This window comes from Schistocerca gregaria, chromosome 1 (assembly GCF_023897955.1).
Source record: "Schistocerca gregaria isolate iqSchGreg1 chromosome 1, iqSchGreg1.2, whole genome shotgun sequence".
Lineage (NCBI taxonomy): Eukaryota > Metazoa > Arthropoda > Insecta > Orthoptera > Acrididae > Schistocerca > Schistocerca gregaria.
In genome coordinates, this window is record NC_064920.1 from 525518374 (window position 1) to 525652883 (window position 134510).

General features: G+C 40.1%; 1 protein-coding gene across 1 annotated transcript; it reads left to right on the top strand.

Annotated features, from left to right (window-relative positions):
• The first annotated feature begins 45256 nt into the window (after nucleotides 1–45256).
• On the top strand, nucleotides 45257–98918 carry LOC126279086 (uncharacterized). The gene is made up of 7 exons (XM_049979587.1): nucleotides 45257–45511; nucleotides 59294–59443; nucleotides 59642–60120; nucleotides 83164–83263; nucleotides 90173–90286; nucleotides 96031–96186; nucleotides 98859–98918. Exons 1-7 carry the CDS (start codon nucleotides 45257–45259, stop codon nucleotides 98916–98918), a joined length of 1314 nt encoding a protein of 437 aa, XP_049835544.1.
• Nucleotides 98919–134510: the final 35592 nt, after the last annotated feature.

The window sequence follows — 134510 nt, forward strand, 5'->3', positions numbered from 1 at the left end:
GTGTGCTGACCCCACGCTCTCCTATCCGCATTCTCAATTGAGGATGACTGGGCGGTCGGATGGTCCTGGTAGGCCACTTGTGGCCTGAAGAGGGAGCGCTTCTTTTTTTCAGTTTACTGTATGAAGAAAATGATTGTCGTTTGAAGCAATTGTCACTTTTGTGACAGATAATCGATTTTCAGAGTGCTGCACGAAAAAAACACTGTAGAAGCAAACAAAGATTACATCGACAAAAAATAGCATGTAGACGTGTAGCATATGACAATGGTCCTCTTCCAGTTGTTTGAATACTGTAGTATACGCAAAGAAAGGTCAAAATATCTCCGCAGACCATTCAGTAGGGGAAAGAACACTGGATGTAGTGGGGGTTCCAGCCTGCACGACCACTAAGCGACAAGGGAGGTGCCGTTCGGTAACTTGAACCTACGCAGAACATCATAACTCGTGTGACGTATAATCTACAGCTAGCGAGCCGGCAAACGATCACATTAACGGTTTATGTCAATCATACCAACAATTCGACGTACACAAACGTCAAAGTCACAAAGTCAACTGTTTCTTCCTAAAGCACAGAGTAAGAGATAATTGTATAACGAAAAAGTCAGCCAAAGCAAAACAACGCAAATCACGCACAGCCAGGACGACGTCTTCTAAAACTAAATAGAGCAAAAAGTGTAGCGCAGGAGACAATGTCAAATATGTGTAGATGTAAAATAAATAAAAGAGGTCACGTGCAAGTTAGGCACCAGTTGAAAGTTACCTGTTTCGATTTGTTTTAATGAGTGAAAAAGAATATGAAAGTGAATCTGTATGTAGCTTAACAACAATTGATGACAGGGAATTTCGAATGCGACAATGCACAGACAAATGTAAGTGCAAGTACCTTAAGAAAACCATGCCCTCTATGAAGCTTATTCCAATCACAAAATCTATGAACTTTGATAAAAGTAAACCGATTGCTTTAAAAGTGATGATCATCCCTATAAAACTTAATTAAAGAAAGGACCTGTTTACACAAGTTGTCTTACCGGGGTGAAAATGCTTTCGTAGCTGCAGTGCGTCTCAATATCAGAGCTGCAAATTGTAACTGCAGGGATACGCAGAGGTGCAATGCGTGCTCTAAAAACACTGATATCATTCTTGATTCACAATTTCTTTGATAATGGTTTTTAAATAACTGAAAATTAATTAATTCTTAAGATGTGGACGATGACAGAAGATTAATTGAACTCAATTACAGTTTCATTTCCTCAGATCTAATAACAATTAATATAATTTCAAGAATACCTATACTTTTTCTGAAATCAAATAACAATAAAATAGCAAAAATTGAACTTTCTATGTATAATCCCTCATTAAGCAAAATTCCAAAATCTAACTCTGAAATCAATTTCTCTGTCAATGATCGATAAATCCCAACAGAAAAGGAAAGAAGGAAGATTCCTGATATGGATCTCTAACAGACCAGGAATTCTGTACCATCAAACTGCTGCCGCAATGAAAATAATTTTAATCATTACCTGTAATTCCTTCCTCGAAATAACCTAAAAACCAATTCTATTTCTCTCCAGAATATATCTTCCTCTAACCCATAATATAATTCCAAAAACCTACGTTGTTTTTTATCCCTTGCTGCTAATACACAAAAAGTCGACTGTTCAAATCTAGCACTAAAGCTCAACTGATCGTCTCTTCTCCTCTCCTCGCGATTAATAAATAAATCTGCAGCGCATCTCACACAGATCACTTCAGAACCATCTCTGTGTGGCGTAGCATTTCTGTCGAGGTTAAGAGCGCATACCTAAGTAATTCAAAAGGTACGAACCCGATTTCAGATTTCCAGAACAAGAAAAATACCTGACACACACACACACACACACACACAAACACACACACACACACACACATACATACATACATACATATCTTTCACTATCCCTCGGCCTCTCTGGCCAGAAATTGCAGGATAAGACAAAACTTCAAAATACGCTAAAATATTGAAAACACAAAGTGCATAAGTAGAAATAAAATAATGACAACCACAAATAGTACAAAAATATAACAGGCCTAGTAATTTACTGACTTTTTTCGACTGTCACGCACAAGCACATTAACTGTTCTTGACAAATTGACTTAAATCAATGTACAAAGACACGTAAAGAGTCCATGACAAATACGTTTCAGTCATCGTGCGTAGGCGCACAAACAGTCCATAAACATTAGCGTGCTGAAAGCATCGGTAAGAAAACAAATGTGCTCAGGTCACAGTTTTTTACCCCATCGCAAAATTTATGCCGTCATTGCTGAATTGCATGTATTCGGTAAAAGTCGTCGTTAACTTGAGCATACCTAAAACGCTATTAAAGAAAACTCGTCGATAGGTGATCGAAGACTCAGTGCAGAAGTATTTACATTATTCTACTGGTTTACTTGAGAAGAGACTAAGAGCAGACTCAGAGGTTCTAGTATTGATCCACAAATATTCCACTCATAACGCAGAGCCAAAGTCTCACAAAACGTTACTATAAAGTGTCACAGTAGTTTACACCTACATCTAGATCTATACTCTGCAAACAACCGTGAAGTCCATGGCAGAGGGTACGTCCCATTGAACCAGTTATTAGGGTTTCTTCCTCTTCCATTCACGTTGAGAGCGTCTGAAGGATAATTGTCTGAATACCTCTGTGCATGTGATAATTATCCAAATCTTATGCCGACGACCCTTATTTGAACGATACGCAGGGGATTGTAGTATATTTCTGTCTTCAAGAGACATGCAACTCAACTCCTTCGGTATCTCTGTGACGCTCTCCCCCGGATTGAACAAATTTATGACCACTCACGTTGCCCATATATGTATACGTTCAATATCCCCTGTTAATCCTATCTGGTGTGGGCCCCACACGCTTTACCAATATTCTAGGATGGGTCACTCGAGCGATTTGTAAGCAATCTCCTTTTTAGACTGATTGATCTTCCCCCAGTATTTTACCAAGAGATTGAAGTTTGCCATATGATTTACCCATAACCAAGCATTTGTGATCGTTCCATTCGGTATCCCTACAGAGTAACGCGAAAATATACCATTTTTCTCCAAATGTCTGTGAAATAATTGCATAAATCCAGTTGAACAAAAATATGCTTGTTGTAAAAATACGTCCATACAATGAACAAGTGTCTCATATTGTGGAAGAATATGTCTAAGTATGCTTATGAAAATTCTTATTCAGCATAAGACATAATAAGCAAACACTGTTACAAGCAAGCAAATATATAAGCTAGAATAAAAAGTGAAATATATGTGAGTTACCACATCCATAACACATAGAGTTTGTTGGTGGCATTTAAGACGACTCCAAAATATACAGCTAATGTTGTCAAATCACCCTAAGGGTAGCACATTAACATATACTTGAAATTCGTTATATCAGTGTTGCACAGTATTCCAGGTACGGAAACATGAGAAAAACGTTGTATGCATAGAAGACATGAACTGAGAATAAAAATCATAGGACTGTCATACAAATATCTGTCAAAATACAAGTTACAAAAGTAAAAGCTTCCTTGAGATTGTTAACATACCGTGTAGAGCAATTATAAAACACATACTGTATCCTACAAAAATTTCTTGCACCTTCAACTATTCAGAAGGAAAACGGATGAAGGAAGTGAATAAAGGTTTGTGCACAAAATTATTGTTCTATTTCTCAAAAGAAATGTATTACATTAAAACGTCGGTCGTCAGTCCGTCACAAAAGATAATGGATGTGAATATGTGGCCACAGATTTTTATTCCATGCACGTGCTAACTAATTATTTTCATCCACAAAAAAAAAAACGTAGCATACCAAAGACTGAAGAAGAACGAAGTAATACCAAAACATGCTTTATATCTGTACAGGAAAAGATAAAGAATAGTTGTGCTAAATGGTTAGTAAATGTATGTAAATTGTTAATCTGTGTTGAAGAAGTAAAAAATGTTGCAAATCTGTTAAACGAGGTACAATACTTGTGCTAAATTATTAGTAAAGGTATGTAAGTCTGTTAAGCCGAACTGAAGAAGTAAAAAAGTCACTAACTTGCTAAACGAGAAAGATGCACTGTAATTACAAGCAAAACCAAACAGTTGCCAAGACAAGCACTTGAACAGAAGTGTCTATCTCATAAATAGCATTACCCATAGAGAACAACGATACAGCCCAAAAGTTCTCATCACAATGTGTCGAATACAGCAGCAATTTTCCCAAGACATTTCATCTCCTTTCATAACAAATCTGCTTCTCTAGATAGAATTCATTAAACGACAACAACTCAGAGGGTGCACTGCACATAACCCCTTACAGATCCTAATTTCACTGTCAACCTCGTGAAATCTTAAAACATGCCACGTCAAGCTCTTAACCCATAGATCTACATAATCACCAACTTCATCTTCATAAGCTCATAATTACTTTCATCACATACTATATATAAGTATTTTACTTATTTATTTATTCATACTCTACCTGTTCCAAACACGTGTGCCATTCACTTTTGCCGCATACCGTTCAGTTATTGCGTAATTTAATGTGTCAGTCTGTAAGAAAACTACCATTACTTTAAGCAATATCCGATGTTACCATCCAACACTCAGTTTTGTGCCATTATGCTTCTTCTACTCGACTAATACTTGGTGCTTCTTTTCTTTTTAATGTAGTTTTGCCCAAATCTTTATGTGACACATATCGCTAGAAAGTTTCATTATTAGTAACATTGTAACTTATATTTGTAACAGTAATGTACATTATATTAACACAAACACGTACTACGATTTGTCTAGCACATAAAATGAAAGATATACCGCACCCAAAAAAAAAAAAAATGGTCAACCTCTTCTACCTCACATAAAGAACAAAAATTAAGATCTATAAGCTTACAGGATGAACTGGCTTTATGCCTTAACTTCTAGATATTTACAATAATCCACTCCTCAATGAGGAAATTACATGTATCACAACATGACCATGTTAAGAAATGTGTACTAACTACGAAAAACAGTAATGCCCAAAGATTTTCTCAACAAAATCTTTTACATTGGAAATGTGGTGTACAACGAGCGAGTTTTTTGTGCGCATTGTTTCCACTTATGTCGCATTCAGGTGAACTGTTCAATGAATACGGAATGCTCCAGTGTAGATTAAGCAGAATTTTGGAATCTTGTTCTTTGATTTGCATGCTAATTGATGAGAACGATCTAACACCATCTAACGTATTCTGAAGTCGTTATTATTGCATCTCATATCCTGTAGCCGTTTTCTCTTCTCCGCTAACTGGTTTACGTTTTTAGATCTATTTCAATGATTTCATGATGTCTTAAGAATTGTGACTTTGGGAAAAGTGCTGTTTTTCTAGTTTTGTCAGGCAGTAGTTTATTTTTCAGTACCAAATATGCAGAGAGTAAAGCTGAATCATTAAGTAAAGCATAAATGGTGCCCTGAAAGATTTTAATAGACCTTCCCATTCTCTGTGTTTTTTGTGACAGTACAGTCTACATAATTTTCTTATTTCCTTCATGATTCTTTCAGAGACATTGGAAGGCGCATGATACCGAGATATGAAACTTGCTGTAATTTTTTTTTAAATGGATTGATCCAAAGAACTGAATGAAATTGAGGTCAGTTGTCCGTCATAACTTTTTCGATATGTCCAACAACTCTTAAAAACTCATTGGTAAATGCTGCATAAACGGTTCTAGCAGTCACTTTTCGAAGTGGTGTAAAAGAGGGAAACTTTGATGTGACTTCTACTGTCACCAAGATACACGAAAACCTTGTCTGGCCATTGGATGAACGCCATGCTGGTCCGCGGCTGCTAAATGACGTAGTTAAACTGGAATGATGGGAGACAGATGAGCAAAATGTGAAGCTTTTGGCACAGTTTACATTTGCACAGAATACGGCGAATGTGGGTTTTCATCTTGAGAAAATAGGACTTCTGACGAAGTACGTAAAAACATTTTTTGCTCCATAGTAAAGGTGAATGTACAAAGCTAATGTGTTGACCAAATGTGGAATGAAAACAAGCAACGTATCGCTGTCAGGTTTCGAACGTTTGGCGAGAATGTCGTTTGTAACCAAATAATAATGTCGAGTTGATTGTCTCTCGCCAAAGCTATTTGATTTTCTTCCATATTCGATCTTTTTTTTTTTTGCTCTTCCGTAATAGCCTTTAAAGCAAAAGGGGCATAATTTTCGAAAAGACTGAAAGTAGACTGACAATATTCTGTGGGTGAACAGGACTATGAGTCACCAAGAGATTTCAAAAGGCGTCAGAAACAATATTCTCTTAGCCAGGAATGTGTATAACGGTGAAACGAAATTCCTGTAAGTACAGTGCCCATCTCACCGAGCGATATTGAGAAACTTTGTTCCTCATAAGAAATTGTAACACACGGTTGTCTGTGTATAATTTTATGTGTTTGCCAAAAAAAATTATCGAAATTTTGTAAACGCCCAAACGTCAGCTAATGTCTCAAATTGGGGAATTGAATAATTTTGTTTTGAAGCGAAAAGAGCAACTCATCAACTGTTTCTGTGATTTCCTTAATTACTTTCGTATCTAAAACAATTCTGAGAGAAGGATTCTTTTTTGGAACAACGTCTAACAAACTTACAAGGGCTACTTACTGCTTCAGTTATTCCTTGCTAGAGCATAAATTCTGTTTCCTGTTTTACTTTATCTCTATAAATGAAAGAAATATTGTAATATTTAGATGAATAGTATTGTGGGGTTTCACTTGAAATTCTTAAACATAGCCGCACATAGTTCCAGGAGCATTGTACAAAAAGCAGACTGAATCGCCAGAACTACCTGAATAGTACGGAGATGACGGTGTAGGGATACTTTTCATATTAAATTAATTAAATTGGTCCATTAAATACCTCCCAAGATCGGTCCTAATTACGTAATTCATCGTACATATCGGTCCTAATAGACAACTACGTTCATAGCGCTGCACAAGGACTGCATAAAATCGGAATACAGCTCAGAAATTGACGACACCATATAACTAATGTTATACTGCTGGGAAAAAATTTCTCGATACCACTCGGAACTAATGTCAGGCGTACTCAAACTCAAGCATTCACCTACAAGCTGGCAGAAAAATGGGTGGCTGTAAGGTACTATATTTATTTTTTTGTGGGAAATATATTCAATTGACGATATGCCGGTGTTGGACAGAGAGGAGTATAATAAGTTTATTACCGGTAAGCATACAGCTCAGAACTGCATCAATCACTGTTTGAAGTCAGAGATCGCTGCAGACGCCTGCTCGACAATCACCCTATAGCCCAGGTAATCGAAGCCAATATATGCAACCACAACTGATGGAAACATACATTACTGTTCTAATTCCTGTTCGAAAATGTCATGGAAAAGCCAGCACTCGTAAGGAATGGGTCATAATGCAACAGATGTACTGGGGAGAATCATCGTCTCAACAGATTGCAGAGAGCTGGTAGTTGAACGTGCATTCTCCTCCATTTGCAATAACTACAGTAATTCGAGGCCCTCTTACTTCCCCTCATCCGTCCCCTGCCTCCCTATCTACCATCATCCACCAATGGTCAGGATGGGGGGAGGGGAGGGGATGTGGACAAGGCCTTTTACAAATGGACAACTGTTATCACCTACTGCTTCATGGTTTTTCTGCAGCCAACAGACATACCCTTGCGTTACTGGCCACACCCGGCCTTCCGCCACACCCTGCTGACGCTAACCGTACCCATTCTTTCTTGAGGCGATGGCCAACACGAAAGGGAAATTTACTGGCCCTGCCACAAACCCACATCTATGTCAGGAGACTATATAAAATGGAACGTCCCCCACACTGCCGTTCTGCAACGGAGAACAACTGTATTTAAAGTCAACGCATCTCTTATAATCGAGCATCTATTAAAAAGGAGAACACAGCTGCGATGCTAGTAGGTGTTCACTTTCAACGAAAATAGGCACAATGCATTTCCTTTCACTTTTGTGAACAATATCTGTATAGTTCTTACATTCGACTGTAGGATACAGTTCGACCTACATATGTTCACCCTGCATAAAATTATTGGCGGGTGGGGGATATCTTCCAGTATTTTTCTGCAAAAACTACCGATCACTACAGAATGTCCTCGTTATTTCGAAGTCGTCATCGGAAGAAAGAAAAATCGATAATTTTAACTCTGAAGAAAAGAGACGAATTTTAGGCAATTTCTCTCAGCCTTATGAACAAATTACATGACCTGAGAGCACCTATCACGTTCCAATAAGAGTATGTAACTAAACTGTCATGCACATGTGTATTAGAAACACTTAACACACATAAGGAAATATAGTCTACCGTGGCATTGGCTCACGTGTTAGAAAAAAAGAATCAATTTTCCTTTCTACAACAATATGTTATAGTTCAATAGGATGTTGCTGTTTTGTACAGTATGGCAAGTACTGTTATAGTATTGCAAAGCTGTATCACAGAGCCTTTTGCGAAACAAATCGTGAGAGCCTGTTTTGTAATAGAACTGCCTACAAGAATTTCTCTCTCTCTCTCTCTCTCTCTCTCTCTCTCTCTCTCTCTCGCTACATCGAAACCAATTACTGTCAGCTTACAGTTTACGTTTTTAACCATAACTCTCCTCAACCAACATGTCTGTCAAGTTTCTAATCACACAGCAGATTCTTGATTCTAGTTTTGTAAGCAATTTAATCATCATAGCCTGTTTCACGCACTCGACACACATGTTGGAAAAAAAACACTATCATTTCTAGGTTCCACAATTAGCTAAAATTCAGGTGGTGTCTACTTCATAATTAGAGGTTAGGAAGTATGAAGTAACACAGGACTTGCAGTAACACCTGATTTTTAAACATGCCATCATGACGATAATAACAAAAACAGTCATGATTCCATGAGAATAGATACAGCCGATTTCTATTAGTTCCATGAGCAAAATCGGTGTAGTTTTAAGAGAACTAACTGTATCGAAACTTTAACTATTTGTACCACTCCTTATAACAGTGTCATAATATAGGATTTTACCACATATCTCTCTTGAGATATATCGGGAAAGCAAATACCATCTGCGTGTTGATATTGAGCATATTACAGATACCTCTGTCGCCCAACTGGAGCAAATGGCCATCGTTGAAGTCACTTGCACGAGTAGTGACAAGTAGCACATAATCATTTTCCATTAAGGCTCTCTCCATCTCAACCAAGTGGTATCAGTCAATTATTATGTGGTAATCAACGTCATATCAGTGGATGGACAGAATGAGAAAGACATTGCTGATAGGGGGCAATATATTGTAATACACACCCGATCAATTTTAGCGATTTTACCAGTTTTCCATAGTTTCAGCGATGGGGAATGACACAGCAGAATGCTTCCCATTTTTTCCATAATCTCTAAATCACCCCTCTACTACTTTCCAGGTAGATGACTGTGCAGTACATCCACTCGACTATATACACCAAAGAATACCAGACAGCCTCTACATATTTCCAGCGCATCGATCATAGTGCAGAATTTACAATTACAACTGGTCATCTTTCCCTGTGAGGATGGGCGTCACAGAGTATTCTGGCATTCTTGGCATAAGGCCTGAACTGACAGATCCCTCCCAATTGTCCTTGATCAATGCTCCCTGCAGCGTTACTCTTACCTTAGGTACCTAACCAAAAGCAAAAGTTTTCTACATATGAATAGGAATAGAGGCGGGTAACGCCTCTTATCGATGTACAGTATACATGAGAGTGTTGCCGTGATGTAATAGATGGTTAAGAAGAAATATGTTGTTTATACATGATGGACCTCAAGACAGATGGAGTTTTAAACATTTCACGTAAATCAACTGTGCCATCATTTCTGAAGAAATATTCCACTGTCTAGAGATGGTACCAAGAAGGTACCAGCATGAGAGAAATGATCATAAAGCACAAACACACACTCCTACCGTTACATGGTTCTTCACCTAAAAATGCTATATTATTAATGGCATACGGTTTCTGAGCCGGCCGGAGTGGCCGTGCGGTTCTAGGCGCTACAGTCTGGAACCGAGCGACCGCTACGGTCGCAGGTTCGAATACTGCCTCGGGCATGGACGTGTGTGATATCCTTATGTTAGTTAGGTTTATTAGTTTTAAGTTCTAGGCGACTGATGACCTCAGAAGTTAAGTCGCATAGTGCTCAGAGCCATTTGAATCATTTGAACGATTTCTGAAGTATTGTTTTGTGGACTGCAACAATATTAATACTCTAATTTAGGATGTATTTGTGGAACATCAGACATACAATCACCCCAAAAGTTTCCTACTTCATTCACTGAGGTGGCAAACTTTAAAATGGTAAAACTACTTCCTTCTACATTAGTCTGGTGTTCTAGGATGGCATTCTCAATGTACATCCAAGACTTCAGCTACTTATAAAGCAACTGCATCTTTTTAAATCCGAAACGTACGTATTCCCCATCACACTTCCCACATAAGTCAAAAATGGTTCAAATGACTCTGAGCACTATGTGACTTAACATCTGAGGGCATCAGTCCCCTAGAACTTAGAACTACTTAAACCTAGCTAACCTAACAACATCACACACATCCATGCCCGAGGCAGGATTCGAACCTGCGACCCTAGCGATCGCGTGGTTCCAGACTGAAGCGCCTAGAACCGCTCCTCCACTTCGGCCTGCCCACGACAGTCATGCTTATAATTAGCAGCATCGGTTCTGACAGATGCAGCGATGTCTCACTATGAAATAGAGCGAACAATAACCAACATGAGTATTTACGATAGACTGATAAAGTAAGGTAACACACACACCCTGTTGCACGAATGTACACATGAAGAAGCCACAATTTCTTGCACAGTTGTAAGTACAATGATCAGTAGCAGAGCAGAGGAAATGTTAAAAGCTTATTGGTGTTTACAGCAAAACTCTGGTAGCATTTCTCTTGCACAAAGAAATCCTGGTCTGATGTTAGGTTGTCATGTTCTTATGTAGGATACTATACCAATATCGTCATAACCATACATCTCTCGAGTACTTCCCTCGCCTCCTGACACTATTAATGGTGATACGTGTGACATCGGTCCACTCTCTTACAGAGCACGCTAAGGAATGGCTTAAGTGTAATAAACGCATTGATTCTTCTCCTTACTTACTTTCGCAAGTTTTTTCGCGGTTTTACATTTATGGTCGTATTTGACTCAATTTTACGTACTTCTCATCAATTTGTTGTAATTCTCCCAGTTTTTTCTCGATTTTTACCAATTTTATGTCTCTTTTCATATTTTTTGATATTTTTTTCCGTGTGTATGTGGTCATATTGCCAGCGTACTCATGTTTTGTTTGATTTTATACGAGGACATTTGCGTGTCCTATACAGCAGCCTACTACGGATGCGTCCAGCTTTCCAGCCAGTTGCCAGCAATTAAAATAAATTTATCTCAGAACAGCAGCCACCAACACCAGGCCCGAAAAATGTGTTGTTCTGTTCCGTACATAAGAATAATACTCACATAGGATTGTCTCCATCCTTCCGACAGACATCTAGCACACAAAATAGTGGAACTGCATTGATGAGAATGGAGGATCCTTAAGAATATAAAAGACGTGTTTGTTTGTTACTATTACCGGAGATTCTAGGCGATGTTGTTACGAAATATCGGTAATGAAACTTGCATCGAAGATCTCATAAAAAAATTAGATGTGCTTAATCCCCTACAGAATCGTTTTGTGACGAGTTTTTAACTCTTTGTGGATCTGTAGCACTGTCGAAAGAAACGTATAAGCAGTTGAAATCGAGGGTTCGCGATTGGTAATATGCATGCATAGTTGTACATGTGCAGAGCTGACAGCGGCGGACGGTTAAGGTTCTGATACATAACTTGCTAACTGTTAACCTAGAAATTACGTTGTCAGTGATGCGCACCTTGTAGGTACAGGAAAGAGAAACTCACTCATTACAGGATGTTAAGTGCTGTCTACACACTTTCAACACTGTAAATTATTAGTAGGATAAAGAAAAATACCCGAAATCTACGATTTGTAAATGAACTTACGCACTTGTGGGGAGTATCAGAGTTCGGAGGTGGAAACAAAGGTAGTGAAGCTCTTTTGGTTAGCAATAAGAGAATATAAGTATGGGAAAAAAATACCAGAGTAGCAGCAGAAATCAACTCCGTATACAAGTCAACTCCCTTTCGCAGACGTCTACACGGCAGAGTGGACATCAGATGAATGTGTAAAAATATGTCAGGCTTTGAGTTTGCATCATGTGTATCACTAAATGAATGTGCAGACAAGTTTCCTCATGTTCCATAGCAGTACACAGATTGTTTTAACGACTACTAGTTTCCGATCTGCACCACTTATTCCTCATTTATGTAAGAGGCAAGTGTTACTATACTTTTCATTATCTTACTATCCAAAATGTATTAATGTAGATCGTCGGTAAGAGAAGGATTCTTAAGAGTTTTTAGTATGTTGTTGTACAGGAAAAGCACATGTCCTCGTATAAAATCAACCAACGCTTGAGTATGTCGGCAATATGATCCTATACATAAATAAAAGTGAAAAAAATACAGAAAAAATTACACAAAACTGGTAAAAATCGAGCAAAATCTGATAGAATTATAACAAATTGATGGGAAGTACGTAAAACTGAGTGAAATACAGCGAAATAAATAAAACCGCAAAAAAAACCTTGCAAGATTATATAAATTGACTGAGAATACATAAAATTAGAGAAAAACTACCACGAAATTCGTGGTAAGTTGGAGGTACCTGGACATTCCAGACCGAGGAAAGCTTATAAACTATGCTCTGCTTGCATTCAATTTTAACCCTCCCCCTTTCCCTGTAAACTATATGGGTTTTCATAACACATACTACAACAAAGGCGATATAAGTATTACACAGAGTGCTATATTAAAGCAAGTATATGTATGGCAATCCAGAACTGTGTTCTCACACTTGCGATCGAATATAGATATTACCGAATTACGGCTGGTTCTCACAAACAATGTTATTTCTCATTAATTAAAGAGAAGAATAAATTTCTTTATTACACTTCAGCCGTTACGCTTATTACACTTAAGCCGTTCCCTTTAGTAGAGCACACCAATGTCACGTGTATCACCTTTGATAGTGTGAGGAGGCGGGACACGGTTGTACTCGAGAGATTAATGTTCGGACGAAACTGCTATATTACTCTACACATGAGCAGAACTATCTAACATTAGGCGGCCGGTGTGGCCGAGCGGTTCTAGGCGCTTCAGTCTGGAACCGCGCGACAGCTAAGGTCGCAGATTAGAATCCTGCCTCGGTCATGGGTGTGTGTGATGTCCTTAGGTTAGTTAGGTTTAAGTAGTTTAGTTCTAGGGGACTGATGACCTCAGATGTTAAGTCCCATAGTGCTCAGAGGCATTTTTTTCAACCTAACATCACACCAGGAGTTTTTTGTGCAAGAGAAATGCTACCAGAGTTTGGTTGTGCTATTGTAAACAGCAGTAAGACCGTAACATCTCCTCTACCTACAAATAATGATGCTTACTCACTTGTCAGTAGTTACTACTTCTTCATGTGCATATTCGTGCAGCGGAATGTGAGTGGTACTTTAGTGTAACAGCTATCGAAAATATTAATGTTGGTTATTCCTCGACCTATTTCATAGTGAGACATAGCTGCATCTGTCAAAACCGAGACTACTAATTATACGTATGACCGACGTGAGGAGTGTGATGGACAGTACGTAAGTTTCCGACTTAAAAACATGCACATAATCCTTAATTTCCTAAGAGACATTACAGCAGTCTCCGTACTTGTTTTTAGTTGGTTTACAAGTAGCTGAAGTGGAGGAAGTACATTGACGGTGCCATCATAGGACATCCGACCAATGTAGAAGGAAGTAGGTTTACCATTTTAAAGTTTGTCACAGCAGTGAATGATCTAGGAAACTTCTACTACCTCACACATGTTGTGCACGCATCTTGCGGTAATGGTCACCAAAGAAACAATAATTACGTATATGAGTGCTAAATGAGGAAACAATGCTCGTCGAAATGGAACACTGAGACATCTGCAACCCCGTCGCTGTGGAAGGTGACATTAACTGACAGGTTGGATAATTGTTGAAAACTCTATACATTGACTCATTCGCTTCCAGTTTCCGTATGATACGATTTGTTCTGCATTATTGTCAATGAGAAACAGCGTCTCTGTGTTTTATTTCTACTGACCTGTGTGTTGTGGGAGCTGCATAGTTCACACCATGAGATGATAAGCTTTCTGTGAGGGCCAGAGTATGGAAATGTGTTAACATAATTTTAGCACCTGACACAGACTTCAAGGCCATGGTAGGAAAACTAACTGTATAGCAATGTAAAGAGCTGTAGTTGTACACTGCTTGGAGGTGTTACAGCCAAAACAACCTGTGTACTAATGTGCTTATGAAGGACCAATACAGCAACCCTGTCTTGTGACTGATAGTCTGCTGGATACGGTCTTCATCTATTACAGTCAACAAAATGTTAAGCAGACTGTGCAAGTGACTTGGAGCACTGGCCATGTGCTTCAGTGGGGCGAAAAGTGTATATATAACATGCTCTATGTCAACATGCGGACGGTATTGGTTTTTTCGATATGCTGGGAAACAGAGACATGGCAATACCTTACAAGAGGTTCCATTAAAAGTTGCACTATAACTGGTTAGGGTTTCGATGCAGATAGTTCTCTCAAAACTATACCGCATTTCCTCATGAAACTAATACTAATCTGTTTTGTCTCTTCTCATGTAATCACGACAGTGTTTATTATTATTGTCATGATTGTATGTTTAAAAATCAGGTGTTACTGCAAGTCCTGTGTTATATCATACTTCCTAACCTCTAATTGTAGAATAGATACCACTTGAATTATAGCTCACTGTGGATCCTAGAAAGGATTTTTCCCAACATGTGAGTAGATTGCGTGAAGCAGGCTATGGTGATCAAATTGCTTTCAAAACTATAAGAAAATAATCTGCTGTATTATTGGAAACTTTACAGATATGTTGGTAGATGGTAGTTAAGGAGCTACACTGTCAAATGCAAGCATTCAGGTGGTAACTGGTTTCAGTGTAGTGGAAGAGAGAGAGAGAGAGAGAGAGAGAGAAGAGAGAAAGATACGGTAATTCTTATAGGAACTTCTATTACGAGACAGGCTCTCCCGTTTTGAATCCTGGTGTGATATATCTTGGCAGTAGTAAAGTGGAACTTGCCATAGTTTACATAACGGCTGCATCCTCTTGAATTCTAGCATGTTGTTGTAGAATTTAAAAATAATTGTTTCTTTTGACATGTGAGCCAATGGTGTGAATGATTTACTTTATTACGTTATGTGTATGAAATTCATGTATCACACACGTGAATCACAGTTTATTTACAGACACGTATTTACGTATTTGAACGTGAGATATGCTGTCACGTTGTATAATTTATACATCAAGTGGAAAGAAATTGCCTAGCATAGAAGTTTTTTCTTTGGAGTTTGAATTTTCGCTTTTTCTTTACTCCAACGACGGTTTCATATAACGAGGACGTTATATCGTGATCAGTAAGTAGTTTTTGCAGAAATAGTGGACGTGTCCCCCGCCCCCCAAAATTTTATGCATAGTGGATATGTGTAGGTCGAATTGTATCCTGCAGAAGAAGGTAAAAACCATACCGATTTTGCTCACAAAACTAAAAGAATATAGTGTGTTCTCCTGTTTAATAGATGCTCGGTTATAAGAGATGGGTTAGTGTTAAATACAATTATTTTCCGTTGTCGAATGGCAGTGTGCGTTGTCGGTCCAATGAGAGTGGTCTCCTGACACAGCTGTGGGGGTGGGGCAGGGCCAGTAAATTTACATTTGTGTTGGCCATCGCCTCAAGACAGGCAGGTTGCGGTTAGAGTCTGTAGGTTGTGGCGGAACCCCGTGTGTGGCCAGCGAACACGAGAGGATGGCTGTCGGCTGCAGAAAATCAATGAAGCAGCTGGCCATATCAGTTGACCGTTTGAAAAAGTTTGTGTGCCTGCCCCCATCGCCCCCATAGGTAGATGGTGGGAGGGGAGGGGAGGGGGGATGGTGGGAGGGATGGAGTGGAGGGATGAGGGAAGTAAGTGGGCCTCGAATTTCGGCAGTTTGTAACTGTACATCGAGGAGAACGCACGTTCAAATACGGCCCCTCTGCAGTCTTTTTGGATGACGACTTTCTCCAGTACATTTGTTGCATTATGACCTTCACATTACGAAGGCTGAATTTTTCCCCACAATGTCAGAAGTAGAATTAGAACTGTGGTTCATTTTTTCCATCAGTTGTGGTACTATGTATTGGCGTCGATTATCTGGGCTGCATGGCAATTTCTAGCAGGAGTTTTCTAATTCCTGACGTCAAACAGAGATAGATGCAGTCTTCAGCTGTATGCCTTCAGGTAATGCACTTACTAAATTCCTCTCTTTCCAACACCAGCATATCGTCAGTTGAATATGTTTCCCACAAAAAATAAATAAAGATAGTGCCTTACACCGCACCCTTTTTGCTGCAATCTTGTAAGTGTATGCTTGAGTCTGAGTGCGCCTGCCTTTAGTTTAGAGTGGTATTGTGAAGTTTTTTCCCAGCAGTATAACACCAGTTGTGTTTCATAGTCAATTTGTGAGCTGTATTTCGATTTGTGCAGGGCTATCCATATAGTTGTGTATTAGGACCGATCTGTATGACGAATTATGTAATTAAGTCCGATCTTTACTTCAGATTCCCAACCAAAATTAATAAAACATACTAACTTAACCTTCTTCTCCGGTATCTGGGCAGTTTCCATGTGCTGCGGGGTGCTCTTGAGCTTTCTATCCAGAAGAACTAGGGTTCGACTCCTGGACAGAGCATGGCGGTTTTTAATTTCACGCCAGTTCCAAGCGCTTCTGCTGGTATGATTGTGTTAGGGTGATGGGCTTTCCATCCATGAGGTTCGAGTCCCAGAAAAGGCAACGCCATTTTTAATTTCCCGTCAACTCCTTGGGGGGGGGGGGGGGGCTATGGGGTCAGACGACAGCAAAGCGCTGGGACAAAGGAATTCCCACCAAAATTTGAAATTCCCACTGTTGTTGTTGTTGGTCTGCAGTCCAGAGATTGGTTTGATGAAGGTGTCCATGCTGCCCTATCCTGTGCAAGCTTTTTCATCTCCCAGTACCTACTGCAACCTACATCCTTCTATGTAGTGTATGATTAGTGTATTCATCTCTTGGTCTCCCTCTTTGATTTTTACCCTCCACACTCCCGTCCAATACTAAATTGGTGATCCCTTGATGCCTCAGAACACGCCCCACCAATAGCTCTTCATTAGTTATGGATCTACCCATCTAATCTTCAGCATTCTTCTGTAACATCCCGTTTCCAAAACATCTATTCTCTGCTTGTCCAAACTATTTATCGTCCATGTTTCACTTCCATACGTGGCTACACTCCAATCAAATACTTTGAGAAACGACTGCCTGACACTTAAATCTATACTCGATGTTAACCAATTTCTCTTCTTCAAAAAGCTTTCCTTGGCATTGCCAATCTACATTTCATATCCACTCTACTTCCACCATCATCATTTACTTGGCTCCCCAAACAGCAAAACTCATTTACTACTTTAAGTGACTAATTTCCGAATCTAATTCCCTCAGCATCACCCGACTTAATTTAACTACATTCCATTATCATCGTTTTGCTTTTGTTGATGTTCATCTTATATGCTCCTTTCAAGATAATATCCATTCCGTTCAACTGCTCTTCCAGGTCCATTACAATGTCATCGGCGAACCTCAAAGTTTGTAGTTCTTCTGCATGGATTTTAATTCCTACTCAGACTTTTTCTTTTGTTTACTTTACTGCTTGCTCATTATACAGATTGAATAATATCGGGGAAAGGCTACAACCCTGTCTCACCCACATTCAAACCACTGCTTTCCTTTCATGCCCCTCGACTCTTATACCTGACATCTGGTTTCTGTACAAATTTTAAATAGCCTTTCTCTCCCTGTGTTTTATCCCTGCCACCTTCAGGATTTGAAAGAGAGCATTTCAGTCAACACTGTCAAAAGCTTTCTTTAAGCCTACAAATGCTAGAAATGTAGGTTGCCTTTCCTTAATCTATCTTCTAAGGTAAGTCGTAGGGTCAGTATTGTCTCACGTGTTCCAATATTTCTACGGAATCCAAACTGATCTTCCCCAAGGTCGGCTTCTACCAGTTTTTCCATTCGTCTGTCAAGAATTCGCGTTGGTATTTTGCAGCCGTGACTTATTAAATTGATAGTTCGTTAATTTTCACATCTCTCAACAACTGCTTTCTTTGGGATTAGAATTATTATATTCTTCTTGGAGTCTGATGGTATTTCTCCTGTCTCTTAGATTTTGCTCTCCAGGTGGTAGACTTTTGCCAGGGCTGGCTCTCCCAAGGCTATCAGTACCTCTAATGGATTGTTGTCTATTCCTGGGGACTTGTTTCGACTTAGATCTTTCAGTGCTCTCTCAGATTCCTCAAGCGGTATCATATCTCCCATTTCATCCCCTTGTATAGACCCCCTATATAATTCCTCCAACTTTCTGCTTTCCCTTCTTTGCGTAAAACTGTTTTTCCATCTGAGCTCTTGATATTCATATAAGTGGATATCTTTTCTCCAAAGGTTTCTTTTTTATTTTCCTCTAGGCAGTATGTCTTACCCCTAGTGTTACATGCCTCTGCATCCTTACAATTGCCCTCTACCTATCCTTGCTTAGCCGTTTTACACTTCCTGTCGATCTCATTTTTGAAACGTTTGTATTTCTTTTTACCTGATTCATTTACTGCATATTTATATTTTCTACTTTCATCAATGAAATGCAATATCTCTTCTGTTAAACAAAGATTTCTACTAGCCCTCGTCTTTTTACATACTTGATCCTCCGCTGTCTTCACTATTTCATCTCTCATATCTACTCAGTCTTCTTCTACTTTATTTCTTTCCTCTGTTCTTGTCAATTGTTCCCTAATGCTCTCCCTGAAACAGTCTACAACCTCTGGTTCTGTCAGATTATCCAGGTCCCATCTCCTTAAATTCTCATCCCTTTGCAATTTCTTCAGTTTAAATGTACCGTTCATAACCACAGATTGTGGTCAGAGCTTACATCTGCCGCTGGAAATGTTTTACAATTTAAAACCTGATTCCTAAATCTCTACCTTACCATTATATAATCTATCTGAAACTTTCCAGTATCTCCAGGCATCTTCCATGTATACTACCTTCTAATTCCTATATGTAGCAGCTTCACACTTGTCCACTTTTACATGTATTATTTTATAGAGGTCTGAATTTGGTTCTTCGCTTTCTTTAATAATAGGAAATGTTGCATCAGTCAATAATGACCTGTACCAATCCGTGTTTCTGTTTGACGTGATAAACTGTGGACTATTAAGGTTCAGTTGAAAATGCAATGTAACATGTGTATCATGGTTTTGCAGCGAAATGCAATACTGCATTTTATATGTTTAAGGAATCCGTGCCAAGAGCAATCTCAGTTGTTAGTACTGGAACGATCCACAGGTTAGCAAAAGGCATTGTCTGTAATTCTCATTACTCATGTCTTTTCTCGCAAGTCGTAGTTTTGTTGTCTGGAGAGTAGAAATCTACTGTGTAGGAATCAGCATGGGTTTCGAAAGAGACGGTCGTGTGAAACCCAGCTCGCGCTATTCGTCCACGAGACTCAGAGGGCCATAGACACGGGTTCACAGGTAGATACCGTGTTTCTTGACTTCCGCAAGGCGTCTGACACAGTTCCCCACAGTCGTTTAATGAACAAAGTAAGAGCATACGGACTATCAGACCAATTGTGTGATTGGATTGAGGAGTTCCTAGATAACAGAACGCAGCATGTCATTCTCAATGGAGAGAAGTCTTCCGAAGTAAGAGTGATTTCAAGTGTGCCGCAGGGGAGTGTCATAGGACCGTTGCTATTCACAATATACATAAATTACCTGGTGGATGACATCGGAAGTTCACTGAGGCTTTTTGCAGATGATGCTGTGGTGTACCGAGAGGTTGCAACAATGAAAAATTGTATTGAAATGCAGGAGGGTCTGCAGCGAATTGACGCATGGCGCAGGGAATGGCAATTGAATCTCAATGTAGACAAGTGTAATGTGCTGCGAATACATAGAAAGATAGATCCCTTATCATTTAGATACAAAATTGCAGGTCAGCAACTGGAAGCAGTTAATTCCATAAATCATCTGGGAGTACGCATTCGGAGTGATTTAAAATAAAATGATCATATTAAGTTGATCGTCGGTAAAGCAGATGCCAGACTGAGATTCATTGAAGAATCCTAAGGAAATGCAATCTGAAAACAAAGGAAGTAGGTTACAGTACGCTTGTTCGCCCACTGCTTGAATACTGCTCAGCAGTGTGGGATCCGTACCAGATAGGGTTGATAGAAGAGATAGAGAAGATCCAACGGAGAGAAGCGCGCTTCGTTACAGGATCATTTAGTAATCGCGAAAGCGTTACGGAGATGATAGATAAACTCCAGTGGAAGACTCTGCAGGAGAGACGCTCAGTAGCTCGGTACGGGCTTTTGTTAAAGTTTGGAGAACATACCTTCACCGAAGAGTCAAGCAGTATATTGCTCCCTCCAACGTATATCTCGCGAAGAGACCACGAGGATAAAATCAGAGAGATTAGAGCCCACACAGAAGCATACCGACAATCCTTCTTTCCACTAACAATACGAGACTGGAATAGAAGGCAGAACCGATAGAGGTACTCAGGGTATCCTCCGCCACACACCGTCAGGTGGCTTGCGGAGTATGGATGTAGATGTAGATGTATGATTTCTGCCCACGCCCTGGCAAACTGTTATTCTTTCGTACATAATATTTTTCAAAACTGTTACATTGCTATGGAGGATAGTTCTTGTTGCCCGTTGAATTGAATTGTTAGTTGTTGAGGCAAAATTTCGGGTTTTTATTTTTGGTGTACCGTGATGCTCATTTCCATAGACCAGTCCCTGGTTTTTGGTACTGTTGGTTATTCACGTACCTTCTGTCTATGCTGTCACTGAATGATCTGAAATGTCCCTTATTCCTATTGTTCATTGTAACTGTGGTTGTTCTGATAAAACTTTTTGTTCATGTTTTCGGATGCTTGAATCCCAAGCAATAGTAAAATGTCACGGAACGCACGGACGCTTTCTTTCTCATGTCCTGACAGCAATGAAAACATTAAGACTTAAGAAATTTAGAAATTTAAAGCTGCATTAGAGCAGATTGGCTGAACGATTCTGTTAATTGTGGGTCCTCGTGGACCATGTGCTCAAAGAACCGTGTTAACTTCTCAAATTGTAAATTTTCAAAATTTGCCAAACTGACAAATTTGCCCTTAACTCCACGCTGTGAAGCCTCTGACCAGTATGGTGCATGAAATGCATTTCGAAGTTCGTCTAATGATGAGAACCGTCTTACTATGGGTTGCATCCGCATAGCTGGTTCACCTTCCCAAAAAAACTGCAAATAAATGCTAACTTGTGTGTCACTGACCAAGCTGGACGTAAGGAAGAGCCAAAAGTTTCGATTCAATCTAAGAGGTGTAAATCATTGATGTCACTGAGAAAAACTTTAAACTTTCCAACAGACAAAAGAAGTAGTTCTCAAACCCATCATGTCCTGTTAGGTAATTAAAAGTCTGTCGGTGAAACACGCACGTGAATGTTTGCGTTCACTTTGAAGGCCTCTTTCACTTTTCCTTTCACTTCAAAGTCGAGCAGATTATCTTTTTTGCACGAAATCTTTTTCTCGTTCGTGATAACTCTCGCTGCAATCGAGTGTCTCTTCTGCATTTCTTTGATTTCTTTTTTGTGCAATTTGTCCTCCTTTAGAAAGCTCTAAAAATTTAAATACTTTGACTTCTTTGAACTGTATTCTTTGTGTGTCTGCTGAATGATCGTCTCTATTCACTTCTATCTGCTTAACTTTGAACGTTCATCGATCTGTGCTTTCAGTGTTTCAAATTCTTCTTTTGCACTGGTCTCACTTTTATTTGCTTCTGTTTCCAATTTCTATATTTGTTCCGTTTGCTTTTGAGATAAGCCCTGCAATTCTGGGGCCGCGGCACTAGGAACTACTTTATTAATTTTTTTCAATAACTAAAGCTTTCTCTTTTCTGTATGTGTTTGTGTGTGTGTGTGTGTGTGTGTGTGTGTGTGTGTGTGTGTGTGTGTGTGTGTGTGTGTGTGTGTGTGTGTGTGTGTTTTTTTTATTTTGCGTCGACCTCAGCCACTCTCTGAGAAAACTGACGTTCTAACGGTTACGGTGCTTTTTCATTTTCTTCTATTTTTGTAGAGATTTTGCTTGGTTGTGTTTTCATGCCCGTCGTTACATTCTTTATAACTAATTTGTTAGTGTCTTGTTACTTTCTGGTAATTCGTGGTAACAGTTGTGTGATGAAGTGATTGTACGTTTGCCCTTGCATTCACTGCTGCGTTTTCCGAAAAAAATCGCATTGTCCGTGTGGTAATACAGTGTTGACTGTGCAGAATCTAAGACTTTTGATCTCGAGCACTGTTTCTCACTAGAAAGAGAAATATTTAAGTTCGCAAATAGTTGCCATCTAAAATCTGTGTAATGCCAGTATCCTTCATAACTTTACTGTCTGGGACAGGAGTATCTACCTCGAGCAGTTTTTGTGTCTGAATTGGTCTCCGTAGGATTAATAAGCTACTCATCAAATGTTAAGGTATTGTTGGCACGTGAATTTGGCATATTGAGTGTCTGTGTATGATTGCAAAACGACTTGCTGTTCACTGTGTTTCCGATCGTGATAATTATATCAGTAAACGAAAAGATAAAGAAAAGTTTAAAAAATTTAAGAAATTATCCCAATGAGCTGTAAGAAAACAAAAATATGATTAGTAAATAGCGCAACAGTAAAACAAAACTACAAAAAAACAGCGATTGAAAGAAATGGACTTAATATGACAACCTGAAAAAAATGAGAAAATTCTACTATCCGCGCGCCTAGAAGGACTATCGCCAAATTAAAGTTATCTGCTTTGATTTGTGTGAACGATTAAAAATAAACCTGAATCTATAGGTAATTGAATGCTAACTGTTGGTGATAAAATTTGTAGCCTCCCCACTATATATGTTTCTGTATGAAATTTAACCCTGCATTACGTCCTATACTATAAAAAAGTACATACTGCCTAAACTATGTACCCGCGAACTGTTATCCAACTTAAACTCGTATGCTGACTTCTGACTGAACACGACCAAATTTTAATTGAACTGTAACTGGTCTGAATACAGCTTATCTTAATATTATTTACATAACCGGATTAAAACAACTATCTGGCCCTAATAAAAATTCCTACTTAGCTTATATCTTTACAACATAGTTCTGTAACTATTTCTTGAAAGCACATCATACAGATAGTGGCTAAGCTAGATTTCTATCTTTGAATAAAATTACCAAACAATATTTAGACTGTTGCATACCACATGGTGCATTGTGGTAATGCGTAATGGTAAACCTTCTTTAGATGGTAGTATGGGGAGAGTACACATTCCTATGAAACGACATTCCAAGACAACCATTTTAGAACGAAGTATGCACTCAAAAAGACAGAGTAAACCTTCGTGTGATCTTCACACATAACATTGGCCTGAACAATATTATGCTTAATCAAGCGAAAAATGATTTTAAACAGGTTCAGTGTTCACAGAGAATTTCTATAAAAACCAAACAGCTTAATCGGTTGGCACCTTAATGCATGATGCATGGAAGTGGAGTGGTCTTGTTTGAGCTCTGAGCAAGTTAATTAGTTGAACACAACCATTCCCAGCTGCGCAATGCTGCTGTATTACTTCAATTTTCTTCTCTTGAAAAATAATATTATTATTCAAAATTTCCCTCCTTTTCGCCTCCCAACATATATATCATATTAGTCACTGCCGTCCTTTACAACAAATCCTCGTTCATCTAGCAGATACAATCACAAGTCAACAAAGCACTTTTGAATATTCCTACCACACTTCAGCTAAGAATGTATCAGACTGCGCAGAAGCAAAGACTGTGCCACAATAAGACCAAACATTGCGTAACAATAACATAACTTCCTGTCTCTCAGACGAGCAAATCAGCAACTTACAAAAATCAAAATGACATGTCCACCTTACAAATTCAACTGCAAGAATCAATTGATAAAGAATATTAAGAAAATCATGCCCTGTCAGAAATTTTATTGAAATCACAAAATGTGACTATGAACTTTGATAAAAGAAAATTTATTACTTTGAAAGTAAAGTTGATTTCTGTGAAATTGAATTAATGAAAAGATCTTTTCTCTACAACAATGTGTCTTACGTGATTGAACCTGCCTTCATAGCATCTCAATAACGGAGTGCAAAATATAACAACAGAAATATGCAAAGCTCCAATGTGTGCTCGAAAACATGGGTATCGGTCTGGATTCATAAATTTTATATTGGTTTTAAAGTAATTGTACGTTAATTGACTCTTGAGGTGCGGTAAGTGACTCAGATTTAAATGAACTCCATTTGAATTTCATTTTCTTAGACTTAATAACATTCTTTAAACAGGAAAAATAGGTAAATTTTCTCTGAAATCACGAGAGAGCAATAAAAGAATTACAAAAATTGAACTTACAAAAACAGAATTTCATATGTACAGCCTCTCCTTAAGCTCAATCTCAAAATCTAATTCTAAACTCTATGTCTCTCTAAGCCCTAACACAAAAATGAAAATCAAAAGGATTCCTAATCGCGTTGTCTGACGAATCAAGAATGCTGCATTAACAAATCAGTGCCCGAAATAAAGCAATAATCATTACCTCTCATCCATTCTTCATAAATATCATTGTATCAATGTACAAATCAATCTTCTTTCTCTCTGGGATAAGTCTTCTGCTGATTCATAATGTAATTTAAAAAAAAACTCCACTGTTTGTCTGCTGCTGGTTCAAATGGCTCTGAGCACAATGAGACTTAACAGCTATGGTCATTAGTCCCTGCTGCTGGCACTACACCAAAATTCGACCGTTCACATGTAGGACCAAACTCAACTAACCGTCTCCTCTTCTCTCCTCCAGATAAGCACACAAACCTTCTGCGCAGCTATTAACATGTGGTATAACTTCTCTGTCCAGGAAACGCGCTCATGTCTAACCAATGCAAAAATTATGCTGTTTCAGACACCTAAAACAAGAAAAACGTCTACAGAAATTATCACACAAACTTTTCACAGTCACAAAATTGGCCAAATTACCTAAAATAAAATATTTTCCTACTTCAACTGCATCTTTAGTAATTTATGTTGTTTGGGAATTACATGGAGCTTAGTTTTCCCCTTTCTTGATCGTAATATTAAAAAGTGGACATGAAAATTGAAGTACTGATTTTTGATATTAATTGTAGAAGAAGCCCAGGGATCCTCATATACTTCGAAACGTACTTTGTCATAGATGTGTACAAAGAAAAAAATAATGCCTCTATGTAGACGTTAAGAGTGTAAAAGAAAGTAGAGGCTTTCACAGTTATAACACTGATGTTACATTCTCTATCAAGCAGAAAAAATCGAATACCTGAAAATCGAAAAATGAGGAACCACCAACCTCTGCCCTGCACACCCGTCAGGTGCTATGGTAGAAATGACACTCGGAAGTAAAATTTCGTGAAATCGCATTCTAGGCGCTTTCATGCTTGCTTGTGTCATTTTCAGTAATACAAGCATACCGAGCAACTACAATGAAACAATGGCTAGGTCGATGACGCTGTCAGCAATGAAAATCAACATATCCTAGTAACGAAGTCGTAAGTAACGTTGTACCGGGTGATCAAAAAGTCAGTATAAATTTTTAAAGCTGAATAAATCACGGAATAAGGTAGATAGAGAGGTAGAAAATGACACACATGCTTGGAATGACATGGGGTTTTATTAGAACTAAAAAAATACGAAAGTTCAAAAAGTGTGCGACAGATGGCGCTTCATCTGATCAGAATAGCAATAATTAGCATAACAAAGTAAGACAAAGCAAAGATGATGTTCTTTACAGGAAATGCTCAATATGTCCACCATCATTCCTCAACAATAGCTGTAGTCGAGGAATAATCTGAACAGGACTGTAAAGCATGTCCGGAGTTATGGTGAGGCATTGGCGTCGGAAGTTGTCTTTCGGCATCCCTAGAGATGTCGGTCGATCACGGTACACTTGCGACGTCAGGTAACTCCTAAGCCAATAATCGTACGAACTGAGGTCTGGGGACCTGGGAGGCCAAGCAAGACGAAATTGGCGGCTTAGCACATGATCATCATCAAACGAAGCGCGAAAGAGATCTGTCGGACATTTTGTGAATTTTGTTTTTTCGGGTCTATTTATAGAATATACGTAGGCATAATGCAGCATTTGTCACGAATCAGTTCTGCGGCCAAAATTTCCGACATTGAAGATACATGAAGTTTGCTATCATATATCAGATCCACTGATGTAAGTGGTTGAATTTAGATCACAGGAGTCACTAGTCTTTTTTATTGCGCGGTTAGAATAGCTAACAGACCTTGCAACGCTGAGATGGTGAATGAGATTTTTGCACTCTCGTTTCTCGCTTCCAGCTTAAATTGAACAGCACTGCATACGATCACACGAGCCTAATTATGAAGAACTTTCTCTGCACACATGGAGCGTGAGCACTGTTGTGGCATGCTATCTAGTAAGGAGAAGGCAATGAGAATCCACGAAGTGCACGGGTCGGCAAACGATAAACAACTGAAGCGACTGGCACTTTGCAACACTGGGTCAAAGCTCTCAGGACGACAATACGTATCTGAGCCGGGGCCACGTTACTCAGCGTGGGCTTTTCTATCTCTCTACCTGTTAATTCAGAGTAAAAACGGCAACGCTGGCTCCCTCAACAGATCTTTAACTATATTTACAGGGAAGCGTAAGGAGCATTTCATCTCGTGTAAACAGCCTGCATAACATAACACCTCAATCACTGTCTTACAGGGTGTAATGTTGGCAAGAGACATGCGTTGAGTGCCGAGCATTGCGTTAATCTCGCCAAGTTTAGCAATAACACGAGTAAACATTCTTGAGCCTGCAACTCTGCGGGTAGGAAATCGTCTCCTTTTTCCTCTACCAGCAGAAGCAGCGTTTCCATCAGGAAGCATGTTGAAAAATAAAGAATAGCACTTCTAAATACGTGCTTGATCAGTGCAGTAGAACTGGACAACAAGTCATATTCATAGCTGAAAAATTCACTTAGGTGTTCTCAGAGACAGTTCCACAACCAAACGAAAATGACAAAGCTCCGTAAACATCTTTATCTCTTCAACGAATCAAAACTGAGCACATGTTATTGGGATTACGTTATTGGATATTCTGTAACACACCCCGAAATTATTTGCTATCCTCGTGAAACAGTCTGTATAGAGTGAATCCTTCAGGGAAGTGCGTAACCTTATGACAGTACACGATGAAATATTAGATGTGGCAGTACATGTTACTAAGAACTGTGTCACGTATTTTATTGCGGCAGTGATACAGGAAGATGTCTGCATCATTTTATGCCTCATTGAAAGGGTTGCCATAGACCTGTAAGTGAAATTGATAGTAAGTAGAGAATTATTTTTATCAGCAGCCCTTGGCCACTTTTATTACGACTTTGCCAAGTAATAGTACTTCTAATGCCGCTGAAGAATTTTTTTGCCTTTTACTTGTCTTTAACTTTCGGGAGAATCTATCCTGCAGTTCAACTTGCAGACTGTCTTCGTGAAATTACATTCCACAATTTACTAAGACACTACACAACAAAATTGGAAACACGACTGAGACACTGCGCATCAAATGAACTCTTTTAGTTATCTTTGAATCACGTGCATACGAGGAGTACGGAGCATTATTTTGCAATAGAGCTTGCACAACTCCATCCTGTGGTGAGTCTTTAACGCTGTTTAGAGTGATTGTTGAAAAACGCTTTTGCTTGTTTTTTCCTATCATTAAGTTAGGACAATCGTATAAACCATTAAGTAAATAATTTATGTTTCTTAAGTTTCTTATGCGACACTTAATCGTTCACTTGAGACATTCATGGCATCTGTGCTGTGATGAATAAGGACTCGAGTTCTTGCTCATACTTGCTAAGTCTAGTGCTCTAACCAACTATTGTATCGACTCTTGTCGTTTGAACAATCCTTATTTACACGAAAGAGTCATGGATAGCTCGGTTTGTGACACCATTATCTGGAATGGCTGGTCTTCGGGTTTGAGTCTAGCTTTGGTAGGTAGTTTTTCTCTACGAAACCCCGCTTACTGCTGCTCAAAGTTCACTTTGGATCCTCTTCCAGTCGCACTTCGAGCTTCTACCGTTCCTGCTTTTACAAAATACTGAAATTTCATTCTAGGAGTTTTTCGTAACACAGTCATTATCACACTTCATTAGTGCGATGGAAATCGCTGCAGTCTGTTACGATTACATATTATCAATCTAGTATTCTGGTATGCTTTTAGACTATCGCTATCACTATTAAGTTCTTCTCTAAAAACTTTACAGTTCGGTGGTCCATTATCTGTAAGACGTGTCTCATATTTTGGACAAAGTAACGTTACGCATCAACAAACGAGGTGATCATGTTAATAACCGAAAAGGACATCTTTAACCATCTAACTTGAGTCAGGACTACGAAACTGAAGTAGTTTCAAATCCTGGTCGGCTAAGAAATCCATTACTCTGCTATTTTAATCTGCAGTCGGAGACTAGCTTTCGATCTTCATTTTCAACTCAAAATGGCTCTGAGCACTATGGGACTTAACAGTTGTGGTCATCAGTCCTCTAGAACGCAGAACTACTCAAACTAACCTAAGGACATCACACACCACCCAGGCATCACGAGGCAAGGAAAATCCCTTACCTCGCCAGGAATCGAACCCGGGAACCCGGGGGGGGGGGGGGGGGGGCGGGAAGCGGGAACGCTACCGCACGACCACGAGCTGCGGCCTTCCATTTTCAACTACAAAAGGAACTATTCAACAGTATTAAAGACAGATATATGCAAAAGGAACAGCATACTTTATTACGAAATACAAAAACGAAATTGGAAGGGGGCAGATAAAAAGATACTATGCACTGTGTAAATAGCTATATGTGGTCTCAGTAGAGCCATTTAACAAAATTTTCGAACTTCTTGGCAGATTAAAACTGCGTGCCGGACCGATACTCGAATTCGGTCCGTCCGGCACATAGTTTTAATCTGTCACGAAGCTTAGTATCAGTCCATACTCTGTGCAGAGTGAAACTGGCACTCTCATAATATTTTATTTGCTGTTTCTGAATCCATTTTTACGATAACCGTTTCTATGCCGCTCTTTTGCCACAATGAAATCGATTCAGCGCTCTTTGATGCCTGCACGTAACAAATGTGGTGCCCATTACGATTATTCTCTGAAGAAGGGAGAATAGTCTTGAAATACCGAGTGAGCCAAACAAACCCTGTGGTGCAGATTCGGGATCCATCCAACCGAAAACCGCCAGAAAAAACTACAGTTCTATTGCGATTGAAAAAACCACACTCTGCCAATATTTCAGTGCAACTCTTACTATCAAATTTCATACGTTGATAATATTTGCGAGTATGTTGACTTCACAAAAAGAAATGCGTTATCATTTTTTGAATTAGATTTACTTATTGTCAATAACTTTCAACAACAGCCCCTTTAAACGGCATTATTCTGATTGACTGAGACGCTTCCTAGCATATTTACCGAACAAGCATTACGGACGCGTCTTAAGTCATTGTGGACGGTATTATTCTCGATCAACAGGGTGGAATTATACATCTGCCTATTTCTTTCCTCTCAACTGTCAATCAAGTAACAATAACAGTTTATCTTGTGGAAGAGTAAATGTTTGCGTCAGAATCATCTTCAGTACCTGTAATGTCCGATGAATCGTTTGAAACTACATAATGTAGCAGACATTTATAATGAAGCGAATGCTTTCACTTATTGCTCTAACGAGGTAGTATTATTAATACACATGTCTCGAAAACTGTCTCAACCGAGACAAATACCTCTTCGGAAAACACAGGATACCTTTAAGAGACAAGTATTACGCATCGATAAAGCGAAGGCATTTCACTTCAGCTTCTCAGGAACACGCAAACCAAGACTAATTCCATAAACGAAGCAAGTGGGACCACAGTCTCCTCCACCTTCGCTTTAGGGCCGGGGACATCAGCTGTCGAAGCAGCGTTACGAAGTAACCTAAGGTTTGAACACACAAGGTCCTCAACTTCTTTCAGCCTATTTAACATACGAGTTTATTAAATTAATCATTTTTGTATTCTAACAGTTCCTTTCCTTTTGCAACAAAAACAAGTTTGCCAGTACATCAGTATTATAGGGTTCATGCTAAACGTCCGCAGCTCGTGGTCGCGCGGTACCGTTCTCGCTTCCCACGCCGGGTTCCAGGGTTCGATTCCCGGCGGGGTCAGGGATTTTCTCTGCCTCGTGATGACTGGGTGTTGTGTGCTGTCCTTAGATTAGTTAGGTTTAAGTAGTTCTAAGTTATAGGGGACTGATGACCATAACTGTAAAGTCCCATAGTGCTCAGAGCCATTTGAACCATTTAATGCTAAACAGTGAGACATAATTGTTCTGCATAACACATACCGGTATTAGATTTTACACCTAAGGTGCAAATCAGTTCTCCTGTCTTCACTCGTTTCCTGGTAATGCATAATCCTACTATAGAAACTATACACACTCCTAAATAAGTTCCGTATGATCTGTCTGTTTATATTTCACACCCTCCATGTTGTGAAATAGAGTCCTGTAATATTCTGGGAATAGACAACGAATATGAACGCCCTGTAAATACTTGACCAGTGCTTTTGCACTAAACCGAGTTCTCCCACTTTTCAGTTTATATTTGAGCTTCAACTTTTCCCCATATTACAGTTCTTTTGTGCGATATTTCAATTTCATAACTAGATTATTAACTAAAAAGTTGTCAGTTATCAAACTTATAGTGATAGGAGCTGAAGATGGTTTAACGTTCCAACAGCAGTTCTACAAACTAGATGAATATATGATCGTTGTGAGCACAAAGCTGTAAATATTCTGCAAGATTTACATAAATATTCCTGGTCTGTTCCATTTTCGCTTAGGTTTTGTTATCTGCTGATTTTTGTAAACTATTAAAGAACGTAACAAGACTACAGAAATGAACTACAAATAATAAAACAAACAGCTGTCGAGAATGGAAACGACGCAAATATTATATGCAAACTATATCACAAAGTTACAACAAAAATTGAAGGTACATCTGACACACCAAATCAAATACATAACCACCAACGTACAAACACAGATACACACAACATCATCACACAGACCGCAATCACGACAAACAAATACGAAACATTAGCACCTACAACAATTAGCTAAAGTTACACTTTCAATATCAAAACAGTTAGCACGGTAGGTTACATGTCCACAAAACTAGGGCTAAATATAACTTACAGAACAGATAACTCTTTGCAGAGAAAGCTAAGGTTAACAGACACCAATCTCGGCAAACACCACGAATCTGCTATTTATTAACTGATATATTAGGACGGCAGTTCAGTTCATATTAGACAGACGAGGAAAAATTCCAACATTATACAACAAAACAAAGGAGTGCACTAAAAAGTAAAAGCTGTCATTCTTGATCTGCAGAACATTTTATGGCTACTGATCATAGATCAAAGATATAAACACCGACCTAAAAATTCTGAAATAAATCAATAGCGCCCCCCCTCCCCAATCAACAAAAACTAATAACTGAGGAAAGAATTCACAGCCCTTGGCAAAAGACCTCTGTTTCTGCATTCAATGAAATGTCAGACAGCCGGAACTCATGGACACACAAACAAACAAACAAACACACACACACACAGTGTCAGGCACACCTTTCAAAGCCTAAGACGAAGAGTAGATCCAAAACTCCCACCAAGAACATACTCAACTGTCCGCCACTTCGTTTTCACATCTTTCAGACGGTGACGCAGCGAAATCCTGTAAGGGTAGTTTCACAGTTCAGGTGATGGAAATCCAGCAAATGTAAGTTGGAAAATACTGCATTCACAGACACAAACCCACCCTCCGTCCATCCCCTCCCCCGCTACACATACACTCTTCTACGTATGATAAAACAATGTCAACCATAAAATTCCCAGTTATAAATTTTCGAATAAATAACTTTCTACATTTTGTTCTCTATGCTTGTAGATCACAAAATATAAAAGAAAATACCTACAGCATAATACAAACTACAGGAAACCACAGAAAACCTAATCATTTGTACTTACAAAAAAGCGATCACTACTCAAACTTGTGACTAAATATCTTAAAACCTGAAAATTTTCATATCTACAGATTTTAAGAGCAATTTTATGTTGTTTAGTAAAAAGTAAACAAAAAAGTTTCTGATGATGCTGTAACTTCAGCGAAATATGTCTGCATAACAAAAAGAAAGAAAGTGTTTGCCCAGGTGGATCGTATCTAGAAACAATTTTATTCGTAAACAGAGTGAACACAAGGGTGACCTTCCACCTAAAACTGAATAGAACAATCATTGCGATGTGAAACTCAGGAAGCTGACATTGTTGTACAAACACGTTCATATATCAGATGGTACACAAGCCGTTAGAGAATCTTAGTGTTTCCATTAATTTTCTGATAAAATCTGCCGTATATGTTAGAACCAAGTTTTTAGAGAATGTATGTCTTACTTGGCACTTTATAGTGATGTAAAGGTTGTTTTAGGACTCCTGTAAATCCTGTTCTTTGTATGGTAGACAATGACTCGTCTAGTGCAATAATTTTTTTCCAACAAATATAGGCTATTTTGTGTCCTTTGCTACACAACGCAGTTTCTACTCAAACGCTTTTGGAAAGAAGTCAGTCAATGTAGAAGGTGAACTTACAATGGTGATGACTTAAGATTGTTTAGGGAAAGCAGTTAATATGACAGAAACAGTTTGGAATTTTGTCTGGTTGTTTCGTTTTCAAAGGTTATTCATAGCTGCATTTCCTGTCAGATAGAAAAATATTTATTTGTGTACATGTTAGGTTTTTACTTGAACTTTCCATTCAAAAGTCACTCGTCCAAGATTGAATTTTCTCATGGTGAGAAATTAAAATGACGTTGGCAGAAACTATCTGAAACGAAGATCACATAAATATTTCTTTATTTACAGACAGCGCATTTCGACAGACTTTACTGTCATCTTCAGGCCTTCAAAAATTAATATTATAAAATGCGTTCATTTTGAGTTTGACCTCTCATCAAATTGTCATGTACGTACAATCTACTTGAAAACTTGGCATGAGGTCAACTCAAAATGAACACATTTTATAACATTAATTTTTTGAAGATAACAGTAAAGTCTGTAGAAACTGGTTGTTTGTAAATAAATAAGTATTTATGCGATCTTGGCTTTAGAAACTTTTAAACTGAGTATTGGATACAAAGGTACCAACTTAGGTATATTGATCATCATGTTTATGAACAAACATCTTGGTAATCAGCATAATGACACAAATAAAAACCACACAGTAAACCACAAGGTTGACACAGTCATGTTTCTCTGCCACAAGAAATTTCAACCTCTCACAACAGATATTCGACGAACTTAATGCCGTTTTTATCAACATATTTCCAAATTACATTTCTCGTAATTTTTCTTACAATTAACACATTGTATTCACTAGTAACATGAAACAACGAAGGTGAAAGTGTTGCTACAGATCAAACAGTTTAGTTAGTGATGCACTACATCATTTGCTCACTTCATTCATGAACGACGATGAACAAATTTCCCCCAAGCTGGGCCAAACGTCAGCATCTAACTTCCACTCCGTCACTGAGACCCACACATTCTGTGCAATGTTCATCCTGATATCGCTATAGCGGATGACTGGTTACCATGCTTCCAGATCTGCAAAAATCAGGTATATCTATCATCTGTTCAAACACATATTCATTTCATTTCTAGTTTAGACCTGTCTTCATATTTTTTGACACTGCATATAAACTGCAGTACTGCTTTGCTATTGACTTTCAATATCTCTTCCATTATTCTTCAATGAATGTCCTGTTTGTCACCATAGTTAAATTCATGAAATAAAGATAATTGTAAAACTATTCACATCTTGGAAATTTTTAACATAATAATTTGATGAACCATTGTGTGAAGATCGTATATTCCACCTATCTGAGCATTAACTTTTTATTCACTTGTTCAAGTGTTCAGGGACACTTTTGAAATACAAAAATATTTGTGTGTGCTCTTGTGTGTTTTTGCGACTAGATAGGTGAGTGGAGAATTTATAGTTCCTGTTAGCCTAAGTAATTTTGGCGTGGACAAGGGCAGTCAGATGAATGGCTTGTTTATTAACAGGTTTTATCTTCTTGAAGGAGAAGACATTGATAGATCATGTGATAACCAAAGCTGCAAGCAAACAATCAGTGCTTCTCCATTGTATATGAAAGCTAATCACGTACGAGTAAGTGAATGACAAGTGATGGAAGCGTTATTGCTGTTACATTTGTTGTTTAATACAAACAGTCGTTTATCAATGAGGCCTGATACACATCATCATATACCCACAGGTATCAATGCTCCAGTCTGTAGGGAATCATACAATGTTCCCAAGCATTTGCTGTTAGTGATGGGGGAATTTATTGACCAACATTTGGTACAGGTAATAACAGAATGTAGTGATAGTCCATGGTATGGAAATGTTGTCATTCTCCCAAAGAAATCTCCCTAGGATACCAAAAAGTATAAATTGTGTTGTGATTACACACAATTGAATTCCCAAAACCACTGCTGATGCATATCCTGTCCCAAATATCACCTAGATATTGAAATAGTCTGGGTCAATGAAAGAACTTTTCAACAATGAATCTAAGAAGCAGGTCTTACCAAATAGAAGTGGTTTCAACAGGTAGACTGAAATCTGCTTTCATGACATAAGGTCATTACCGGTACTTCAAAATGCTATTGAGACTTATAAATTCACAGACTATATTTCAGAGGCTGTTGGATAGTGTACCTAATGGTCTGAAACCTAATAACGTTGTGGTGTAGAACATCATTACAGTTTCAAGAGATATGGAAGAATACATCAATCATTTATAAGAAGTATTTAACAGACTACTGACAGCACATCTGACACTCTGTGTGGATAAATGCTATTTTTTACTAATTAATGTTAAATACCTTGGTCATATAATTAGTACAGAAGTGTAGAAACTGACCCCAATTACTTTCGCCAATCTATAACTTTGCAAAATCATAAACAAACAACTTCAAGTATTTCTACACAAATGCAATTATTATTGCTCATTCAATAAAATTTTTGTTAACCTGCAAAACCATTGAACTAGTTGTTGATAAATAAAATGAGTAAAATTCGAATGGACAACGTATTACCAGACACTATTTGAGGTATGGTAAAAAAATTTACATGGCATCCAGTACCGATATTCCCCAATTTCGAAACAGAATTCATCGTTTTGTGTGATGTTAATAATAATGCATTGGAGTTTATTTTCAGTCAAAATTTAGATCGTAAAGAACAGGGTGTGGCTTCATTCAATGAGGTAGAATAAAGTATTTCACAACAGAAAACGAAATTTTCGCTGTTACGTGCTTGGGCAAATGTTCAGAACAGTAACAGATGACACATTGTTAAAATGGTAGTTAGGATGAAAAAATCCATTTTGTAGATTAACGAGGTGGGCACTAAAACTGAATGAACTCCCTTATTAAGTAGTTCATAAACCAAAAAAAGCTTACAAATGTGGAAACACTGAGCAGAAAACAGCAGCATTGTAAACAATAGGTAACGTAACTATAGCTAAATGGTAGAAGCCACAGGCAAGTGACATAGTGTGTTAAGCATTTAAACTGCAACCACAGTGCATGATGCATGATGGATTACTCTGTGGATAGACAAACTATAGACCAGCAACATTGCAATGAGGGTGTGACCACATGTTAGCTGGTCATGGTGGTCAGAGAACTATAGATAACAGAATTGTAGAAAAATATTGACGGCAAACTAGGAACATCACGAGGAAGAACATGTAAATATTTGTCTACCTTCTACACAAATGGGTGACCTTAGGCACCAAAATGTTCGATTGCGAAGATTTGTCAAAGGTGAACAAACCTTTTGATATGGTTTGATTCGACATCTTACAATGAATTACGAGTGCTGACTGAAAACTTCTCAGCGTCAGCCAGAGATCGCAGCACTTCTCGCAGGATTTTTTCCCCTTATGTTGGTACACATGTTAGTATATGCTACGGAAGACTGGAAGTCATTCCAGGCAGCAGTTGGTTTGACAGTAGGCAGTCAGTCAAAATAGTTGTGGTGATCGTGGTAGTGGAAATGGAAAAAACCCGAGTTTTGAGCAATGATTAAATTCTGTGTAGAAGAAGATTTAACACCGACCGAAATTCATTTGCAGATTGTAAATGACTATGGCGGCTCTTCACCTTCAGTTTCGACCGTGATTAAACATGACTGTCCAGACCTCCAAGAAGATTCATGTGAAGAATGCCCAAAAAGTGTAATTACATTGTAAATCATCGATAAGGTGCTTGATGTGAGTTTGTAAAATTGACATAAAAGTTGCTTGAAACTGATAATGCTCTAGAGATATCAAAGGAATCAATAGATTACGTATTGCACCTGAAATTGAATATAAAAGGCTGTGCACAAAATGATACCACGTGTGCTCACTGGGGATCACAAATAGCTATCCAAAAAGTATTTGGTAATTTTGAAGAAAAACAGAAATGACATTTTCCGTGACAATGGATGAAACATGGAGTCACAGCTACACACCCGAATGCAAACAGCAGTCTATGAAATGAATAGAAGCCTGTTCTACAATTGCAAAGTATGCAAGGACGGTGCCATTCACGGGAAAGATCATGGTGTCGGTGATTTGGGATGTGAATAGATTATGTTGACTGACAATCTTTAAAAACGTAAAACCATAACAGCAGAATACTACTCCCAATTTCTAATGGAAGTGAACACTATCATTTGTGAAAAGAGATCTGGCTTAAAAAAGAAAGAAAAAGATCATCTTGCATTAGCAAAAATCAGCTGTCCTCAAAAGTGTCTTAGCAAAGAGAAAACTGATGGTTTGGTGCCCTGATGTGCTTTAAGATTCACCCTGTCACCAGATTTGGCTTCTGTGGAATTCTACATATTCTCAAAAGTGAATAAATTCCGCGCTTAGGAGAGTTTTTCATCCAATCAAGAAGCCATTAAGGCTGAAGATGGGACCTTTGGATCATTTCTGATGGAACACTACTAAGACGGAAGAGTGGCATTGGAACACCACTGGATGGAATTTATTGATCCTAGAGAAGATTATGTTAAAATATTACTTTTTGTTAGCATAAATTATATCATTTTCACAATTTGGTCGATAACTTTTCAGATGGGTTTCTTAATATAACTGTTTTGGGTAATAAGTAGATATTAAGAACAATAAATCACTTTTCCCGACACACTGAAATGGTATCAATCTCAGGCCAACAAGTTAACGTAGTAGCACACTCATTAGTAAATTGCTAAATCCTTAAGTTCAGGGTACGAATGCCCTAATAAAAAACAAAGTCGCAAATTTCACAATTGTTTTAAATGAAACAGTTACGTCATTTGCCTCGCATTCGCAAGTTAAGAACAAATCCATTCCATCCAGAAGCGAACGAACGAACGAACGAACAGAAAGAGTTCAGAAGACGATTTCTAAAATGTTAAGCCACTATGTTAACAGCGAACAATATAATTGGGGCATACCTAGGGTTCACAATTTCGACGTAGAGTCCTAAAGTTGGCGTCAGTACCAACTTTTCAACATACGATGTGGCATACTGAAGAAAAATGCCATCTCGCTGTGACATGATAAAATGCAAACTTGGAACTGTCAGTAAGTCTGTAACAGAATCTGCAAAACGTTTACATGAAGTCTGACAAACAGTAAAACGAGCCAGTACAAAGCTTTACAACGTCAGGAACAGAAATGACAACGTATAGGGTAACTTCCGCAATACAGACTTGGTCAGTAGGTAATATTAACTTATTCACACCAAATGGTGAAAGCAAAATTCTTTTACCAAGTACCAGGGCTCATGTACAGTGCTTGTATCTGCTACCCATTTGAATTCATGATGTTTCGTCTCGTAACGATCGAATTTAGGAGATTCTGGCAATTCGAACGCCATCCAAACGTTAGGGGACCATGTATTTTAAAGAACCAATGTTAAATTAATTATATGTATGCGCACGAGGATGCATTTAAGTCATCGCGAAACCGGTTGAATATGGTCCTGTAATAACGGAACTGCTAACAGCTAATGCACTTAACAATAAGTTTCTTAGAAGCTCTTACCAGGTTTCTTTAAAATGTCTTAAATATTTTATCATGTACCTAAGCTGTTGATGCCCAAACCTCGAAACCATACAAAGTAATTGAAATGACTCATCGATAAATGTTAAGCCACAGTTTTCAGCAAAAACATCTGTTGTTCACATGAGCAAAGAGCCTGTCAGTTCTTTACCACAAGACTCTAAGAAATAAGAATAATATGTAACGACGATCAAGAGATACACAATGTTCCAAGAACACGATAACCTTTCTCACTCAGATCGAGAAATGAAAAGTTATGAGCAGATGTATTCATGTAATGTTAGCTTTTTCTGTACATTCGTTATATTTAAGGGGACACTCCCTGAACAGGCGGCATTTTTAGTGCTATCTTTACCCTCAGAGAGTAACATCTATAAATGAGAGGTAGCTCAAAACACTTACACACAATTAGGGTCATTAGTCAAAGAACTTCCGATAAAATCATTGAGATTTTTATTATATTTTGGTACTGGCAACAATATTTCTAACAGTATAAAAAACGGAACACTGTTTATTTGCGGTACCATTTTCTTTGGAACCCCAAACTGCACAGCTTGGGAAAAGAGTCAGAGTACAGACAACATTCACATAAGTGTTTTATATCTCCAGTTCCCTTCCCTGACGCTGATCTGTGAAAAAGACAAGTAATTTATTATACTACAACAAAAATATTTAAAAATGTAGCTCAAATATCATCGACATCATCATCATGTTTTCAGGAAGTAGCAGGCAAGGGAGATAGAGGAGGTCATTCTAAATATCTGTAACAATTTTTGTGAGTTAAGCTTCAATCATTTAGGAGGAAAGTGTACCTGGACGATAAAAATTTTCAAGTTTTCGGTAAATCGCAGAAGAAGATTTACAGATTTATTAGCTTATCACTATGCACGTTTAGAACATTACCATCTGCATACTCCAGTTGTCCTCATGTTTCCTTATCCTCCATACTCTTTCTCTTCATCCATGACCCCTTTTGAGCAGCTTCTGCAGCTGTCTTTGCTTCAGCTACCCGCCGTTTATCAGTAGCAGAGCTGAAGCCATATTCCTTCCCGTCTTGATGTTCAATTTCTTCATAACATTGATCCTGGAAATTGCACCATCATTGAATGTTCTTATTGCATCCATTACACCAATCTTCAGCACTGTCAGCCCAACAAACATAGTTTTGGATATTCTCTCCCATATACAGCCGTTGAAGGTTTCATTTGCATTCTGAGAGGGACCATGCATACATTTCTCAAGTAAATTTTTATTTGCCAGATCCCTATATATAGGCCTAATTGGCAGTATTGCAGCAAGTGGAAAGGACTGCTTGTGGGTACATTGTATGCCTGTAGCATTCCTCAACCAATACTTACACCACGAATATTCCTCTTTTGGACACAAACCATGCTGTGGGTTTTCATCTGTTGACAATCTGTGAAACCAAGTTGCCCAAACAGCTCATCTCATGTTCTCCAAATCTCCTACATTTCTCAGTATTGCTAGTCCATCATATTTAGTCAAAGAGTGAAGTCTTTACATAATATTCTCAGCCAAGCTTTTTTGTACATGCACAACACATTCAAGATTTTCTATCAGAGTGTCCCCATATGGTCTTGATTAACAACAGTAGTGTGTCCTTTACAGTCTCCACCAACAAGGTAGCCTACATACCTCACACCACGACCGACCTCTGATCTTCTAAAAATCTTTAGAACTCCTTTCGTTTCTATCTTTCCACTTGGGCCATCAAAATTCTTTACACGAGCAGGGGTACCAATAAATTTACTTGAACAATCGTGGCAGTGCTTTGTTAGACATTCATAACTTAGTATCTTGCCAGTTTCAATAAATGTGACAGCTAGAACCCCATTAAAAGAATACCTCTGTTCTTCCAAGGTCCATCAAATGCTGCTACAGTGTCTGCATTCACAGACGAGGCTACTGCTTCTTCTACTGTTCTTTTCATTCAATGTTCACTTACACCACATAAAGCATTATGTAGAAATTTGTTGTACCTATCAAACCTCAGTGGAGGTGGAGGCAAATCCATCACTGTACATAAAGCCTGGGCAGCTCTCCTTCCCCTTCCAACACATTGCATTGAATATGCAATCTGAATATTTACACTGTAATCTCGACTATCAGTTACTGTCGATGTCATAGTATTACTGTGCGTCTTACACGAGTTACAGGCAATCACTAACCGACTTGAAAGACCCTTCCCTGCTGAAAAGTCCTCAGAAACGTCAGCACTATCTTCACAATTGCAGTACTTACAGTTCACAGCACTCTTCAAAAGTCTTGACAGCATATTTAGGTACACAATAACATTTCCGTCGTTACCGCTGCTCACAATACTACTAGGCTTGTCTTTATTACATTCAGAAAGCGAAAGTTTCCGTCTAGAAGCACTGTCTGTAGACACAGTTTCTGCAGGCGATTTTGAAGCCACTTATGTATGTTATTCGATGATGTGTGGAACTGGTTGCCGCGAAACTTTCGTTTGCGGCATTTTTTTTTCTCTCAGCATTTGTAGCACTGGGAACACACAGCCAGAAAAAAGCAGCACACAGTAACTACAGAACCACATAGTATGAAATTCCGAAATCATATACTCTCAGATCTTTGTTTACATTTGAACCATAGCCCTCTAGACACACCTGCACTTTGGTTCTGGGAGTCAGTGCCTTCTAGAATACACCTGTGTTAACGATTCGTAACTAACGACGGAAAAAACGGGAGAACGAAATAATGCATCACGTATTCTAACGCAATTCAGACTGACAGGTGGATGGCCCTTGTTGCAACATTACGTTCAACCTCAATTTTAGAATGATCGGAAAATGATAATCCCCATATACTATACACTTTTGAAATCAACATGAAATGCTCTTTTCAATGCACCAAGAAATTTGTTTAAAATTTTTGGTCACTTTCACGAGCATCTCCCTTTAAGCGTTGCTATGTACTTATTGTCGTGTTATGGACGAAGCAGAATAGAGTTAATTTCATTTTTATTTACGTGTACAACTTGCAGAAAACGAAGGAACTGATAAACCCTTCCTTTCTCTTAGCTGGCATACCATTAAGGAGGTACATGATGTTTATTGTAGAGAAGATCAGTCTTCACTTCGTCAAGGGAGGCTTACCGAATAAAGTTTTTAACCAGCCGCTCAATTCTGGGATATTGTTCTCCAGACAACAGGCTGTGCTACTGACTAGTCGTCGGTGGACGCTAAGACTAACCTCCGACATTCGGGAAAAAGAAAAATAAAGTGTGCAGGCTACAGCAGATTTTCATGGCATTACATGAAGAAGCCCAGAAAGAGAACATATTTGAGGAAATACAAAACAAATATTACAAGCGAGGAGTTTCATATGAGAAACTGAGAGTACAACTAAACCAGTTGACAGAAATAGTACCACAGACGTTAATTAGGAAGAAAAGAGGGTGGTTGGATTCAGAAACGAAGTTACTAAAAACCATGGTTGGCACTGCAGAGAGTGTAGGTATACAACACTGCAATAATGCAATAGAATAAACGCGGAAAATAGAGGATACCACTAGAACTACAGTAGAGCAGTACACTACGTAGTTGACGAACATGGAACAGAATGTGCTTGATAACATGAGGATGGTGGGAGAATTGAGTATGGGATCGCCGTATTATAAAGAAGATATCGTGCGGACAATGAATAATAACTTGGGAAGAATTCAGACTCGGTCAATTGCTTGAAGTACCAAGGTTAGAGGCAACAACACTGCGAAAGCGGTTTACCACGCAGTGCACGTACACCTCTGAGTTCTACACTGCTGCCTCCAACAAAATTCCTAACAAGATTACGCCGGGCACAAAAAGGATTTTTCGCAGAACTGCAACACTAAGTAATTCTAACTGAAAGAAACCTGGCCTTATTGTACCACACAGTAAACGTTGAAGTTAGTTCAGACAGAGCCACAATGCATACATGAATTCAGGGTCCAATACTGGAAAAGTTTGAATAATACCAGAGTTTTATCGACCATCTTTATCCGGAAAAATATGCTACTGTAATCTGTTCACTCCACATGAAAGCACAGGAAGAATTATGAATCTCAGAGCAAAGAGAAGTTTAGTTCCTCACGTCATTGGTAGAGTTACAAGAATGTGTGAGGGAAAGTAACACGAACTGCCCTACCAGAGCGGTACAGGTTAACGTACAGGCACATGAATTACAGTGTGAAAGAGGAATGCTAACCTAAAAAACACATTCAGACATAGTGGGTACATTGGTTTTACTCCGTTTTCGCACCGGAAGTTGCCATCGCAAACTGCTACCAAAATGGAAAACCCATGGGCTTTACGAAAGTAGAAGAGCGAAGCAGTGGTAGATTAATAAATGGTACAACTTGTGATGAAGCAGGAGCCCAATTTCGTCTTCCAGCTACTATTACGGGTACGACCATAGTCCACTTCTCGCAAGAAAAGCCGTATTACCGCAAAAAACCGTTAGAAATGTTACTCTCGCAAACCCTAACTTTCCTCAAGATCAACTTAAGCCGCCACATTCTTCACTCGCTAGACGAGCTGATAGAGGCACAGGCCGCGCACGCTATATGCGGGGCCCGAGGCGCCTTACCACGACTCACTTGGCTCCCCTGTCGGGGGTTCGAGTCCTCCCTAGGGCAAGGGTGTGTGATGTTGTCCTTAGTGTAAGTTAGTTTAAGTCTGATTAAGTAGTGTGTAAGCCTAGTGATGGATGACCTCAGCAATTTGGTCCCACAGCAACTTACCACCAAAAATAGCTCCAGAAAACAAACGAATTTCGATAGAACAAATGTTCCATCATATGCAGAACTTTAGAGAAAAACGGTGTAATATCATTACCGTCACCATTTCCACCACCAGTGCTGCCACGGTTCTGCTAACATTCACTTCTGTTTCAGTCTTAAAGCCACTCATGAACATGAGTCGCCAATTTATCAAATGCTTGCATGTGAATAAGTAGTCACAAAAGGAATAAAAAAAAACTATAACGTAGAGGAAGATTTTAAAGCTGTATCAGAAAATGAAGACTCAACACAGACAATATTGGATTAAAAACCAAAGATCGTTGTGAATAAGCTTTTTAATTGTTTTAGTAACAGAAATGTGTACAGTGTGTAGTTACATGTGAACATGCATTTCAAGAGATTGTTTCAGAAGAAAACTAAGAAATATTCGGGTACATTTTCTTAAAGAAGAAGGGAACTTTACGCAGCAGAATGTATTATGGAAAAATGTAAAATTTGCTCATAGCCGTCTCAAGGCACTATCAAACCAACACCAGTGACGGAATCATAACGCCAAACGAGCAGAAACCAGAATAAACCAGTCTCACCTCGTACAAAGGCTTGAATCATAAACTCAGCAAAATGGCCTTAGCGACGATGTCACATTATTCTAACAGCGCAGTTTGAGGTAGGAAGACAGAGTAAAAATTTCACTGGAACACCTATCAGCCTGCTGACAGGGCAGAATAGCAACAAGCTGAACACTATTCTTTCGAAGTATAGGGATTGTGGAGACTGCTGATGACCCTCGGAGATCAGGTCACAGTCGGTCATCGTCGGCCGAGCATTACGGCGTTGCCTCGGACGAATAACAATAAATAATCTTTCGATCATTGATATCCGTACGTTGCATTACACCAGATATGAGGCTGGACCTGTGATGCACTGCTACAACTCGCCAGGTTGACTTCCGCCTTCAAGACTCCTACCTGTCTGGGCTCCTGTACTTGGTCGCTGCGAGCTGCCGATCATATAACCACTTATGAAAACCGCTGGACATTTCTACCTCCGACTTGCTAATTGGAACTGATGATGAAACGTCCAGACAGATTACGTGTCCGGCCCATACTCGAAATCGGTAACTTTGCCTTTCGCTGGCAAGTACACTAGCGACCTAACTATCCACGCATGACTCACGACCAGTCCTCACAGCTTTACTTCCGTCAATATTTTGTCTCCTATCTTCCAAACGTCACAGTTCGTCTGCGAATCTGTTTCGTAAGAGAACGCTCGTGAAGGTAGGAGGCATTTTTTAGGAACTGTGCTTCCATCTATTAAATTCATAACGGTTGTGGACATATGGATAAAGAAAAATTTTACGGAGCGAGGCTTCAGTAAATCTCAGAGGTGATAACCTGAAATGTGCTGTATCTTGATGTGAATTCAAACTGTTCGTGTTTGTTGATGGCAGAGAGACGCGCGTCTCGTGTCATAAGTATTGCATTTCATCTGGGCCGTTTCACGAACCAGGTTCCTTATTTTATTTTGCTGTCGTAGTGTTCCGTTTATTCTTCTGAAACTACTCCTCATTATTATAAAAGATCCACCGAGTGGCCATAGTACTAAATTACTTTGGCATCTGTATTTTACCAAGGCCATCCAGATTAAGTTTTCCTATCGATTTACCTGTTTCGGTTAAGCGAAATGCCAGTACGCTTTCTTTGAAATTGAGCGACCAGTATCCCGCCCTATCGTTCCCCCGTCCGAGTTTGAACCCCAAATTTAATGATGCATGGCACTGCTTCCTTTACAAAAGTGAATGGCACGCACTTTGGTCATCAGCATTTAACCTGAAAGAACTCGACCACCACAGAAACTGAAGTAATCGTGAACAATTTTGCAGGCTCGTCTCTTTGGACGGTAGCAAGAAGCCAAGCCGCGGCCGCTGAGATGGAGCACTCGGATGCCAACTACCAGTCTCTGCTGGGCTCCGGAGCTTCGATTCGGCGCCTGATGGGCCTGTGGTGGTCCCAGGGGCGACGGGGCCGCCTCTGGTCGGCAGTGGCCGCCACAGTGACAGTGGGCTCTCTCGCGTTGCTGACGACTTTCTCAGCTCTCAAGCTTATCATGGACACTCCGTCTGAGCTCGAAGAGATCACACTGTGCTGTTTCGTTATGTCGATCGCCCCCGGATTCTTGACCAAGGTATTACTGTAGAATAAAAGCAAACTAGCGCTTTCCATTTATTATAACGTTGTTCTACCAAGAACCGACGGAAGATTCAGTTAACATTCTAGAATGGTATCAGCTTGCTAGCTGACTGTTATTGTTAGCATTAAACCGTTCTATTATTTTATATTGGTCACTACTACGCACTTTCTGCTGTGTGCTGTAACAGAGTCTCAAGTATCTGCAATACATTTCGGAAATAACACACTTAAAATACAAAGAATAAAGAAACTATCGGATATTAAGTCGACAGAATAAGAAGAGAATTTTCGCAGTACAGCCAGTTAAACGCAGAGTCAGCGTACTTGTCTACGCCACACTGTCTTAGAGGTAAATCATGGTTAGCCTGACGCACAATAAAATCTAAACATATTAACCCAGATTACTTACACTACTTTACTATTTCGTGTCCGAAGTTGGCAATTTTTCACCACAATACTGGGCTAAGTCAAAAGTTTCAAGCTTGCTTAGGCAGTGGTACTTTAGGTAGCAACGTGCATGACAATTTCCATGATTTGTATTTCTTCACAGTCGCCATAATTGTCATCAGGTTCTAATAGGCCTTCATTTATGAGATAGATTTTTTTTAGGGGCTACATCAGTTCTCATACGGCTTAGCACTTTCCATGATGTCTAGATCAATTCAATGTTCTGAAATAGAGTAGGAGATATGGGGTTCATCCAAGATGCAATTAATGATCCGACATCTTGATTTTAGTCTTTTTAATCCATACAGGCTAGCGTATAATGTATGACGCTCATCAACTGTCTTTTACAGCTGCTCGTTACATTCATGTGCTACCCTACGGGAAATGGGACTGCTGCATTCTGAGACTTCTTGGGGCTTTCACAGTGGAATGGGCTTCATGTATCCTGTGGCCAGCCTTCATGATTCATTAAGGCTTATGTTGGTCTTTTATGCATAAGCCGATCTAGACCAGACAGGACATGCGTACTCATCTGCGAAAAAGCAGTGTGCTAAAGCAGTAGTTTTAAGCACATTACCTTTGGTGCTCCACTCACTGCCAGAGAGCTTCCTAAGGATATTCTTCCTTACAGCTATCTTATTTCGAGTTTTTTCGCCGTGAGTTTTGTATGCTAAGGACCTGTCCAGCGTCACACCAAGGAAGGTCGGCTGGTCTGTGAGCTCAAGGGTAGACCCAATCCAGTTAACGTGCAGCTTTCTATTTGCTTGGCGTGGATGCAGGTACACAGCGAGAACTCTCGTTTTGTGCGATTTGATTTGATAGTGTTATTATCGTAATATGTCGACATAGCTTCTATAGTATTCTCCATCTTTACCTCTACTTCCTCATAGGTTCTTCCCTACACCGTGATACCCAAACCGTTAGCTTAGAGAAAATGCGTAGTTTTTGGTATTGGTTGATCATTTGTATACAGATATTGAAAGGCGGGAACTGGCGCACTTCCATGAGCAAAGCTCTTCCTCTGATTCCTTCAGCGACTCTTGTCCCCTTCTTGACTGTTGCAGAATTGTCAGTTCTGCAGCAAGATTTCTAGAATTTTTAGTAGTTGATGGCCCCTAGTAATATCAAAGGTTTTGAGTAATAGTTTTCGGTGGTTTACTGTGTCGTAGGTACCACTTAGACCGACCAGAGCCGCACGGAGTGGTCGCGCACGTAGAGACGGCATGTCACGGATTGCGGGGCCGCACACGACGGAGGTCCGAGTGCTCCATCTGTGTGTGTGTGTGTGTGTGTGTGTGTGTGTGTGTGTGTGTGTGTGTGTGTGTTTTGTTCTTAGTTTAAGTAGTGTGTAAGTCTAGGGACCGATGACCTCAGAAGTTTGCTCCTTTAGGAATTCACATTCACACACATTTGATCATTTGAACCGACCACAGCCAAGCCTGTTATTAATTTATTTTCATTTCCCTCCCATCTTTCCTCTACATGCTCTGTGAGTGTCAAGATCTCGTCAATACAATATTTACACGGCCTGAAGCCATCTTGCTGCGGGATTAACTTTCAGTCAGTGATGTTATTGGTTCTACTGAGGACCAGCTTTTCATGCATTTTCAATGGCGGCACAAAAGGGATATGGCCCGATAGTTCCTTGGTGAGTTAGGTTCTTTTCCTGATTTTGTGTGTGCTATTACTGTGTGTTTCCTCCATATTTTTATGATTTTAAGCTTTTTCGCCAGTGGTTAAATGGGATTAAGACCAAATGTTTGGAATTCAGTCTGAAATGACTTACCTTTCCACACACTCATCATCACCATCAGGCGCCTATCTGTTTTTCATAGATCATACAATGTGTTTTTCTTAGAGTTTACACTGTCAAGGTACCCTCTGATTATGAAAGAAGAAATTGTGTATTCTGCGTTGGTATCACGCTGTAACTTGCTTTTCTCAGATTTGTTGTTGGGCTTGCCATTCAGCAGTACTTGGAGCACAGTTTGATTAGGTGTTACTCTAGCCGTTTCTTTACTTTCTTTTGGATCCTCATTGAACTTTGTGAGCAGATCCCATTCAATTTTGCCTCTATGAGACGTTTCAGTTTTCTCAGGCTTTCGATCCCTTTTTTATGCCTTGTTTCATTCAGCGCTGTCATTAGAGCTGTACCACAGCCTGGTGTCTTGTCACTGAAAGCAAAACTGAATATGGTAATTGTACAAAAGACACTCTGTCAGACAATTATTTTTTTTCTTACAAATGTAGGGAGAGTATAATATCTACACGGCCTGAAGTCACCTTGATGCGGGATTGACTTGATCTTATTGATTCGATGGAGGTTCAGCATTTCATGCATTTTGAAGAGTTAGCAGAGAACGGATATGGGGCGATAGTTGATTGGTGATAGTGAGAAACGTGAGCTCTGTATTTATAATCATCGGTAACGACGAAACTGACAAAGTAAAATATATGATTGTCGGAATTGGGAAGGAAAGAATATTGTTTCTTTATTGTGTGTGCAGGGTTACTAGGAACGCCCTTCATAATGACCATTACTGACAAAACAGTCTCAAAATATTGTAACCATGTTGTTTACTGCCCTAGTTAATTTTGTGTAACCATTCTGTTCCAGTTGTTTCTTAGGAAGGTATTTAGGTTCGCTGGCATATCTTGTCGCAGGACACTGGAGATTTTCGCTTTGTGTTCACCAGAAGGAGACTGACTCTCAACTGTGAACAACGGCCAGTGATTTGAGAGGGTAACCAAGACCCATTTAAGAAAACAAAAGTTTCGCTGCTTTTGTGGCGGGGTAATTAGAAAACATTAATTTAGAAAACTTGTCGGTGATCCAAGGAAACTTATTATGGGCTGATCCATGTGGTGCTTCGATACGAATTCGAGAGCGATATGACTGTGTCTGTTTAGCTAAGCAAATCTCCTAAGAGTCTCAGTAGGGGCCAAACGCGCTCTCCATGGCGCCGACTTAAGGGCTAGCTCTCTTTCAGAGCATGCAGAATAGGTGATTTTCGTCATATTTACGAATTAAAATAAAAATTAATTCTAGATCTGATGATATAGTTTCATTCCTTACATCCGTATCTTCAACACGTCGTTTTTATATCGACATCGGACGCTCTCTGTAACGGCAGAACCAGGTGGAAAGACAATTGCAGCCCAAACATTGGGCATCAGCGGGAATTCCTGAAGCCCTCCTATTGAAACTAACAAAATAATGTGTATGAGTCATTTTCCATATATTTTCTACCAGCATACACAGGGAAACTTTTTTTTAGTTCTAAAAAAATAGTGGAGAAACAAATGTAATTTTCTTCGCCCACAAAATTGAGAGAAAAGCGTGCACCGAATAGAATTTTGATGATATTTCAAAACTGCTACGTACGCTGACAGCATCAAATTGCTACGTACGCTGCCGGCATCAAACTACGATAAAAATATATACTGTTCTCAAGATTTCCCACGAACTTGAAAAATACGGTTTCGAGGAAAATGTTGGGTTGTGTTTTTCCTAGCTAATTAAAAATACCTCTAGTCAGCAATCCCTGGGCCGTACAGAAATCCTTCCATATCCCGAAGGAGGATCTTCTTCTTCGTGGCTATGGAGGTCTTGCAGGCAGTTTTTGCAGCTTCTGTCATCCATTCGTGCGATACGTTTTTCGTCCGCTTTTGTGCACGATTCGTAATAGCCTGGTTCTATCTCAAGTTCGAACATGTCATAATTTTTGTAACGGCCGTTAGATCGTCGTTGAAATAAAATGTCGACTGTTTTCTCGCGCTATGAAAGATTTTCGGAGACACTTTTTTCACAAATCGCCTTGTAATTCGATAAAGAAGTTTCTGGCTAAGTTGGGATGGACACTACGATAAAAAATATATCTCAGGGCATACTGTAAGCCGGAAAGAACGCTTTTTGAAGTTTTGGGAGAGCGTTGTGCATGATCTAGTTCTCAGCCGTTTACCTCTGATAACGGCATGATGGCCATACAACTACTGACAGTCATGTGGCATGTGGATGCTATGAGCATTTATCGAAGCTTAATTTGACTTTCGGCGGGTGTGTGAATCTCTATTCTACTAACTTACGAATACATGCTTGAGAAACACGACGCTCGGATTGTGGAACATGGCCTTGCAGTTTTATCTGCTATTAGCATCTACAGAATTGACGGGCGAAGTGGGATGAGCGAGCCTTAGTCATTGGCGCTTCTTGGATGCCTTTGGTATAGTTGACTGTACGAACAGTTACTGAGAAGTTATCAGCATGCATGATCACCCGATTTAATTGGATTACATTCCATTATTTTCGTTTTGCTTTTGTTGACGTTCATCTTATATCCTCCTTTCAAGACACTGTCAATTCCGTTCAACTGCTCTTCCAAGTCCTTTGCTGTCTCTGACAGAATTACAATCTCATCGGCGAACCTCAAAGTTTTTATTTCTTCTCCATGGATTTTAATACCTACTCCGATTTTTTGTTTTTTGTTTCCTTTACTGATTGCTCAATATACAGATTGAATAACATCGGGGAGAGGCTGCAACCATGTCTTACTCCCTTCCCAACCACTGCTTCCCTTTCATGTCCCTCGACTCTTATAAGTGCCATCTGGTTTCTGTACAAATTGTAAATAGCCTTTCGCTCCCTGTATTTTATCCCTGCCACCTTTAGAATTTGAAAGAGGGTATTCCAGTCAACATTGTCAAAAGCTTTCTAAGTCTACAAATGCTAGAAAAGTAAGTTTGCCTTTCCTTAATCTTTCTTCTAAGATAAGTCGTAGGATCAGTATTGCCTCACGTGTTCCAGTATTTCTACGGAATCCAAACTGATCTTACCCGAGGCCGGCTTCTACTAGTTTTTCCATTCGTCTGTAAAGAATTCGAGTTAGTATTTTGCAGCTGTGGCTTATTAAACTGTTTGTTCGGTAATTTTCATATGTGTCAACACCTGCTTTCTTTGGGATTGGAATTATTATATTCCTCTTGAAGTCAGAGGGTATTTCGCCTGGAAGAGTGTTAGGTGACAGTAATTCCCTTGGCGTCTGTTGGACTGCGACTGCAAAAACACAAAATGAGTCCGAAGACAGGGAGCTGCAGAAAGCTCATTGTCGAAATTACCGCTGATGTGGTGATCGCACACATAATGCTCACATGTAATAAAGAGAAAAACTAATCGACACCAAGCAATTAGTGGTAAATGTGACCCATCCAAATTATGCTTCTGTGTCAAGGTCATAGACGTTTGTTATGTTTGTAAGAGTTGCTCTGTTATTAATAGGAAATGTGCCTTGAATAAGCTATTTCATAGCAAACTTGAATTCCCATCGAGCCCACCATTTCGCACCGGCCTGTGTGGTGCAGTCGCACCAGACGGCATGGGTACCAGTGAGCCAGCGGATGCAGTGCCGTGCCTAGATCAGCTGTTCAAAAAATGTTCAAATGCGGGTGAAATCTTATGGGACTTAACTGCTAACGTCATCAGTCCCTAAGCTTACACAGTACTTAACCTAAATTATCCTAAGGGCAAACACACACACCCAGGACTGAGGGTGGACTCGAACCTCCGCCGGGACCAGCCGCACAGTCCATGACTGCAGCGCCTCAGACCGCGGTCAGCTGTGGTTCTGCGGGACAGCAGGAGGCGGTTGGTAAAAAGACACTGGAGGAGCGACTGGAGATGGGGCAGCAGCTGCCTAGGCTTCCGTAGAGCTAGTTCAAGAATGGTTCAAATGGCTCTGAGCACTATGGGTCTTAACTTCTGAGGTCATCAGTCCCCTAGAACTTAGAACTATATAAACCTAACTAACTTAAGGACATCACACACATCCATGCCCGAGGCAGGATTCGAACTTGCGACCGTAGCGGTCGCGTGATCCCAGAATGTAGCGCCTAGAAACGCTCGGCCACTACGGCCGTCAGTTCGGTGTAGATGGAGGAACTGGATGAAGCTGGAATCTGCTGATGTAAGTCAATACCTCCTGCAGGAAGTACGACAATATCATCTGGGGTAAGAGCAAGTAGCGTGGCTGCGGACCATCAACACGGAATATTGCTTGCTGTTACTGCACGGCAACATTTGGCTGCAACAGCAGACAGTGTTCAGCTCCGTTCGTCCAGAGGATTCGGCAACTGGAGGCTAGAAAGCCACCTTTCTGGTAGCAGACCATGTTTGCGAGCTGTGTTGGTTTGGTGCCCGTACTGGTGCCAGTATCAGAGTAGCACTATTGTGGTTTTGAGTCTTTGTGCTGCTTTTGTCAGCAGTGAGTGACGTTCCACATTTCTGTTGACTGAGAAAAGGCGACGTGACATAAGTTGTTATTCGCAGGCATCTACCTGCAGGTACTATGGGCTGAGCCAACGCAGCAACTTCTCTCGGTGATGAATCAGACGTTATGGTTCACGTTGAGGGAGCACTTGAACAAGTATAAAGAAACTGCAACTGAACAGTCTGGTCTGAGAGGGAGCAAATTATCTGATTTAATGAACATTAAGTAGTGTCCGGCAGACGTTATGGAAACTATAGGTTACAGTGACTCATTATGTGAGCAGACTGAATGACTCGACATTTTTAACAAAGAAGGAAGTCATTAATGAGGAGTTTAGAAAAACTACAGGTCAGGTATGTTCATACAGATGCCATTATGTTTCATATTTACGTATTTTGTGCATTAGCAGCTCTAGGAAATATTATTCCTAATTATTCGCTGAGTGCGAATGTCATGACATCTATTACCGAATCATGATATACGAAAATTTGTTCCGTACCGTGGTCCGAACCCGGATTTCCCACTTAATCCAACCGATGGCCTTCACCGTTTTGACTGTCTGTGGACGCTCCCTGGCCCGAACCATGTCACAGTTGGATTATAACAATTGCAGGTGTCATAAAATTCACATTCAGCGAATAATGTGGAATAATATTTCACACGGCAGCTGACTGCCAAAAAATCGTATGCTACTCGTATAACTGCTGAAGTTGGAAAACAAACGTATCAACCTCCCGACGTATTTTGCATACTTCCACTCAATAATGCTGTACGTACTAAGTTTCTTTGGTAACTCACCACTTAGAAGAAATTTATTGATTGCACAAAAGCGAGCTATAAGAATAATGTATGGTGTTCATCCACCGACGTCATGTAGACACCCTTTCGGGGAGCTACACATTTTATCTGTGCCATCACAGTATATATTTTCGTTAATGAAATTCATCACAAGCAGTCCATCATAACTTGAGAACAGTGATGTCAATATCTCCAACACTACAGATATATATGACCTTATTTACCCATCGTTAAGGGTTTCCGTGGCGCAGAGAGAAGTTCAATATGCAGCGATAAAAATGTTTACTCGTTAGCCCAGTAAAATAAAATGACTGACAGGCAATGAAACAAGGTTTAAATCCTATTTAAAATCATTTGTCTTGAACAACTCTTTCTACTCCAAAAACCAATTTCTACTTAAAATCCGGTACTATTTATACCTTGTATACTGATTCGTTCCACGTAGTTTCGATAACAGAATCGCTCAAATGACTGACTATTTATCATAGGCCTATACGGTGCAAACAACTATAAAAATAGGCTCGATTCCTTGTGGTACTGTCATTCTTCCTAAGCTGGAACCAAATAATGTTGCGAGATAGAAGGGAGACGTACATAAGTCTACGATATAAGGAAGTGGACATATGGAGGTTTGTGTCAGGCCGGGGATCGTGCATCGATAGCCAGATTGGTTAAGACAACCACTCACGATAAGCGGAAAATCTGGGTTCGAGTACCGGTCCGGCACAAATTTTCATATGGGTAATAAATCTACAAGCATTGTAGCTGATGTCATGAAATTTGCATTCAACTTACAATTAAGAATAATATCCGATATGTTGTTGGTTCCATAACTACAGGGATACGGTGCAGGAGGAAGAGAATAATCATATGAGGCAAGTAGACACCTCAAATATGGAGAGTGGAGATTGGGGTAAGCAGTTTGCCAGATCACTGCATCCTCTATTACGGATAATGATGATCAAGAGTTTTCTGTAGAGACAATCCCAGAAATAGCATAATTGTTGTACTGTCTGATACAATTGACTGAAAAAATGAGGTATTTTGATTAAGCTTTGCAGAAGTTATACCTGCATTTTAAAAAAGAAAAGAAGGAGCGGCCTGGTCCAGAGAGCTTCTAGCGCAATTATTGATAAAGAAACGATCTCGATTTTCTGGGAACAGCTGTACAGAGGGGTGATTCTGGCTAGAGCCTTGAGTAGTTGATAGACGTGTTGTGGGCAAGCTGTGAGATGTTCGTCCGATCGCTGCCCTAGAAAAAACAAGGGTGTGCCAGGCCACAGTTCCCACTTAAGGTGACTTTTTTCTTTGTAGGCCTCTTTAGTTCCATGCACCACTTTTGTTATATTTGTGGGATTGTATTTTTATTTTGTCCGATGGTTTTCACTCGCTCTTGTGAGATGAGCTTGGCAACCAGTTTTGCAGGGGGTCTTTGTGCCATGACCAAGCTACTTCACAGCATGCCCTATTTCCAGCTGTCCGGGTAGTTAGTGCTAGAGCGGGTCGTGAGCTCCAGCCGAGTCAAACGGCGTGGGTATAGACGAGACGGCAGGCGCAGCGCCACGCCTAGGTTAGCTGTAGTTATGCGGGACCGCAGGAGGCGACAGGAACTCAGGAATTGTAGCGACAATTTGAGCGGTGAGAGAGTGCTGGGCTGCCTGCAGTGGCTGACAAGCTTCGCTGCCGTATCTGGAGCTTCATTTGGTACATCAGCTGATTTTCTGTTTGAAACGACATGGCTGAACCATGGAGTTGCCAGAGTGAACGCAATTCAGTGTTGCGGAAATGAACACATACACGAGGAAGCTCGCGTGTGCCATTTAGAGTCGGAGCTGATACCGTGGAGGCGGCACCGCAGTGAGGCTACGACACGTCAACATGGGATGTGCCCTGCGGTTACTGCAAGGCAGCGTTTAACTGTAGCAGCAGACGATATTCGCTTCTGAACATCCAGAGGATACAGCAGCTGGGAGCAGGAAATAGTTCGGAGAAGGAAGATATACGATACGACGAGTGGAAAAGTGTGTTGACGAGTGGCTTGTGCCATTTTCGTGTGCTTTTCTTTGAGTCTGTGGAGACGTTAGTGTATTCCCATGGTTATGGACTCGTGAAACACGGCAAGTCCGCTACTGAAACTGTAATTTTAGGAACACTGCCTTATATAAGTCTATCGTTTTTTCATGAAGCACGTTTAGCCCATTTGGGGCTTGTGTGATGTAAAGCAGTTAATTATCTAAAGCACTGTATTCTAGTGATATTCTTTCAGCTCTTAAAGTTGCCTTTCTATGTGCCCTGATGACTGATGGACGTTTAGTTATTGCCTCACTGTAGATCATGTATATGGTGCGTGTTGTCTGTGTTTGCGTAACGTGTTTGTCGAACTGAAGTGTTCTTGTCCTATAGTGTCGACTGATTTGTATTATTGTAGGTTATACTGGGTGTCCCTTTAGTGAAGTTCATCTCAGTGGGGCCAAGTATTTATATTATATGATGCAAGTGTATAAGGTCAAGATTTTCTGATTTTATATTGATTCGTGTCCCCTTAAAAGCTTTGACATTGTTGTGGGGCGACAGTTTATATTCCTGACTGTTTATATAATTATATAAGCTTTGAAGACATCTGGATAACTGAGTACGAACATCTGGATGGTCTGTCTTATTCCCGCGCTCTGGCAATTGTGTGGATTATACTGTTAACAACATTAATGAATCACAGCTGAATAAGAGTCCACACGTGCACAGTACCCAGCCAAATCCCACTACCACAGAACTCCTGCCCCCAAAATAGTGTAATAAAGTGGTTGATTGTGCAACCATTCACTTTGTTATTAGCAGGCGCTTATAATTAATTACACTGATTTACATGAATTAGTCCGCCTCCGTAGCTGAGTGTTCAGTGCAGACGACTGCCATGCGGTAGTGCCTAATAGATTTCCTGGGTCGGAACACTGATACGGCGAGCACTCGGCATCGTAATGTCAGCTCAGAAAATGCTTAATGTAGAGGTAGCGGCTCGAAGATCTTGAAAGTCGGAAAAAGGGTCGGGAGAGCAGTGCGCTGACAACATGCCCTCCATACCGCATCCGCGTGACGCTGCAAGGCAGAGGATGACAGGGACGTAAATTTATTTAAAGAAATACGAGGATTATGAGAGACTTCATTCCTACTCTATCGAAAAGCTTGTGAGATGTTGTACTACGTCATGAAACATTTGTGTGTGGTACTCCTCTGTGAATTTCCGAAATCTTTAACAGTATACCAACGAGTATAATCACAATAAGTAGATTAAGTGAGGACAAGTCAATTATTTTATCACTGCATTGGACAAATATTGGAGGGAGGGGATGGTTTTTATATAAAGAAGTAATTTTATTAAGGTTTTAATCATGACTAGTTCTTTAAAACTATCTTCAATAAATTTTAATCAGTCAAAGGAACAAGTTGGTTTTAAAAATGGATACAACACAATGTTTAATTTACAGGTCGTGAACTAAGTACACGACAGTACACTGAGTACGAACTACCATTTTTCCTGAGTTTCATCAGTTGTGAGACAGTTCTTGATTTGGTTTCAACTAAATGTGCACTAACAGTCCTTGAAAAACTGGGAGTTCTGGAGGTGCATTTCATGATTCCATAGCGTGTTGCTACATCAAAGACTTCAGAACAAAACAACCCTTGTCAGTTTCTTTTTCATATTCGCGACTTCAGTCATTCCTGGGATTTACGATTTGTTCTGTTCAGAAATGATAGAGACGTCCCTTGTAGTGCGTTATTGCAGCTCAAAAATGTGATGGTTCTGCAAAAACAGCCTTTGTCAAAACAGTTTATGACAGAAATAGCGTTTGTCATTTCACAAGGACTATTTTTGTTTGAAAGCAGGCTTTAATGAAACCTCAATATTCGATGTCGTCTTCGCAGGGCTTGTTGGATTATTTCAGTCAATTATTTGGCAAGTGAAGGTCCAGTGTCCGTGGTCCTGTAATGAATTCTGAAGACAGTGTTCTGTAGTCTAAAGACCAGAAACGTCAAGAAAGTAAGGAATACAAAATAAAACGGAAGAAGGTGATTGGCGAAGAACACGTGAATTACGTCGCAAAAGGTTTAGCATCAAACGTGTTGGAGATGTTTGCAGGTAAGCACTGTTTACATTTTGTATTCCCACCAGTATATTTTATCATCTGCTTTTCTTAATGATTAGGGATATAAGTGACCAGATCTCCGTTCCCTTTGGTTGCAGACGCAAAAGACTGCGGTGCTTTAAAATGACACAGCTGAACAAAAGCAACAGCTTTTGTCGGAGATAAATCAATAAATGCACAAGTCTCCTATTTTGTTGGCCTCGTCTCTCTTGATTATGTGAAACAAGGTGACGCGAAGTAGTGCGATATTGATATTTCTACCAAAATTTCGATTCAAGAACATTCTCATTAAAAGAGAAAATACTAGGTCTCCAAGCACGATGACTGCGATCCTGCAGGCTGCTCAGCTGGTTGCCTGAGAAGTTTCATCTGTTCCTGTGGGTTTAATGGCCATTTCAAAAATCTTTGTTCCATGGTGAGCCTACGTGCACTCGTAGCCTCTCGCTGGCCGCGCGGGATTAGCCGAGCGGTCTTACGCGCTGCAATCATGGACTGTGCAGCTGTTCCCGGCGGAGGTTCGAGTCCTCCTTCGGGCATGGGTGTGTGTGTTTGTCATTAGGAGAATTTAGGTTAAGTAGTATGTAAGCTTAGGGACTGATGACCTTAGCCGTTAAGTCCCATAAGATTTCACACACATTTGAACATTTTTTGAACCTCTCGCTACCAGTTCTGTAGTGGTGTGTGTATAACACAGTTTATTTAAAGAAGACAAAATACGCATGAAGCACTGACAGTGATAACCGCAATACAGCCTATCCATCGACAGAATACATTATCAAGTCCAGCCAGAAGGAATGTCAAGTTTATAAAGTGTTCCACAGCTACAGTCGTAGTAAGAATTGTTTCATGGTAACAGACACATAGTAATCAGACTACATCAACGGCCCAGAAGATGGGTCGGCACAAATTTTCATGTTTCTTGTCCACCAAGATCCCTCGGCCTTATGCCTTGAGATTTATGTCTGTGAGAACAATTAAAATGCCAAGTGCACAAAGGAAAAGGAAAAGTGCTAGACGCACAGATTGTAAATGGTGTTGTCGTGATAAAAGGACAGGAGAAGAGTCACATGTGGCATTGTCGAAAAAATTTGGAAGTTCATTGAAGTCGGTGATGTAACAGATAAAAATCAAATTTAACTTAGTTATTTGCCTTTGTTGAACACATTCTGTGAGTATTTATTTGGGTGACATTCTAACAGCTGTATCTCTGTAAAACAAAAATTGAACACATGTTATAAGAAAGATTTATTGGAATTGGTGACTATTACCACTTAATAAAATATTTGTTAAACCTCTTCAAACACATTGTATACCCATGTATCTTTTTGTACATAAATAATTAAAATAATACGTTGAAAATGCAAGAAGAGTTATCCGTTTTGGTGATATGAGATTGTGGATGATGCAGAAGTGATGATGACGGCGCATCTGGCTAGTACCTCGACGTCAGCTCCACGTAAATGCTGTGTGAGTACGAGAGGAGGAAGGATGGCGAGATGAGGGGCAATAGAATAATACAGATAAATAAGTCACTACGTCTTTGACGGGTGGAGGAGGGGAATAATGTTGCGTTTTTAAGTAGTATGTAGAGGCTGGAACACGAAAGAGCGAGGGTTTGTCAGGAGGTTGGTAGAGGTACTGGAGCACTGGTCGCAGGAAATCATTAGGGGGTTGAAAATATAGAAACACGTCAATGCGCATTTCTGTGTCTGTTGAAGTTGCCTTCTTTGGGGGAGGGGGGGAAGGGAGAGGGGAGGATATGTAGCGTATGGAGGTGACACAGGCATGGAACGTGTTAGTAAAGAGGTGGCAAAAAAGCAGGACTGGCCATATTTATAGGGCTCTTTAGTTCTACAGATGGCGCTGCTTTTCCCAAGGTTTCTAGTTCCAGCGAAAATCAACGTCTATGATATAAAGCAAGCGGTAAACCTTTGCGCTCGTGTTGCTCGAAATGGCGCGACCGTGAAAGTAGGCACTGTTCAATTGACAGGCGGTCAGAATAACAGCAAAAATTGAATTTCAGAACTTCTTGACAGTTGCGCTTTGCGTTACACCTGATAGTCCTGTATTTGTTAAAACGTGTCACTGGTAAAACTTATTTTGACTACTGATTTTATCGGTTTGCAGGCAGTGCTCTTTATCTACCAAGGTGATACTCTGAAACACCTGCTGAAGCTTATGTCCGGCATCAGAAGACTGTACAGGAACAACAAAAGAAGCGACGACATTCGACACTCTTACCAAATTCTGTCAGGGCGAGTGTATCTCTACATGCAGGTACGAAGTATAGTCTCGGGTTAAATCCCAGATATAGAAATGCTTTTCCTTATATTCTGTGCTAAATTAGAAGCTTTTGACCATATTCAGTTTTAAAGTTTAGTTTAAGTACTGTATTACTCGTACTGCGTGTATTTCTTATTGCGGTACGCCACATTCTGGTTAGTTCTGATACCTGTAACACTTTGTATTTCACAGGTAGCTGTAGTGCCGGCGTACGCTGGTTGGGTTTCCATTCCGCTACTTGCCCGTTTTTTCTTCAACTCCGACGATGATTCGATTGAATCAAATCACCAGTTCCCTGTGCCTCTCTGGTTTCCTGGAAACATATATGTAGCACCCACGTACGAAATATTGTATGGCATTCAGTCTTTCTGCATACTAGTAACAGCTCAGTCTGCGATTTGCATAGACGTTTTCTTCTTCCATGTAATGCTTATGGTTGCAGCTGAGCTACAAGTTCTGAACGAAAACATCTCAGTCATGCAGAAATTAAATGTGAAAATACAAGGATACGAAGACTACAGATTTAAATTTTACGGAAACAATTACGAACTGACCTTTCCAAGAAATGCTCTTCCCATTAGTCCTATATATTCTCGGTCGGCAGGGGTCTCAGATAATAAAATGTGTCATCATCTAGTGAAGAATATTCGGCATCATCAGGAGATCATCAGGTAAGCAGTTATTGATCAGAAGATGTTAACTGTAGTTTCTCTCATTGCCTCGCCCTGATCACACTACTATTTTAATATAATCATACAACTGAAGAATGTGGAATTATTCAACTAAGTTAGAACATTGACGCTGTCAAAAATTGTACAACAAATGTAACTTGGACTTTTTTGTTAATGTCGAAACTTCAGCTACACCTTTTAGTCACAGTTTACAGACGACGGAAGAAAATTAGCCAGAATTTCCTGAGTTTTTCTTGCTTATTTGATGTTTACCCACTAAATGACATGACCAAACCGAATGCCTGTCCCACGAATTGTATATTCAAATTCTGATCTCCCATTCATAGATCCAATCACTGTAAATAACCTGAAAACAAGCCGATTATAACCCACCTAGCTCGCAATTAGGTTTATCATTCAGATTTTAACGTGACTGTGACCTCTAGTTATGCGATATTCTTTAACATATGTTACAATTACTTATCAAATTATTGCTTGAGCTTGATACTTTTGATGGGAGTGAAAACTTACTTGATTTCTTTCAAGAAGGTAGTGAGTCTGGAGTGCTCAGCAGAGTACTATTTAGTCAACAGAAGGCTTTTACTGTGTCCTAAAGGCAGACAACAGCAGCTATCGGGGAGCCGTTCAGTCTTTCAGGGCCAAAAATGCAGTATCGTTTCTCAGTTACAGGATACATCATTCTAAGCAAAAGATTATAATTTTAACAGAACCCGACCATCTTTCCTATTTTGATTAAAGGTTTCTTGCATTAACTATGGCAGCTACTAAATCTGGCATTATCAATCTTACCGTTTTCCAACTACGACCTCTGACTATGATAACATCAGTTTTCTGTCTAGGAAGAGTATGTTAAGCCACTAAAGATGCCATGTCATTCAGTTCAGGAGCAAAATAATTCGTTTTTCTTGTCCGCTGTTCTATGTGTCCTCCATCAGAAATTTAACCTTCAAACATTTAAGCTTTATACGACATACTATCATATGATAGGGGGACACGTTACACTGGGTGACTGTGACAGGACAATTATTTGATGTAGATTTGTGTACACATTTTTATTGTCATTACTTAGTTACAAATTTTTGTGTCGATTTCCTGTAGCACAAAAAGATGGACTATGGAGAGAAGAGGAAGAACCATTTAATTTTGAAAAATAATTACTGTAAAAATAATTATAACTATGGACATAGCAGATTCTTCTAAATAATTCTAATGGTCCGCTGCACGGATTCATTCATTATTTGACTGTTTTAAAATTTTTATAGGAATTAATTTTAACAATAATGAAGTTCGTTAGCACAAGATGGCTGATTTTACATTGCATGTGCACATCATGGTACACCAATCTTCATTCGTTTCAGAAAGCTAATGTCGTCTTTGTGGAAGTTGATTTCAGCAAATTGTTATATGTGTGTTGGTATCAAAATAAAGATACGTAGTTCTACTCACATGAATTCAGTCACATAATGATGTGAAAAAATACGAAAGCCACTCAAAATGAGATTTGAAACACATAATGAGATATAATGTAATGCTGGCAAGCGAGTTCGCTGATCTAGCCACCGAAAACATTGAAGCCTCAGCTCAGAAAATTGAATCGAAGGCTAATATCAAGGAAATTAATTCAATCGCCAGCCCATAAGAGATCTGCTTAGAGTTTTTTATCGTAAATTAGAGGCGTTAATCAAATCAAGTGTTGAATTAAACAAAATTCAGTTAAATGAAATTCTGACTACATATTACGAAAAATCACGTAAGCGAAGTGAATAGTTGATTGCGCTGCATGGTATGTTGTCTAAACAGGAAACAATGTCCTCTGAGATCTCGATTACCTATAGCGAAAGAGTAGCTTCAGAAATGCCAAATTTAGCACAACAATCTTCCACTGCAGTCTCGTCTCAAAAATGTGGTTCAGAGGAAATAGATAAAATCGAATTAAACTCATCTGCAAATTTATCGGAGTGGTAAGACAGTGTCACATCACAGATCAGTAGCGTACAGTAGCAGATATCCACTGTTAAGCAGACCTTACATGGCACGTTGCCCTCCGTCGTTACAGTCGCTGGTGAAAATATTAGTCCTACGCCACATGAAAAAATGTATATAACAGGAACAAAGCTTTCAGGTCTGTCACCCAACTGTAGATCTTACGGTACTGCCAGCTTCTTCTTTACTGTTAATTTTACTAAATGATTCTTAGTTGAAAACAAATAATTTTAGGTAATAACAACTAGCATGATTAATAATAACAATCAATATAATGGCACTACTAAATACTCGCCCTCATGCACACCATCTCATTCTCGCGGCATATCAATCCCATGATGCGGCCACAGATGCTGCCGCCACACAATGCTCGGCATGCCAAACATAGTCCACCAAATTTTAATAGGAAGAGAAGACACAATAATAAACATCTTCCTGGTTCCTTCGTTAATGGCACAGGACACTGCAGAATACTGACAAGAGATACAATTGGTGGAATCCCCATATGGGAAACCGAAATCTACCAGTCGTGAACGATATCAAAATTCAAGAAGGCTCGGAACAAACCTATAGAACTCATGCAAACGGTCTAACACAAAATCCCACAATAAACACTATCAAAGGGGTGTAAGAGCTCCAACCACTATGATAAACTGAACAAACTGATTGGTTACCGGATGGAGTTGCGGTAAAGTAAATATATTGGTGGCGGAAGACTTCCAACATTAGAAGTCACCCAGATTCTTTCAAATGCCTTGTCAAATATGACACATGAACGGATAGAGGTTCAGGGGACTCTCCTTCCCTTGTGTAGGAAACTGACCCTGAAAGGTGGAAATATCAGAAATGGCATGAGGATGCAAAAGGCAATGGAAAACACTGCCTTCAAAACTCCTAACATACATCCACAGCAAATGTGTCCTGTAACTGAAAAAGCATCATGATGGTTTATCCACTGGCAAAACTTCTGAACTAGCCTCCCATTGGAATCTCCCAGAGCGGACTGCCTATGGGAAGACGACAATGAGAAAAAGATCGAATAACCAACGAAAGGGTCACGCCATACGAGTAGGGATGCGGAATTCAGAAGTTTAATCGTAGCAGGGAAGCTAAAAAATTCAAAGAAGAAAATGCTGTGACTCAATCTAGATATATTGAGTGTATGTGAAGTGAAATGGCAAGAAGATACGGATTTGTGGTGAGACAAGTATAGGGTAATATCAATAGCAGCCGAAGGTGGTATAAAGGGAGTAGTATTCTTTGTGAACAGGAAGGTAGTATAGACAATGAGTTACTGTGAACAGTTCAGTGATAGTGTTGTTCTCATCAGAATCAACAACAAACCAACACCAGTAACAACTGTCCAGGTAAATATGCCAATGTCGCAAGCAGAATATGAAGAGACAGAGAAAGTATGTGAGGATACTGAACAGTTAATTCAGTACGTAAAGGGGGAAGAAGTCATGGAGCACTGGAATGTGTCTGCAGGGAAACGACTGAAAGAAAGGGTTACGGGGGAATATGGGCTTGGTAGCTGAAGGTGACATTCGTTGAACTATATGAAACGAAATAGCTATAACTTCTAAACTTTTTGCATTAGGACGTTCAAACTGCACGGTTGGCCCCAGGTCATGATGGGAATTAGTATGCGCATACATGGTTTGGTTTAGTGAGGAAGTCCACTTTGATTTTGATGGTTTCGTGAAAAAGCAAAATTGGCGCATCTGGGGGACTGAGAGTCCACATTTCCCTATCGAGAATTCTCTTCACCCTCATTGGGTTAGTGCGTGGTGTGCAATGTCCCGTCACAGAATAATCAGTACATTATTCCTTCATGACATGGCGACTACGGAATGGTAAGAGAAGGTTTTAGAAGATGCTTTCATCCGAAGTGATCCTGATTTCGACAAGACGTGGTTCGAAGCAGGAGAGGTTTGATGTCCTGGTGGAGCACTTCAGGGGACACATTCTGGCCCTAGGGTACCCAGAGGCAACTGGTATGCGCCTCGATTGGCCGCCATATTCTTCGGACCAGAACATACTAGACTCCATTTTGTGGGGCTATATTAAAGCCAAGTTGTTCAGCAATAACCCCAAAACCATGTGCAGCTGAAAACAGACATTAAGAAATTTATCAATAGCATCGATGTTTCGACACTTCAGCGGGTCATGCAGAATTTCGCTATTCGTCTGCGTCACATCATCGCCAATGATGGCAGGCATATTGAACATGTCATAACCAAAATCCAAATATCTGTAGTGACGTGTACATGTTGAATAAAGTGTGTGCTCGCCGTAGTTCGTAGCTAATTTACATTGGTTTTTTTTTCATATACTTCAATAGTGGTCACCCGGTAGCAATGGGAAAGCAAAAAGACTAATTGAGTTCTGCAATAAATTTCAGCTAGTAATACCGAATACTCTGTACAAGAATCACAAGAGGATGAGGAACAGCAAGATATCAGTTAAATTACATCATGGTCAGGCAGAGATTCTGAAATAAGATCCTGGATTGTACGACGTACCAAGGAGCAGATACATACAGATCAGAGTTTATTAGTGATGAAAAGTAGGCTGAAACTTAAGAGATTTCTCAGGAGGAATTAATGCGCAAGGAATTCGGATACGGAAGTACTAAAGAATGGAGAGATACGTTTGAAGATATCTGAATTTATGGGCACTGTGATAATGAATAGTGGGTAGTTCAGTTAGCCAGGAATGGACACTTCTCAAAAGAGGAAATTACAGGAAGCTGCGGAAAAGAAACGTCGATAGAAGAAAGATAACTGTGAAAGAACCATGGATAACAGAAGAAATTCTTCAGTTTATTGACGTAGGAAGGAAGTACAAACGCGTTCCGGAAAACTCAGGAATACAGATAAACAAGTCGCTTGTAAATGAAATAAATAGGTAGTGCAGTGAAGCTAAGGTGGCCTGGCTACATGAGAAATGTCCAGAAATCAAGAAAGAAATGACTGTCGGAAACACTGACTCAGCATACAGAAAATTTAAAAGAACTTTCGTCACGTTAAAAGCAAGCGCAATGACATTGAAAGCGCAATGGAAGGTCCACTCTTAAATGCAGAGGAGAGAGCAGATAGGTGGAAACAGGAAACGGAGAGTCCCAATGAGGACTTACATGAAGGACGTAATGGAAGAAGAAACGTGAGTCGACAGGGAAGAGATGGGGGATTCATTACTAAAACAAGGTTTAAAAGTGCTTCGGAAGACTTAAGATCAGAAAACGCATAAGGGGTAGATAATACTCAATAAGGATTTCTAAAACTATAGGGGGAAACTGCAAGAAAACAACTGTTCACGTTGATATGTAGAATGTATGAGTGTGGCGGTGTACCATCTAACCTTCAGAGAAGCGTTATGCACATAATTTCGAAGACTGCAAGAACGGACAATTGTGAGAATTATCGCACAATCCCACATAGCTGACAAGAATAAGACACGGGAGAATGGAGAAGAAAATTGAGATTCTGTTACCTGACGATCAGTTTGGCTTTGCGAAAGGTAAATCCACCAAAGATGCAATTCTGATGTTTCGGTTGATAATGGAAGCAAGACTAAAGAACACCAAGAAACGTTCATCAGATTTTTCAACATGAACAAAGCGGTCGAAAATCTAGAATGTCCGAAATTTTGAGAAAAATAGGGGTAAGCTATAGGGAAAGATGGATAACGTACAATGTGTACAGGAGCCTAGAGGGAAAAATGAGTGTGAAAGGCCAAGAACGAAGTGCTCGGATTAGAAGGGTGTAAGACAGAAATGTAACCTGTCCAATCTCCACATCAAAGAGGCGATGATGGTAATAAAAGAAAGCTTTAGAAGTGAAACTAAACTCTCTTGTGAAGGGATAGCAATGATAAAGCTCATTGATAGCATTGTTATCCTCAGTGAAAATTAAGGATCAGCATCTGCTGAATGGAATGAACAGCTGAATGAGTACATAATATGGACTGAGAGTAAATTGAAGAAGGGTGAAAGTAATGAGAAGTATCAGAAATTAAAACTGTGAGAAACTTAACATCAGAACCGGTGATCATAAAGTAGATGACGTTAAGGAATTCTGCTACATAGGCATCAAAATAATCCATGACGGCTGAAGGAAGAAGGAGATAAAAAGCAGATTTGCATTGGATAGAAGAGCATTCCTGACCGAGAGAATTTTACTAGTATCTAACATGAGCCTCATGATGAGCAAAAAATTTCCGAGAATATACGTTTGTAGCACAGCATTGTATGGTAGTATGGGACGTGGACAGTGGGAAAACCGGAAAAGAAGAGAAACGAAGTATTTGATATGGTGCTACAAAAATGTGTGTGTGAAATCTTATGGCACTTAACTGCTAAGGTCATCAGTCCCTAAGATTACACACTACTTAACCTAAATTGTCCTAAGGACAAACACACACACACATGCCCGAGGGAGGACTCGAACCTCCACCGGGACCAGCTGCACAGTCCGTGACTGCAGATGGCGCTACAGAAGAACGTTGAAAATCAGATGGGTTGATAAGATAAGTAATAACGAGGTTCTCTGTAGAATCGGCGAGGAAAGGAAAATGTGGAAAACACTGCCAAAAATAAGAATGGGCTGACAAGACTTCTGTTAAGAAATCAGAAAATAACTTCCATGATACTACACGTAGCTCTAAAGGGTAAAAACTATAGAGAAGACATTTGTTACATCCAGCAAACAATTGAAGATGTGAGTTCCAAGTGTTACTAAGAGTTGAAAAGGTTGGCACAGGATTAAAATTTGTGGTGGGCCACATCAAACCAGTTAGAAGGCTGTGAGGAAGGTTGAAAGGCGATGTCTACAAAGAAAAAGTAAACACAATAGCCGATTTGACAGTTCGTATTACGAATAGTGCAGCACTCATGAAAGAATGCGAAGACAACCGCAGAAGAGCTACACTTGCTGTTACCAAAAGAAGTCAAAAGTGCATTGAAGTTGGTGGGGGAATTTTTGAGAATCAACTTTGAACGTTCTCATTTACCTTAGCTTTGAGTTTGTTAGGGTTATGTACTGACAGCTGTATCTCTGCCCTCAATAAAAGTAGAATCATTTATATGGAATTTCTTACGCAATTCGTCTACACTACCACCTGCTAAAATATCTACTGTTCCTCCTGAAACACATTGTATATGCATGTATGTGTAGTGTCTGTTCTTTCAGACATGTCCAAAAGAAAAGACACCACGAATCTGGGTACGAACGTGGTCAGGCACAAATTTTCATCTGATGCCGTAGCTGTATTTTAATGCCCTGTGACAGCCAAGATATCCATCCTTTGGTATTTAATTGATTAATTAGGTTGTCTGTTTCGAATCGTAGTGTCTGTTCTTTCCGACATGTCTGAAAGAACACACACACACACACACACACACACACACACACACACACACACAAACACACACACACACACGTGTCTATCTTGAGTGCTGTTCGGAATGTGTTTGGCAACTCAGCGATCGTGACGGACTGATATGAATTAACCTAATCATTTTACTATATATAGTTGTAATTTTCTGAACAATTCATGTTTAATAAATGACATTGATTTGGAAAGTATACGTTTGCGAGATGGTTTCTTTAGGCGTTAATTACAGTGTCTCTCATCGTTTACTTTGTGGGAAACCTGCTTCTTTGTGCCCTAGCCTATACGACAGCAATGAGTGAATGCTCGCATTCTTGACACCTCACTGGACGTGCTACTGCAACTGTAGCCAAGATTCAAATCCTGCTGGAAAGTATATTTCAAGTCAGATGTTTCGCTCTTCCAGCACTGTCATTGAAAACAAACACAACGAAATTATGTATAGGAATCCTACGATACCCTTGAGTTCTTCATACTGCGGTGCTGTACAGATGAAAAACGTAGTTTTTCACAGTCATCAGATGACAGACGGAGTTTAACAGATTCCACTAATTATGACTGAATTATTAATTGTTGGTTCACAGGAGCTTTTTTGCCGCTTATTGTAACTATTTCTTGAATGTTAGAGCTAGAATAATAGAAACATCAGATTTTCACCATATGGAATATTCGAATTCACCTTAAGTTTTCACCTTTCGAACAATGGCAGAATATCCGTCAGAAACGCCGACAACAGGAAGCCAGGTTATGCCTGACTTCTTGTGGGTGTAAAAATGACAGTGATCTCAATAACAATATCGTATAGCAAAGATAAGTTGCCATATCAGCCACTGGAGAAGCTCCAAAATTGTGAATCGCGTCTGGTGAATACGCTTTCAAGGTTTAGGTCCGATTAAGATAGTAAAACACAAACAATTGTCGCAGTTATTAATTTATGACGTTTCGTTTGCACTCGGTGCATCAGTGTGTTGCAAGTAATTACACTCCAGCCCTCAAACCTAGTTACAGAAATCCGAATAAGACTCATTGAAATATAATGAGGATCTTGCGGCCCTTGCCACCCGCAACTTTGAGACGCAGCTGTAATCACTCCCGAGGTCACTCACAGCTGCTATCCTTCCTGGCAGCATAACTGAAACTTGTCAACAACGAAGAATATGTTTGGCAACTCTGTGACTGACGATTTACTTCCTTGATGGCACAGAACTCACCTACTAAATTCACTTCATATTATCTTGTCATTTCAATTGAACAATGTGAAGATTTTCTCTTGAGATGTGATATAAGGATATCAGCTAACGATTTTGAGTCCACGAAAGTCGTTTCACGCGTGAAATAAAACTTCTCTCGTGTCTCATGTTGCTATTTCTCTGTCGCAGCGGCTACTGGGCCAATAAGTAAGCTCCTCTCTCTCTCTCACACACACACATACCGTACCTCTTCGCTAGCTATGAGGCAATGTGCCAGCCTACCAGCTACACGTTGCTTTCGTTCGCTTTTCGAGACTCGCTGAATGCCAGGTTTTTAATTTTTTTTTTTTTTTTGTAGCATAGCTACAAGCAGTCAGATAGAAACTAAATAAGGGAATCGTAAGACAACGCTCGAGCAAAATGCGTCTTGCAATTTCAGTGTCCCATAGAGTCAGAGCGATAACCTTGTGGAACCACAAAATTCATAATGCCACTATTACTTTCTGCCGACATATTTTTTTGTGTTGTAAATACATAATTGTATCTATGAACTGCCACATTTTCATAATACTGGAGTATGCTACAGCACATGAAGTAATTACACACATTCTAGAACTCACCAGTCGGTAATATCCTTCTAATTCGAGTTAAAATAGGCACAATTGTCTTACAGACACTTAATGCTTTATTAAGATAGACTGCCATCGTACTGTTTCTATAGTAAATTGAATTAAATTTGTATTAGTACATTGAATATTTTAATTGCATTTTCCATTAGTTTATTGAATACAGTACTAATCATCAGAAAGAAATTAATCAGCAACAGTATATTCCTTCACAATATCTAAAACAGTTTGACAATGCTAAAGTAGTCTACAAATTCTACGCCTGTAGAAACCTACTGGTTCTAACGATGTCATTAAACCAGCGAAGTTTGAAGAGCATTTTCGTCTAAAATGAGTTGCCTTGGCGGTTGATCGAACAAGAAAGGGAAAGGTGAAATTTTAAAGGTATGTGATCAGTGGAACAAATGACTGAGACATGATTTCCCTATCAATCTCCTGGGTAGCTTTGTTTCTCAAATCATTAGAATGTTTTATCATGCAGTAGCACACGTGATGTGGTTTTGTCGGCAATTTTCTTGCACAGAGAACGAAAGGTGTCTCGATTGTTGGCAAAAAATTCCAGCTCTGGTGGACACATCCTTGGGGAATAATTCGTAGTGCAAAACACACTTTTGAAGCTATCTGATAGAAAATATTATGCTCACTCTACTCTTTGCTCGAGTTTAGGTCTTTTGGTACAACTCAGTCTTCCATTTCTTCTTAGGAAATTAGCGATAAAGGCATCATAGCGCGTCACCAGCTACACTACTGCTTAGGAATGCTCAATGAGCGACCTGATGACATTCAAGCAAAATTTCAATAATAGTCACTCTGTTGGGCTTTGTCCTTCCGAATTAGAGCGTGCAGTAGTGCTACACCAGACTTCTGAACGTTGCCTGTTGAATGCAAATGTCAGAACGTTCTTTGTTAAAACAAGTATATCTTTTCTTGGAGAATTTTTCCCAAAAGCACTCGCGCTACTCACAGTTCAAATCTTTCGAGGTGCCTCCTCTGCATTTATCCCCCTATTATACCAAAAGTAATTAGGATCGACCGAAGCGTCCGATCCCACCCGTCTGCTTTGACCCGTGACGTAAGGCTGTTGTTGTGTGTGACCTCAGGACGGCGCGGAATTTAGTTTGTAAGAGTGGCGTGTTTGTAGGTGTCGTTTTGATGCGATCGATGGTGCTCTCTTCTGGTGTGTTAGGTGATGTTTTTGGTTTAGTTACTGAGTGTGGCGTCGTGTATGAATTTTGGTAAACCGATTTTTTTATGTCTTTGGTAGGTATGATTATGACTGACAGGGTCAACAGTTTTCCGTTGTCGGCTATGATGGGAGACAGTGCGTTGTCTCTAATAAAATTTCTTCAACTATTCGGATTTTTTGGTTGAAGTCGTGAAGTGTTCAGTACGTCGTGAAGAACTGAGGCTTACTTAAAGTTCCTGCGTCTCGGACCAGGAACGGCTGTATGTGGAGATGTGTTCGATCCCAATGTGTGACTGTGAATGTCGGTATTGGTATCGGTAGTTTTTTTTGAGCTATATAGGTCAAGGGAAGTGTTAGGACCTAATTTATGGGATCGTGAGCTGCTGGTGAGGTCTATAGGTCAAGTGAAGTGTCCGATTCCAGATGATATTGTGTTTAGTGGTATTTGTGGAGTTTTGTGATGTCGGTTTTTTTCGTCGTTTTGTGTGGTTTTGTATGGGGGTGGGTGTCTAAATTTGTTCATATTTATTTTGTCCACACCCAAAAAACCCCTATTTCCCACGCTTGTCCCGTTAGTGTCATTAGGCTTTTTGTGGAACGTGTGTGTGTTTGTTTTCCATGGTATTTTCGTCCTCATAATGTGTACGTAACGACTTCATATGCGCCATATTGAAATCGTGGTTTATGGTCGTTTCCGCCATATTTGTGACGTCATAGGTCAAAGCAGACGGGAGGGATCGGATGCTTCCGTATTTCCAGTAATTATTATATTGCAGATTTTCAAGTATGAGATCTCAAATCGTTAAGTGCAAGATGTTAATTAGAATTTCAAATTCGAAAATGACAGCTGATACACACACTGACAGCGTCGCCCGATTACAGGCGGCGGGTGGCGTGTGGCCGGTGGCCGGCAGCCGCCGCAGCGCGAGGAAACGCGCGAGCGTAAGCTGTTATGATAGCGACGCAGCCACGAGCTCTCCTGCGGGATTGTTTCTGGAACTATTTGTTATTACTAGTGGGTAGAATATGAAGCGAATTACGTTAGATCTTCCGTTCTCCAAGAAAAACCAAGAGCCTTGTTGGTAGTGACAAGGACAATCCTGGTCTACGTAAATCAAGGGTTTCTCAGATACCTTGCCAATGCGGTAGTGTATGCATACCATTCGTACCATTGAGAACCGATGCCGAGAACATCAACGGCCCACTAGACTGCTACACCCCAGTAAGTCGGCAATCGCTGAGCATTGCCTATCGGAACAACACAGCATGGATTATGACCAAACCAAAGTCCTGCCACAGACTTCCAAATACTGGGACTGTGTCATCAAAGAAGCCATAGAGATCAGAGTAAGGGAGCCACAACTAAATCGTGACAGCTGTTACATCCTGGCGACCCGCGATCACCCGAATTAATAAGAAAAAGGATATTTCCCCGAGTGTACCTTCTCCGGGGGAGGAGGGAAGAATAACGAGAGCGGTGCCGACCGACCCTCCTGAACGAGAAGACCTAGGACGCAGCGCCCAGACGGCGGGAGAACGGACGCTGCACCTGGACCGCGCGCGGGGAACGGACCACACCGACTCATAGGAAGCGCCTGAGGGAGGAGCTCGAGGAGGATTGTCCTATATAAACCTGGCGCCGGCCCACCGCCGGTCAGTACATCAGCGCACCTGATAATGGCAACGTCGTCGACTGCCGAAATATTGTGTCCTATGCACACTCATATCAGACTGTTCATTTGAGATTTATTTCGTCATAGTTTTGGTCTTATTATCCGCATTATTAAGTTCTGTCAGAACACGTAAGCTTCTCGACTTCTTAATTACTTTCCTTAAAATATTACAGCATCTTTTGTAGTAAGCAAGTAACGCCGGATCCCGAGTTATTCTGGCCTGTCCATGTATTTCCCTACTCTTCGTACACGACCTATTAACTCCCTTATTAACCCATGCCTTCGTCGACTTTGTAATGGCTTTTTGGAAAACGTTTCAGAAAAGCAACTTTCAAATACTGATACAAATTTACGGTGGAATAAATTGAATTTTGCATCAGCATCATTTTCTGTGTACACTTCATCGTATTCTCTCTCTTCCAGGCTGGACTCGAAGCTCTGTATTCTGTGCGCATTAATAATCCTCCCTGCCTTGTATGAACCTGCTTGAATCCTTTAAGATGCTATACGTGCTATTTCCATTAATTGTGCATCATGATCAGATAGCCCATTAACAACTGGGTACACATTAAATGTTTCTGCCTTAGCACTGTCTATGAAAATGTTATCGATAAGTGACCTGCTATCGTGCTGCACACGAGTTGGAAAATTTACAACAGATACTAGAAAGAAAGATTCTAGCTCATTTTTCCTATCCGTATCTTTTAAGAAATCTACATTAAAATCACCACAAACCACTAACTGTTTCTTTTTGTCTGACAGGTACCTCAATAATGCCTCAAGATTTTTCATGAGTAGCTAAAAGTTACCTTGAGGGGATCTGTAGATTGTTACAATTACTATAGTAGTATATTGCAGTAGCAACACACAAGCACATGCTTCAAGGATCTGATCTACACAAAAACTATTTGTTTCAATATTTCTTACTTTGTGTCCACTTTTTATGTATGTAGCAACTTTAAATGGTTCGAATGGCTTTGAGCACAATGGGACTTAACTCCTAAGGTCATCAGTCCCCTAGAACTTGGAACTACTTAAACTTAACTAACCTAAGGACATCACACACATCCATGCCCGAGTCAGGATTCGAACCTGCGACCGTAGCGGTCGAGCGGTTCCAGACTGAAGCGCCTGGAACCGCTCGGCCACTCTGGCCGGCTAAGTGACAACTCCTCCTTTTTCCATGTTGACTCTACATGAATAAGATGCTAATCTGTACTCCCTTAAATTTAACTTCTCCATCCCTGCGGTTACATGATGTTCTAGGCATACAAGAATCTCATTTATCCTTGTTTTTCAGTCCTCTAATGTTCTGAGGAAACTCACAAATTTTATTTCTTTGGATACTGCTACAGACATTTGGCACTGTTGTATTTTACTCCTTCAATACTCTCTGTCTGTAACCTGACTCTAACCTAAAAAGTTCCCTCTGACTCCAGTAGGCACATGTATTTTGTCTTGTGTGCACTTGGTCCCCTTTACATTTTCTGCAAGCAGATCAATTAATCTATCCTTCCCTCTCCTATTCAGGTACAGTCCATGACTAGTGTAACCCCACTTACTAATTGCATCAACAGGCACAGCACAGATGTGAGATTTAATTTCTGCCAACAGTAACCCCCCCCCCCCCCCCAGCTCTCTGTTAACACGGTTGACAACCGTCGTAAGCCAGGACTGGTCACGGTGCTGCAAATATCCTCAAACTCCACCCGAGTGTGAAATGTTTCTGCATCTATTACATCCAGGTCACACCTAATACTATAGTCCAAATTGCTAGCCGGACTGTTTCGTGCTCCTCCTACTATAAGCAAATGGTCTTTGCCATCAAAATCTTTGCACAAGGCCCATCGGTTTTCTGTAACCTGGCTAAGCTTGGCACTAGGTTCCATAATGCTTGTGACCTTGTACTCGACTCCTAGCCTATATCCTACTGGCCTACACCTCTACCGTGACTGCTACCTAACAGCAGGACTCTTCTCTTTGTGCTTGACTTTATCCCCGACCTATCATTACAATCGTTACTACGAGTCTGCTGCACCCTACTTTGCTCAAAAACTGTTTGAGGCTCTTCTACTTCAGGTAAAAAATCAAATTGACTGCTCAATGGAAGCTGAAAAGTGATTGCTGAGGTTTCCTCCTTCTGACTAGGACTTGTTACCTGTTCACAGCTCCCATTGTCACTTTCCTCCTCCAACCTGTCTAATTCAAAGTACGCCATTTCTAGTTCAGCCTGAAGGGCACAAATCTGTTTTCCCTGTTCCACGATTTTCTTGTTACGGTTACGTAATCTGCAACTCCATTGGTGAGCCTCATCTGGCACTATAACAACTTCTCCGTTTCAATCTCCCAATTGAAAGACCAACTCACAATCCTGACATTTCACACCGGTGCTCACTAATCTACGGCAACATCCACATTTGTCACACATGACGGGAGATCAAACAATACAAATTACACTACAAACAAACAACACAAATTCAAACAATGCAAATTACATTACAAACAGTTCCTCTACGCCAACTGATAACTAGCAGAAAGTAACTTAGCTTGCGGTGAGATGAGCAGAGAAGTTCTGGACGTCAGGCGAATATAGCAGCAGGCGAATGTAAACAGCGCGAAGTTAACTGCTGCCGTAGGTTATAGTGGCGGAAATCACTAAACGAGTAAGAAACTGAAGAGGCTCCATATTTTCTAATGACAAATTTGAACAGGCACTATCACTGAATTATGTATAAATACTGTAATGGAAACAGAAAGACCACTTAACGACTTTACTGCGCAATATGGAAAATTAACTATACGGAAGTACAGAAAACACGAACCGAATGCAAGCTATACACATACGATACTCTTCACAACACAGCTACACAGACACTACCCGGAAATTATTGAGTAATCACGTAACTTACTGCGGTCAACAACGAAAACAAACCCACACTAAAGGCTTGCACTTTTGAACAGTTAACTTTCCACTATAAGTACGCAAGTAAAAGTGACACCTACAATATATGGATAACAATAGATATTAATTTACTTATTTAAGCTATAATATTGCATTAATAAATTGTTTTTCCATGAGAAAACACCTATATTTACGAACGCACTGTGTAAACACACACGTCTGCTCCAAAGAGCTTAGAATACTTCCACCCTTGTCCCGAAAGCCAATGATCATGCCCTTCTGGCGTCAGATAAATCGCAACGTTTCCACATTACGAAAACGAGGGCACTGCTTTCCGCGTCCCCCACGACATTACATACCCTTCCCTCATAGTGCTGTTGCCTGCTCTCTGTGAGTGATTACCGCAGATCCACCTCGAACATAGACGGTGGTAATATTAATGTGAATGGGCCATGTGTTACTAGGTATGTTGATCTTAACCCCGGAAAAACTCGAGGTCTGCCGAGTAACTGCAACTATGCCCACTCATAGACTTACTGGTGATACATTATTCCACAGTGCACACATTGGTATGTGCCAGCCACAACAGTCCTCTGGACTATGCTTACCAATATGGGTGGTCACTATATTTTTTTTAATTATTTCATGTATACAGGGTGGTAAGAAAATGTCTCAAAAGTTTGTAAGGTTGTTGGTCACCAAGCGTATCCTTCGTCTGGTTTCCTAAAACCGAACAAGAGAGCGATACAAAAATTGGAATGGGATGGTAGTAAGGATCGAACCAGAATCAAAAGTTGAGTAGTCTCGCGATAATTGTACCTGGTTTGCCTCTTGAATTTGCATACAGAACTGCCTGTTTGGCTAATGACAATGCTAATTATCTCTGAAATGCTTTTTCTTAACAATTATTTCTCAAATTCCGTCTGATCACTCTGTATATATGCATGTATGCACTTAAAAGTTTCTCTTTTTTATTTTACTATGTGCCTATTGTTCTCTACAGTGGCGGAAACGCTTCTTGTGATTTGTTGACTTTTTTTTATATTCAGAACGTCCACTTAATCTTATTGACTGACAGTTGGGCAATTTCCTTTTAGGTAATCGATGTGCAACCACATGAAATAAAGTCCGTAAGTTTTGGTCACTTGCAACTGTTTGCACACCGCCGTCTCTGTGCACTTACAAATGAAGATGACTGAAAATGACATAAGTAGCGAAACACGTTTGAGATATGGACCATGAACTTCACTATATTTCGAGCATGTTGTGGTGATGTTGCATGCTTGGGTATGACGCGAAGACGGTGGTCTAATTAATCCCAAAGGATTTTCATGTGATTCAGGCCGGAACAGTTCACCTCAAGGATGAGACAGTAAACAAACTATTGTCACACAGTGGCTGCTTTATGACATAGTGAACGTTCATGGTCATAAAAACAATGATGGTCTGCAAACTATTTTCCTACTGTATTCAGAACACAATCCCACAAAATGATTTCATATCCTTCTGTATTCAGCGTTTTCTTAAGCGTATTAAGTCGACTACACACTCACTTCGAAAAATACTCACATACTGTAACATCACCTGTTCTTTGCTTCACTGTTGGCAATACATATAAGGGCATGGTAATATTCTCCAGACATTCGTCATACACAACTGTCCCATTGGATTGCCACAAGATAGTGCGTGATTCATAACCCCAATTCACTCGTTTCTAGTTATCCACTATCCAGTGGTACCGCACTTCACACCAGCACAAGTTTCACTCGGCAGTGACTACGGGGATTTATGGCTTGTGAGGAGTAGCTCGAACACTTTAAAACCTACACATAATATAATCAATGTACACCATGTGATAAAAAGTATCCAGACACCCCCAAAATCATACGGTTTTCATATTAGGTGCATTGTGCTGCCGCTTACTGCCAGGTACTAAATATCAACGACCTCAGTAGAGAGAGGAAAATGGGGTGCTCCGCGGAACTCAAGGACTCCGAACGAAGTCAGGTGATTGAGTATCATTTGTGTCATACGTCTGAAAGAGGGATTTCCACACTCCTAAACATCCCTAGGGCCACTGTTCCCGATACGATAGTGAGGTGGAAACGTGAAGGGACACGTACCGCAAAAAAGCGTACAGGTCGACCTCGTCTGTTGACTGGCAGAGACCGTCGACATTTGTTGAGGAACGTAATGTATAATAGGCAGACATCTATCCAAACCATCGACAGAAATTCCAGGGCACATCAGTATCCACTGCAAGTACTATGACAGTTAGGCGTGAGGTGTTTGTAGGTGTCGTTTTGATGCGATCGATGGTGCTCTCTTCTGGTGTGTAAGGTGATGTTTTTGGTTTAGTTTCTGAGTGTGGCGTCGTGTATGAATTTTGGTAAACCGATTTTTTTATGTCTTTGGTAGGTATGATTATGACTGACAGGGTCAACAGTTTTCCGTTGTCGGCTATGATGGGAGACAGTGCGTTGTCTCTAATAAAATTTCTTCAACTATTCGGATTTTTTGGTTGAAGTCGTGAAGTGTTCAGTACGTCGTGAAGAACTGAGGCTTACTTAAAGTTCCTGCGTCTCGGACCAGGAAAGGCTGTATGTGGAGATGTGTTCGATCCCAATGTGTGACTGTGAATGTTGGTATTGGTATCGGGAGATGTTTTTGAGCTATATAGGTCAAGGGAAGTGTTAGGACCTAATTTATGGGATCGTGAGCTGCTGGTGAGGTCTATAGGTCAAGTGAATTGTCCGATTCCAGATGATATTGTGTTTAGTGGTATTTGGGGAGTTTTGTGATGTCTGTTTTTTTCGTCGTTTTGTGTGGTTTTGTATGGGGGTGGGTGTCTAAATTTGTTCATATTTATTTTGTCCACACCCAAAAAACCCCTATTTCCCACGCTTGTCCCGTTAGTGTCATTAGGCTTTTTGTGGAACGTGTGTGTGTTTGTTTTCCATGGTATTTTCGTCCTCATAATGTGTACGTAACGACTTCATATGCGCCATATTGAAATCGTGGTTTATGGTCGTTTCCGCCATATTTGTGACGTCATAGGTCAAAGCAGACGGGAGGGATCGGATGCTTCCGTATTTCCAGTAATTATTATATTGCAGATTTTCAAGTATGAGATCTCAAATCGTTAAGTGCAAGATGTTAATTAGAATTTCAAATTCGAAAATGACAGCTGATACACACACTGACAGCGTCGCCCGATTACAGGCGGCGGGTGGCGTGTGGCCGGTGGCCGGCAGCCGCCGCAGCGCGAGGAAACGCGCGAGCGTAAGCTGTTATGATAGCGACGCAGCCACGAGCTCTCCTGCGGGATTGTTTCTGGAACTATTTGTTATTACTAGTGGGTAGAATATGAAGCGAATTACGTTAGATCTTCCGTTCTCCAAGAAAAACCAAGAGCCTTGTTGGTAGTGACAAGGACAATCCTGGTCTACGTAAATCAAGGGTTTCTCAGATACCTTGCCAATGCGGTAGTGTATGCATACCATTCGTACCATTGAGAACCGATGCCGAGAACATCAACGGCCCACTAGACTGCTACACCCCAGTAAGTCGGCAATCGCTGAGCATTGCCTATCGGAACAACACAGCATGGATTATGACCAAACCAAAGTCCTGCCACAGACTTCCAAATACTGGGACTGTGTCATCAAAGAAGCCATAGAGATCAGAGTAAGGGAGCCACAACTAAATCGTGACAGCTGTTACATCCTGGCGACCCGCGATCACCCGAATTAATAAGAAAAAGGATATTTCCCCGAGTGTACCTTCTCCGGGGGAGGAGGGAAGAATAACGAGAGCGGTGCCGACCGACCCTCCTGAACGAGAAGACCTAGGACGCAGCGCCCAGACGGCGGGAGAACGGACGCTGCACCTGGACCGCGCGCGGGGAACGGACCACACCGACTCATAGGAAGCGCCTGAGGGAGGAGCTCGAGGAGGATTGTCCTATATAAACCTGGCGCCGGCCCACCGCCGGTCAGTACATCAGCGCACCTGATAATGGCAACGTCGTCGACTGCCGAAATATTGTGTCCTATGCACACTCATATCAGACTGTTCATTTGAGATTTATTTCGTCATAGTTTTGGTCTTATTATCCGCATTATTAAGTTCTGTCAGAACACGTAAGCTTCTCGACTTCTTAATTACTTTCCTTAAAATATTACAGCATCTTTTGTAGTAAGCAAGTAACGCCGGATCCCGAGTTATTCTGGCCTGTCCATGTATTTCCCTACTCTTCGTACACGACCTATTAACTCCCTTATTAACCCATGCCTTCCTCGACTTTGTAATGGCTTTTTGGAAAACGTTTCAGAAAAGCAACTTTCAAATACTGATACAAATTTACGGTGGAATAAATTGAATTTTGCATCAGCATCATTTTCTGTGTACACTTCATCGTATTCTCTCTCTTCCAGGCTGGACTCGAAGCTCCGTATTCTGTGCGCATTAATAATCCTCCCTGCCTTGTATGAACCTGCCTGAATCCTGTAAGATGCTATACGTGCTATTTCCATTAATTGTGCATCATGATCAGATAGCCCATTAACAACTGGGTACACATTAAATGTTTCTGCCTTAGCACTGTCTATGAAAATGTTATCGATAAGTGACCTGCTATCGTGCTGCACACGAGTTGGAAAATTTACAACAGATACTAGAAAGAAAGATTCTAGCTCATTTTTCCTATCCGTATCTTTTAAGAAATCTACATTAAAATCACCACAAACCACTAACTGTTTCTTTTTGTCTGACAGGTACCTCAATAATGCCTCAAGATTTTTCATGAGTAGCTAAAAGTTACCTTGAGGGGATCTGTAGATTGTTACAATTACTATAGTAGTATATTGCAGTAGCAACACACAAGCACATGCTTCAAGGATCTGATCTACACAAAAACTATTTGTTTCAATATTTCTTACTTTGTGTCCACTTTTTATGTATGTAGCAACTTTAAATGGTTCGAATGGCTTTGAGCACAATGGGACTTAACTCCTAAGGTCATCAGTCCCCTAGAACTTGGAACTACTTAAACTTAACTAACCTAAGGACATCACACACATCCATGCCCGAGTCAGGATTCGAACCTGCGACCGTAGCGGTCGAGCGGTTCCAGACTGAAGCGCCTGGAACCGCTCGGCCACTCTGGCCGGCTAAGTGACAACTCCTCCTTTTTCGATGTTGACTCTACATGAATAAGATGCTAATCTGTACTCCCTTAAATTTAACTTCTCCATCCCTGCGGTTACATGATGTTCTAGGCATACAAGAATCTCATTTATCCTTGTTTTTCAGTCCTCTAATGTTCTGAGGAAACTCACAAATTTTATTTCTATGGATACTGCTACAGACATTTGGCACTGTTGTATTTTACTCCTTCAATACTCTCTGTCTGTAACCTGACTCTAACCTAAAAAGTTCCCTCTGACTCCAGTAGGCACATGTATTTTGTCTTGTGTGCACTTGGTCCCCTTTACATTTTCTGCAAGCAGATCAATTAATCTATCCTTCCCTCTCCTATTCAGGTGCAGTCCATGACTAGTGTAACCCCACTTACTAATTGCATCAACAGGCACAGCACAGATGTGAGATTTAATTTCTGCCAACAGTAACCCCCCCCCCCCCCCCCCCCCCCCAGCTCTCTGTTAACACGGTTGACAACCGTCGTAAGCCAGGACTGGTCACGGTGCTGCAAATATCCTCAAACTCCACCCGAGTGTGAAATGTTTCTGCATCTATTACATCCAGGTCACACCTAATACTATAGTCCAAATTGCTAGCCGGACTGTTTCGTGCTCCTCCTACTATAAGCAAATGGTCTTTGCCATCAAAATCTTTGCACAAGGCCCATCGGTTTTCTGTAACCTGGCTAAGCTTTGTGTGTGTGTTTGTTTTCCAATGTATTTTCGTCCTCATAATGTGTACGTAACGACTTCATATGCGCCATATTGGAATCGTGGTTTATGGTCGTTTCCGCCATATTTGTGACGTCATAGGTCAAAGCAGACGGGAGGGATCGGATGCTTCCGTATTTCCAGTAATTATTATATTGCAGATTTTCAAGTATCTCAAATCGTTAAGTGCAAGATGTTAATTAGAATTTCAAATTCGAAAATGACAACTGATACACACACTGACTGCGTCGCCCGATTACAGGCGGCGGGTGGCGTGTGGCCGATGGCCGGTAGCCGCCGCAGCGCGAGGAAACGCGCGAGCGTAAGCTGTTATGATAGCGACGCAGCCACGACCTCTCCTGCGGGATTGTTTCTGGAACTATTTGTTGTGTGCAGTGACGAATCACGGTACACAACGTGGTGATCCGATGGCAAGGTGTGGTTTTGGCGAATGCCTGCTGAGCCTCATTTGCCAGCGTGTGTAGTGACAACAGTAAAATTCGGTGACGGTGGTGCTATGGCGTGGCCGTGTTTTTTATGGAGGTGACTTTCACCCCTTGTTGTTTTGCGTTGCACTATCATATCACAGGCCTACAATGATGTTTCAAGTACCTTCCTGCTTCCCACTGTTGAAGAGCAGTTCGGGGACAGTGATTGCATCTTTCAACACGATCGACCACCTGTTCATAATGCACAGCCTTTGTCGAAGTGGTTACACGACAATAACATCCCTGTAATGTAATGGCCTGCATAGAGTCCTGACCTGAATCCTATAGAACACCTTTGGGATGTTTTGGAACGCCAAATTCGTGCCAGGCCTCACCGACCGAAATCGATGTGTCTCTAAGTGTAGCACTGCGTGAAGAACCGACTGCCATTCCCCAAGAAACCTTCCAGCTCCTGATTGAACATATGTCTGCGAGAGTCGAAGCTGTCATCAAGTCTAAGGGTGGGCCAATACCATATTGAATTCCAGCATTACTGATGGAGGGCTCCACAAACCTGTAAGTCATTTTCAGCCAGGTGTCCGAATACTTTTGATTACATAGTGTATGTACGGAGATTTGATTTACATGCGTATCGCGTTCAGAAAGTACTGCTGCGTCATTATTTGTATAAAGAATGAAGAAATCTCTTATATAGTTTATTAAAGTAATGAATCTAATCATATACAAACCATTTCTAATTTCAAACTAGCGAACCCGGCTATCCTCCGTAATTGCTAAATACCTATGGTAATTGCACATACATCCTAAATTAATTTTTCGCACTCTCTGGCGCCAGTCTCCTTATAGCACCCTCTCCATGCATCTATTCACCCACCCCCCCTCCCATCTCTCTGTGCATAACCTGCTCCCACCTCTCTTGTCCATCTCCCCCTCTATGTCCGTTTCTGTCTGAATGTTCAGTAGGGTCTCGTGTAGAAATTTGAAGTAAATCGGTCAAGATCACTGTGGTCCCTACACTTCTACTTCGTGTAGGGACCACAGTGTTCTCGGCCGATTTACTTCAAATTTCTACACGAGACCCTACTGAACATTCGGACAGAAAAGGATATAGAGGGGAGGAGGAGATGGACACACACACACACACACATATATATATATATATATATATATATATATATATATATATATATATATATATATATATATATATCGGTCCAAACGTTCATTAGAATGTCTTGTAAAAATTTGGAGGAAATCGATCTATAACTTTTCGAGGTTTTCGGTAACAACGTTTCCCATTTATGAATTAATATGATGTACATGTTAAACAGATATATTTGCTATGATAACCTGTTACAGGGGAACTTTCAAAACGAACGCATTTTTTTTTTTAATTTCGTTTTCAAGAAAAGTGAAGCCAATCGGCGAGCTGTTGTAAGGTGATGATCTTTCGTAAGTGATTTTAATTTCCGGCTTCTCCGTTGCATTTTCAAAAATATTTTGTTTCATACAAACCTTGTCTTGACAATAACAAGAAAAAGAAAAATAAATTGGTCAAGCCTTTCTCGGGTGTTTATGTTTCACACATGGGGCTATTAATTTTTACTTGCATAGATTACGTAAAATGCTATGAATCTGAGAAGTCTATAAATTTGACTCCAAAGCTTCTGTTAATGTTCACTATCGGTATTCTAAACTTTGTTACAGATGTTTCCACGTACTGCAGAGCGTAATGAATGTGTCTATATTCACCTTACTTTTCGTCAATATGGCAGATTTGTGTTCCTGCATGTTCGTTACAGCTGTGGTGAGTACTTCTCGTAGTTCTTTGATCATTAGTGAACCGTAGTCGTCACTGACCACTATTAAACATGATTGTATTCAGTCGCATGTAAATGCAATTTGACTGGTGTACGGCAGCTGTCGTGCGGCTTCGGTCTCTACAGCTGCCACACTGTTATCGTTATACTTCAACTTTGGGTCAGACCAAGTGTGCGGATTGTATCACTGCGTGACTTCTCCAGCCGCATCGCTCAATATTTAAACTCCTTTACCTCTAATTCTTATTGCAATACGGCGCGTAAGACGATGCAGAAGGCAACGGATGCCACTGCGTTAAGAACACACAATCATTGGCAAAAATTTCGGACTAGTCCCACATTCGTATCTCCGAGAGGGGAATTCCAAAGCGGAGGAGGAGGTGAGGGGGAACGGGAAAAGATCTCCAAGACAACAATATTGAGCTACAAGTGAAATGGTAACCTTCTACAGCCCTGGGCGTGGAATGTCAGACGTTTGAACGTGGTAAAGAAGCTAGAAAATCTGAGAATCTAAATACTAAGGATCAATCGAAATATAGCGGGGGTCAGTGAAGTGATACGGAATGAAGACTACGGTTTCTGATCAGACGATCACGGGATAGTATCTGCAGCAATAGAAAACGCTATAACTGGAGCAGGAATCGTTAGGAACACGAAGGTATGCCAGTGACTGAATTACTGTGAACAGTTAAGTGACAGGGCTCTTTTCATCAGAATCGACAATTGTTCAGGTATAGATGGATACGTCGCAAGCAGAAGGTGAAGACAGCGAAAGGGTATATGAGGATAGCCTAATGTGTAATTCAGTACGTAAGGGATGATGAAAATCTAATAGTCACGGGGGATTGGAATGCGGTTGTTATACAAGGAGTAGAAGAAAGGATTACGCTAGAATATGGATTTGGAACGAAGTATGAGTGAGGAGTAAGGCTAACTGAACTCTGCAATAAAGTTCAGTTAGTAGTATGGAACAATCTGTTCAACGATCAGAAGAGGAGGATGTGTACTTAGAAAAGGCCTGGAGATACGGGAAGATTCCGGTTACCTTACATCAATGTCAGAGAGCCATGTCAAAATCAGATATTGGACTTTTAGGCGTACCACGGATTAGATATAGACTATCAGAATTTGGTAATGATCAATAGCAGGCCGAAGTTTAAGAGAGTAATCAGGAAGAATCAGTGCTCAATGAAGTGAGTTACGGATGTTATAATGAATGAAGAGATACGCCTCAAGTTCGCTGACGCTATAGATACTCCGATAATGAATAGCTTAGTAGGCAGCTCAGTTGCAGAAGAATGAACATCTTTAGAAACCATAGAAGTTGGAAAGAAGACCACATGTATCAAGAAGGTAAGTGCCACAGGAACCATGGGTATCAGAGGAAATCGATGAAATTTATAGTGAAAACCTTCAGCTGTTTTCTTTTTTGCACATTGCTACTATTTCTGGACATAGACCATATCCTAACAGGCAAATGGTAGCACTTCCTAAAATAAAAATAACAGCTGAAGGTTTTCAGTATGAACTTCAAGGGGTATTTGTCAATTTAATTTCCCTACCTAGATGTACGCACAGCGGAACAAATGCTTCACTTGATCGATGAAAGAAGGATGTACACGAGGGTTAAGGGAAATACAGAAAGGCAAGTCACTTATGAATTATATAAACAGATGCTAAGGCGAAGTGGCTGCACGTGAACTGTGAAGAAGTCGAAGAAGAAATGATTGTCAGATATACTGATTCAGTACAGAGATGAAACGAATCCACCTTCGGTAAAATTAAAAGCCAGGGAGATAATGTTAAGAACGCAGCCTATATTCCACTATTAAATTCAGAGAAGAGAGCGGATAAGTGCAAAGAGTAGACTAAAGGCATCTATAAGGCGGAGGAATTGTCTGATGAGGCGATACCAGGAACAGGAGTCGACAGGGAGAAGAGAGGGAATCCAGTACTAGAATCAAAATTTAAAATATCAAATAATGGAGGAGGGATAGATAACACACCATTAGAATTTTTACAATAACTAGGGGAAGTGGGGACAAATTGGCTACTCACGTCGGTGTTGTATGCATGATGCGATATACCATGAGGCTTCCGGGGTAACACATAATCGAAACAATTCCGAAGATAGCAAGAGCGGACTACTGAGTTAATTATCGCACAATCCTACTAACAGCTCATGCATCCAAACTTCTGACAAGAATGATGTAAGGAAGATTCGGAAAGAAGATTGAGTATCTGTTAGATAACTATCAGGTTGTCTTGAGGAAATTCTTCAATGTAAAATGGTGCAAGATGTTCAAACAGCAGTCATTTATAGGGAAAGATGGATATATACGTGTATAGTACGGGGATCAATAAGATTCGAAGAGCAAGAAAGAAGTCCTCTAATTAAAAATGGTGTAAGACAAGAATGTAGTCTCTCGCCACTATTGTTCAATCTGTATCGAAGAAACAAGAAAGTTTCAAGACTGGGATAAGAAGTCAAGGTGAAAGCATATCAAGATTCGCTGATGACATTTCTGTCCTCACCAAGGAGTTACAGGATCTCTCGAATTAAATTAACATTCTAATGAGTACAGAATAATCCAAGACAGACGAAAGTAAGTAGGAGTATCAGAAATGAGAACAGCCAGAAACTTAACATCAAAATTGGTGATCATGAAGTAGATGAAGTTAAGGAATTCTGTTACCTAAGCAGCACAATTATCCATGATAGATGAGCAATGAGGACGTAGGAAGAAGACTGCCACCGGCAAGAAAGGAAATTCCTGGTCAAGAGAAGTCTACTTAACATCATACATACGCCTTAATTTGAGGAAGAAACTTCTGAAAATGTACGTTTCGAACACGGCACTGTAATTTAGTGAAACATAGACTGTAGGAAATCCGGAACAGAAGAGAATCGAAGAGATAAGGTGCTGCAGAATTATGTTGCAAATGACGTGGCTAAATAAAACCACCACCGACAGGGCTACCTGACAAAAATTGTAAATGCGTTACCCACTAATTGAAAGTGTTTTTATTGAATTTTCTCCTCTGAAGCTGAATGTCATTTAACGCTATGCCCTTTTCCTTTCTCCTGTCCTGAGTCTATCTGTTTATCTGAGTACAACATTTGCAATCATGTCCACGATTATTTGTTGGATATATTCCGACCTCTGTCCTCCCCTAAAGTTTTTACCATCTACAGTCTACCAAGTAGAATGAGGATTGTTCCTTGTTGTCTTAAGACATGTTCTCTCATTCTGTCCCTTCTTCTTGTCAGCGTTTACACGTTCCTCTCCTCGCCAATACTGCGAGGAACCATTTCATTTGTTATCAGTCCACCTAACTTTCGACATCCTTCTATAGGACCACATTTCCGGTGCTAATATTCTCTTATTTTCTTGTTTTCCCTCTGTCCATAATTTACTTCCGTACAACGCTATCCGCCAAACGTACATTCTCAGAAATTTCTTCCCCACATTTAAGGCCCTCCTGTGAAAGCAATGGGTTTCTTTTGGCTAGGAATTTACTCTTTACATTTACTATTTGCTTATTACATCGTTATTTCTTTCTCCCTCACGTGGTATTTTGTTTCCAAGGTAGTACAATCCTCTTCATCTAATTTACTGCCCCAGATTTTGATATTAGGTCTGTCGCTAATCTCACTTCTGCTACTTCTCTTTACTGGCGTCTTCCTACGGTCTACTCTCGCTCTGTACTGCGTTCTCATTAGACTACACATTCCATTTAACAGGTTCAGCAATCCTTCCCCATTTTCACTGAGGACAGCAAGTCATCACCGAAACATATAGTCGATGTCCTCTTACCCTGAATTAAAATTCTTTCTTTTATTTTCATCATGGCTTCTTCGCTGTTTAGATCGAATAGTAAGGAACAAAGACTACATACCTGTCTTCTACGTCTAATCCGAGAACTCCTTTCTTCGTCTTCCATTCTTCCAGTTTCCAGTTGGATCTTGTGGCTACTGTATATTAACCACCTATCCCTATATCTTATATTTATTTTCCTGCGTATCTCGAAATCTTGCACTATTCTATGTTGTTGTCGACAAATCCTGTGAATGTGTTTTGGTTTTTATTAAATGTTGCAACCGTTATAAAGCACAGCCCTTGAATTGTCTCTCGTGCCTTTACCTTTCCTAAAGCCATACTGATTGTCTTTAAACAGAACCTTCAATTTCTGATTTAGGTTTTCCGTGATTTCCCTAAATCGCTTAAGGAAAATGCAGGGATGGTTACTTCAAAAGGACCACCTTTCCTCTCCATCCTCCCCTAATCCGAGCTTGTGCTCCGTGTCTAATGACCTAGTTGTCGACGAGACGTTAAACATTAATTTCCTCCTTGAATTTCTTTTCCTTTTTCTGTACATTATTCTTGTCAGAAACTTGGGTGCATTGTGCAACAGTTCTCGCATTCATCCACCATTCCTATCTTAAGGATTGTGTTGATAATATTTTTCCGAAAGCATATTAGTAATTTCCAGACTCGTCGTTTGGTTGCCACTTCTCTCAACATTTTTAAAAATTCTGAGCGAATATTAGCTGGGCTTTCTGCTTTATTAAAACGCATAACATCCAAAGCTCTGTTAAACTCTTACCGAGTCTCGTAGGTCTTCCACGTCGACCCTGATTTCCTCTTCTGTCAGGTCTTCATACATTTCTTCCCCTCATAGAGTTCTGTAATGTGCTCTGTCCACCTTTCCCCTCTCTCCCCTGAATAGAATTCATCTATCAATTTTACCGTTGACTTTTCTGTATGTTGAATCAGTCCTTCCGACGACTACGTCTTTTGCGGTTTCTTCACTTTCTCCTGTAGCTACTTTGCTTTGGCACTTCTATTTTTGTCGTTCCCAAGTGGCATATGTTGCTTTATTCGTGTCTTTTCTTCATTATTTTTGTACTTCCTTCTCCTGTTGATCAGTTTAATTTTTCTTTTACCCAAGGTTTCTTCGCAGTAACCTTCCTTGTATCAAGGTTCTCTCTGTACAGCTTTTAGCAACCTCCACTCCTCTTCAATTGTACTGCCGATTGTGGTATTAATGATAGCAAAATCTACAGCCTCGTCATTGTACAGTATTTCCGTAAACAACTTCCTTCCATATAGATTCTTTTGGAAGTTTCACTTTTAAGTTCACTCTGCTCTTCATAGTTATTAAATTTAGATCTGAGTCAATATCTATATTCCTGGGTACAACATAAAATCCAATACCGATTTCGTAATCTCTGCCTGACCACGATGTAATCCAGCTAAAATCTCTCCGTGTCCCCAGTTCTTTAACCAAGAGTACCTCCTCCTACTGTGATTTTTAAACAGTGTAGTCGTTGTTACTGACTGAAATTTCTTGCAGAACTCAGTTAGTCTCTCTTCTGTCTCCAGCTACGAAGAACCATGTTCTCCCACATCCCACTCTTCAGTTCCTTCCCTTACTATCGTGTTTCATTCCTTCATGATTATTAGATATTCATATAGTTTTAAATGCCGAATTACAAATTCAGAATTCTCGCAATCTTTCCATTTTTTCCATCTTCTGCTTGTAATGCGAATTATTTTTGTTGGCGCTGCTTTGTTGTTCAGTTATGATCATAATTCCGCAACTGAACTGCTCACAGCAGCTCAGTCTCTCCCAATACTTCCTACTGATGAGGAAGTCCTGTCTACAGGTCTTGATGTTACTTTATCTTTGTCTGGTCACAAATCCTTCTTCCCATTTTACTTCGCAGACACCCACTATATGAAGAGTGAGCCATTTTATCTCTCTTTTCAGATTTTAAGTTTCCCTGCCACTCTCGAATTTCGGACACTCAACGTCCAGAGTCGTAGAATGTTACACGTTTGATGATTTTTCTCTATTTTTCTCATGGTCTCCTTCCCGTTCTCCCTGGGGGTCGAATGGAGGTCTAACCTGGAGTCTTTTCTCCATGAAGATATAAGCATGACATGATTTCAGTTGACTTGACATGTACTGCAGATACCAATTATGTGACTTTAATGTGTTGGTTTCCATTCCGTCTACACTGTCTTACCGCTGATCAATGCAAATTCTTGCATCTTGTAGGGGCACTTTGCCACCTCAAGATCAAGAGAGTGTCGCTCTCTTTGACAAGACCATTGCCTCAGTGAGGGATGACTGTCACCTTCCTAAATAATACGAAGGGAATAAGGTCTAAGGACGGCAGTTACCGGAAAGTGATTCTACATAAGTATGTGCTGAGTGAACATTCACACCGCATGGTATTAAGGTCGGAAAAATTGGATTGTTGATTTCTAGGAGTATTATAGACGCTAGTGCTACCACGCTGATGTACGACGTGCGAAACCAATGATAGACTGAGGCACGAATACTGTGGCAGTCGTCACTTCGATACACTTGGGGGATTGGACAGCTCATGGAACATGAGGCGCAGTGTTGGGGGGGGGGGGGGGGGGGAGTGCTGCAATAATCACTCACCGAAATATTGTGCCCCTTTGAGTATTTAACATTCTGTCAGTACAGCTGTCTATTATTTCGCCACCAAATCAGCCAGGTCAAAACTAAAGAACTGTTTCAGTATACCTAATGTATATTTACGTAAAAACTGACTCTCACGGACCAATAAGAGAGAAAATATTACGTTACCGTCCGACCTACCAAGCCAGAATTATTTTCTTCATTAATTACAAATACTTTACGGCTTAACAAATTTTGAATCAGCGGAGTCTCCTCTAAAAAAAGGAAGACATACAGTGAACTTAAACTTAGCGATTTACACTGGTTCAACGTGCCAGCACTTCGCCTATCTTGAAATGAAAGAGTTAATAGTTTTCACTAACAACTAACATGTTTTCTGTATTTTTACGGTAACCATTAATTGCTTGCTACAAACATTAATATTATGATCTGTGTAGCTGTTGCAGAGAGACGGGAACGTTACAAAAGCTTTGAAGCCAATGCTGACAATTCCACCACTCCTGTACGAAACTGGCATGTACTGCATCTTCGGGCAGATCATAACTGATCAGGTGACTAATGAATTACATATCTCTTTAAAAGAGAATAAACTTAAGATAATGATTATATCAAAGGGAAAGAACCCGACAGAATAGTACCGCACACTTCTGGGTCCGGTCGTCTGATGTAAACGTCCAGGGGTAATACTCGTACTGGGAAGTGATATGATATCTGATGTATGCTTAAAAACACTGAAGAGGAAGTAGATGGAAGGCCAACATTTATTGGAAGGGTTGTGGGAAAGTGCATCTTTTAAGGAAACCATATAGGAAATGCTAGTGTGAACGATTATATACTGCTGCAGCGGTTGGTGTCCTTATCAGTAGATATCGTAGTAGATACTTAGCGAATTTACACGCACAATACTAGGATCGTAATAGTTTGTTACAGGAAAATAAAAAAGAGGAAATTTGTGCCTAGGGAATGTGAATTGGAATCTCAGAAAAAAGGAAGCGATGATCTTCAGTATCTTTTACAGGTGGATTCGCTGAAGTAATGCTTATTGAAGTACAGAAAACCATCATAAAACGGTGAAGAGCTACCAATAGAATGGCAGAAGAAGCAGCACCGAAAGAAATAATAGAGACAACTCTTGGTACTGATGGAATTTTCCATGAAATATTACTACCAGTGTGCCAGTAATAGTGTCAGAAATGTAAATTAAATGACTCATTTGCAGCTTCGTGATGATAGACTGCAAATATAGAATTAATTTAAAAGTGTGTATACAACTGAAGTAAAACGAAAACCACCTCTACTTAAGTAACCTACTCAAAAAGAATACTCCACTATCGTTATGAACTGAAAAAGTTTATTTTTGTATTGTAAATCTATTCAAATCACTCTTGCCCACACGATAAAGCAATGTACCTGTATAACGCATTTTTTGTGCAGTTCGTTGGAGCCCAATGTGTTTGCAAGCGTTAGTCCTGTTTGTGTACGCTGTTCAGTTTGTCATTTCACGTGGATATTGTACATACCACAGCGATGCTACTCGAACACAGATCAGCTATCCGTGATATACTCAACATTGAATATACAGGGTGATACAGTATACGTTATTCTACAATACAGTATACGTTATTCTATAAGTAAAACTAAAGAAAAAAGTTCACACACACATCAGAAAATGTTTTGCATCACCCCCGGTTCCCACAACTCCTGAAGATAGACGCTGACAGTCCCTTTGACTGTTCAGAGACAGTCCCTTTCTCTATGCAGATATGTTACTAAACCCGTCCCAGGATGTAAACAACCATGCATGAGCAGGACATATTAGACGGTAGGGTCCTGACAGCGGATCAGTTCCAGTTATTCCACCAGAAAGGAGGTACAGGGCTCGTGTTGACTGTAGTTCAACCATGCCTAGACGCTCAATAAGGCGGTTCGATCACGTACACAGTTTTACTTTGTGCCAGGAAGGGGTCTCAACAAGGGAAGTGTCCAAGCGTCTCGTAGTGAACTAAAGCGATTTCTTTTTCAAACATGGAGGAGATACAGAGAGACAGGAACTGTCGGTGAAGTGCCTCGCTCAGGCCGCCCAAGGACTACTACTGCAATGAATGACCGCTACCTTCGGATTAAGGCTACGAGCAACCCTGACAGCAACGCCACCATCTTGAACAATGCTTTTCGTGCAGCGAAAGGACGTCATGTTGCGACTCAAATTGTGCGCAATACAAAAACAACATGCCGAATGGACCGCTCAGGATCACCACCACGTTCTATTCACCGATATTGTCGCATAGCCTTCAACCAGACGATCATCGGAGGCAACCTGGTCAGGCTGAACATCGTAGACACACTGTCCAGCGAGTGCAGCAAGGTGGAGGGTCCCTGCTGTTTTCGGGCGGCATTATGTGGGGCCGAAGTACGTCACTGTTAGTCATGGAAGGCGCTGTAACATCTGTACGATACAATGAATGCCATCTTCTGACCGATAGTGCACTCATATCAGCAGTATATTGGCGAGGCATTCGTCTTCGTGGACGACAATTCGCGTTCCCATCGTGCACTTCTTGTGAAATACTTCCTTCAGCATAAGGAAATCGCTCGACTAGAGTGGTCAGCATGTTCTCCAGACATGAACTTTATCAAACATGCCTGGAATGGATTGAAAAGGCTGTTTACGGACTACGTGATCCACCAACCACTCTGAGGGATCTACGCCGAATCGCCGTTGAGGAGTGGGACAATCTGGACGAACAGTTCATTGATAAACTTGTGGATAGTATACCACGACGAATACAGGCACGTTTCAATGCAAGTAGACGTGCTACTGGGTATGAGAGGTACCTGTGTGTACAGCAATCTGGACCACCACCTCTGAAGGTCTCGCTGTATGGTGGAACAACATGCAATGTGTGGTTTTCATTAGAAATAAAAAAGGCGGAAATGATATTTATGTTGATCTCTATTCCAGTTTTCTGTACAGGTTCCGGAACTCTGGGAGCCGAGGTGATGAAATACTTCTTTTGATGTCTTTATAAACATAGGTCCTCAAATGTTTTGTTTTGGAGCGACAGCTAATAAAAGATTTTGCCTGAACTGTAGTAACTTCACTAATATGAATCCATCGCAAATCTGTACGAGGTTAAAGAAAAGCACTATTTCCTTTTATTTTGTTATTGTTATCTGGTGAATCTAATAAAATATTTCCCATACGTGTATCTGCAATAGTTTTCCAGAACATCCAGAGAAGCAAAGAAGTAATTTAGTATAATTTTTAATTTATTGAGTACTTGGCCCAATTTCAGACAATTTCACAAAGTTTTCAACATAAGCTGTACAGAATTTAATTTTGAAACAATGATGGTAGTAACATTAACTGAAACTGCATGAATGTGTCAGATAATCTGCTTCTGTTAATAACATAGCACCCGTGAATTCATGTTAAACCGGAAAAAAACAAAGCTCAGTGTTAACGAAGTTGTACAGTGTATATACAATTTCTCAATACATTCATAATAAATGTTCAAAAATGTCTCCATCAAGTTCAATGCATTTAGCTGCACGTGTATGAACAGGTTTTGTTGCTCGTTTCACTTTCACAGAGTTGTTCTAAATTTAGCTATTGAATACATAATGCGAGCAAGTAATGCCTCATGTGTATTGACTTTGTCCTCATAAACAATGTCTTTCATACACCGGGGGGCCACAGAAGTGTAGCACCAAGACCAACCCATTTATGTGGAAAATGTTCATTTAAATGTGTAGTAAAGGCGTTGGTGAAAGGTAGAGGCGGCGGCGTCATGTTCAAAATACATTTTCAATCGCGTAGCAAGCGGATCATCTTCGAGCAAGCGAGGAATTTCTTCTTGAAGTAATTGTAAGTACGTCTCGCCAGTTAGACGTCCTGGGAAAATCAATTGTCCAATAAAATGTGTGTTGATTATACCACACCACACATTTATGTTGAATCACTGCTGGAAATTGCGTTGCACTGTTGCATGTGGGTTTGCTTCAGACTTTACGTGCTCATTATGTAAACTGCTTAAACCACCTCGAGTAAACAGTGCTCATCAGTAAATAAAATGGATTTGTGTAACTACCGATTAGTATTTAATTAGTTGCACAGTTCCAAGAGAAGGCATTATCTCCCGGATGTAAATGATTCACTTTTGTTTGTCGTAAGGATACAGATTCTTGTACTTCCGTGTACGCCATATCTTAGATTGTTAAATGTCTAATCGTTGAGAGATGCGTCGTATACTCGTACCCGGGCTACGCTGAACAGTATCCATAATATTCTCATCATAGGTTTCAGATATCGAGCGCTTGTACAGATTATGAACACTAGGTAAAGAACCTCTCTCCCGTAACATTCGAAGCGCAATGGACTCGCATTCGGAAGGAAGACGGTTCAGTCCCGCGTCCGGCCATCTTGACTTCGGTTTTCCATGATTTCCCTAAATCGCTCCATGCAAACGCCGGGATGGTTCCTTTGAAAGGGCACGGCCGACTTCCTTCCCCATCCTTCCCTAATCCTATGAGACCAATAACCTCGCTGTTTGCTTTCTTCCCCCAAACAACCAACCTTGACATTCGAAATACTCTGCTAATGGTTCGTGCATTCGGAATCCTCCGAGTTGTATAACGTACGCGATATTCGTTAATATTAGCTATAAATAAATACCATATCAGTGGTCCTCTGACGTAAATTTGAAAGGCACCCCCCTTTCATAAATAGTCTACGAACCACAACAGTTACCATGTGGTTCCACTCAAATACATTGTTATAATTATGTTATTTTACTGAACAATAGAGAAAACTAACTCGTTTTAAAGTTAGGAAACGGCTGAAACAACTCACTAACGGTTGCCAACAACGACATAAGCGTTTCTACAATCTTAATGGAAAGTAAACAAATTTACCTATATAATAATTTTTGCTTCTAGAAAACTACTGCAGATATACGTCTGGGACATGTTTTATTAGATTCACCACACCAATAACAGCAAAATAAATGGAAATCGTGCTTTACTTTAACCTCCTACACTTTTGTGATGGCTTCATATTAGCGAAGTTACTAAATTTCAGGCAAAATGTTTTATTAGCCGTAACTCCGTAAATAAACATTTGCGGGCCTCTCTTCATATTAACATTTTTTCTTTAGTTTTACTTGTAGAATAACATATTAAAATATTTGCATATCTTCGTAAATCATCCAGTAAGCCTTGCAGTGCTCTCCCGCGGTCGAGGATACCAATTTTTCACTACAATTTACAATTTTTGAGTGGTAGGTACCTCAAAAACAACTCAGAAGAACTTTGTGCTGTCTTTCTGAAAAAACCTCGGCGCAGATGGTACGAAACCGTCTATGTTTCCGTTACAAACGGCGTTTCAAACCGTGTAGAATCATAATATTAGAAGAAGATGGGCGAGGAAGCTGTTGGAATGGAGCTGGAATCACTTACGTCGAGCTCTTTTCACTGACGGTTGCAGGATTTGCCTGACGCCTAATGGTGTTGGTACCAGAGTTTGAAAGCAGCCATGAACCAATTCACACTCTCGGATGTGCAGTCCCACGTATTTTGGAGGGAGGTGGACCATGGTTTTTGACAGTATCGTTTGTATATATGCTGAACGCCTCTTCTCGTTACCGACTGCATTTTGAAACCTGTGTAGTCTCGGGAGTGGATTCCTCAACGTATTGTGTAGACCAATTGTCTACATTTCACCTATAGATTTTTCTCTGACGACGATAATACACTAGTACACCACGCCCACCTCCAACGCACCTTCTTCCTAGCGGCAGTGATCATGATGTGTCCTGCGGTACATACCAACATGAACCCCAATGAGCACGCCTGAGATCACTTGAAACTTCAGTAAATGGTCACAGGAAGCCTCCTTACTCAGTGGATGTCCTGAGGAGTGACATCTTGAACACACTGTCCACAGCGCGCGAAGGGACATTCAGGCACGTTGCAATGTCCGGAATGGAGTTACGTGGCATCGACTGTTCCTAGCCCCACACTTTATTTTAGAGATGTGACAGCGTGTGCACCTTCGATCAAACCGAGTTTATTTACGTTTATTATACGGTTTTTATTGTAACAGTCAAGTGATTTCTTTTTGTTCCATTAGCTTTTTTCATTGCTTGTTCCCCTTGAATGTAGGACGGCACAGGTTCTCATATATGCAAGTGCTAACAAAACATTTTTCAGTAGATTAGAAGACTTCGAACATGTGTGTGTGTGTGTGTGCTATTCATACTGTTGTTGATACGGCAGTCACGGGTTCGTGTTTCAGAGCGAAAAACTGGTGAACTCCGCCATGAGCAGTGGTTGGGTCGACTGTGATCCTCGCTTCAAGCACGACCTCCTGTTCTTCCTCATGGCAGCCAAGAAGCCTCTGGAGATCACGGTGGGCAAGATGAGCAAGCTGTCTAAGCAGATGTTAGTACAGGTAGGTGGAAAGGACTTTAGATCATCCTTCACAGTCAGGGGTACCACTAGAATCGCCACGGATAATTCGCAGTCAATACCGTCATATAGATCTCTCGACTTCGTTTCGAATGGTATCGTACTGATAAATACGTTTCAAAGCATTGCCCCAATATCAGATTGTAATATTTCTATTGCAAGTAAGTGTGACGAATGCTTTGAAGTAAGGTGCTGTAATTATTTCGTTACGTAAAAGTACGGAATGCAACGGAATGTGAGGGGGGAATCCAGAGTCCTCAGGGAGCCTACTTCTCCAGATGAAGTAAAGAGAACTGGCGACCGTATCCCCGACAACACTGCTTAGTGCAACATACATGAATCCAGAAATTATCCACATTATGAATGTCAGTATATATGAAACACCTTCTCCCTTCCTGTTGGTATACCGTGTCTGGTTATTAAGATTATTTTCACCATCTGATACGTGGACTACAAGCTAGCTATCTCGACCAACAAATATGAACAAAGAAGAAAGTGGGCGTCTGTAGTCTTCTATCCACAATTCAGATGTGCTGAAAACCGTAGAGCAGCTCAACCAAATAAAACAGTATGAAACAAATTTCTGACGCCATCAGAAGTCTTACTGTCAAACAACATACTTACCTGACGCCTGTCCAATACCAGGAGCTGGTATTTCATCACTACCCTCGAGGAGGTAGGTCAGTATGTCTGCTGTTTCGTATCATGAAGAACAAGTAATACAGAGAGTTTCTACCAATATCCTCAAAAATGTTACCAGCTAACTCACTTCTGTTGTGTGATGAAAATACGGGTATTTCTTACGTAAGGGAACATACAAAAGCTCATTACAGAGACCCAATACTGAAATAGGTGCAGTAGCAAAGAGTTCAAGTCCTATTTAACATCCACCGTGCGACCTGCAACATTCCGTATAATTTAGAGAAAGGCAAGATCTGGCTACATGTAACAGATTTGTGGATCTTACGTGGTACGTTAACGTTAGCGCAGAGAATACTCGAATGAAGTTTGCTGTTCGTGGTATTGTTGCCACATCCAGTTGTGCTGGTAACGTAATTCTTCTATGCCAAAATGGTCATGAAGTGCGGTACCCTCTGCGGCTGACATGCACGCGGTGTCTCAGGCGACTTTATGCTTTGGTACTCAGATGTATCAATACTTCCTCTAAATTTTTCACTTACGAAACTGGGCATTAAGTAGAAGGCATTCCTCTACTGACACTCAACTGATTGATGAATGGATTGTCAGTTGAAGAATGAGTAAATACACAGATCTTCAGCATGTGAAAAATCTACAGTATTGTCACTAAGCGGAATTAGAATACCTGTACAGAAATTGTGTAACTGGACAAGGTGTTTCGTTACCTATTAACACTGCTCCCTGTTTCAAATATGTCACCATGTCAATAGCATTCGTAGCTCTCACCACAATTCCAGGATAGATACATATGATTGAACATTAGTTTTCCATAAAATTAAGATGTTCTGAGATCTATAGTAAGTTATTTGGCTGCATTTCATTACCCAGATTTTTGACAATCATAACACCAGATAAGTTGCCAACGCTGAAAGACTGTTTTGCTGCAAAACTAATCACGTTTCTGAGCTAGACTGAGAGACTAGATGCGCGGCCACTCCCGTCAGAGATTCCAGTCCTCCCTCGGGCATGGATGTGTGTGTTGTTCTTAGCATAAGGTAGTTTAAGTTAGATTAAGTAGTGTGTAAATCTAGGGACCGATGCCCTCAGCAGTTTGGTCCTTAGAAATTCACACACATTTGAACATTTGAGACACTAGACATTCTTGTCCTGAAGTGACAGTCAACTGATTGATGAATGGACAGCGGTAATCCCATTATTAGGTAATCTTGTATCAAAACAAATCCATTATAAATGTCAATTCACGTCGGTGATTCAAGGTGACGAAGTGGGACAGTTCTAGAAGGTAAGCTAAAAACGAGTACTCGTTTGCTGATTTATAAATATCACTACTGTATTAAAACAATGGGCGATATCCAACAATGATATGGAGAACGATAAATGTTCATGTATGTAGAAGAATATTCAGTTACTCTGGTATGAATCGTGAACGATATGGATATCTTTTCTGATAATAAATCATCTAAATTTAAACAAAGTTGTGACTCTAACACGGATTTCGTTGCAGATTGAAGTCACTCAGGTGTTTAAACGTTAAATGTTTGCCACATTACGTCCTTTTGCGAGAAAAAAATTTGTTTATACCGTTAATAATTAAGTCTATTTGGCATTTTTACAACGAATAAAGCTGAGTTGTCGATGGTGTATTTTATAAATGATGGTGTATTCGTGTATTCTATTTCTCAGACTAATCTTCGTTATGAAGTTTTAGTAAGACATTCCCTTAAATTATCTTCTCAAATACTATTATACAAATAAGCCTTATACATTTGTGTGTGACTTAGGAATCATACTTCGTATTCAAATTCTGATTTAAAAGTAAATAGATCATTGTCTCAATTAGTACTAAACCACTAAGTTTTCTTTATTTGTGGGTGGTACAGGAAGTATACATGATATTCAAATTCTGATTTGAGAGTGGAAAAAATGTGGACCAATGTCTTATAGAGTATTCTAAATACAAATAATGGTGCTTCAATAGATTTTTTATGTTCACAGGTGCTGAATGGATCCTATGCTTTGCTGAACGTGCTGTATCACTTCCATAGTACGCAGTAAAATGAAATTAAGCAGAATTTTGAAGGAAATGAAGATCAGTTCAATGACCTACCATAAAATCTATATCTAAGAGATAAACACTGGAATTTGAGGAAATTTACACTGCTGATGGACATGCACATACCATGACGTACCTATTCAACAAACTGATATATGCTAGTTGCTAATTTTTCTGTAACTGTTGCATTAAATTACGGTTTCTTCATTAAATCATTGCTATGAATGACGTCTAGCCTACCGTATGTTTATTTTCATTAAACACATTTCAAACATAACTAATGATATGTGTGTGGAATTAGTTAAGAATATAGATTATGGTAAACATGGCTGCAGTAAATTAAATTGTATACAACAAATGAAAGACACCATCGTAAATAAACCTTGTTTTATTAATTTAATTTGCAAAATTTTGAGAAGGAATTAAAAGCTATGAGGTCTTCCAATGACAGTTTCATTGTGCCACATATAGTAAAGGACATGGAAGAACAGCTGTATGAAATGGACAGTATCTTGATAGGAATGTAGAAGATGTACATAAAAAATACTAAAACAGGGGTAATAGAATTCAGTCGAATTAAGTCAACTGACGCCAAGAGAATTAAATTACGAAATCAGATATTACAAGTAGTAGATGAGTTAACAATTTTAGCAGTAGAATAAATGATGAGCGGAATAGAGAATATATAATATTTTAGACTATCAATGGCAAAAAGCTTCTAAAGAAGAGAAATTTCTAAACATCAAATATATATTAAAGTACAAACAAACCTCCTCTGGAGGTATTTGTCTGGAGTGTAGTCTTGTATAGACGTGAAGCGTGAACAATAAGCAATTTAGTCAAGAAGAGAGTACATGCTTTTGAAATGTGGTGGTACAGAAAAATGGTGATGACTAAATGTGCAGATCTTGTAACTAATGAGGCGGCACTGAATATAACTGAGGAGAAAAGAAATTTGTGGAACAACTTGACTAAAAGAATGGATTGGTTGACAGGACACATTCTGAGACACCATGGGATAACCAATTTAATATTAGGGGAATTTCTGGGGGAGGGGGGGGAGGGATAAAATTGTACAGGTACACCAAGGGATGAACAAAGTAAGCAGTTTCAGAAACATGTACGTTGCAGTATTTATTTAGAGATGAAGAGCCTTTCACAGGATAGAGTAGCATGGAGAGCTGCACAAAATCAGTCTTCAGGCAGAAGATCTCACCCAGAACAACAAAAAATTCTGACTTTTAAATTTAGGAATTTTATCTTTTCTAACGGAGAGAAAAGATAAACCAAAATTGTTGGCAGGAAAGGCTCTAATTTTTAACGTTACGTATAGCATCATGGAATTAAAATATGTCACAAAATGCCGGCCGCCGTGGCCGAGCGGTTCTAGACGCTTCAGTCCGGAACCACGCTGCTGCTACGGTCTCAGTTTCGAATCCTGCCTCGGGCATGGATGTGTGTGATGTCCTTAGGTTAGTTAGGGGACTGATGACCTCAGATGTTAAGACCCATATTGCTTAGAGCCACTTGAACCATTTGTCACAAAATGGCTGACTGGAACATCAAATGAAAAAACTCACATTCCTTTCTCTTCTCAGCTAATTGCGTTATGCAAGATCTTCCTTTTTTCCTACACATCTATCTACTTGAAAGTTCCGCCAAAAGTAGTTAGTAAACCTTTCCGTTTACCTATTTGTGATGAGTCCTCTAGTTAATTTCGTTAGACAGACGCCAAAACTGAGGAGTAGCTAAATGAGGTCCGGAGTGGAAGGAGAACCAGACTCCACTTGATTTCTTCATTTCGTAATTCACATTTTCTATATTAGTCTGATATTCTTGTATCGTCGTAATGTTAAATGTCATCAACAACTAACTGATCCGTGTGATGAAATACTACCTTGGAACACAATATTGTTGGAAGGGTAGAGATACATTTCGTGATCAATTAGCTGCACTTACTCAACTTAAGTCGCTACATAGACGATCATCCTATCACCTCTTGAAAAGACATGTCAGTGTCGGATGAGTATTCCTCCATAGCATATCAGTTAATATATTTGGATACCGCTTTGATAACGCAAAACACATGGAAGGATTGAACTGGGATCTGCTCAGCATCGTGAGCATAATTGATTAACTGCTTGAAGGAACAATAATTTACCAAGCTGATGGCCTGGGAAGTATTATATTAACCGCATGAGCCTTCGTAGAAATGTTTGATGATGCTGAAGTTAGCGGACAGCCCACCACATCAATCCTTGGTGCAGTAATCAGAATTATATTAATGCCTCTACTGAAAGCCCAATATAGCAACAAAGAACCCTGTATCAAATCACAGAGACCCTCTGGGAGAACCTTTCACCAGACTTGATGGAATACGTTTTATGGAATATTCTAGCAGGAGGAACGTGAAACACCCGGTGATTATAGCAGGATATCTGTCTTGCTGGTGATTGTCGTAGGCGAGTATTAGAGTTGCCTCCTTGGTGAATCCCTTCTTACTCCTGTGGTAGACAAGTCCTAAAGAAGAGATACCACGCTTTCATGTAACTGATAAGCCTAGACAGGCAATGGATTCACCTCCTTCAGTGCGGATGCACAAATGCGTCCGACCTCCTATGGGAATCTCAGAGTAGCGAACGGGCGTGTAATGGACAGGGACGGCGGATGGGTGACGCACAATGGGACTGTGATGCGGCCCTCAGGCATACCAAGATTGTCCGCGTCGTTGTTCCATCGCTGTGTCCCGGATGGTGTAGTATTTAACGCACATGCCTAGTATCCAAGAAATCCCGGATTTGAATCGCAGTTCGGTACACATTTTCGTTTGTCGACGCAACGCTGCAGCCGATAACGACATCCCCTTCAATTTACGCATTTTTGAGCAACTTTGTCTCAATAAATGTAATATACGCGTATCTTTTTGTTGATAGACTGAAAAGCTTCCATTTACTACTCCTCGGGGAACTACAGACCTTGCTATCTGAAATAAATTTCAACTTGCTACGTCTGTCTTTTAGTGAGAAGAAAGGGTCTTAAAAGACGGACAGACAGACATTCGGCTTGCAAATGACAAAAATTTCTTTCCGTGGTACACTATTGTAAATTAACTAATTTCAGATTTTATCCTTTACTTGTGCTATGAACCCTTGTTTCTTGCCAAACTTCATTCTTCTGCGACAAGTTTTGATGAGGCAGTTTGCAGTTATCAAAATATGTGACATAAATTTTCGGACCTTTGATAGCATTCATTTAGAGGCTAACATTAATTACACCGCTAATAGAACTTAAACCCTAGTATGTGAAATAAATTTAAACTTTCCTCGTGTACCCGTTCCTGAAAGAAAAAGGTGTTAACAGACTGCAAATAGATAGAGAACATATGACAAAAAGTATTTATTTTGCGCAATTTAGTTACAAATTAACAATTTTCGGACCTTCTCCTTTAGTTGTGCTGTGCAGCCTTACTTCTTACCAAATGCCATGATTCGGGGTCAATGGGTCATACCCTATAGGTTCTGATGAGTGAGTTTTCGAGTATCTACATACACTCATCAGTCAGAACATTATGGTCACAGACCCGTTATCGATATGAAGTGTCGTAGTATCAGTGAGTGTGCTCTTCGTGTGTACTATGGCGGAGGAGCGCGATCTACCTGAGTTTGCACGAAAGCAGACTGTGATGGCACGGAGGCTCGGCACCAGCATTTCACAAGCTGCGCGACTTGTTAGGTGTTCGAATAGCGCTGTGATAGTGTCCTCAAGGCTTGACGAAACCAAGGTGAAACCAAATCCAGACGTCGTGTGGATGGGCGGACACACGACATTACAGATGTCACACGTCGTAGGCTGGGCAGACTGGTAAAACAGGGCAGGCGGTTAATGGTGGTGGAACTAACATCAGACTTTAATGCTAGGGAGGGTAGAAGTGTGTCTGAACACACAGAGCACCGAACACTCCTAAAGATGGGGCTCCGCAGGCGATGACCCATGCACATACCAATGTTAAAACCAGGGCACTATGACTGAAATGGACATGAGACCATCGGCACTGGATGTTGGCGCAGTGGCAAAGCGTATCATGATCGGCTGGAAGGGATCGAATCCGTCATCTTCGAAGAGAACAGCTACTTGACACGTGTACTGCGAGACGGAGACAAGATGGCGGCATCTCCATCAAGCTCTGTGGAACATCCACGTGTACATCCGTGTGTGCAAGGCATCATGACGGCCAAGGAGTAACGTACACACATTGCCGATCACGTTCATCCCTTCATGACGATCATGTTTCCCGACGGCAATGACATTTTTCAACAAGGTAATGTGTCATGTCACGAGACCAGGAGTGTGACTGACTGGTTCAAGGAGCACAGTGGCCAATTTCAATTGATGGAAAATATTTGGAAATTTGTGGTATGTTCCTATGGGACCAAACTGTTGAAGTGATCGGCCCTTAGGCTTACACTCTACTTAATCTGACTTAAACTAACTTACGCTAAGGACAACATCACACATCCATGCCGGAGGGAGGACTCGAACCTCCGATGAGGGGAGCCGCGCTAAGCGTGACCGCACCGCTACCCCGCGCGGCTTCAATTAGTGTGCTGGCCCAAACACGCCAGATGTGATCGCGATCGAACACATCTGAGTGTGATTCAATGCGGCGTCCCGGAATTTAAAGGAATTAGGTGAATTGTGTGTGCGGATGTGGTGCCAGCTCCTTCCTAGAGACCTACCAAGGCCTCATTGCTTCCATGCCACGACGCGTCACCGCTGTTAAGCGTGGCGAAGACGGATATACCGGCTATCAGGAAGTTGACCATAATGCTCTGGCTGACCACAGTATGTTACATGAATGGCTGTAGCTTTTGATTTCATTAGCTTAGAAACTTACATTTATTACGCCGCCAAACAACCTTAGACCTAAGTATGTGATATAAATTTGAACTTGATACATTTACCCGTCCCCGAGAAATGGGGTTTTCCACAATCTGACTAAAGACAGACAGACAGATAGATAGACGGACAGACAACAGAGTGATCATATAAGGGTTTCATTTTAACGATTGGAGCACAGAACTCTAAAAGTGGGAGTTTCTTGTAAAAGTAGGACTCAAAGCCAAAAACAATGAAACAAACAGTTTTTATGTAGTCCACAACCCAGAGGTTGTGTCATGATTTTGTGGCATACCTCAAGTTCCACGCTGATCAGTAGGCGGCGATGCAGTTGAGGTTTTTGCTGCGATGTGGTTGTGAGTGGACTGTGTCGTAACTAAATGAATTCGAACGTTGGCGAATATTTGGTGCTCATATAGTGCGTGCTTCCGTAGCCAAGGTAGCCGAAGTATTTGGTGTTTCAAGAGACTGGCTGTAGGAGATTTATACCCTATACAGAAAAAGCGGTAAACATCATCCCCTAAGTCAAAACGCGGACGAAAGTGTGTAGAGTGATCGTAACGGAAAGTCATTCAAAAGGATTGCGACGAAAAATTATAAGGCTACAAAAGTCGTTGCAGAACTGAATGTCACACTTGCAAACCCTGTCAACACGAAAACGACAGGAAGGAAAGTCCATAAGCAGGGAACCTCATGGTGAGATGAAATTCCGGAACTATTCGTTAGTGATGCATATGCCCGTAACAAGCTAACGTGGTTCTGGAGCAATAAAATCTGGTTTATGGAGTAATTGAAGAAAGTCTTGTTTCACATTGTTTCCCATTTCTGTCCAAGGTTACGTCTCAAGTGTGAAACATGGCGGAGCTCGGATGATGATTTTGACAGTCACATGACGGTACCCCATGGGCCTGGTTGTTACTCTGCAATGTCTCACTATCGTCAAAGATTGTGTAGCCATTTTGGCTGATTAGGTTCATCCTACTGTCATTGTTTGTTCCCAAAAGGCTATGCTGTGCTTTAAGACGACAGGGCCTGAGGTACAACAGGATGAATCGTCACATCTCCCCTGGTCACAACAGACACCAGATCTCAATACTACTGTGGCTTTATGGTTTACTTTGGGGAGAGGCGTGGGTGATTCGCGTACCATTGTCCACCTCCATAATTATTAGCTGAACTTGTCACTGTTTTTCTCCGAAAGAATGGTATAACATTCCCTTTTAAAAAGTGTAGGTCACTTAGTTTTCCATTCCGCGACAAGAGGAAGCTGTTTTAAATGCCAACAGTTTTGCTTCACCATAGTAGACATGGTAGTGAGATGTATTTTTGGTATTTTCATATTTCTGTCCATTCATTGTAGGTTTACTTCATCTACTGACCGTTATTTGGTTTTGGGGTCTGAAAGTTTGTCGACTTTGGATGTTAGCCCAGTTTGCTAACAGATTACTCTCGATAAAGGTTGCTACTCCTCCCTCGCACCTGGAGCCGTTGGTCTGTCCCATTTAGTGGACTTATTCTTGGGTATCATATTTAAATGTATTTTTTTGTTTTTAGTCACAACTTTGCAGCAGCATTAACAACACCTGAGGAATTAAGGAGAGAGGATTTAATGTAAAACGTAGACGTTTCACTTTGCGTTTCCAGGGGCGGTGTTTTAGAAGAATGCGATGCCCCATATAGAGTTGAGGTTGAACCAGGTCTAACTCACGCCGTGCGAGAATGCACTCTGATGAGGAATTCTAAGGAAGTGGCTACTTTCTTGGGATTAGAAAGTCGCATCAAAAGTCGCTCAGCTTAACCCTGAACGGAAAAGGGTCACTAGTTTGAATGGAGGGAGTCTCAGCAAACTTCTTTGGAGATGATTAAGGAAGCTTTGGCGTGTTTCCTAGTGTTGGAGTTCTCCAATCTTCATAAGAAATTTGTTGTTCAGACCGATACTTCAGTGACTGTTGTGGTAGCTCTCCTACTGCAAGAAAGAGATAAGCGACATGTACCCTATGCCTGGTTTGGGTTGTCGTCGTTCGAAAAAAAATATTCTGTGTGTTAAATGGAGGCATTGCCCTTTTTATTTTATTTTGAGAAGGACCGTTAATAATTGGAGCATAGGCCATTCCAGCTCAAAACGGATAGCCATATTTTCATTTAGTTTCTTGTCACATCCGAGATTTACTGTTAAGATAGAAAGATGGGCTACAGAATCTCAGAATTCCAGTTTGAAGTTAAGCGTGTAAGAAATATGGACAATGTAGTTCCTGTTGGTCTAAACAGGATGGCTCAAGATGATTCTGACGAAGATGGAATCTTGAGAACTGGGGAGCACCTTCCGAACTCTGATGTAGTTGATCCTATTTTACAGAGTTGCTTTCCAGTACTGTCTAAGGGTAGGAATACACAGAAGAAGGAAGATGAAATTCTAAGACATACGAACATTGTTAGCCAGAGTTGAGGAGGGCAATCCATATTTGTTCAAAGATGAGGTTTTCTATTATAATGCCAGGAATCACCACCTTAAGTCAGCAGCTCCCAGCGAGCTGGTTTGAATGCTTTTTGCCTACTATTATCAGTCACCTGCGAGGGAACCATTTGGAGTGTACATAAGCTGTATCAAGTATTTGAGGGTCTTATTTGGAAGGATATGGATTCCAACGTAAGGAGGATGGTACAGGCTTGTGCAGTACGTTTCATTAATAAAGCCACACAAGACACCAAACGGGGTATGTTCGTTTTGCAGCTAGCAAAGGAACAATGAGAACAGATATAAATGGATTTTGTGAGGCTGTTCTGAAAGAAAGTGTGCATTTGTTTACACGGACGCCTTTTCGAGATGTTTTTCCGCTGTTTCCCACCCATGTAGACACGGTAGATATGGCTATTAGTTGTCAGAGACAGTTGTTTCTGTGAATTCGAGATATTGGTATCAGAAAACACTACTGCATTCACTTGCACAGTGTTGAAGCAGTTTTCTTTTTGGTAACTGGTGAGGCAGATTACCACCACCCCATATTATTCAAACCCTTCCTTATCTCAGAGGGTTTGTCAGAGCCTTCGTCCTCCAGTAGTAATCACGTCCACCACGAACACCACACCTACTAGAAATCACGTTGGAGTCGTTGATGTATTATTACTTCATCATAGCCAAACATGAGGCTTACAACGGCGCTACAGTAGGGCTTAGGTCAGCTTTTTCACTGAATGCGCCCCTATCTAATCTAAGGTCTTTTGGCGAATTACTGTTTAATAATATAATCAGAAGAAGTGGCATTGGGCCAGGTAAAGCAGGGCAGGGAGCTAGACGAAGTAATGGAAGACATCTGCATTACCACAGAGTAGTGGAGCAGATGCAACAGAGCAATTTTGTCAGTGTTGGCAGGAATGGGGAAAAGTTAATGGGGAATCACTTATCACGGTTTTCGGGTCTTAACCAATTCCTAAATTGGTAACACCAGTCACTGTTGTCTTTAAGCAAATTTCAACAACAGGAGACTAGTGAACTCGTATTTCCCAGCTTCAGTAGAATACAGAAAACGTTGTAAGATCTTATCGTTATTTATTGCTGAAAATTTTGTAAGCCTCATGTAACCCTACCCTGGGCGTATAGGAAAGATCTAAATAGGCACATGAACCAGTTTGTGTTACTGTGACACGATTCTCTCTCTTCGGAAAAAAAACGATTTTGGAGCACAGGTCTTGCACTGCTCAGCAGACGGCGCTGAAGACGGAGATTTCTCGCTGCTGCGAGACGGCACATGGATCGTAGGCCCCGCTGCTGGCGCCACTGGTGTCCCCGAGCGAGCAACTGGGGCGGCAGTGGTCGGTCTGGCCAGGGGAGCTGAGCACGCAGCCACCGAGACGGCCGAACACGGAGGCTGGTGACTCTCGGCAGGCTCCTGAGTCAGAGCACAACAAGAAACGGTGGCGCCGACTGCGCTTAAAACAGACGGGCCAGTTTTGTCCTGCTGCTTTGAGTCCATGGGCAGCGAAGGCGAATTGTGCTGTGTTTATCATTTGCTGGACTCTCAGCTGAAACACTGCTTTATTATTCCAACAGTGAATTGCCTACATTTGCAACCTGACGCTGTTATGTGTCTTCATTGACTGGTGTATTTTCCTGGTAGTGGTGGTGGTGGTGGTTAGTGTTTAACGTCTCGACAACGAGGCCATTAGAGACGGAGCGCAAGCTCGGGTTAGGGAAGGATTGGGAAGGAAATCGGCCGGGCCCTTTCAAAGGAACCATCCCGGCATTTGCCTGAAACGATTTAGGAAAGTCACGGAAAACCTAAGTCAGGATGGCCGGAGACGGGATTGAACCGTCGTCCTCCCGAATGCGAGTCCAGTGTGCTAACCACTGCGCCACCTCGCTCGGTCTTTCCTGGTAGTATTACTGTGCGCATGGAATTCATTCTTTCCGTTCGTTTGTTTCGAGAACTTCGAGATACAGCTCAATTTCTGTACGGATTTTTGTAATGTATGATGTGTGATTTAATTCTACCGTTTGTGCCCTGATCATCTGAGACTTCATTTAAGAAGGAATCAGTTAATATTTTCTTAATTAATTATGATCTCAACTATTATGATATCCTAATTTCGATATTAATCTTTCTGAGATTGCTTTTCTTAATTTTTGTCAATTGTGAAAGGTAGCCGATAATAGATTGTGTTACTTTCCATATGTTCGTGCGCTCTCATAAGCCCCAGTCACTTCCGCTTCCCAGAGCACTGCTGTTGATATACCATCAATCAAGGCATGAGATGTTACCACAGAACACTTCTCTTTTAGGTGTAACAGTCTCCTGAACTCCAAGATGAAATTTTCGGCTATTTATGAGAAAACTAGATTCATTATTGAGAAGCCTGTCACACAATAAGAAACAGTAGCTTGTGGAGAGCTTGACGTAGTTTCTAAAAGTATATTTAAAGTTCCTTCGCTGTTTGGCTGTTTCAGACTGATTTCAGCCGTTGAATTTGCAACTCGTTTGGAGAAAGTCAGATGGACATTGACTGATAGCACTTTCAGAGATAGTGCACTGCCTGAAACAATGTGTACCCAGCTTAAATAACTTTGATTCCACAAGTAACCGTTGTGTGTAGTGACGGTAGATTAATTAAGGTGGGATAGGAAAACAGAATACAGGTACAATCCCTCTGGTTTTTTTAAATTCCTACATACCAGATTTCAGCTACAAATAATTTTCAGAGCATTTGAGTGAGTTACCATCCCACAAACTCGCAGCAGTACATGTCACCCTATAATTTTACTGGTGTATAGGCACACCTAAACTCCATTTTCCTCTATACTAGAAATATCATATGATGGCCCTTTTTTCCACTGATACTTGGTTGTTGGATGGCAACTAACTCAAATGATGCACTAAAAATGGCTATACAGCTCAAATTTGGATATCCAAGAATATTAAAAAATCATTAGGATTGCGGCTGATATCTTTGTTCGTACCCTCACTTCCGTGTACCTGGTTGTTATTACTCATTCTGATCATGATGCACAGTTAATGTCAATCAACAATGTAGCGTCTTATAGGTGTGAGTCATGTAAATAAAAAGTACAAAGCAGTGAGGCTTATTAACGATACTAATGTCTTAGGAATAAGTTAAAAGAGGTCATTTGGGATGACTTATATTTGGAAACAGGTGCTAATGGCAAATGCATTCTCGTTAATAATGTCTTATTGGGGTGTTACAAAAAGGTACGGCCAAACTTTCAGGAAACATTCCTCACACACAAATAAAGAAAAGATGTTATGTGGACATGTGTCCGTAAACGCTTAATTTCCATGTTAGAGCTCATTTTAGTTTCGTCAGTATGTACTGTACTTCCTCGATTCACCACCAGTTATCAATATTTCATACGGGATACTTTACCTGTGCTGCTAGAACATGTGCCTTTACAAGTACGACACAACATGTGGTTCATGCACGATGGAGCACCTGCACATTTCAGTCGAAGTGTTCGTACGCTTCTCAACAACAGATTCGGTGACCGATGGATTGGTAAAGGCGGGCCAATTCCATGGCCTCCACGCTCTCCTGACATCAACCCTCTTGACTTTCATTTATGGGGGCATTTGAAAGCTCTTGTCTACGCAACCCCGGTACCAAACGTAGAGACTCTTCGTGCTCGTATTGTGGACGGCTGTGATACAATACGCCATTCTCCAGGGCTGCGTCAGGGATTCCATGCGACGGAGGGTGGATGCATGTATCCTCGCTAACGGAGGACATTTGGAACATTTCCTGTAACAAAGTGTTTTAAGTCACGTTTGTACTTTCTGTTGTTGTGTGTTTCCATTCCATGATTAATGTGATTTGAAGAGAAGTAATAAAATGAGTTCTAACATGGAAAGTAAGCGTCTCCGGACACATGACCACATAACATTTTTTTTTCTTTGTGTGTGAATAATGTTTCCTGAAAGTTTGGCTGTACCTTTTTGTAACACCATATATATAAATATGGAAAGTGCAGTTAAAATGCCTATCTCCTTGGAGAGGTACCTAGAAGACTAATGTAGGTGAGCAACACGTAGAGTAGCCGTAATGTTCGATTTTGTGTAACACATTATTTTTATGTAATGAGTTATCTAAGAAAATTATTCCATGAGACATTATTGAGGAGAATGCATTTGTCATTAGCATCTGTTTCCAAATATAACTCGTCCCATATGATCTCTTTTAACTTATTGCTGAGACATTAGTATCGTTAATAAGCCTCACTGCTTTGTACTTTAATTAGCATGCCTCACAGATGTAAGATGCTACATTGTCGTACATCATGATCAGAAAGAATATATATATCAATGAATTCATCATAAAAATTGTTCCATCACGACTTGAACAGAAAATTGTTGTCCATGCCTACAACACTGCAAGTGAAAATGACCTTCATTACCCATTATGAAACCTATTGGTGGCTCAGAAAAGACTACAGTACAACTAAAAAAAAATTTTGACCATTTTCACAAAGCACATTGTGATAGGTAGGAAAGTAAGTTTTGAAACCAACCTAAAACCATTTCTTTTGGGCAGTTTCTCTATTCAAAAGACGAATTTTTATTTAAAAAAATTGTAACTGCTTCAGTGGACTGAAAAATATAAATGTTCAGTGTTACAATTAACATTCTATTCTCATACTTTGTTCCACATTATTTCTATAAAAATCGTTTAAATTATCTGTGGATCACATAATTAAGTAAGGAATCGCATCTTAACATGCTGATGACTCATTCTATATTTACGTCACGAGGATGACAAGTTCTACTTGAGAGAAAGTAGAGGATCCCGCCCATTACTGCCAAATGTGACAGTGAATTCGACGACGACACTCTTCCCTGTAAGTATTTTGTGGACATGGATCAACTCTGTGACCGTTGCTATCCACTGCTTTAACAAGTACATATTTGTAACTTACTAAAAATCACGGGTTAATGAAAATGCAAAATTTTCGTTGTAAGAGAAGTTCATACTATAGTTACTTGAAAAAATTGACACGAGAAAGGTACCAAGACATTTGAGGAAATAATGAATTTCCTTTTAAAAAGTGTATGGAACAACTAGGCTTACATGACTATAAATGACGTCCAGCAATTTGAATACTTACTCAATTGAGGACCGAGAGAATTTTGTGCAGGGTGTTTCCATAAGAGCGTGCAAAAATGTAACAGCACATAGAGGATGCTCCACTGAACACTTTGAGGTAGGGAACCTGGAGTAGGAGAAGCCAGCTTAAGGAGATAATAGGAATAAAGTCACATAACGGTGAACTTTTTTAATTTACACTACTTAATTGCAAATACCATCATTGACACAATGAACGTACCATTTGTGCCGTATCTTACAAAAGATGCTGAAACTGACGGCCATAGACCTCAATGCAAGCATTACGTCAGTGAATAAGATTCTCACATACCCTGTCAATTATTATCCCTGGTGTGTTTCGAACGACATCACAGGCAGCTACTATTCTGGCAGCTGGTTCCATATCCGTATCCACTGGGGTCTCATGAACAAGTGATTTTAGATATCCCCATAGGAAATAATCAAAGGAATTCAGGTCAGGAGACATCGCAGGTCTCGTAATAGAACCTCCCGTTCCCATCCAGCGACCAGAACTTCTGTACCCGTACTGCTCCATCGTATTGTAATGTCCGTCACTGAGTAGCACTGAGAAATGAATGGGTCTGTCGTTGGTTCACGGCACTTTCTGTCATGGCACGTTCTGTAAATACGGTACAACCGAACCACCGAATGGGAGAGCGAACAAAACCTGCACCATGACTTCCCCGTAATCCGGCTCGTCCTACTCGTTTCCTTGCAGGAAATAAAGACTGTGCCGGTAAATAAACAGCACAGTACATGTAAGCTTGTACACATTTTAGTTGTAAATAAGCAGGATAACAGTAATGCTAGACAAGCTGCAGACACGTCTACTCCCGTATCTCCCTAAACAGGCTTCTCTGACCCCAGGTCTCCAATCTCAAATCATTCAGTGGAGCATTCTCTATATCCTGTTACATTTTTGCACGTTCTTACGGAAACACCCTGTATACTACTTTATACTCGGATATTCCATGTAAAACTACGGAAATATGCTAATATATTTCATTTTTATTTCAACATTTTACCTACTTCTGAACTACAGTGACGCTGACTGGATGGTTTAGGTCCACGACATCAAAATGTGGAATGGCCTAGTGAGTAAGTAGCAAAGCGCGCACCTAGAAACCATATAGTCGTGGGTTGAATCTCGTTCTCACCACAAAACATGACTGTCAGCCTTTACTCTAGCCTTCACATCTCATAGACGTGAGCAGTCACCAGGAGCCACACGTGGTCTGGTGTCCATTTTAAACCGTTACAGTTATATAAGTGTGGTACATTGGAGACACGGAAGTCGCCAAAGTGGCGTCCAGTTGAAAGCCTCGCACTCGGACACTGAAAAAAAAATTAAAATCAGGACGTTCAGCACTCACTCAATTACCACACATAGTTGTATTTAGCGCAGTACTTTCACTGTCAAAAGCAAAGTGGAGAGACAAATCGAGTCTACAGGAATAGCATACTACCAATATTAACAATAAATACATGATCTAATTGCGCATTTTTCTTACAACGAACAACAGCTCCGTTAAAGTATATCTATACAGATCGCTGAAATTGTGTTTGCAGACAGTATGGCGCGTCAATGTTTTCCAGTTTCATTGTCACCCACATTAATTACAGCTGAACAGTAGACATTATCCTGTTAGAATTTGAGTAATATTTGAGATATCTTCACCAAATAAGCAAGCTTTAACAGCTGTCTGAATGATGTCTAAATGACAGTAAAATGCATTCTATGGGCAGACTGTATGTAATATGAATACTGCACACATGAAAAAAAGTTTTGCGTCGCCTCGGTTCCGAGATTTCCGTAATCTGCACAGAAAATTTGAATAGAGATCAACATAAACACCACTTCTGAACTTTTTATTGCTCATGAAAATCACACATTGCATGTGGTACTATCATACAGCGAGACCTTCAGAGGTCGCGGTCCAGATTGCTGTACACACTGGTACCTCTAATACCCTGTAGCACGCCCTCTTGCACTGATGCAATGCATGCTACCTACAACTTCATCAAGGGACTGTTGGTCCAGATTGTCCGATTCGGCGTAGATCCCTCAGAGTGGTTAGTGGGTCACGTCGTCCACAAACAGCCCTTTTCAATCTATCCCAGGCATGTTTTATAGTATTCATGTCTGGAGAACATGCTGGCCACTCTAGTCGAGCGATGTCTGTATCCTGAAGAAAGTCATTCACAAGATGTGCACGATGGGGGCGTGAATTGTCGTCCATAAAGACGAATGCATCGCCAATGTGCTGCCAATATGGTTGCTCTATCGGTCGGAGGATGGCATTCACGTATCGTACAGCCGTTACGGCGCCTTCCATGACCACCAGCGGCGTACGTCGGCCCCACATAATTTCACCTCAAAACAGCAGGGAACCTCCACCTTGCTGCACTTGCTGGGCAGTGTGTCTAAGACGTTCAGCCTGACAGGGTTGCCTCCAAACACGTCTCCGACGACTGTCTGGTTGAACGCATATGCGACACTCATCGGTGAAGAGAAAGTGATGTCAGTCCTGAGCGGTCCATTCGGCATGCTGTTGGGCCCATCTGTACCACGCTGCATGGAGTCATGTTTGCAAAGATGGATCTCGCCATGGAGTCTGAAGTGATGAAGCACAATTTAGCTCGTATCACGACGTCCTGTGACTGCAAGAAAATCGTTATTCAACATATTCAGTAAACTGACAGTATGGTGTGGTGTTTCATCACATGGGATTATCGGACCGTTTTTTTTAGCAAATGACCAAGGAAACATAATAACAGTCAATTCCGATTGTTACGTGGAGACGTTACGAACGAAAGGTTGAAGAAGCCTGGTTTCAAGAGGACGGAACGACATCACACACTGCACAGCAATCAACGGCATATGAGCGAGAAATTTTTGGTAACCGTATGATCTATCAATTCGGTAACATTCCCTGGCCCCTATATCGCCAGATGTATCCGTTTGTGATTTTTTTCTTGTGGGGCTACGACTCGACCATGAACCCTGGATGAGTTAAAGCAGAGAATTCGGAAAGTAATTCACAGTATCCCAGCTGAGATGTTGCCGCGGTCAATGAGGTATCTCAAAAGCAGATTTCACGAATGAATTCGTACATGAGTAACCCATCTAAATGAAGTAACTTATAAAATGTGATAAATGTCATCGAAGTTTCGTAAATGGCAACTTTGTAAGGTTTCAATTACTATCAATGAAATTTCTTTCCTCACTCCCTTCTACTTTTATTGGATTGTGGAAATAATCCCGTTTTTCTGTGTCACCATGTACATGTACGCTTTACTCAGACTCGCTAAGGTTTGCGGAATGCGTAGGCGACGAGTTGAGACATGCTTCTGTCGCAGGTCAGTTTATACTAAGTTGAGAGTCAAAGGCAATGGTCTCCATCGACTGTTAGCGATCACTCTTGTAGAGCAGATATCATATAATTTTAGAAACAAGATTCACTTTATTTTTAACAAGCATTTTAAACTTTCATGCGTGCACACACACACACACACACACACACACACACACATACACACATACACACACACACACACACACACACACACACACACACACACACACACACATGCATCTGTTGAGCTCTCACCGTCTGTGACGAACCGCGTGTAATACTGGCTCTAGGATTCTTCCTTATTCGTCTCTCAAATCTAATACCATCTCTCACAAATTGTTTCGAAGAGCCCATGTGTGCAGTTGGACACACGAAAACTCCCACACAGAAATTAAAAGAAATGTTCCCAAATCTTTTAAATCAACTAAATGTACCTTGTACGGAGGTATTTCAACCGACGGAATGTTCTCATACGCAAAATTCAATTTTGCATTTTCACTTTACTATTTTCGTCCGCAATTGCTGTTAACTTCAAGCAAAAACCGATGCCTCTTTTTTATTTCATTATTTGTGAATTACTGCAGAGCTAACCAAGTTTTAGCAGCTGTAGTAATTTTAAGAAAATATAACTGACACTGAATGGCTTTTGGTGAGCTTCAAGTGTTTTAACTTGATCAGCCAGAGTTCATTCATGTGTGGAGTGAAAGTCATATTTCCTTCCTAAGAGCATGCCCCATTCTTTTCCACTCTTTATCCTGATTGTCAGGGTGCCATAGGTATATTAAAATTTTCAGCAGCCTTTGTAGTTGATAAATATACAGCAACAGCTTGTTTCGGCTTTCGCTTTTTTTCAAATCTTTTGAAGTTCACTTTCTACCCGTCTGAATTAAAATGAGAATAAGATTAATTAACAGGTCCATAACATTCTTTCATTCGATAACTATGATGCAAAGCAGGCCTTATCCTTGAATTCAATTATTTTCCAATCTTCAACCTGATCTGCAGTGTGCTATGATGTATTTTAACATTTTCAGAATCCTTTGCAACTAAGAAACGTGCAACATTTCTTTGTTTCAACTTTTTCAAATCTGCTTCTGCTTGCTCTGTCTCCTTTATTTATTTTCTACCTGTCTGAAACATAAAGAAGATTGATACTGCGAAGTTACCGGGTAATGAGGGTCAGTTTAGTGGTTGAATGCCACTGCCCCGAAGGAATGGCTTAATTCAGTAACTATGTGATTCTAAGTAAGATTCACTTTGAGGCAGTATAATCAATAGCATGTTGGTGTAAGAAAGAGGCAACAATTATGATGAGCACTATGGATTTCCTTATAGCCAATACTCTTACTTGCTTGACGTACAAACAAACACTGAAAAGGTAGCTCAAGCTGTGCCACTTAAATACTGAACACTGCTGCTGCCAGGCAGCGTTCACCATTGCGAATGTTGGACAACCTTACTGTGCACACTTTGGTAGGAGAGCACTGATGGTCAGTTTACAGGCTGACCACCATTAACCCAGTCATGGTGACCATCATTGCTTCAAAAACATGGTGGCTGTAATGAAGGTCAGTTTACCCCAGTCATGGCGAACACCGTTATTCCAATTTAGATGTTCATGAAAAGACGCACTAATCAATGTCTATCACTGATCAAGCACTCACTGAAGCCATTACGAGCAATTAGTCATATAATCAGCACCACATGTGGGATCCACATGCTCTGACACTCCACGAAACTGCACCGTTTGGAGACGTTGAGGAACACTTTACTGTGACCTGAAATGTACAAGGATATACGAAAAGCAAATAGATCGAGAAATATCTTATGAATTACCAAATAATCACCTATTTGTACTCTACCACTACGGCAGTCATACACTGGTTTCTGTAATTAAGTACATTCTCTTTACACTCTAATCTCGCAGGTTCTATGTCACTGGTGAACTGTACCTGCTCCACAATTTAAAATCTATACTCGCTTACACATTGACGACATCTGCAACTTTTCGCCATCGATGAGCAACTTTTGGTAGTTGAAATTAATATAGCTGCAAACATTGAAAAGCTGACATTCATCAACACACACTATCAGTAACTTTCGCTCTCTACTGTTTATATGAGATATTCTTAGGAAAATATCACTTCGAAATTATCGCTTCATCAACCCTGCGTCGTCGATTCTCCCTGGATTCTAAAGCCTCTAAATGGCTTATTAGATAAAAAAAATTGTCACAAAACGATTGTGTAATGTCTTTGACGTTGCCGCAGTTACTTATTTGATACAAACGAATTCTGAACTGCTTCGCAGAAGAGACATAACTGAGCGAGAGAGGTCTATATGTGCCGAATGTGCTACAGGCTACGTACGTTATGCAAAGGTTCTGAATTTTGAGAAAAAAATAGTCAACTATAAGGAAAGAAACGTAACGTACAGTGCGTACAAGAACCGGGAGGGAACAATAAGACTGGAAGACCTAGATCAAAGAAAGTTTTGAGAATATGCCTCACTGGAGTACAGCGGTTAATTTATTATTTCACTTCGAAGACCAACACACACATCCGTAATAAACTTTTTCGTATTTAAAGTTATCAGTTTTAGACCATCTTCAGACTCCTACCATGATTTAGATTGTGTCGGGAACGGAACGCTAACTGCTGCGGTTGTGAACGTTTATATTCGATTTTCAAGATTAGGAAGGGTGTGGGACAGGGATGCAGTCTTTCTCCCTAATTTTCAATCTATACATCAAAGAAGCTGTGACGGAAATTACGAATGGGATTAAAATACAGGGTGATAAGAGACCAGTAATAAGTCAAAAGATATAACAAATAAGATTCGCTGATGACATTGCTATTCTCAGTGAAAGTGAACACGAATTACAGGCAGAGGGTAACGTATTCTTCCAGAAAGGTAGGAAACGAGGTCCTGGCAGACGTCACGCTGTGAGGACGGGTCGTGAATCATGCTTGGGTAGCTCAGATGGCAGAGAGCCTGCCCGCGTAAGGCAAAGGTGCTGAGTTCGAGTCTCGGTCCGCCACACAGTCTTCTGTTTCTAGAATAGACAAGATTGCCTTTCTCAGAGATTTCTTGTAGGATAGGCTCCAGTACCTAGCTGAAAGCATTCTAGTCACTGCTACATCGTAAGCGGAAATGAAATGAATATTGGTTTTATGATACGAAGCCGAAAACCGTATAATTCAGGCTCATCTCGATTATCTTGAAGCTATGAAATCGATGTCACACCTGTCAACAGACATTTTGAACGACACATATATCGAAAGTAACAAACGTCCTCAGACCTTAACATCTTTAGGACGATTGTTGCTGATTGTTGTCACGCAGATTTCCTGAAGATAAAGTTCAATGCTGGATTATTTACGCTAGATGAGATAAGATCGCTGAAAGCCACGTCACGAATATAATGTAATTTTTGAATGATGACGTGGAAGGTGCAATGGTCACCCAGAGAATTAGAGGTACTAACGTTTCAGAAGCATTCACAGCCACAGCTATCACACTACAAGTAACTGCGGAAGTATAGAAAAAGCTCGCCAGAAGGACGAACAGGAAGCACTGAAAAAAATGCGCAACTTGTATGTCTCCATTAGGCATAAGATTGTTCGAATGTGTCAAGTAAAGAAGACAGGATCGACAAGTTGAAAGTTTTACGTCGATGTTTTTGTTTCTAAAAATGGGTACAACATGAAGTACATCAGTAAAAAAAATATAGGAGCAGGTCTGCTTGCAAGTTGGCTCTTCACGTATCTATCTACAATGAGGTATAGTGAGTTTTAGTAGGAAAGACTGATGTTTAGCTTCAGATCTCCACATGTACTCAAGCTGCCTCCATTTGGATTACAGGGACGACTGGGCTGAAGAAAGAAGCGCACGGTTTACTCGACACTGGAAGAGAACGTAACCTCATCAGTACAGAACTAGTTAAATTCATCTAATTACAAATCAGCAGTGCATCTATGCCGATTTTTTGCTTGGATTTCAGTTAAGTGCTGAAGGCCATGAAGGACATACAAATGGCTGTTAATGGCCCCCTATCCACACACATGCCGTCACAAGTCCCACATCCTTATCAGCATCGGTATATTAATAATATCATCACACATGTCAGTGACACCACCATCACTCCCTCTCCCTCCCGTTCCTCATACCCCTCCCCTCTCCAGTCAATCACAGAGCAGAATATTAGCTGTCAGAAAATGAAGCAGACAACGACAGGCCAGCAAAACGAGGCAGCCTATCAATTTAGCCATTCACAATGTAGTTCCCAAGTTACGTAAGGTTCACTTGAATAACTTACAACGGCGCGAACTTCAAAAAAATTACGTAAGCTTCACTAGATTTTCATAAAATGGCATCATCTTCAAACAATTTTGCCCGTGAGTAGCATAAAATGGCTTTACGTTCAATGATAATTATGAATACTACAAAATTTTCATGTAGAAAAAATGCGGAAGCTTCATATGAATTGAAGCTGTGAAACAGAGAGAGATTACTCATCATGTCAGTAGCGGAGATATCTGATAACATGACCAGTTGGCTCCTAAGTGGTTATGCATCTCAAATTTCGTCTCTCTTTCTCTCTGTAATCTTAAACTTCACGTAGCACAAACAATATGTTACAGAAAGAATATGGGGAAAAATTCAAAAACCACTCTATATATAATAAATCGCAAAATGTTAACAATATCGTTAGGTTTTTATTTATTTTAATGCACACACTCACTCACTCTCTCTCTCTCACACACACACACACGCACACACACGCACGCACACACACACACACACACACACACACACACACACACACACAATAAAATAAAATTCATATTTTATACCTTTTTCAGGCATGATAAGAAAATTATCCAAATTACAGTTTACAGGTAACTATCTGTATTTTTCACACACACACACACACACACACACACAGATATGTTATTTTTTTAAACATACACATTTTCAAATGTGAACGTTATTCAGTGAAAACATTTATAAACAGTATCATTTTTAAGGTGTTAACCACTAGCCTCGAAAAGTGTAAAACTTTTAATATCCTGTGCAGTTAATCGAAGTTTGTATTACTTGACAATAGAAACTACAAGGTGCCTTGATTTGGCTACTTACTGGACACTTGTTTTAACCTACGAATCCAATGCATATTTCCTGTACTGATCGATTGTTAATCGATTAACAGAAAAATTGCTTGGAATCTTCAATGGTTAACCGGTGAACAGGTGGAAGTTTTACACCCTCAACTCGGTGCGTTGTGCGTCCAGACTTGATCATAAGTGCACACATTTACACAGCAAGATCATTTTGACCAGCTACCTAGCAGCTGGTATGTACACTTTTGCAACATATAATAACGAAGACGTGTATTAGATTGTGACCAATGAGACCTTGGTAGGTCTCGGGAGAGAGTAGGCGCCACATTTGCACACACGATTCACCCAATTGTCGTAAATTCCAAGGACGCGGGTGAGTAGCTCTGACGCCACATTCGATCATAGCCCAGATGTGATCGATCTGGATCAGATCTGGTGAGTTGGGAACTATCACATCAACTGGAACTCGCCATTGTGGTCCCCAAACCACTCCATCACACTCTTGGCCTTGTGACATGGTACTTTATCTTGTTAAAAAATGCCATTCCTGTTGGGAAACATTGTCGTCATGAAGGTATGTACTTGGTCAGCAACCAGTGTAGAATAATTCTTGGTTGTCATGGTTGCTTGCACCATCTCCACGGGATCCGTGGGTGCCCACAAGAGCATAATGGAGCCACCACCAGCTTTTATTTGTCCTGCTTGATAGGAGTCAAGGAGCTGCTCCCCTGGAAGATGACGGTTTCACGGCCTCCCATCTGCGTGATAAAGAAGCTAACGGAATTTGTCAGACCAGGCAACGCTCTTCTACTGTGCCAACATCCAGTGCCGATGGTAACGTCCCCATTTCAACCATAGTTGCCGACGTCATGCTATTAACATCGATACACGACGAGGTCGTCGGATGTGGAGGCCCATCTTTAGGAGTGTGCGATGCACTGTGTTCAGACAAATTTGTACTCGCCCAGCATTAAAGTCTAATGTTACTTCCTCCACAATTTACCGTCTGTCCTGTTTTGCCAACCTGTCCAGCCTACAACATCTGCGATTCTTAACGAGCGGTGGCCGCCCAACCCCAAGACGTCTGGATATGGTTTCACTTTCGTTTCACCACGATTTCAAGACACTAATTGCAGCACTTCTTGTAGACATGGCAAGTCGTGCAGTTTCCTCCTGTCCATCACAGCCTGCCCTCGGTGGAACTCAGCTCGCGTGCATTCCCCACTCTACATGTCGACAGCACACTCGCTGGGGAAGAATATATATGAATTTCCTCCATAGACCTTGTCGAGAACGCAAGAAAACTTACGACGCAAAACCTCTAAGCATTTCGAAGGCCTCTATCCTGGTTTGAATGTAAAAGATAGCAAAGGTAATCCGATGTCTTAAATTTCCTGTTTAAGAAATCATTCGCGCAGGAGGATTGTAGATATCATACCATTGTTTGACCAACACACGGACTATTTCTTTTTTTCAGTTTTACTTCTGAAATTAATTCAGTACAGTGTCTTTAAAATGACTAACGTGTTAGTCTTACCCTATCTGTGTGCTATGCACATATTTTTCCTTAGAAACCATGTTTAATTAAACAAAAAAGATAAAAAAGAATACATCATCATCATTATTTAAGACTGATTATGCCTTGCAGCGTTCAGTCTGGAGCATAGCCCCCTTATAAAATTCCTCCATGTTCCCCTATTCAGTGCTAACATTGGTGCCTCTTCTGGTGTTAAACCTATTACTTCAAAATCATTCTTAACCGAATCCAGGTACCTTCTCCTTGGTCTGCCCCGACTCCTCCTACCCTCTACTGCTGAACCCATGAGTCTCTTGGGTAACCTTGCTTCTCCCATGCGTGTAACATGACCCCACCATCTAAGGCTGTTCGCCCTGACTGCTACATCTATAGAGTTCATTCCCAGTTTTTCTTTGATTTCCTCATTGTGGACACGCTCCTGCCATTGTTCCCATCTACTAGTACCTGCAATCATCCTAGCTACTTTCATATCCTTAACCTCAACCTTGTTGATAAGGTAACCTGAATCCAACCAGCTTTCGCTCCCATACAACAAAGTTGGTCGAAAGATTGAATGGTGAACAGATAACTTAGACTTGGTACTGTCTTCCTTCTTGCAGAAGAGAGTAAATCGTAGCTGAGCGCTCACTGCATTGGCTTTGATACACCCCTTCCTTCCAGTTCTTTCACTATGTTGCCACCCTGTGCGAATATGCATCCTAAGTACTTGAAACCGTCCACCTGTTCTAACTTTGTTCCTCCTATTTGGCACTCAATCCGTTAATATTTCTTTCCCACCGACATTACTTTCGTTTTGGAGGTGCTAATCTTCATACCATAGTCCTTACATTTCTGATCTAGCTCTGAAATGTTACTTTGCAAACTTTCTATCGAATCTGCCATCACAACTAAGTCATCCGCATGTGCAAGACTGCTTATTTTGTGTTAACATATCTTAATCTCACCCAGCCAGTCTATTGTTTTCAACATATGATCCATAAATAACATAGATACAATTCCCTGTTCCACTCATAACACTTCTCCATTATTTGCCGTAAGCTAAAGATCTGGTCCTGACAACCTCTAAGAGGCCTAAACCTACACTGATTTTCATTCAATTGGTCCTCAGCTAATACTCGCACTTTCCTTTCAACAATACCTGAGAAGATTTTACCCACAACGCTGATTAAAGAGATACCTCTGTAGTTGTTACAATCTTTTCTGTTTCCATGTTTAAACATTGGTGCGATTACTGCTTTTGTCCAGTCTGATGGAACCTGTCCCGACTCCCAGGCCATTTCAATTATCCTGTGTAGCCATTTAAGGCCTGCCATTCCACTGTATTTGATGAGTTCAGACTTAATTTCATACACCCCAGCCGCTTTATTGCACTGCAATCTATTGACCATTTTCTCCACTTCCTCAAATGTGATCCTATTTCCATCATCATTCCTATCCCATTCTACCTGAAAATCTGAAACTTTACTGATCGTATTTTCACCTACATTGAGCAACTCTTCAAAATATTCCCTCCATCTGCCCAAGGCATCCACAGGATTCACCAGAAGTTTTCCTGACCTGCCCAAAATACTTGTCATTTCCTTCTTACCTCCGTTTCGAAGACTGCTAATTACACTCCAGAATGGTTTTCCAGCAGCTTGACCCATAGTCTAGAACCTGTTTCCTAAATCTTCCCAAGATATCTTCTTGGATGCTGCAATTATCTGTTTTGGCTTTGTTTCTTTCTTCAACATAACTTTCTCTGTCTACCTGAATTCTAGTTTGTAGCCATGTTTGATACGCCTTCTTTTCCCTTTTACAGGCTTCCTTGACTGTGTCATTCCACCAAGCTGTTTGCTTCATCCTACTTTTGCACACTACTGTTCAAAGACATGCTTTAGCCACTTCTAGTACTGTGTCCCTGTACCTTGTCCATTCCTTTTCCAATGACTGTAACTGACTACATTCAACTCACTGGTACCTTTCTGAGATCGCTGTCATGTACTTGTACCTGATTTCCTTATTCTGAAGATTCTCAACTCTTATCCTCCTGCATATGGACTTGACCTCCTGCACTTTCGGTCTCACAATCCCAATTTCACTGCAGATTAAATAATGATCAGTGTCATCAAAGAATCCCCTGAATACACGTGTGTCCCTCACAGCCTTCCTGAATTCCTGATCTGTTATTATATAGTCAATGACAGATCTGGTTCCCCTGCCTTCCCAAGTATACCAGTGAATGTTCTTACGTTTAAAAATGAAGTTTGTAATTACGAAGCCCATACTGGCACAGAAATCCAGGAGTTGTTTCCCATTCCTGTTGGCCTCCATATCCTCTCCAAATCTACCCATAACCTTTTCATACCCTTCTGTTCGATTTCCAATCCTGGCATTAAAATCTCCCATGAACAGAACACTGCCCTTGTCCTTTACTCTAACAACTACATCACTGAGTCCGTCATAAAATCTATCCATCTTATCTTGATCTGTCCCTTCACAATGCGAATATACTGACACAATCCTAATTTTCTTGCTAGACACTGTCAAATCTATGCACATCAGTCGTTCGTTTACATACCTTATTGCAACTACACTGGGTTCCATTTCTTTCCTGATGTAAAGCCCTACACCCCATTGTGCTATTCCTGCTTTGACTCCTGACAGATAGACCTTGTATTCTCCCACTTCCTCTTCATTCTCACCCCTTACCCGAATGTCACGAACAGCTAAAACGTCCATCCCCATCTTACTTGCAGCCTCTGCCAGCTCTACCTTCCTCCCTGAGTAGCCCCCATTGATATTAATAGCTCCCCATCTCATTACCATTCATTTGACAAGACGTATGTTAGAAGTCCCTGGTTTTTCAGTTAGAGGTGGGACTCCGTCACCTCCAAAAGTCCAAGGCATTTTGCTCTGATTGTTGCCAGCATCATAATTAAAGTACCAGGGAAGCAGGTTGCTAGCGTTACTTGCCCTGAGTCCCATTGGGTTTTACCCATAACGGTTGAGGGACTAACCGGTGGTTTTGGTAGTCTTTGCCGTATGTGCACAAAGGTGACCACGACTCAGAATATGTCCGAGATGCCCAGCCTTCTTCCAAAGTAACTGGTATCCCGACAGTCAGGACCAATTACTTGGCCACTCATACGTTGCCGTGGTTCATGAGCTAGGACATGACTACAGGAACCCACACCATGAACCATGAACCACATCATAATACAATAATCATTCAAACTAAAGTTTGATAGAAAAGTTACAAACGCAAATAAAAAATTATAAAATAACAGTTTTCATGGCTTTTTCCCAAATAGGCCATTAACATATATTTAGCAAGAACCATCAAGAGAAATGGACATAAATTGCTCTGGTAATTACAAGAAAATAATATTGTTTTTCACGATGACATGTTTCAAGCAATGCCACCTTCTATATCAAAACACGTTGCACTCATGCACTGAAGACTTCCAACATATAGACCATATACGAATTTCTTGCACTGCATACCCATATTTTTAGTAATGTTTGAATTTTTGCATCCTCCTCTCTGGCACGTCTTTTGTAACAGTCCATTGCCATTTCAATGAACATGTGGACAGTACCTTCCTTTGAGTATGCTCATACAGAGGAAGCCTTTTGCTAATCTGAAAAGGAACATTCGTCAGCAAACGCTTTCTCCTTTACTAACACAGAATTTGAAAATTCAAGCATTTCAGAATGTGACCTGGAATCGCACTCTGAAAACTATACAGATGCTTCAGTTGATGGTCATTCACATGGAGCTGATGTTCACTTAGAAAATCCTCCATGTAATATAATTGTTCAACCCACTGAAGTTCCATGTGAAGTAACTGTTGCAGTGAATGATACTTAATGCGAACAAAACGTCCAAATCGTAATCAGCCAGTTGATCTAATTAGACCACTGTTACGAAGTTTTCAGGCAATGGAAGAATGTAAAAAAAGTCTTAAAACCAAACAACAACGAACTATTACAGCATTTCTATGCAGTTGAAAAACAATTCAATGTTTTAACAAAATTGGCTTCCAATCTTAACAATTTATCACTGTTGTGTGATGATGCATCAGGCGAAGTCTTACAATGAAAGAGAGGTTATTGTGATCTTCTGGAAACCATACATTCTCTGTCCAATGAACAGAAACAATTGATATTTTAGAAGAGTTAGAAAACAAACTCGATACCTTCATGGAAGAACAGAGGACTAAAATTCAGAAACAATTTGATGATCAGTGCAAGCACGTTGGTAACAAACTTTTATAATGGCTTTTGCAGAAGGATATAGAACTTAATAGTAAACTTGATTCAAAATTTGAACGTGTGATCAATGAATCGGTCACAGCCGGTTGTCCAAATGGGCGAATTCAAATGAATCTTTAAGATAAGAACCAACACAGATAAATGTTACTTTAAGCAAAGAGATGCAGGATTGGCTTGACTGAGTTACTAAGCAAATCACGAAGCTGCAATTGCTATGGTCTATCGGTAGGGGAATAGTTCAAGATATCACACTATTTGCTAATAAACATGTGAAAGTTACAACAGTCCTGCTGTGCATCATGTGACATACTGTAATGAAATGAATTCCGGTTATCTATTGTTAATGCGTCTACCGTATGAAGTAGGAGCTAGACCTTCACTATCCTCTGTCCTACCTGAGGAAAGTTTATGTAAGCGTAGAAAATGCCAGGGATTTTTGCCAGCTAAACGTACCCCGCATTCAGTTGATTTCATAAATACATTCGAAGGCACACTGCCTCAATCCTGGACTGAAAAACAGAAGATTTGCTTCACAAAGGCTATATGTAGGGTGGTGACACCCCCCCTGCGTGACATGAATGACACAATTTTGGGGTTACCTTACGCCTACATTTTGAAGTACGAACAACTTGAAATAACATTTTCATCTAAATACTGGTGAGGATGTCGGCAGTAAAGACACGGGAAACAGATGTTCAGTCGCAAACCATTCCAGGCCAAACATGTTAATTTCCACAGGTATTTTGAGAAGTACTTAAACAAAAGTCGCTAAGTTCCCATAAATTTGTGTTGAGAATTCTAAAGTTGAAGCTTATATACTTATGAGACATTAGTACATGTACTGAATGATAACGTAGAATATTTTATGTCGTTACTTGACTCTACAGATGTGATACATGAAGACATAAATGTTAAGCACAGTAACAACAACTGCTATAATAGCATGTGACAACCAAATCAGCCACTCAGACAGAATAAAAGTTGAGTTTGCCAAATGGCTATCACACTAGCCAAGTGATGTCACATCCTACATCTCATAATTATTATGCACGATGACCTGAAAACCACCCATGAAATCTGGATTTTTACAACAGAAGGTACAATAATTGGTATTATCCTGGTCACTGCGGAAATGGAATGGACAGTTCTATAAAAATAGTAACACTTACTGGAAATCACATAATGCAAACCAGAACCAGAGGAATATGAGCAACACTCACCCACAAAATAATGAGATGCTAGTTAGGCTGCCTGATAACTGCTGGCAAAATCAGGGCCTCTTGGCAAATATTACTGAAGTGACAAATGAGCCACAGCTGGCAACCAACAATAGCACTACATCAAACAAATTCTGACTTCATGAAACTTTACAATTATGGTCGTTTCATGGGTAGGGGCAATATGTTGACCTATGAAGATATAATGATGGAATCGATATAAGAGGTGAATTGGGTATGGGTCAATAAATGTTCTAACAAACTATGAGTGTTATTTCAAGCTTCAAATAATTCCATAGTTTAGTTAACACTCAAAATACCTGGGGTTACTTTACGCCTACATTTTGAAGATATTGTAATCTAGTCAGATACATTACATTTTAAAATTTTGAAAAAGAAACATTTATTCTTCATAGTGAATTTATCTACCTGATTCCGCATACGTTTTAAAATTTTCACTTAAACTTGACCCAAAAATTTAAGTCTCAGAACTAAATGTCACTTTCACCACTGAATATCAGGTCAGTATTTCTAGTTTCAGAACCTTACATACACCTGAATATCTCTTTATAAATTGGTTGAAAGTATTTTACATTTTTAAAGTTCTTTATAGTGGCTATAAGGATAGCACTGCAGGTTATCAAATGTGAGCTGATATTGCTTAGAGTATGCTGAAAGGTATTTTCAAATCCTGGACCCCACTTTTTCATCATTATCTCTTTCCAAACTTTGTTTTTAATGTAATTTAACAATAATTAACGAATTCTACATAGCATAAAATTATTTGGGCGGGGGAGGGGATAAAGTAGCCCCTCCATTCATTTTGTGGAAATTGTGTTGGTATTATTTAGGTTAATGTTACATCACAGAACTTATTTGATATGATCAACCAGATAAGTGAAGTGCTGATGTATGTGGTACAGAAATGTGTTATAGACATAGCTTTATGTAGATATTTCACTGAAAAAATACGGCAACCAGCCACTTTTTAATGCGTTTTTATTTACACCAATATGCATTTCGGGTTTGCACCCATCTTCAGCTGGCAAATTACATGAATCTTCAGTTACTTCAATAGTACAATCTCGACAGCAGTTTGGATACTGGGTGCAAACCCGAAATGCATATTGGCGCAAATAAAAACGCATTAAAAATTGGCTGGTTGCCGTATTTTTTCAGTGAAATATCATTTTCCACGGCCACAGAGCTCAACAGTCCAAATAAAATGGACAAATTGTTATAGCTTTATATGCAAATTCAGGACCAAGTCAATTGGCAAACACAAGTGGTTGTAATAATAGGAAATGGAGTTATGTAATGGTCTCATTCTGAACAGTCTTGTAGTCAAATGTTATTTGGTTATGAATTTTTCTTGGAAAAGGATGTAAAATTATACTTTTCTTTGGGTAAATGCTATTTATGTACCGAGGGAAAAGATATTGTAGCTAATTTAACACAAACACCAAGTAGAATATAGCAGATATTACCAGGCTATTAGGATAAAATGCTTGAAAACAGAGAGTGCACTTGAAAGAAATTCTTCAGTTCTCCATGGTGAGAGTCAGAAAGACAAAGCTTATATTCATGATAAAGTAATGGAATCATCCTACCTCAGTAAATTAAGAAACAGACTTGCAAAGTATTAAAATGTGTTTGATGAATAACCAGGAATAGTAGCTAGATATGTGTACAAGATTGACATGACACCACATGACTCATTTTGCTGAAAATATTACTCCATTCTGTGGGTGAAACAGGAGGATGTTATCTGTAAAATAAAATGAATGCTTCATGGGTATGTCATTGAACCATCTAGTTACCTGCACTTTAGTCCACTACTAGCAGTAGATTAACTTAATCACAAATTAACAAAATAGTTGTTTCAGTTCATACACAACCTGAAAATTTTGATGCAATAATGTTATGGTATACATTTTAAAAATATCATGGATCTGAGATTTACCTAGTGGCAGGTTCTATTGTCCAATGAATCTGGGAAGAATAAAACTTTCGTCCTTGGTGACACAAGTATTGTACAAATAACTGTAATCATTAATGATTATTTGTACATGTGCAGTGAATCATTCGATAATGAATAAAGCTATTATTATTATTATTATTATTATTATTATTATTATTATTACCAATTTTGTGTATTACCCTTGAGGCTCAGTTTAAGGTGTGGTGTGTTTAAGTGCAGCACTACATACAGTTCTACAACCTAACCTGTTAGACAAAATAACACTGTATATGGCTAAAACTTAATTTTTACTGCTATCTGGGGAGACCATCTTGATTTACTCAATACAACATAATGCAATATTACACAGACAGCAGTGACAGCCTATGTACAAAAACCGAAATTCAATCACCTTTCTGCTTGTGGAGTGGTTCTGGCAGCCCCTTTGTTTTTGAATAAGGACTACAGCCTTACCCCTTTAAGTGCGATACTTATTTACAATGTGATGTGAATGATGGGTTAGTTTTCTAAAGCAGTTGTCTTTCGACGATGACCTGTTAAACAGAGTTATTATCACCTGAGAATGTGACTTCTAGTGGCAGGAAAGCTATGGTGACTGCTAATAAAAAGAATTCTACAGTCAGTGAGCATTATTTCTTTTAAAATGGAAAAAAATTAATTTCTAGCACACATTATATCTCCTTCAGGCCTAGAGCTTATTCCCAGTAATATAAGTGATATAACGAATTTTCCAGATCCTATACAAATTGGCAGCTAAAAGCTTCTATGGTCTAACCATTTTGTCGACACATAATACCTAAGTGCTCAGTAGCCTAGCACTACTAAATCTGCTAAAGAAAAATGTAGTATAGTCCTGCTCAGAGAAATTTCAGTAACATTTATATGCTGTAAAAAATGCTTTCGTAAATTCTGAAATCCTGTGGCATCCTGACATTAAACTGGAATTTCTTATTTTCTAGACTTAGATCCAGTCTATTTGAAATGCCTGATAAAGACAATGGAACTGAAGTTGACATTATTATTTTTGCAAGTCAAACAGTTTCAGAATGTGAACTTGCACATTCAGCCACTGAACTGGAAGTTCTAGTCAGAACTTTTCAAGGAATTTAACTGCTACATTTATCATAACCACATTTAATGTATTTTCTGATCAGGTATTGAGCTTTTTGTTAACCTGCAAGTAACTTCATGCTACAGTTGCAAAGTGGACATCATTCCTTCAGTAATACAGTTTTGAAATATTGCACATGAGCAATAAAAACAATAAATACAATGCTATACCAGATGCCTTGTCTCATCTAACACAAGATCTAACTAACCTTATAGACTTTTTAAAAAATACTAATTACTGGTAGAAGTAGTGATTCCCCAGAAGATAAAAACTACTCTTGATGAAAGGCACGCAAAATTTAATGTGTGTGGTAACATGACCACATCACGAGGTACAGATCCTACATGGCAGTAAAGACATTACTCATACAAAATTCATCTTAGAAACTAGAAACTACAGAATAACATATTGTTGTATATACATCATGCTTAAAACATTAGCTGGTGTGTGTGTGTGTGTGTGTGTATCTAATACTTGCAGAAACACTTTAATTTCGAACATGCATTATGCTTGGGAGCACTATGGCGCACTAAAATCTTTGTGAAGTTAAGTCTTTGTTACCATCCAAGTAAGGAAAGATGTGTAGAACAGTTGTAGAAAACTTGTCTGATCTGTCAAAAAACAAAACCACCAATGAGTGCTGCCTCACAGAACTACATTCTAGATTGCCAGCACAAATTTTAGAAATAGTATCCATCCCTGTTGCTGGTAATGGCCTTTGCATGAGATGGAGTTAACTACTAGGTACACTTTAAGACCTTTTTTTAGTAGTATGTCGAACTATATATACAACATCGACAGCAGCATCTGCCATCATCTTAAGTGTTCTTGGACACTACACACCTACAGTTGGAGAACCTCTCGCACTTCCAACAGATAATATGCCGAACGTCGCATGAAACAAATGGAAGAGTTTTTAAAAGTCTATAACAACAGACATATTCTGATATCAAAATTTCATCTACAAAGTGATCCAGCTATGCTCATTTCCAAAGAATTCAACTGGTATATGTAAAGCAAGTACAGATCACACACACTGGTTCGACTTTATTGAACCTTTTGAATACATAATAAATAATTTATGTGTAACAATTACACAAATTCAGATCTGGTGATTAACAGTGAAAAAAAAACAGAGACTGGAAAGCCCACTGCTATGCAAATACAAAGAAGAACATATGCTGGAGGACAAGGTACTGAAAACGCTAATTCCACTCATTGAACACTTATGACAAACAGTTAGGATGTGTACAGATATTTTTGGATGGAGAAACTGCATTGCTTAAATCACATCCAAAACGTTCTGTCCTAGAGAAAAAAAATAGAAGTGGCAGCACTTGTAAATAGGACCACATAAAATTATCAGGATTCCATGTCCAGGTTATTCCAAAAACAAAATATATAGGACTTTATATTCATCAAGATTTAAAAAAAGATTGGCATGGGTAGTAATGATTACTGTAGCCTTTGAATTGTAAAAATCTTACAGTATAAATCCTTGAAAACTGATTCACATGCAAACATACTCTACACAATTTCATATACTAACGTACACAAAAGAAATGTTGACCAAATTTTATGTATTGAGCATACTATATTAACAAGAATCAGTAAAGAAATACTGGAAAGTAAACCACTTTGTGAATAGTTTTGCTTTAGTGTAACAAAATGTACAGTGAATGCTGCACAACATTCTGAACTGTCTGTCAAGAAGTATCTATACAAATGAGTTCCTATGTAATAGTTTGTCCGAAAGAGAAAAGCGATTAATTTCAAAATGTGCCTGTTTATAGTATACCAATAGGTGACACTAATTTACAATTGAATTGAAGAAGTACTGGTGTACAAAACTAAAATTTTGTATACAAGGGACTTTTACTTTTATTTTATAAACGTAAAAGAAGTAGTTTTGTCTTTGGGGTAACCACCACTTTTCTCATAGCAAAAATTAACATCTAAATCTGCATATATTACTCATTAACTTTTATTGTGCATGATTAATGGTTATTTGACCATAACATTGGAATAAGTGGCATTGGTATGAGATATCAAGCAGAGCACAGAGAACAAACCGTGAATATTTCAAATGAAATTAATACTTTAGATGTAGCTGTGCTACATTATCTATATTCATAAAATAAAGATTTGTGAATCTGAATTAGGTGAACTTACAGTCCATTAACTTCAAATGGGCATGTAGATGTAGTTAAGTGATTGATGAGAATTTTACTGTGAAAGTTGTGTGTGTGTAGCTGTGCAAGATAATTCCTAATTCAGCCTATCTTTAAAATTTTCAATTTGCTATGTGTGTACTTTGCATATACACGTTGTCATTATTCTACTAAATGCCGATGAAAATATTTTCAGAGAACAGACAAAAATCTGTTGTCCAAGTCTTGAGTATCCCTCAGTCTGAACAGAAACAAATGCTTAAAATGGGAAGTTACTATCACAAAATGTATATATTTCTCTAAATGAGAAGAAATGAAGTAGAGATAAATGTAAAACGAATATTCTTCATGTATAGGTAATGAAAACATTTTATTTTTCATTAAAAATAAAGAGATCTGTGGGGTCATGCTGCTAATATGCCTACCTAATATGAGTGGCGGAACTCTACAGTGAATCCATGTGGCTATTGCGAACTCTGTGCGCGCTTCTATGACCGTTTAAACCTTTGTGTATTAAATAAGGGTACCGGTAGACAGGATATTGCGAGCGTGAAATGTATTTTTTAACTCGACAATTTCGCCGATCCAGACACTTCACATAAGTGAAGCCTTCATTTTCCTAGTTTCAGTCCTGTAAGCAGCTGCTTATTGTGATCAGTGTGTGGAAGAGGGATGTTCTTCTGCAGCATTTGAACACAGTACAGACTACTCTTTATTTCTGACAGGTTGTTAATCATACCATTGTGTGTACCTGAGGCTGTTAACCCTACCAGTGTTGTACCTGACAACATTCTCAGTTAAGCAAGACCAATTTTACTGTCGCTGCTGAGTGTCCCATTTGTGGCGCTGTTAATCAGGACTCTATCTTAACGAAGAACGTTAGCCAATTCGAAATAAGCAACAATCAGCACACCTTTTTTTCTGAACTACTGTCAGCAAAAATCTTTTCCTATTCCTTTCATACATTGCAGCTTAGGTGGTAAATGGCTGTGTGAACACACTGAGAAGCCCGTTGCATGTCATATTGTGTTCAGATTGGTTGTTGACTATATTTACAATTTTGTGCGACATAGCATAGTGGACAGAGCTACGCATACTCAGTGCATACGAGGTATATGTGAGATCTGTAATAAATTTTCTAAGTCGCATTACGAAATTGCCAGAAGTAACTATGATCCTATAGTTCTCTTAAGTATTAATTTATGCACCCAGAACTTTCTGTTGCCTAAGTGAGCACTACCGACTCTTGAATACGTTTACAAAATCCGGTGAGATATCGTTATGAATTATTTCTTGAGTGAAAAATTTTATGTAGAGGGTAATTCACGCCATTTTTCTTAAGTCATATTTTCATGTTCTCATAACAATACGCGGAAAGAATGGATGGCTAACAAAGTGTTCATCAGTTGTTGTTGTTGTGGTCTTCAGTCCTGAAACTGGTTTGATGCAGCTCTCCATGCTACTCTATCCTGTGCAAGCTTCTTCATCTACCAGTACCTACTGCAACCTACATCCTTCTGAATCTGCTTAGTGTAGTCATCTCTTGGTCTCCCTCTACGATTTTTACCCTCCACGCTGCCCTCCAATACTAAATTGGTGATCCCTTGATGCCTCAGAACATGTCCTACCAACCGATCCCTTCTTCTGGTCAAGTTGTGGCACAAACTTCACTTCTCCACAAACCGATTCATCAGTTCATCAGTATGTGTACCCAAAAATTTTATGCGTTTACCCTTTTTCTTTACTTTTGTTCATTTGACACGTAAGTTGTTAGCGTGAGCCGATTTATTGTATAGAACAGAATTTTGTGTTTCCTCAAAATTTAGAGGGACTCTATTTTCAGAGAATCTCTTAATAATGCTTTGAGAAACATCATTAACAATCTAATCTGTTGCTACAAGGAATTTTTTACAATATTACTATCGTATATAAAACTAGTTCTGCTGAAGACTATTACGTCAGTCATATAAGGAATAGGACACACACAGACACAGACTCGGCAACTCTCCGTCACTACAGGCTATAAAGGCCCAACGGTACCGACTGGTCACCGTATCATCCTCAGCCCACATGCGTCACTGATGCGGAGACGGAGGGACACGTGGTCAGCACACTGCTCTCCCAGCTGTATGTCAGTTTACGAGACTGGAGCCGCTACTTCTCCCTCAAGTAGCTCCTCAGTTTGCCTCCTTACCTTCGTTGTAGACGTTAGATTTTCAGATTAGCTTCTCGTTACAATGTACTGATGATACGATATGTTTAGCAGCAACATTGGCTGAGGAGTCAAAGGGACAGAGGGCTATGGGGTTGTATAACAGTCTAATCAGACCACAAAAA

Coding starts and splice junctions, on each gene's coding strand:
- LOC126279086 (XM_049979587.1), top strand. CDS start 45,257: ATGGAGCACTCGGATGCCAACTACCAGTCTCTGCTGGGCTCCGGAGCT. Junction 60,121..83,163: donor CATCATCAGGAGATCATCAG/GTAAGCAGTTAT, acceptor ACTTTGTTACAG/ATGTTTCCACGTACTGCAGA. Junction 90,287..96,030: donor GGCAGATCATAACTGATCAG/GTGACTAATGAA, acceptor TTCGTGTTTCAG/AGCGAAAAACTGGTGAACTC.